Source organism: Mya arenaria, chromosome 14 (genome assembly GCF_026914265.1).
Source record: "Mya arenaria isolate MELC-2E11 chromosome 14, ASM2691426v1".
Lineage (NCBI taxonomy): Eukaryota > Metazoa > Mollusca > Bivalvia > Myida > Myidae > Mya > Mya arenaria.
The window spans coordinates 21,909,024-22,030,919 of record NC_069135.1 but is presented as its reverse complement, the minus strand read 5'-3'; the positions used below and the strand labels follow the sequence as shown (position 1 = coordinate 22,030,919).

The window sequence follows — 121,896 nt, the reverse complement described above, 5'->3', positions numbered from 1 at the left end:
CCGATTTTTCCAATATCATGGTGTTTTTATGGCGAAAACCCCTTACACTATCTCCTTTAAAGGGACTCGCTCATGTTTTGTAAAATGTACTTTTTATGACGAAATAAAGTAAAGCAAATCATTAGGATCAGAGTGTTTAAACTAGAATACCGACACCTGGAATCCTTCAACAAATGTTGATATATGCTCAAATATTGTCTTTGAAGTGAATTATTTGGAATAGAGTTAGTAACGCGATTTAACAGAAGGCTGTTGCGTGATTGGTCGATTGTCATTATCTCGCAAAATGCTACCAATGTGTTCTATTCAGGTTAAATTATGCGTTAGTTTATGCCTAAGTACTTGGGGACAAGTGGTTCAAGTACTAGTATTCTTCTTTTTTCATGACTGCACGCGTGTTGCTTCGCTCCCTACTGCCAACATGTTTTATTTTATACTTAATTGCGTGGGTTTTTTTCAATTTCGGTATCAAAGAGTAAATAATATTAGTATTTTTAGATGCCGTGAAAAAATATTGGTCCAAAACCATGAGCGAGTCACTTTAAGAAGAAAATAAAGATATTGAATTAAATTGACGTTTCAAAATTATTCACTGATCGAGTAGCAAAATTAATGACAAAAACGTTAAATTTTAATTTAAAATCGTGTAAAAAAATATGTTTAAATAATTGTAGTTAGTTGATGTCAATATTTTATAGAACATGGAACTTTAAATTATATTTATAATAAAGTAGTTGTGGTTCAATATTCTAGTAAGTCAATTGATTATATTTCTCAAAGGACTTATAAGTAGACTCCAGCTACGCCCAAACAGGTAAAGAAATCACACTTGTCATGGTTTACACAATTGACCGTAATTCTACTGTGTTCAGTCAGCCCCTGGTAAATCATGAAGTTGTACGTTTATGTAAGGTGTGCATGTATATGCTGTTGAAGCTATTGAGTGTAGAAATGGATGAAATATTTACAGGTATGTGGGCTTACGTTCATACTATTCTGTATTATTCTTGTTTTTATTTCCAGTATTGAAGGACAAGATGGCCGAAACCTTGTCGGAGTAAACATTTTTATTGAAGTTGGACTAATTTATAAGCGTTTTTTTGGCTATTCTTCAAATTCTACGTTTCATATGTGTACGTACATGTATTGCTTTTTACACGAATAGCATAAAAAAAGTTGTGTATGTATGTTTCTATGGTTTCATAATAGGGCCTTGGTTCAAAATGGACGAAACTTCTTTTATTTGATGTGGAGTTATGTCTGTTTTGCGATTAGCCTAGAATTAAGAGGAAGAAAGCGACTGTGACGCAAGAAGTATTTGTTTAACACAAGAATTGTCCGAGTTCTATTTGTTCAATAACATTGACCTATAGGGGCGGATCATTGGTAACACTATATTTATTCAGATATCTATTCCAATGAAAATATACATCTGAAGCAGTCACGAGAAATTCAAAACATTATAAGCGCTATAATATAATACCATAAGAGACGATTTGTTTATTTTATACTGCATACGCATTGAAATTTGATTTTATAACAAACTTGAGGCAAAGTTACGCCCCAACACGATGAAATAATCTGTGTATCAGCCACATGCGTTGATAATAACATTAATCAATATTAAATTTGTTAATGTATAAATTGACTGACGGCATGGCAAATCGCCCGAATAATGGCGGTTTTAGGTGGAGTTTTTTCCCTGTCATAAATGCATATGTTTAAGTGATACATATCGGAAGGCGACCGGAAGTTGGGCGGTTCCCGTTTGATATTTACAGTGTGTCTTCCGGTGTGTGTCCGGTAAAGATAAGACGATGGAACCGTCGCTTTGAGGACCCGGGAACAACCCGTAAGCATGTAAATGGGATACTATTTCATTCCTTCTTGTTATGCGATATCATAGATAGTCGACCGGGTTAACGTCTGTGTGCCGTCCTTTTCTTAAGGCAGAGGTTAAGAGACCGCCACCTCCGAAGCCCCAGGACGACCCCGTACGCAGCATATGGACCCTAATGTTAGCTCAAATGTGGCAGACAACAGAGAAATCGAGCTGCCGGCGTTGGAAAAGTAAACAAACTTTACTTAAAACAATTAGGTTAAGATGATTTTTTCTCAATCCATCTGGTGTTTCCTTTTCAACTTTCCAAAATGCAGTGTTATTTACTTATCTTATGTTTCCTAAACCTAGTTTGTTATATATATAATGCTAACTTTAGTGATTAGGAAACTTCTAAGAGGAGTTTAAATACTACAATAAGGAACGCAAACATACATTTAAGCAAAAATGTTGAATTACTTTAAAGCAGGGATTGAACCAGCGACTCTCTGATGCAGTGTCCGATATGCTTGCTACTCGACCACCGGGGCAACTGACGGTCCACGCTGACGCCATCATGAGGGTCGACGACGAGGTCGGCTGATACCGACTCAGCTATCGACGGGACACCTTCGATGTCATCGCCAGTGGCAACGTCTCATTTTACGGCCCACGTCGGGATGTCGATAAGGTCCAGTCTGTTGCGGGACCGTGAGTCTGCCTACGGGGCCGTGACAGGAAAGTCCCCTGAATGTGAAGTACAAGGTAAGAAATTAGGCATGAAATACGTTTTAAACAATGAGCTCATTCATTCGCAATGTCATCGACATTCATTTCATCAACAAGACGTTTAGCTTGTGCGAGTTTTCGAAGAAAACAAGTCGAGGCATAGTAATTTAAAATTGTTCGCATTGTCAGGAGCGTCCTCGCCTTGTCAAATCTTTAAATTTGGCCTATGTCATGAACGATATTGACATGAAACTTGGTACACATATTACCAATAAAATGGTCGAGTAATGCCCCTTTGTCCTCAGAATGTATTTTTTAACTCACACTGTTCGAATGGTTCACACATAAAGCTAAACACTAACGCAAACATGTGAACATGTGTATCAAGACCCTTAACTTTTAATTAAGACAGAATTACGTTATTTTTCTTGATCGACTAAACATGTATCATATGCGCGTTGGCCACCAATCGTGATGATTTCATCATGTGATTAAGAATTATAATTTATGTAGCTAGAATCCTACTTGTCTTTCAGTGTAAGCGAAAATGAGATAATGAAGTAAAGCATATGCATGTTTTACAGGTCTAGCGAGACGGTGTCCAGGCCGGACATCGATGCTACGAAGGAGCTACAAAACGACGGTCCCTTGTGGTGTGATAGCCTACATGACGGAGTGTCCCGAATTGCGTAGCAGGTCTTTATCCAATGGCAAGAGCGAACAGGTAACACTGGGCGACCTAAGAAGAGCCATATGAAGGAAGCTGCAAACCGCGCTATAGCACAAATGCGTCCAGAAGAGCCAAACTCCCACGACTTTGAGGAACTTTTTTAAGCGCTTTGTTTTCTTTCTTATTCGAAGAAAACATTTTATTAATGCCATAGCTCGTCGTTCTCGGCGGCTTGCCAAAAGTTTCATATTTGCCAAAACTGTTAGGGATATATCCACATGAGACTTTGTATACCATTTTTGCTACTATTTTAGATAAATGATTAATTTCATTCATAGAGTTCATACTTAGAACTGCACTTTATTATTTTCAAAACAAAACTATGTTTCATTCCATTCCAACCACAGCTAATGAGCCAACAGCGTCACTGGTCGGGCGTCAATAAGGTCCAGTCACAATCCTAACAATGTGGCCGTCTTAAGCAGTCGAGCCGAGCAGCAGCACAACGGGGCTTTGACAGGGAACTGCGCATACAGGTAAACCAAAAAAATAAGAAAGTTATAATGCCAATAAATATAAATATGTAAACACTTATTGTCATTTTCAATATTTCCATTGACATTAAATCAATTATAATGATTATTATTAGCTCGTGTCATGTGTTTATTTTCTTTGAGGTTTTGTAATTGCCTTAGCTCTCATCGTCGGCGGTGTCCTTGTCGTGCGCATTTGATAACGATGGCCATACTATCGACACCAGTTCAAAATATTCCATGACACTTAGTATACACGTTACCAGTGTCATGTTCACATTTGGAGCAAGGTTAATGACTCGGGCTTTGATATGGCGATTCATGTCCTTGATTGTTCGTAAAAAAGTCATGCTTAGTTCATATTCATAATCATCATTTGAGATATTTGCACATTAAACTTAATTCTAGTACGCATGTTACGGGTGACAATGCAAACATGGGTAGCAAGGCCCATAACTTTTGCTTAAATAAGTATTGCGTTATTCTCCTTGAATGACTGAAAATAATAACAGTTGAACGTTTGCACACAATCTTGATGATATCAACATGTGATTATGAATCATAATTTATATACATGTAGCTTGATTCATACTTATGTTAGTGTAAGCGAAATGTAATGGAGAAATATATATCCATGTTTACAGGTCTTGCGAGACAGTCTCCTGGCCGGTCATGACTACGGAGGAATGGTGTGACAACTTACTTGACGGAGTGTCCCGAATGGCGGAGGAAGACCTCATCCAAAAGCCGACATCGACGACCAGACGACATTTGGCGTCCTTAAAAGAGCTCACTGAATGTAATAGAATTTTAGCTCATAATGTTTTTTTAAAGAAGAACAAGGCCGATGTATATCATACATATACTTGACGTGGACGTCGGCAAATCTTTTACATTAATAATACCAAAACAAGCCGTTTACATGAAACTTAGAACACATGCTAATGGTAATGGGTTATCCTCTTTGATCGAATGCAGAAACCTCAATAGTATAATTTTATTTAAAATAAGTTATTTTGGCGGGAACCTACTGTATTGTGTGTAATATTAGGAGTATTATGTACATGAACTTGTTAAAACTATAGAAACCCTGTGTACATGACGGTGTGAAAATAACTCAACAATCTGGCCCCAATTTGTCGAAACCAGCGTATCCTATTTCATTTAGCCAAAATTAATTGCTTAAACTTAATTTTATTTACCAAAACATTTTTCTTTTAAAGGTTTCACGACACATTAAAGCATAACACACCTTTTACCAAAACAAAAAATATTGAGATTAGCTAAATCCTGTTTCAGGAACGTACGGGATCTCACGTGACGTTGGGGAGGGAGCACGCCATATCGACGACGTCGTTGTTGTACTCCGGCTGCGATACGTTTAATTTAAAAGTTCGTGTAAGTTGAACTGTTATTACAAGTAGTTTCATATTTTAGTTATTTTGCTATATAGTTGTATGAATTGAACTAAAGCCAGTATATTTAAGTTGAATATTCAATTTGTTGGTACATGTGATGTTTGAGTCGCCCCCTCCCCCGGGACAAAATCACCTTACCTATTTTTGAAAGGACGGACACAATTCCCCTATGATTTTAAACTATCGTTTAAGATGTTTTTCAGTAGAAATGTTGTAAATGTAGTCATTTAATACGGTGAATATGGTAATACTCTCCAGAAATGGCAAGTAAATGTGAATCTCATAAGGTGGGATTGTTTTCAACGTATGCAAACATTGGTGGTGGGATTTTATCCGAAGGTTTTTTTTTTAGTGAAAAGATTGGAAAGGTTAACCGATATATAATGATCTCCTGCCAAACTTACAGAATGTTTCCCTTGATGAATCCTTAGACGAATTTCAGACTGTGTCACATGTGATCAAAACTAAGTTCGCTGGGTTAAATCTTAGTTATTTGTCTGGAACCATATTCTCGGAACCATATGTTGTTAGGGATTGGTTGGGTGATTTTTTTAAAAGGTCAGAATACGACCCTGAATCAATCCTCAGCAACTAGTAAAATTGTGTCACATGGGGTTAAAAAAAATCATTCATATGGTCAGATCTTATAAATAAAATCGAATACACTAGAAGCAACGTATTTGATCCACTATTTATCAATCTTAAAATTTAAATTTAAACTGGGTCACATATGATAAAAAAATTGGTCACTAGGTCATATGAAACCATTGATTAAAGCTCACTGCATATTAAAAGTGGGTCACATGCGGTCAAAAACTAGGTCACTAGGTACAAAAAAATCATGTCCGGAATTAAATATTGGTATTGAAGGGCAGACTTTTTTCAAACTGTGTTCAGAATGTTCCCCTTTATGTAATAATGGGTAAAAAACTGGTCACATCGTAGAAAAACCTTGTGATCACTCTAGATATTATTTTTTTTTAAAAATTTCTGGTCCAATCTTCATGAAACTTAATTAAAATATTTGCATTTAGAAATTAATATGCTTGTTATTACCATATCTCTTTAACGAATGTTACATAGACTTGATACGCCATAAATGTTTCTTTTAACCCCAATTTCTCTCCAGGAAACAGCTTTAAAAGAAAATTAGTACTCCTGTTAATACCCAAGAGTGTAGCATTTTCCATTACTGCAATAACTGTTATAGCCCATGACAAGACTGACAATAACTAGTGTGTAGCAACACCCATAACTGGAATAACTGTTGAGTTATGGCCCTTGATAAGACTGACAGTAACTAGTGTGTAGCAACACCCATAACTGCAATAACTGTTAAGTTATGGCCCATGACAAGACTGACAATAACTAGTGTGTAGCAACACCCATAACTGGAATAACTGTTGAGTTATGGCCCTTGATAAGACTGACAGTAACTAGTGTGTAGCAACACCCATAACTGCAATAAGTGTTGAATTATGGCCCTTGACAAGACTGACAGTAACTAGTGTGTAGCAACACCCATAACTGGAATAACTGTTGAGTTATGTCCCTTGATAAGACTGACAGTAACTAGTGTGTAGCAACACCCATAACTGGAATAACTGTTGAGTTATGGCCCTTGATAAGACTGACAGTAACTAGTGTGTAGCAACACCCATAACTGCAATAAGTGTTGAATTATGGCCCTTGACAAGACTGACAATATTTAGTGTGTAGCAACAACCATAACTGGAATAACTGTTGAGTTATGGCCCTTGATAAGACTGACAGTAACTAGTGTGTAGCAACACCCATAACTGGAATAACTGTTGAGTTATGGCCCTTGACAAGACTGACAATAACTAGTGTGTAGCAACACCCATAACTGCAATAAGTGTTGAATTATGGCCCTTGACAAGACTGACAGTAACTAGTGTGTAGCATCAACCATAACTGCAGTCACTGTTGAGTTATGGCCCTTGATGAGACAGACAATAACTAGTGTGTAGCAACACCCATAACTGCAATAACTGTTGAGTTATGGCCCTTGATAAGACTGACAATAACTAGTGTGTAGCAACACCCATAACTGCAATAAGTGTTGAATTATGGCCCTTGACAAGACTGACAATAGCTAGTGTGTAGCAACACCCATAACTGCAGTCACTGTTGAGTTATGGCCCTTGATGAGACAGACAATAACTAGTGTGTAGCAACACCCATAACTGCAATAACTGTTGAGTTATGGCCCTTGATAAGACTGACAGTAACTAGTGTGTAGCAACACCCATAACTGCAATAAGTGTTGAATTATGGCCCTTGACAAGACTGACAATAACTAGTGTGTAGCAACACTCATAACTGCAATAAGTGTTGAGCTATGGCCTGATAAGACTGACAGTAACTAGTGTGTAGCAACACCCATAACTGCAATAACTGTTGAATTATGGCCCTTGATTACACTGACAATAACTAGTGTGTAGCAACACCCATAACTGCAATGACTTTTAAGTTATGGCCCTTGATTAGACTGACAATAACTAGTGTGTAGCAACACTCATAACTGCAATAAGTGTTGAGCTATGGCTCTTGATAAGACTGACAGTAACTAGTGTGTAGCAACACTCATAACTGCAATAACTGTTGAATTATGGCCCTTGACAAGACTGACAATAACTAGTGTGTAGCAACACCCATAACTGCAATAACTGTTAAGTTATGGCCCTTGATAAGACTGACAGTAACAAGTGTGTAGCAACACCCATAACTGCAATAACTGTTGAATTATGGCCCTTGATAAGACTGACAGTAACTAGTGTGTAGCAACACCCATAACTGCAATAACTGTTGAGCTATGGCCCTTGACAAGACTGACAATAACTAGTGTGTAGCAACACCCATAACTGCAATAACTGTTAAGTTATGGCCCTTGATAAGACTGACAGTAACTAGTGTGTAGCTACACCCATAACTGCAGTCACTGTTGAGTTATGGCCCTTGACAAGACTGACAATAACTAGTGTGTAGCTACACCCATAACTGCAATAACAGTTGAGTTATGGCCCTTGATTAGACTGACAATAACAAGTGTGTAGCAACACCCATAACTGCAATAACTGTTGAATTATGGCCCTTGACAAGACTGACAATAACTAGTGTGTAGCTACACCCATAACTGCAATAACAGTTGAGTTATGGCCCTTGATTAGACTGACAATAACAAGTGTGTAGCAACACCCATAACTGCAATAACTGTTGAGTTATGGCCCTTGATAAGACTGACAGTAACTAGTGTGTAGCAACACCCATAACTGCAATAACTGTTGAGCTATGGCCCTTGATAAGACTGACAGTAACTAGTGTGTAGCTACACCCATAACTGCAGTCACTGTTGAGTTATGGCCCTTGACAAGACTGACAATAACTAGTGTGTAGCTACACCCATAAATGCAATAACAGTTGAGTTATGGCCCTTGACAAGACTGACAATAACTAGTGTGTAGCAACACCCATAACTGCAATAACAGTTGAGTTATGGCCCTTGATAAGACTGACAGTAACTAGTGTGTAGCAACACCCATAACTGCAATAACTGTTGAATTATGGCCCTTGATAAGACTGACAGTAACTAGTGTGTAGCAACACCCATAACTGCAATAACTGTTGAGCTATGGCCCTTGACAAGACTGACAATAACTAGTGTGTAGCAACACCCATAACTGCAATAACTGTTAAGTTATGGCCCTTGATAAGACTGACAGTAACTAGTGTGTAGCTACACCCATAACTGCAGTCACTGTTGAGTTTTGGCCCTTGATAAGTCTGACAGTAACTAGTGTGTAGCAACACCCATAACTGCAATAACTGTTGAGTTATGGCCCTTGACAAGACTGACAATAACTAGTGTGTAGCAACACTCATAACTGCAATAAGTGTTGAGTTATGGCCCTTGATAAGACTGACAGTAACTAGTGTGTAGCAACACCCATAACTGCATTAACTGTTGAGTTTTGGCCCTTGATAAGACTGACAGTAACTAGTGTGTAGCAACACCCATAACTGCAATAACTGTTGAGTTTTGGCCCTTGACAAGACTGACAGTAACTAGTGTGTAGCAACACCCATAACTGCAGTCACTGTTGAGTTATGGCCCTTGATAAGACTGACAATAACTAGTGTGTAGCAACACCCATAACTGCAATAAGTGTTGAGCTATGGCCCTTGATAAGACTGACAGTAACTAGTGTGTAGCAACACCCATATCTGCAATGGCTGTTGACTTATGGCCCTTGATAAGACTGACAGTAACTAGTGTGTAGCAACACCCATATCTGCAATGGCTGTTGACTTATGGCCCTTGATAAGACTGACAGTAACTAGTGTGTAGCAACACCCATAACTGCAATAACTGTTGAGCTATGGCCCTTGATAAGACTGACAGTAACTAGTGTGTAGCTACACCCATAACTGCAGTCACTGTTGAGTTATGGCCCTTGATAAGACTGACAGTAACTAGTGTGTAGCAACACCCATAACTGCAATAACTGTTGAGTTATGGCCCTTGATAAGACTGACAGTAACTAGTGTGTAGCAACACCCATAACTGGAATAACTGTTGAGCTATGGCCCTTGATAAGACTGACAGTAACTAGTGTGTAGCAACACCCATAACTGCAATAACTGTTGAGCTATGGCCCTTGATAAGACGGACAGTAACTAGTGTGTAGCAACACCCATAACTGCAATAACTGTTGAGCTATGGCCCTTGATAAGACTGACAGTAACTAGTGTGTAGCAACACCCATAACTGCAATAACTGTTGAGTAATGGCCCTTGATAAGACTGACAATGACAAATGTGTAGCTATACTCATTACTGCAGTAACTGATGAGGCTTGGCCTTGATTTGGCTTTCAATAACTAGTGTGTAGCTAGGCTCATAACTGCAATAACTGTTGAGCTATGGCCCTTCATAAGACTGACAATGACTTGTGTGTAGCAACACCCATAGCTGCAGTAACTGTTGAGCTATGGCCCTTCATAAGACTGACCATGACTAGTTTGTAGCAACACCCATAATTGCAATAACTGTTGAGTAATGGCCCATGATCAGACTGACAATGACAAGTGTGTAGCTAGGCTCATAACTACAGTAACAGTTGAGCTATGGCCCTTGATAAGACGGACAGTAACTAGTGTGTAGCAACACCCATAACTGCAATAACTGTTGAGCTATGGCCCTTCATAAGACTGACAATGACTAGTGTGTAGCTACACCCATAACTGCATTAACTGTTGAGTTTTGGCCCTTGATAAGACTGACAGTAACTAGTGTGTAGCAACACCCATAACTGCAATAACTGTTGAGTTTTGGCCGTTGACAAGACTGACAGTAACTAGTGTGTAGCAACACCCATAACTGCAGTCACTGTTGAGTTATGGCCCTTGATAAGACTGACAATAACTAGTGTGTAGCAACACCCTTAACTGCAATAAGTGTTGAGCTATGGCCCTTGATAAGACTGACAGTAACTAGTGTGTAGCAACACCCATATCTGCAATGGCTGTTGACTTATGGCCCTTGATAAGACTGACAGTAACTAGTGTGTAGCAACACCCATATCTGCAATGGCTGTTGACTTATGGCCCTTGATAAGACTGACAGTAACTAGTGTGTAGCAACACCCATAACTGCAATGACTGTTGAGTTATGACCCTTGATAAGACTGACAGTAACTAGTGTGTAGCAACACCCATAACTGCAATAACTGTTGAGTTATGGCCCTTGATAAGACTGACAGTAACTAGTGTGTAGCAACACCCATAACTGCAATAACTGTTGAGTTATGGCCCTTGATAAGACTGACAGTAACTAGTGTGTAGCAACACCCATAACTGCAATAACTGTTGAGCTATGGCCCTTGATAAGACTGACAGTAACTAGTGTGTAGCTAGGCTCATAACTGCAATAACAGTTGAGCTATGGCCCTTGATAAGACTGACAGTAACTAGTGTGTAGCAACACCCATAACTGCAATAACTGTTGAGCTATGGCCCTTGATAAGACTGACAGTAACTAGTGTGTAGCAACACCCATAACTGCAATAACTGTTGAGCTATGGCCCTTGATAAGACTGACAGTAACTAGTGTGTAGCAACACCCATAACTGCAATAACTGTTGAGTAATGGCCCTTGATAAGACTGACAATGACAAATGTGTAGCTATACTCATTACTGCAGTAACTGATGAGGCTTGGCCTTGATTTGGCTTTCAATAACTAGTGTGTAGCTAGGCTCATAACTGCAATAACTGTTGAGCTATGGCCCTTCATAAGACTGACAATGACTTGTGTGTAGCAACACCCATAACTGCAGTAACTGTTGAGCTATGGCCCTTCATAAGACTGACCATGACTAGTTTGTAGCAACACCCATAATTGCAATAACTGTTGAGTAATGGCCCATGGTCAGACTGACAATGACAAGTGTGTAGCTAGGCTCATAACTACAGTAACAGTTGAGCTATGGCCCTGAATTGGCTGACAATAACAAGTGTGAAGCAACACCCATAACTGCAATAACTGTTGAGCTATGGCCCTTCATAAGACTGACAATGACTAGTGTGTAGCTACACCCATAACTGCAATAACTGTTGAGTTATGGCCCTTAATAAGCCTGACAATAAATAGTGTGTAGCAACGCTCATAACTGCAGTAACTGTTGAGGTATGGCCCTTGATAAGACAGACGATAACTAGTCTGTAGTAACACCTATAACTGCTGTCACTGTTGAGTTATGGCCCTTGATAAGACTGACAGTAACTAGTGTGTAGCAATACCCATAACTGCAATAACAGTTGAGTTATGGCCCTTGATAAGACTGACAGTAACTAGTGTGTAGCAATACCCATAACTGCAGTAACAGTTGAGGTATGGCCCTTGATAAGACAGACGATAGCTAGTGTGTAGCAACACCCATAACTGCAATAACAGTTGAGTTATGGCCCTTGGTAAGACTGACAATGACTAGTGTGTAGCAACACCCATAACTGCAATAACTGTTGAGGTATGGCCCTTGATAAGACAGACGATAACTAGTCTGTAGTAACACCTATAACTGCTGTCACTGTTGAGTTATGGCCCTTGATAATACTGACAATAACTAGTGTGTAGTAACAGCCATTACTGCAGTAACTGTTAAGTTATGGGCCTTGATTAGACTGACAATAACTAGTGTGTAGCTACACCCATAACTGCAGTAACAGTTGAGATATGGCCCTTGATAAGACTGACAATAACTAGTGTGAAGTAACACCCATAACTGCAGTAACTGTTGAGTTATTGCCCTTGATTAGACTGACAATAACAAGTGTGTAGCAACACCCATAACTGCAATAACTGTTGTTATTGTCAGTCTTATCAAGGGACATAACTCATGTGTGTAGCAACACTCATAACTGCAATAACTGTTGAGTAATATGTCCCTTGATTAGACTGACAATAACTAATGTGTAGCAACAGCCATAACTGCAATAACTGTTGAGTTATGACCCTTGATTAGACTGAAATCAACTAGTGTGTAGCAACACCGAGCTTTCTGTCGTTAAAAATAGGATAAGCATATTTTGCGACAGTTGGCACTCTTATGTTTCGTAAGATATGTTATAGAAATCACAATTTATTCATATGATATCAATAAATAAATAAATAAAACGTTGCATAAACCGCTCATATTTAATGCTGCATTGATTTATTATGGACCTTCATAGTTTTATGAGTAAATACGAGTAATTACTAAGTAAGATGATAATTTTATTTTGCAATATTTGCATGACTGATTTCCTAATTGTAAGGTGTCTACTAACTAAATAAGACATACACCATAAGCGATCAGTTAGTATTTACTGTCAGTGTTGCTATTTTTATAGTTTGTATGTCTTGTCTTTCAGTGGAATATCCGCCTGCACGCACAGAGGTCAATGGGAAGTGGACTCGAAATCGAACATCTGGTACCAAGCGACTGGTTCACATGCTTTCCCGTGAGACGGAACTCGTACAGAGATGCCGTTTGAAACCGAAATACATGGGGAAATCGGGAGACAGTGGCCCCCGGATAAAGTTTCTGATACCTATTTCACACCGTGATGAAGAATTCGTACATACATGTCGTCGGATCCCTTGCAACCCATACGGCGAAACTTTTAATTTTCGAAGGGAAAGCAGAAGAAAACGGCATGAAGTCATAACGCCTGGTGCCGAAACTGTTTTTATGTACACATTGGGAGGAGCCGTTCTTCTTGGGTTCTTCACAATCGGGCAATGACTAATCTTTGGTGTCCAGTGTGTTAACTTGGCATAATAAAATGTGAATGTAAATGAATGCTGCTTGTTTTTATGTTTTGTTGGGTAAAAATTTGGAAATAAAAGATGAAACTATTTTGTGTATAATTTAGCGCATATTTTGATGACGTAGGCATTTTTTGAGTATCAATTGATCTGAAATTGTGGTGACGTAGGCAATTTTTTTGTATATTTTAGCGCAGATTTTGATGACGTAGGCAGTTTCGTGTAGCACGTCCTCTCAAATTGTGTTGACGTAGGCAATTTTTGTGTATAATTTAGCGCATATTTTGATGACGTAGGCAGTTTTTGAGTATCACGTGTTCTTGTTACGTAGGCAAATTTTGTGTATAATTAAACGCATATTCTAATGACGTAGGCAGTTTTTGAAGTATCACGTGTTCTTGTGCTGTAGGCAAATTTTGTGTATAATTTAGCGCAGATTTTGATGACAGGCAATTTTTGTGTATCACGTGTTCTCAAATTTTGGTGACGTAGGCAATTTTTGTGTATAATTTAGCGCAGATTCTGATGACGTAGGCAGTTTTTGCATATCACGTGATCTCAAATTGTGGTGACGTAGGCACTTTTTGTGTACAATTGAGCGCATATTCTGATGACGTAGGCAGTTTTTGCGTATCACGTGATCTCGTGACGAAGGCAATTTTTGTGTACAATTGAGCGCATATTCTGATGACGTATGCAGTTTTTGCGTATCACGTGATCTCGTGACGTAGGCAATTTTTGTGTATAATTGAGCGCATATTCAGATGACGTAGGCAGTTTTTGCGTATCACGTGATCTCGTGACGTAGGCAATTTTTGTGTACAATTGAGCGCATATTCTGATGACGTAGGCAGTTTTTGCGTATCACGTGATCTCGTGACGTAGGCAATTTTTGTGTACAATTGAGCGCATATTCAGAAGTTTTTGCGTATCACGTGATCTCGTGACGTAGGCAATTTTTGTGTACAATTGAGCGCATATTCTGATGACGTAGGCAGTTTTTGCGTATCACGTGATCTCGTGACGTAGGCAAATTTTGTGTACAATTGAGCTCATATTCTGATGACGTACTCCGTATTTGTGTATCACGTGATCTCGTGACGTAGGCAATTTTTGTGTACAATTGAGCGCATATTCTGATGACGTAGACAGTTTTTGCGTATCACGTGATCTCGTGACGTAGGCAATTTTTGTGTACAATTGAGCGCATATTCTGATGACGTAGACAGTATTTGCGTATCACGTGATCTCGTGACGTAGGCAATTTTGTGTACAATTGAGCGCATATTTTGATGACGTAGGCAGTTTTTGCGTATCACGTGATCTAAAATTGTGGTGACGTAGGCACTTTGTGTATAATTGAGCGCAGATTCTGATGTAGGTAATTTTGGTGTATCACGTGATCGGAAATTGTGGTGACAGGCACTTTTTGTGAATAATTAAGCGCAAATTCGTATGACGTAGGCAGTTTTTGCATATCAAATTGTGGTGACGTAAGCAGTTTTGGTGTATCACGTGATCTCAAATTGTGGGGACAACGGCAATTTTTGTGTTTAATTAAGCGCATATTCTGATGACGTCAATTTTTGTGTTTAATTAACGGCAAATTCTGAAGACGATTACAGATGTAATGTTGAAAACATACAGATCACGTGAAAAATAAGTATTCCCTATTCAAAACAAACAAAAACAAGGATGAAGTCGTTTTATTAAGCAGCAATTTACATTCTATTCCTAAGATGGCCTTAATGTTCGTATGGTGACAAGCGATTTGTCTAGAAGAGCGCTTTTGTCAGAGGCATTGGCGACGCGATTTGTCCAGATGTACGCAGAGTGATATGATCATGATAACCAGCACTGGAACAGCCAACTGCTGGTGAAATTCTAGTGTTGTTACTCGAACCTGAAACAAATAAATTACTTTTAAATACCGATGAATAATATACATTTACTGTGTTTAGCAACAAGAAAACAACTCCACCCGGTAAATAATTGGAACATCCAAATAAAATAGTCTTCCAACTTCCAGAAAACAACAACACAGCCCAATACAACGCAAAGGAAATGCATAGTTTTATTTGTTTTATTTCTAATAAAAATAAGGACCATGAGTGTGCACAAACTGGTACCTTTGACCTTTTCTATGTTGATCTATAACCTATAGGGTCAACAATAAGGATCTGCCGGTTATGACCAACCTACCTAACGACGATACCTAAGTTATTGTTCGTCGACAAGACCAATTTTAGGTAATTTCTATACTTAAAGGGCGATTACTCTCTCTTGATTGGAGCGATATGGCTGGTCATCAAACTTAAATATGATGCCCATAAAAGTTCTGACCAAATTTGCTTAAGATTGAACAATCATTATTCAACTCTTGAACTGCCTCTGCTGAAGATACCATATGGCTCCCGCATCCAATGGCCCCACTTCTTTGCCGGCAGTCATGGACCCACCATGCTACCAAATGCTATAAACAAAGAAATAGCTAACATTATTATAGTAGACATGCTAAGAAAATAAATTTGCATTTTTTCTACTCTTCATTACACAACAAATAGGATTTAACGATATTTCACAATGCCCATAACATTCTCTTTAAATTCTGATTATATATATGTAATATTAATTAAAAAAATCATCCAGACGAATACATGTTCTTGCGGACCAAAACTCAGTGTAAAGCAAATTTTAAAACCGTAATATAAATTACGGATATATGTCAATTTTAACATTTTTCCATTTACGTTTGATTTTTATATGTTCATGTTATATGTATAAATCATATATGTAATGAATGAAATTAATTCAAAACTGGAAAGGTAATGAAAATAGTTCATATTGCCTCACATGCAGTGGCGTAGCTACATAAAGGCCTTGTAGGCCTGGGCCTACAACTTCTTTTGAAAAATGACAAAATTTAAATAACCCAAAAATGCAATAAAAACTAATAGCTACTCAAACACATTGAACTACTTGAAAGTTTGTTTTACTTCTACCAAAGTTTGGTGTTTATTTAAACTACGTAGGGTGTATTGCTTGATTTTATTTGTAATCATTGCTAATATAATTAAGTGTGTGTACTGCACATATGAAAGTCCCCAAACTGACAGAGAATCATCGGGCCTACAAGTTTTTTAGGCCTAGCTACGGCCCTGATATGTACACTCGTTTGCGTGCTTCATGCTGTTGCGCTGAATATCGCCAATGCATTAAAGGTTGTTGTTGTTGTTGTTGTTGTTGCTCCTTAAATTAGCAAATTGTAATTACAGTAAACCCTTTTAGACAAATCATACCCCCACATAAGTGTTAATTTATCAAAAGACCAAGATATTACAGACAAAAACAAAGGAGACGCCCATACACGTACATAACGCAGTAAATACATTGATGACTAGATTGTCAAAATGAATCTGCTAATAAAATATATTTTATTTATCTACTCAAACCTTTCCGATTTAAATATTTCATTATAAAATCCTGAAACTTTAAAATAAGTCCACAAACTAACATGTTTATCCCGTGAATAATACACCTCGAACGGCGCACACAAACAAGTTCACCGCTTAGATGTACTAAAAGCACGGAACACACGAGCCCTTTTCCCGCCAACTCAAATATTGTAAAGCCATACATGTAAACATACATGTAATACCGTACGGTACGAGAATAATTTTCACTAAGTGTTTGCCCTACATTGTCAGCCAATCAGAGGCGCTAGATTTTAAAAATGTTTCGTTTCTTATTTGTGAAGAATTGTTTCTTTTTTTTTAAGACCGCTGCCATAGGTTACCTATTCACGAAGAAATTACTTAATAATCTCTAACCTATACTAAGAATAGGGTTATCTTCGTCAAAACAGAATCAACTATTATACAGAGCTGACTCGCATAATTGAATCTATCTAGGGCGTGATCGCGGCCATTGGGGGTCGGGCCCCAATTTCTCGAAACATTCTGAGTTCCTTATAACAGGATTAAGCTAAGCTCAATACTTCTTGTTTTGGTATAATTCTGAATAATATTTACATTTTTAAGATTTTTTTGTGTTTACTTTTTAGAAAAATTATCGTATGATAATCGCGTTAAACTGTTTTTCGTAAATTCAAGATTAAATAAGAACCAATGAACTTTCGAGAAATTGGGGGCTGGTCCTTAGTCCGAGGCGGGGAAGGTTATACATATTTCTCAGCTAGTAATATAATTACGTTACCGTCAGTTTTTAAACATGACACATTTCAAGAACTTGACGTAGCTGTCAGAGTCGCGGACATAAGGCCTCAGATGGGAAAGTAAATATAGTAGTATTGACGTGGTTAATACTAATGAAACGTTAATTTAAACGCGTTATCCTTTAACCCTTGTCAGTGTTCGGTACAAACTTTGCCTTCTGTTAAAATGCGTTACTGTGCCCGCAGCTTATTCCACTGTTGATAATCTCGCAGTAGCTATTTGGTGCAACTAGACGTGTCGGTAGACGGTGCGCACCCCCCACCCCCTTCAAAGGTGATCAGGATCCGACAGACGTCAGCGAGTTTTTATAGCGGCCGGTGGATGAACATGCGTCGCGATATAGGGTGGTCGTAGGCCTAGTAGCGACAAAGCTCGTGTAGAAAGACAGGGCTCTTTTCGGTGCAGTTAGAACCGACAGACATCAGCGAGGTTATACAGCGGCTGGTTGTTGAACTCGCGGAGGGATGTGACTGATTGTAGACCTTGTGGGATAAAAAGACGTGTACAAAGACGGGGTTTCTCTCAAGGATGTCCAGGGACCGACAGACGTAAGTATAATGTCACGGTGTTTCAGGAGCCGGTTGATGAACTGCGATAGAGGCTGGCAACGTACCTGGTGGTGCGATAGAAAGCATAGAACGACGAACTTCCCGTTATGGGAGGCCTGGGGGCGATTGATGAACTCTTACAGAAGTAGGAGCGGCCATGGACCTCTTGACACCACAGGAAACAGAAGAAAACAGGGTCCTGCTCATTGAAGATTAGGGAGCAGGCGGCGCAGGTCAGACAAGTGGTTAAGCTAGCTGGCATGTACATTTATAAATTGAAATATATAGGAAACTATAATGGTAGCGTCTTACCTGAACAAGTTAGTAACAGTATGTGGGGAGCATGGCTCGAGGCGCCGCAGGAAGGGTAGAAAGGCGTGACCCCTCTAAATTATGACAGGAGGCGATTGATGAATTTGCACACAGATAATGGATGTTCGCAGGCCTTGTGGCGTCATTTGCCGTCATGGAAGTGGTGGCCATGGAGCGGGCAGCACTGGTCAGACCGGCGGCCTACCTGTATATAGGATCACAGATAATTAAAAAGGCTTTCCCTATAATTTCGGCAGCTTATTAAAGTTTAAGGATCTTGGTAAATAAGTGTTAAAGGTAATATAGTTTGAGCATAATATGATATGAAACAAAAATGCCGTAGTAACCTTGTTTTGCCTTACAAAAATTGATTACGCAATATTACAGTGCATTGTCTTAAATCATTTGACATAAATAACAATTTCACATTTTGCCATCCCTGTGTTTATTGCGGGCCGCTGCAGCTATATTTAATACGTGGTGAGTAAAAGGTTTATTAATGGAGACTTAAGAACTCGGTTGAAAATATGCGTCTCTTATTCCTAAAAAAATCAAGTACTTTTGAGTTGAAAATGTAGACAGTCATTTTTTTCCCTTGAATACATGAGTTGTCGTTCTTACCATAATGATTGGCACATACGGCTGACGAGTTAGCTGACGATATAGAAATAGAGTAGAGTTGCTGACCAATTGCTGACCATATAGACAAAGAAGGAAAAAAAAGTTTTGAAATTAAAGATTTTTTAAACAAAGTTGCAATATTAAAAACCAGTGACGTCAATATCTGAGTTGTGGTTCTTTTGCTTTCAATGGTTTATACAAATGAACTAGTTCATGTATATGGAAAGAAATTACTTTAAACCCATTGACAGCTGTGCTTGTGCAAGAACTATAACTTTGGTTTGCCTTATTTATGTCTTTTCCCGAGTAAGCAAGAGACATATTGATTTAGTGCTGTCTGTCTGTCACAAAACTTTGTCCCTGTAAAACTTATAGTTGTACTGAAACCTGGAAGAAGTGTTTAATATAAACTGTAGTTGTGCATGGACTAATGTTTTACCAAAATAGGTCTCTTTGAATTCCTTCCTAGCCTTGACTCGACATCAGCCATCACCAACTTCAAAATATTTACATGGTAGATCTGTTTGTGGGCCCGCTGTAATACTTTGTATCACAGTTTTTCTTGTTGATCTTTATTGCTATCCCGTGCTTTATCCGTGTACCTGCGTGCCAATCGTAACAACTCGGCCAACTCCGGCAAGATTCGAGATAGACAATTCCTGTTGGATACTGGCCGAAGTTTTCCGATTGCCTGCGTGCATGCTCCTTCACACTTCGTCTCCTGTCCTTCCGCGTTCTTATGTCTTTCCGATGGCGAGTTAATCAATTCGCATTTCTCGCCTTTCTATGTCTTCCTCATGTCTCTGTCCTTTCCCATTATTTTTATATTCCTATTTTCAGCGTCTTCCCCACGTAAATATCACTCCCCAATCTCAAGGAGTCTCTCCTGCGTTCCTATGTTTTCCCAATGTCACTGTGCTATAACTTTGGGCCGAAGTACGACACAATTCTGATGCTTAAAATATACTTGTTTTCCGAAGTGAAAACAAAAATTCCAAATTTCTGTTTTGAACTGATCTTTTTTACTTATTTTATTATCAAGAGCTTCCACAGAGACAGCGCGCTCGACTATTCCGCCGCTTTTCAGTGTCAGGATTGAACAGTTTTGGCGAAACATGCATGGATAACTGTATTAAGTCTCAATTCAATAAACCAAGTAGTCGGTGAGGTATTAACCTCTATATGTGCTTACATGCAAAACCTTGACCAGAATTTCTAAGTCGAATAATAAAGGGCCAAAATTTATATTATATGCAAGATAGAATTATCTAACTTGATTAATTAAGAAGGTTGGGTGGTTGAGTACCATTGTATAAAGTCTCAATGCAATACATCAACTAGTTGCTGAGATATTAACCTATGTGTGCTGACATGCAAAACCTTAAAGATGCGCTATTACTCCCAAATAAGATTTAACACATTTAATACAAATGTTTAAAAATACCAAAAAGGATGAACAAATGTCGAAAACAATTGTTCTTATGAAGGATGCCGAGTTAAATTTAAAAGAAATGTGCAGAAAGCACGATATTGCTACCTTATGAGACAATAGTAAATCGCAGTAAATCTTTTAGCATTCACCAATCATTTAATATTTTTGCATTTTCAGCTATTAAATACATAGTTATAATATTGTTTATAGTAACTAATATTTTCCATGAATGCATTATTTATTAAGTAGTTGAGGGTGTATCACTCAAAATTTAGGTTTGTTTTACATGTATATGTATTGATTTTGAATAAGAGTGTCACTTTAACCAGAATTTCTAAGTCGCATAATAAAGGGGCAAAAATTATATAATATGCAAGATAGAGTTATCTTACTTGGTTAATTAAGAAAGTTGAATGGTTGGGAGCCTGTGTATAAGTTTAAGTTTCAATGCAATACATAATGTATTCGCTGAGGTATTGACTTAAAAGTGGTAACATGCAAAACCTTAACCAGATTTTCTATGTCGAATAAAAAGGGCCATTATTTGAATTTGAGTTCCAATGTATAAAGTCTCAATACAATACATCAAGTAGTCCTGAGATATTAACCTATGGGTGCTTACATGCAGAGCCTTAACCAGAATTTCTAAGTCAAATAGTAAGTGAGTAGTATAGCTCTCCTTACTCTTCGAATCGTCGAGCTAAAAATTAAAACTCTATATTTTAACTTATATTTTTCTATACTCCGAAGCATTTGGTTTTTTACCATTCGTGTTCTTGGCAAAATTAAATTTCCCGATTTAAGTCAAAATGACGCATTGTCCCAATCAGAATGACCCTTGCACCATTCCCTCATGATGACAAAAACTCATGTGCCTTCCCTTACCTGCGGTAGCAGTCCTGCATCTCCGGTTCATCGTCTTCACGAACAGCTCTATCGCCTTCAGCAGCCTGTTCAGCACCGCCTGCCGCCGAGTTTCTCCACACTGTAACACAACGTCCGGTTAGATCACGTGATTATTAAAAACGCAGTGGAAACTTCGTAGAAAATGCCGCCCTTTGTTTCCGTATTTTCATTAAAAACATCTGTCAGCGGTCAATTTACATCACAATTTTAACATATAATCGATTGTGTACAACATTGTACATTGTTGTATTACAAGCAATTTTTTCAATCATTTAACTAAGTATCATCTTGCCTAAGGCCTCCCCTATGCCTTTCTGCAAACTCGTGGTTTACCTGCGTCCCTGGGCAGTACATGTGTTCTTTTTTGGGGTGTGTGTGGATTCCCTATGTGTATGTGTAAACAGTCTTACCTGCGCCCATGTGCCTTCCATATGACCACGTGCCTTCCCTGTGTCCCACAGCCTTCTGTGTGTACATGTGCCTTTCCTGTGTTGCTGTACCTTCCCTGCGCCCCACTGCCATCCCTGGAATCTCTGTGTCGCTGTGCATCCCCTGTGTTATTGTGCCTTCCCAGTTTTCATGTGTCGTCCATGTGCCCTACTGTGCATTCCCTACGTTACTGGGCCTTCTCTGTGTTTTGGTGCTTCCTAGTTTTCATGTGTTCAATGTGTTCATGTGCCTTCCTGTGCCTTCCATACCGGTGTGGATGTGCCTTCCATGTGTCTTACCTTCGTTTCTGTGCCTTCCGTCTGTGTATGTCCCTTCCTGCCATGTGTCTTACCTACGTTTCTGTGCCTTCCGTCTGTGTATGTCCCTTCCTTCTATGTGTCTTACCTTCGTTTCTGTGCCTTCCGTCTGTGCATCCCTTCCTTCCATGTGTCTTACCTACGTTTCTGATTTACTCTGGGATTGGCTGGACCGAAAGTCCCCGCTGTTCCACGGACCTAGTGACCGCAAGAAGCACAAAAAGACAACTCATATTGTTTAGACCAGAATGTATACTGGCTGTGTAAAGAAATGAATGGTCAAGAGCAAATGATAAGACCAAATCACATTAAATATTCATATTGCGATTAGCGCAATCGTGTTTTGTCGTATTGGTCGATCTAACTTTTATTTTCAAAGTCTATTTCTCATGCCACCCCGCCAGATCAGAGGGAATATGGCTAATTCAAACTCGACCTCTTTTGACATGTTGATTGTAAAAGTAACAAACACAAACAACAGGTTGGCGTGAAATTAAATAAATGCAACATTATGTACCTGCATTCGTATTCCTATGAAAGTATGTCCAACATTCACACCATAAACTGCACAGAACCAAATGTCAAATTGATAAAAAAAAAGTATCCCTAAACTCTCGTTATTGTGGCTAGTACACAGGTCTTACAGGTGTAACAATGGCTGTGCATTATACCGTATAATCACGTGTTATTAAATCGTATACCATAGCAAAATGACCTGTTTGGGTGTAGCTTATTTCTTACTTGGAAAACACGTACAGTAAGTACGAATATTGAAAACCGTATTTGTAAAGTTAATTGCTGAATGCATTGAAGACCACTGAAACAATTAAATCCAAAAAAAGGTAAGCTTAGTTTTTAAATCCCATCCCATCACAAAGTTTCCTGACCCCAAAAAAATGCTATTAAATTGTTTGCAGATATTTCGTTTGTGTACTTATGTTTCAATCTAATACGCGAATTGACTTGGTAAATATTGGATCTTGGAACTTGTATCTTTAGAAAAAAAAACAAATTTGCAAGGTTTGCAATTGAGAATAAAATATACATGTACGTACATATAATGCACCAGTCAATAGTTACCACGGCCCCTAGGTCCGGGGAATAGCGCGGACTTTGACTTTCGGTCCAGCCAACCCCGGGTAAAATCCCCGTCCTGCGGGGACGAACTGATGGTAAAATCTCCACCAAATGCCCCCGGGACCCCAGGTAAGGCCCATTCCACGCTATATTTTGCGCGAAGACAAAACCACCGCATTCACCCGGCACTGCGGGGCCACCTTAAAGGTAAAAACACCGCCCATTTCCCCGGCTATCCCCGGTATACCCCCGGACCTGGGGGAGCCGTGGTTACAATTGACTGGTGCATAAGTTGGACGATGAAAAAGCAAATGAAAAGATCGACTTTGCCGACAATGACGACGCTTGACAACGTGGTCCCATTTGCCCACAACACAAAAACCCTGGCGTGTTTTCCGTGCAGATTGATGATAAGAGAATACCAAACCAAATTTCAAACATATTATCAATTTATCATTTAATACGTGTGTGTCTACTTTCACTGTGAACACAGGTAAAAACTTAATATAGCACAGGTAAATGTGTAACTTTGGCGTCACTTAAATTGTAATACGGTGAATTCATCGGAATTCAACCAAATATGTTACGTGTATAATGAACAGATGCATAAGTATACACCCTGTAAAAGATAAGGGTTAAAATGAATAAATGAAACATCAATCACTTGCCATTTTCCAGAAATTGTATCCAAAATTTCACTTTCACGCCATACACTGTCAAATGCATTTTCTTGGTATTGATACATTTTCACAGGTTTCTATGATCGTGTGTTCACATTGTGCAGTATACCGTATAATCTCGTGTAATTTAATCAAATCTCGTTGTTGACATTTACCTGACCTGTTGGGGTGCAGCTTTATATCAGCTTGAAACCGTGTACAACGAAACAAATTATTTTTAAAGTAATAAAGTTATTTGATAAACAAAATTCAATGTAGTTTATTAAATCAATAATTTCAAGAAAAACTGTTAATAATAAAAAAATGATCAATTTAATTGTAAAATAAGAGAGTACCACAATGTAGATTTAAATAATACCATAACACTTAAAGCTACACCTGTAAAAAATACTATTGAATTGTTTGCAGATGGTTATATTTTGAAGATATTTTGGTAGTGTACTAATTAATAGAGCTAATAAGCAAATTGGCTTTAATAGCTAGTTTGGTAAATATTAGATATTAGTTGTTCATATAAGAAAATTATATCTTTCAACACTTTGTATCCAAGGTAGAAGTTGTCACTCTTGCGTGCTCATTGTCCAACTTACCTATATTATGGCTATATATATATGACAATGAGCACGTAAGAGTGCCAACTTTGTGGACAATGGACAACATATGAGACAAAAAGATTTTCAAACATTCCCAATTTAAGTATACCAAACATGTGAACCCCGGGGGATGGCCAGTAATGACCCCAGGGGCATAATCTGAACAACCATGGTAGCAGACCACTATATTATGCCTTTTTCAAAATAGCAAGTGTCTGCATAGCTGGTTCAGACAAAAAAATCAAACATTCCCAAGTATACCAAACCTGTGAACCCCATGGGATGGCCAGTATTGACCCCAGAGGCATAATTTCAACAAACATTCACAAGCAATTGTTCTTAGATGGATGCGCGAACACAAAAAGATTTTGAAACATTTCCCAATTGAAGTACATCAAACCTATGAACCCTGGGGCGTGGCCAGTCAAGACCCCGTGGGCATAGTTTGAACAAACATTCACAACCAATTATGTACAGATGAATGCGAGAACTACAGACACTTTGGCCAGTAGAGCTAAAAAAACATCTCCTTTGGCCTTTCAACAAGAACAAGGTAAAGAATTCACAAAATCAACTGCAGAACCAAAAAAACAAGTTGTCTCCCTTTCATTCTAAACTTGACTACATGTAAACTTGGCTAAAAATAGACAAATTCGGTCATACAGACTTGACTAAAAATAGGTTAGCTAAAAATAGCAAACTTTCAAGTCCCATAATCTAGGCATGCATGGGCGGATCTGGATGGTTTTCGAAAGGAACTAAGCAATGATGGATATCTAAATACTGTACAAGTTTTATCGAGATACAATCAAAACTGAAGACTGTATCGTGCACACAAGCAATTGTTTACGGACGCACATACTACGTACACATTACCATCGCATAAGCTCTTCTGGCCTTTGGCCAGTAGAGCTAAAAACACAACTTAGTTACGATATTCCAGACTGGAAAATATTCCGGTAAGCTATGATGGAGGGCAAACTGTAATTTTGGAAACCTTATGGTGGTTCTGTGGTGAGCATTTGTGACCAGCTGTATCAAAATCCTTTTTCTGTTGAGGACTTACAAGCACAGAAATTGCTATATAAAGTTAGGCCTTGAACTTGTTAGTACAAAAAAGTCTGCACTCAGTTCACTGTTAAACTTACTTCAAAATCCTTTAATCGTTAATAGAGTAAACACAAGAAATGAGATATGATATCTGACATTTAATTTAACCCATAAGTGTGGTATCAACCTTTAAGTGCATAGATGGAGAATGCATTTTGCACATCGGCTCCATGTGGTGACATTTCACAAGTTGTACAAAGTTACACCAAAATAATTTTCTATGCTGAAGACAAGGAGCAAAACATAAAATGGAAGTCATTGACAAAGGTAAAACACAGAATAATTTTTCGACTTTTATTCAGAATCAAGCATAACATATTTCAACACAAGAAACATGAACAGTGCAATGCCTGTTAAAGATATCAAGGGCGGTAACTCCCAAAAGTCTTTTCTGTACCAAGGGCAATAACTTTGAATTTCAAGAGACGTAGAAGTCACAGCATACAGAGCTAAAAATCTCAGTTCACAATTTCAAGGGCCCTAACTCTATGTACCAAGAGTTTTTCCTCTTATATATAAAATGTCAAAAGCTTTACCAGTATTTTAACATTTCAATATCAATATTCATTACAATTTACAAACCAAACACATACCGCCGAATGGTACATGATAGCCACTGCTAACATGGTGTGCCAAAACACAGGGCAAGGTTAGTTGAAAAAAACATAATCCATATAAAAACAAGCCTTCAACTACTGTTAGGACAACTCAAAAATCCTGCAAAAGAAGTCTATGCAATCAAGGAAGCTTTCTTACCCTACATGAAAGACCTATGTGCAAAACAAGGAAGCCTTCTTAATCCAAGACCTACTTTCCTTGTTGAAAACAAACTTATCATCAACCACCTTAGTTAATAATAGAATAGCTAGCTCTAAAAACATAACAAAGAAGAATATAAAATAATGCACAAACATCATATTATATATGTTCTGAGTATACAACAAGAAAATCATTATGCAAAGTACAAAAATATTTAACCCAACCCAAAGTCGTTCACCTGAGATACTTAGGACAGAAAGAAGACGGAGAAATTATACACTCAAAGATTTAAGTTTAGGGAAAGACAAAGAAAAATATACGAATTAACAATTCCTATTACGGATGCTGCAAGATAGCTATAACCAAGACATCTAAATAAGGGGTTTCATTGTTACTCATGAAAAACTACTACCTGAAACCCGTTGTCAGGGGGTCAGTTTGTTGGTTGTTTTGTTGAAATGATTTCTTTCATTTTGAATGTATTTGTTTAATATATATTTGAAACTGCTTATCAGAGCTTGATACAAAGTCAATGAAAATGGTTGTAATAACTACAATGTAAGTTACTTGGTCTCCCACATAAAAACAGCATGAATTAGCCAATTACAGTACTGCAGGTTAGTTGTCTTGGACATTTTGCACAATATACAACAGGTCAAAAATATCAGCATAAGTATCAAACCTCAGGTGAGCTGATAATAATAAAGAATGGAAAAAAAAAATCTTAGAAAACCACAGAATACTTAATAACTTGTTTTTATTTTAATATCATGAAATTTTCATATTTAATTTTCATAAATAATTTTTCAATTGTTTTAATCAACAAATGTCACGATTCTGGTTACATAACGGACCATCCACATTCCTTGTGTGAACAGAGTTTAAGTACAAAAATACTACAAAACAGCACCTAGTGAGGAAAATCCATTTAATTATTCAGCAGATCAATAAAAAATTGAATAATGGTTACATATAGAAGCTCATTTTTTATTGCATAAAGAAGTGCATAACAGTAAATAGTAAAAAGAATAATGAAAAACGATAACAAAGAAATTACACAATAAAATTTAAAGGAAAAAAGTCATTTGCAAATGCGTTTTTTCAACAAGGTTTTGAGAAACAAAAACACCTCTACATACATGTATATAATAAAAATAGAAAAAATGGGACATACCATGTTACCAGGGTTTATAATAATCTACAAAAATATATAAAATATGAGACCATTGAAGCAAATATTTACATAGCTGTTTGTTTAAAGAGTCATGTAGTTTATAATGTAACACACAACCACACAACCTGCATACAACCACCACACAACCACCACACTACATCCATACAGATACTGTACATGAGATGCCCTATAGTATCCAGCAATGATTCTGTTCTTTGAAAATATATACAAGACAAACATTTGGTTACACCAAAACGACCTAGAAATGGTAAGCTTATACATTTACATGAAAAGCATTATACACTTAAAATAAGCCACGAACCAGTTAGAAAAAAATGACCTTTTGTCAGAATTCATATCATATTTTATTAACCTATTTTTAGAAGTTGTCTCTTATTTCATTATCTAGTATCAGAAGTCAAATCAAACTTCAGAAGTCGAATCAAATTTCATTAATCTAATATCAGAAGTTGAATCAAATTTCATAACAATTTTGATTTTGTTTTTGTAAATTAGTACTGATAATTGACTTCATAATCCACTAAATTCCCATTAAAACAGTAAACCTTAGACAAAAGCCTTACACAAGTTAAGTATGGTTAAAAACCATTTGTTGCATTTAGAAAAGAAATGTTGAAAGAAAAAAATATCTGTTAAATGCATTTTGTTTTCTTCTTAAACAATGATTGGAAAGAGATGATGAAATTAATGAGCAAAATTGCGGAATGTACAAAGCTTACCACATTGAAATTGAAATCCATCAAAAAAAAAAATTAATATGGAATCAATGCATCAACATAAAGAACCTGAAATTACTATCAAGCTCAAGCAAAAATGAGTATTTACAAACATGATAATAAATTTCATCTTGAACAATCAAAACATTATCACAAAATCATTTTTTGTCACACAAGGATTATAAAACGGACAAATATTTTCAAGTAAAAACACAAATTACTAATAATCACTCTATTCATGATTTTCCTGTTAATAATGTTTTGCCATTTAAGTAGTATTATCCAGTTCGATCATTAATAGAGATCTCTGGTACTTCAACAATTCGACTAGTGGTTTAAACTGAGCAAAAATGTTTGAAGAAAAATATCAATAAATGGGGAAGGCCAAATCCAATCAATTTTTATTTTTAACAGTTTTTGCCACCCAAAAATAATATGAACTTTAACTGAACACAAAAAAGTAATGCTTTAAACAATCCATATCACAAATCATTTAAAAACCCACACGAAGATTACGGTACATAGTAATACACAATACAAAGAAATATTTACAAAAAAAACTTCAAACACAATTTAAGAAACACAATATCTGATTACCTTAAACCACTATCTATTTCGTATGAAGTAAGATAGCAATCAAAGACTACAAAACTATTTGAGTTATAAATACAACAGCAAACTACAGCATTCGTCAATTCTCTGTGGAAACAGCCAATAGCAACCATAACACTGTCTCGAAGTCAGTAAATGGTTTCACTAGTTGTCACCACAGTTGAAACGTCTTGGGTATATGATATATACAGATTTATTTCTGCGTATATAAGCTGGTAATAGCTAATAAACATTGACTGCACCTAACTGTATCTAGCACTGATCCTCTGTATGTATGATTTGCCATTCTTTCTTTTTTTAGAACGTCCAACATATAGATATACATGATTATGTTTGGTTGAAATTGGTTAAATGTTTAAACAATTGTTGTCCCACAAAAAATGGAGGTTTTGACAATCTGATCATTATATTGGTGTCATATACTCTATCTGATCGGTATCCCACAAAAAATGGGGGTTTTGACAATCTGATGATTATATTGGTGTCATATACTCTATCTGATCGGTATCCCACAAAAAATGGGGGTTTTGACAAACTGATGATTATTTTGGTGTCAAATTCTCTATAAATCTGTCATAGTCGTCAAAGAAATTCCCAAGTTGGTTGAGTCTCAAATTAATTGTGAGTCTGAAATTAATTGTGAGTCTGAAATTAATTCAAACTAAGTCTTGCCAGTTGTTGACCTAAGTTTCCGATCCGAGGAGTTTCATCAAACATTGACTAAGTCTTGAGTACACAGTTACAGGTAATGTCCAAAGAAAGACATTTTATTCTTGGCATATGTATAGTTAACTCACAGACGTTACAGTTGTCACAATCTGACCATTCGTAGATATACACAAACATGTTCAAATCATTCCACAAATGAGACATGTGACCCCTCAACCAGAATGTAATCCTTTTCAACACATACATTCATTGTCTCTACTACCACTTCTACAACTAAGTCACATGGGCTCTCTGCTACCTGACCTTACATCAACTATTGTTCCAAAGTCATGAACAGGTATGTGATTCTATCTCACAACTCTTCCTAAAGTCTTTGTTCAGAAGACAGGACAGTTGTTTTCAATGAAGACACAATGGGCACCAGTTATCTTTATGTACATGACAATAAAGTTTGTTCAGGATGTGTAATGATAAGCCTTCTCCAGATTATCGGACATATGTTGTTGACATAGGATAGGTTTTGAAAGTCGATGATCAGAATACAGGTGACAGCACCAGACCCCTTCTCGCTACTCTCCTTCAAACTACTCTTGACCTCGTTACACTTCACCTCGCTACACTTCATTTCACTACACTTCACCTCGTTACTCTTCCTCTGCCTCACACAGGGCACCTGCCTCCTCAGCGAGGGCGTAATACTTGCTGGCCAGGCGTCCTTTCATCCCTTCCATAGCTGACTCGGCTGCCTGGTTGTACATCTCCGCTGGAATTATACAACAGAAGAAATTAAGTACAACAAGAGTATTGCCAGTGGTTGTCCACGCTTGTCCACTCTTCTCAATCGGCCAAGGCATTAATCAACAATTATTTGAGCCATAGTTATGTGTAGCTCCAGAATAGGTACGCATTTACCCCAAAACAAATCTAATTGAAAACCATGAACAATCAAGGGATTTTGTGCATCAAAACCGTTTGTCAAAATGTCTAAAAAATGTAATTGATTGGTTTGTGGTTTTTTTTGTAATTGATTGGTTTGTGTTTTTTTTTTTGTAATTGATTGGTTTGTGTTTTTTTTTGTAATTGATTGGTTTGTGTTTTTTTTTGTAATTGATTGGTTTGTGTTTTTTTTTGTAATTGATTGGTTTGTGTTTTTTTTTGTAATTGATTGGTTTGTGTTTTTTTTTGTAATTGATTGGTTTGTGTTTTTTTTTGTAATTGATTGGTTTGTGTTTTTTTTTGTAATTGATTGGTTTGTGTTTTTTTTTGTAATTGATTGGTTTGTGTTTAAGTGCAAGCATGGTCAGTGAGGAATTAATTTTGAAGAGTGGGGCATAGCCAATTCAACTCCTTTTTCGGAAAAATTAACAACAAGGGAGTAAAAAATTAGAAGTTCTGGTAACAGGCCTGTACCAATACCTGTGTTTATTTCACAGTTAGAATGAAGAGGAACATTTATTCATCAAAATAGTTATACAAACGATGTGTTTGAAATAGGTCAAAATGACCCTTGATCAAACATTTCAACAAAATACAATGCAAATAATTCAACGATGAACAGACATATACATGTACATTGCGTTAACAAAATGCTTATTAGTATGTGTGCAACGTTTCATGTGAATATTTTGAAAGTTATTCATGTTGGTGCCAACTTTAAAGACTGAAGCGTATGCATGATGATAACAAAGTCTCCAAAACTGATGATAATACCAAAATACATGTAACTGTGCAATCTGTTCAGGCCTTGTAAACACATATTTCATCATTTTGGAAATTATAATGTAAACAAACAATAGTTAATTAAGTTGAGTCATGCAAGTTTATTGAATTTTTATAAACAATTTGATTTTCATAAACAACTTAATAAACCCTATAACCTTGTAAATTCATGTCTGCCATCTGGACAATTATGGCAAATTGTCTGCCATCTGGACAATTATGGCAAATTGTCTGCCTTCTAGGCAATTATGGTTAGCAGCGGATGGCGTATTGTCAAGTTATTATAAAAAATATACAAACAGAATCAATACCTGCACGTTCAGGCGATTTCTCGAGCCCATGTCCGCCTGCCAAGTACATTTCCGCCATGTTCGCCATAATTGTGAACGGAGGGTCGTACATGGTGGAATCGTACTCTCCACCCTCATCATTGTCATTCATTGAGGTCAAGGCCTCGTCATACCAGTGGATAGCATCTTCCCACGACATCTCCCTGCAATAGTTACGTAGCAATTATTTAAAGTTATTCACTGATGGTAGCAGTCAACTTTCTCTTGTTCATACAGGACCAAGCATCCTCACAACTATGGATAGCATTTTTACTTGAAATTGAATGCTGATGGTTAAAAAAAAATCTTAACTTTCTTTATCTGATCATGAAGCAGTCAACAGTTATCTGATGTTTATGATGATAAATGCTTTTTTTTCAAAGAATATCTCTCTCTGGGAGAGCAAGGCTTAGATAGTTTGAAATACATGCATCATATAACATGTGAAAACTTCATATTTACTCAAGGTTTTACTTCCCAAAAATGAATTAAAAAAAAATTATGGAACTATTTTTGTAAGAGTTTCTCTCATTTTATTGTGACCGTATGTGCAGTCTGTTACATTATGTTGAACCATTTCACTTTGAGCACAACAGATGAACTGCTTTAATAGTCATAGTTATTCAGGGCTGTAGATAAGGTGGTCCTTGACACTAATTGAGGACTCAATGCAAGACAGACTTAAATCCTTCAGTTTCTTTGTGGAGTTGAGTCTGTTTTGCCTAAAACCCTCATATATGACACTCAGATTCTTCCTTGATCATTTGCAAATAGATGTTGCTTATTAAAGTGCAGGCACATGAGTTGATAATGATTCCCAGGTTTATGAAAATTCAACCTTTTCCTCAGACAAAAAAATAAACAACTTTTAAAGCATCTCAATCTAAGAATGTCAACAAGTTCAATAATAAAGGCATAAGTACAGATTCCAACACCTGAAAATGTTAGCATTTGAAATGTTTTGAAATATTATGTCTGGATTTTTGATATACTGTCTAGTCAGCACTATTGTGCAGATTTCCACATCAACAATCTCAATAGATCATGGTTTTCAGATATCGCTGATGTGTTGATAAAATCTTGTTTACTTCAAACATCGCCTCACATATCTCATAATAAATAAACTGATAAAAATAATACTTTGATTTGTAGCCCAAATCAGCCGATATGCTGCCTTGTGTCAACATGTGATAAATGTCACCATAGCTGTCAAGTATTTACCTGTACTTATCAACATTAGATACGTCTCATGTTCCATATAGGTCAATTCACTTCCGTAAACACTGCATAAATTATAACCTTGTTATACTCATAACTATATATGCAAAGTGTACATGTATAATTTTGACAGCTTCTACATAAGCAAGTAGTTCATTATTAACTTTCCTTCATATATTTTAAATAATCCAATAAAATATAAAAGATGTCTGTTCAAAATTGGTACCAACATAGTGAAAGCCTGCATTGACACCAGGATAGCAGTTTTAACAAAGTTTTAATATCTTAACTCAATAGGCCGGCTTTTCAGAACCTTGTTAAAGTTACCAACATTGTTAACATCATTGTTGTGAACTTTCAAATCTTTACTGCTCTGTAAGTTTTATGGATACCCTTGTGATCTGCAGTGTTTTAACAAGACTTTGGTTAACAGTTTCAGCTGAACTTGTTTTACATAAATATATTTGCAAAAAATCAAATATTTCACGTTTAAAAGTTAACAAAATCATATTGTAAACTTTAGCAAAGTCCTGAACAATTGACTCAATATTTGTATTACAGGCACCCCCCCCCCCACAAAAGCACACACCCATTTACTTATAAAGGCTGAAAATATTTTGACCCCCCCCCCCCCCATTCAAATCAGACATCATCACAAAATACACACCTTCTCTTTCCAAGGTTCAGGCCAGTCGCAAACGCCTTAGCAACATAGATCATGGCTCCCCGATCTCCAGCGTCAGCTGCTTGCACCATGTAGTCAAAACCAAGCTCTACGTTGTCCTCATCTTCCTATAATTAATGTATATACATGTAGAAGGCAAATAATAGGTTGTATAATAAGCACAGTTAGCTAGATCCTCAGGGCTCGCCAAGCATTCCCGGTTAGATTCCCAGCCAGAGCTCAAGTGAGTGTGGTTTGTGGTCACCAAGTCGAACATGTGGTCTCTTCCAGGTACTCTGGGTGTAAACACATGCTCATTTCTCATAGTTAATCAAGTGCCATTAATCTGACGAGAACATTTCTTGAGTATTGCACTCCACATTTATTTTAGCTGGGGGTATGGAAATTTATACTTATATCTCAATGTCATTGGGAACATATGTACAAAGTTTCATGTTCGCAACAATAAAACCGGGGGGGGGGGGGGGGCTGTGTTAATACAACCCTTCTTTTTTCAACAAATAGACTTAAACATTATTCAATGATAATCAGATGGCGTAATAGAAATGTGAGGTTTAACCACAAAAAGTTTCCCTACCGCAACAACACAGTTTATGAGAACGTCCCTCTCCATGCCGAGGTAGAGTTTTGCCATTGTCAGGATGGCCTCTAGCTCCCCGAGCTCAGCAGCATGAATCTCGTGGAAGAGGGCTGAGTCCCAGTCAATGTCAGCATCTTTCTTGTCACAGAATCGACCGACCTCATGATACTTTGCCATCTCGTGGTGAATCTGTAAAATTGCTTGAAATTTTATCATTCATGTTGACAGGTTTATCTTCATACTGTTAAACTATTCTGTGTTTTACTTGAAAGGAACAAATATAGCATTGGTAAGATGCCACAACCAATTAAACTAATGGTAGCAATAACACAAACACTATGCCAACATCTTAATTTCGGTATTAATTTGCAGAAGCAAAGAGCTAAATATGAGGTTAGCAGCCATGGCATGGTTTCAACAAGAGATCTTATTCCTTAAACCTTGCCCTGCTTAAGAGAGGTCAAGTACGCTTGTAAATTTACAAGGTCAGATCTATCATATTCATAATACAATAAATGTCTTAATCATATTTTCATTATTAAAACGCAATTTAGGCCCAAAACAAGGTTACACCACAGCTATGATAATATATTTTCAACTTTTAAATTTAAATAAGAACAACAGACAAACTAATATTTTAACAAAAAGGTTACATCATACCTTCCCAAGTGCCGAATCATTGAATTTGCTGGTGAAGTTAGCCTTACGCAGGTCCTTCTCCAGAGCGACGCACGAGGGTCGGTGCCTCTGTTGTATCTGCAGTTGGAAGTTTCGGATGTCCTCCTCCTGTGGGGAAAAACAAGATTGTATATGTCAGAAAGATTGGAAAACAAGGTAAAGTAAAAAGTTTGATCCTTGATCTTTCAATCAATGGAATCCTGCATAGGACCAGCTCTGTTTAATTGATAGCATCTTACATCTGATTTTCAACATATTGCTAAAGCAGAAATTTGTGAAATGAAAAACACACTGAGGTGGACTGTTCCTGACAAGGGCGTGCAGTAAAAAGACTCTAAAAATAATCGTTCTCTGACTCCCTTAAGTATTTGAGAATTTCATATTTCAATGGCAAATCTGAAAGCCTCACCAATAAGTTATAAAAAGTGTAATTTTGTAAGTTTACTAGAAATGTTGGATACATGTACATTGTATCTGATAAACATTCAATTTCCGACAACTGCCATAACACAAGAGTACATCCCACACAACCTCTTCCCCCACATGTATATATTTGATAAGTTGACAGATATTAAGTGGTTATCATGGGAAACGCATCATTCAATTCCTGTTTTAATCCATAAGCATGCAGAACAAAGCTTGCGTTCATTTAGGGAAGTCAACCAGGGAGTCAAATAGGAGGGCCATACAGGGGCGAATCAAGGAATTCATATTAGAGGGGGCACACTTTAGGATTACAACTTATGGTGTAAACCCCTTTCCACAGGAGCAGGAACCCCCAAAATAACCTCTGAATATTATGAGGGGTCTTTCTGTAAGATTTTTTTGGCTGATTTAGGTGCGCTTGAATCAAATATAATTTCTTTCTTTTTTTTATTTGACCAAACTGCTTTTTACAATTGTTATCATCATAAAGGATATAATTAGAGTTATTTTGTTAAAAATCTTTTAAAATTGTGAAAGAATTATGCGTCATTTGGGCGAAAAGTGTTAGTTATGGTATTGAATATCAAAATCATTTTCTAATTCTGCAGAATTCAGTTTAATTTCCTATTAGTAACTGTTTCATGTTTGTTTGTAAAAAAAGTAAAATCAACATTCCTTGAGGTTTATTTTTTTTTAGATATACATTAACAGAAATTGTTGCCAACATGAAATCTATGAGTGAGTAATTTTTTTTCATAATCTATGTATTCTAAGCTTAGTTCTATCAACATTTCTGACAACTTCTTTCAAGACATTTCAATGTTTGACATTAACATTAATAGAATCTTTCATGCTATCAAATGATTACAAATTGCAAAATTTTATTTCAGTAAACAAGTTAAAGAAATTGAATACATATATTAACTGATATTTGAATCTCGCCAAAATTGCCAATAGACTCAATTCAATGAATATCTAGGACAGTTAAGATTTTTCTATTTACAGCCTTGAAAATACAACAACTGTTTTTGCATGTTGCGAAACCTTGTTTATATTTGATATATCATATTAAGAAATTTTATCTTGTTGATATTTAATCTTCCATATTAATATGATTTATTTTCCGTATAGATTTCTTCAAGGAAGTAGTCCGATTCATTTATATATTTGTTTTCCTCATATGATTCAAGGGTGCACCAAAACAAATAACCTTATCATACTGTGCCAAAATGACATCACATTGTTTTAGTATTTCCTTACCAACAACGGCAAGTAGGTGTTTGTTTGTTTTATTATTTTATACTGTTAATAAAAAACAAAACAAAATATGATCACCAGTTAACGGAGGTAAAAAAAACAACCTTAGGATCGCATGTAATTGTGCAAGTCGGACAGGAAGTCAAATAAGTTTAGATAATCTTTCGGTTTTGCACCAGTCAATTGTAACCACGCCCCCTCCCCCAGGTCCGGGGGCATACCGGGGATAGCGGGGGAAATGGGCTGTGTTTTTACCTTCCAGGTAGCCCCGCAGTTCGGAGTGCAAGGGCCATGGTTACAATTGACTGGAGCATTATGGACAACAAAATAACACTAGCTTAGATAGCTATTTTCCGATATTAAAAAATGTATTATGTGAACAAACTATTAATCAAATGTGACCTTCATGCATATTGTTTTTTTTGAATATTTTTCAACTGGGTGCGTTAAACTCCCAACTGTGGTTTGTGGCTTGTCTGCACCCACACAGCAACGATTTGTTATCACCAATCCTCTCAAGTTTACAAAGAACGTTTATCCGGGGATAATAATTGAAAGTAATGAATTGTATGTGCCTATCATTAAACCATGGTTCAGTGAATATTAAGCCTCAATTTGCACACACAGCCAAAATAAACCTGAGCAGCTTAGTAGTTTACAAGATATAAATAATTACACCGAAGTTAGTCCATGACATTGGACACTTACAATTACACTTAAAGTTTCCTTCCTATATTTACATAATCATCCTTTATTAACATGACTGTAAAAACATGCCATTTTATAAGTTGTATTATTATGTTATATATATGCAAAATAAATAATTAATAATAAAGTAAAAAAATATAAATAATATATTTTCATGTGACCCATTTTTTGGTTACCAAAGTTGAAAGGCGGATTAGCTCAATGTTAATCTTAGACCTTTTTATTGCAGTGGTCAGATTTAGTATAAACCACAATCATCAACTTTTAGGATTAAGGGAAATATGGGGAATTCAATAGGAATGGAAAATAAACGGGAGACCCTTACAAAAGATTACCTCAGAGAGAGGGGCCAACAAACGCCTTTTTGGGGGCTGCAATGTTTGAAATACATTAAAAATGCCTCTAAAGAATTTTCAATGATTCTTAAGAATTTTCATTATATTAAATATAAATGTATATATCTTTTACGTAAAATAAGGTGAATGTTAGTTAATATTTTTAATTAACTGTTCAGTTTATTTTTAGCATGGTGTGTGAAATCTTTCGATTCTAAATAATGGTTTTCTAAGGTTTAAAGTGGTGATATAGTCTCTAAAAATAGAATATTGCGTTACATGTGAACAATCTATGGTATATGTGACCAGTACCTTGTATGCATTGTACGTGAATGATGCAATATCGGATATTCTATCCCTTAGTTCACCTATTTATACAGTCAATAATCTAAAAATAACTCTGATATAATAGTGTACTCCAAAGTTAGAAAATCTATACACAGATGAGTCATCGTTTCTGCTTTCGATTTGATAAAACCATGTTTTAAGTATTTCTGTTCGCCCCCAAGTTAAATATCATAAAATATCATCCAGATCTGATAACATACTATTTCAAGTCTTGTAAATATTTCAAAGATATTGCCAAGATATTACAAATCTTGCCAGCTAGCTCAATCGCTCTATCGAAATCTACATCCTATTTATAAATACCAAGACAAAAAGTAAAAAGTGAAATTTCAAAAAACACATATAATGTGAACCTCTCAACATTTCCTTTCCACATTATTTCTTAATTTGAGTAAAAAGGAAAAGAAACACACAATCAAATACACTTAAAAAGTATTATCAGAATCAAAAGCAAGCCTTGGCGAAAAAGTGTTAGTTTCAAACTATCAAGCCATCAACCAGTTGTTTACTTGTAGAATTCATTTACATTTAAATCCTTAAGTTTTGACGGAAACTCACAGGACATAAAATTTAAAAATATCTGTATGAAAATTCAACTATACATTTCGCTCAAATTAATTGGATTGACAGCATTTACATAAACTGAGCTAAAACTCATCTATCTCCCTCCAACTTAACAGTGACGTGTGTAAAGCAACATTTGCCTTCGAGTAATGATCAATCTTCCTTTTTCATCTTTTTTTGTGGCTCAATTGATCTTAACAGAACCTTGCACTTAAAAAATGCACTCTAACACTGAGCTCCCTGCTTCTATATATAGATGCTCATGAACCGTGAAAAACAGACATGTATACATAAATTAAATAGGTCAAATTACATGATCATTCAAAACATGTGTTAGTAGCTTGAATGAATGCAAATAAGACCAAAAAGATTCTGCACAAGTGGTTGAGGGCTTATGTGAGGGGGTCACGCATGTTGAACATTTTTTTTTATCGTACCCTTTGATGCAGCAATGAATCTCGCCTCTCACCCTAGAATTTGTAAAAAACTAAAAGGCTTGCATTCATATTGATAAAAAGAAACTTCAAATATATACGGAAACAAAAAAAAAATGATTGTATGGCAATTTATCCTTAAATTTTCATGACCTTTTCTATGGATAAAGCAAATTTTAAAAACAATCAGCCTCAGATCCAATTAAAAAATATCAGATGAATTTGCATTTAACCACTCTCTATCCAACTTAAAACCTTAAACGTAAGAAAACTTCTCCTGCTAAATAAAGACTGACTGTCATCAATGAATAAAGCAAACTTCAAATTCTAACCTGCGTTGAAGTAATTGAGCTCTCTGACTCGCTACAGTAGCGCACTCGCATTCTCTGATAGGCTGGACTGCGGATCGGTGACCCGGTCTCCAGTGACATTGGCTCCTCATCCAAGGGAGTTAACATCCCGTCAAATCCAGAATCACTCTGTGACGTGGATCGTTGACGTTTTAACACCAAGGTGATATCGATACTTTCTCCCGGAGATGGGGTTTGACAAAGTTCTTCATTTCCCCGCGCCATTGTGCAAGCCGCTACCATGGCCTGTAATGGAAACACATCACAATATATTTCTTGTACTATTTTGTTACATTACAGCAAGCTTCTTTCCAAATTTGTTTTGGTTGTTAATTTTACAGATAAAGTTAGCATTTAATATGTTGTTGATTTAATTTCATCAAAGTAGCCACCATTTTTCTGCCCTCCCCAAAGAAATGTCAAGTAAACAAGTGTTTACTGAAATACTATTTAAACAAGACTTAGTGTCTACTGAAATACAGTTTGAACAAGACTTAGTGTCTACTGAAATACAGTTAAAACAAGAGTTAAAACAAGTATCTAATGAAATGCTGCTTTAACCTACCGCCATCTTTTCATTGTCATTCTGCATCTTTGTCTCGTTCTCGGAGATATCGAACTGTGTCAAGCCCAAGCTATGACAGATATCATTGCAAACATGACTGTAGAAGAACAACGCCATGCCTTTCGCGCCAAGATTCCCGTCACCGTAATCTTTTCCATCAATTGTGTGGAGTTGGGGGTCAGTGTAGAGATCGCCCACGCCCTGAATGTCTACCACGATCATCTGGTGGCCGGACCGCTCAAACGTGAAGTGACTAAAAGCCTGAACAAAGATTCCTTGTTTTGATAACACTTTTAAAGATGTACTCTTACTCCCAAATCAGATTTACCACAATTAATGCAATTGTTTTAATATACCAAAAAGGATGAATAAATGTCAAAAACAATGGTTCTTATGAAGGATACCAAATTTAATTTGAAAGAAAGTTGCAGAAAACATGGTATTTCTACCTTATGAGACAATAGTAGTTCACACTAAATCTTTTAGCACTCCCCAATCATTTAATAATTGTGCGTTTAAAGCTAGTAAATAGAGGGTTACAATCTTGTTATCAGTTACTAATATTTTCAATAAAGGCGTAATTTAGTAAGAATTTAAGGTTTACCACTCAAAATATATGTTTGTTATACATGTGTATGTATTGATTTTGATTATGAGTGTCACTTTAATAATGACTATGAAATACAGACCCTGATAGAAAACGAAATCTTATCAAACATCAAAACTGACTGTAATTTACAGATGTTCTTAAGAGGAAGAAAATAGAAGCATCACTAACAAGGATTCTGCATTAGCCTTAAATTTTCCAACGCCAACAACAATATTGATCAAGCAATGACAATAGCCCATTTTGGGGTAAAACAATGATATTATTTAAATTATAATGACTCAACATAGCTATGTACAGTTCTGCGATGTTTTACTGCGACTTGATTTTCAAGGCAGATTATATTGATCCAGTAATATCACATGTTCATGAGATCACACCTAACTTGGAAAACAACCTGGTGATCAGCCATCAGTGGCAGCTGTTTTAATTATGCTGCACGCTGATGACTAAATGTTTTTGTAATAAAACAGCGGTTTGCACTTTATAGCATTATTTAGAAGATAAACAAGTATGCATACTTATATAAAGTCTAATCACATGGTTAAATTTATAACAAGATTTGAGACAACTATTTTAGCTGTACTTGATTTATGGAAATTTATGAGCTCATAATCAAATATCTCACATTTAAAAGTTAACAACAATGTTGTTCATCACGTTGTTAACTTCAACAAAGTTTTGAACAATTGGCCCATAATTGGTCTTTTTTACTTCTCAAAGCCTCTGAAAACTAAAATTCAACACAGACTGCAATTATGTCTTACCTGTGGTGTATTTCTCAGCTTAGCGTCCACAAATCCTGAGTTTGAGTTATACTTGATATAGTTGCCCTCGATCAGATGCTCGCAATGGTACAGCGGTGAATCTGGTCGGTTCTTGAACTCAAGAATGTACATCTGGAATATATCCACCTGAAAAAGAATGTGTGATTTTTAAGAATGTGCAATATTTCACTTCCATTTAAGCAGACTAGATGCACTTATCATTGTTTTGACTCTCTGCAGCTACATGTAGTTATTCTGGATATATTCAATTTTGACGGACATCATGGGGGCCATTTCCATAAAGATCTTAGTTGATTTCTAATCTTAGTTGTAAATTAAAATTATCTTGGTTTCATTTTTTGCTTGTGAATTAAACTTGAGCCAACATTGAAAATAAACAAGAAGTTGAGGAAATTAAAATGAAATGATGTCTTGCCATTTGGGAAACAGTCTTAGACAGTTTCTACCAAACATTTTGTTTAATTCTTACACATGCTACCCCTGGGATTTTGACATATATTTTCTTGCATTAAAGTGGTATGTTATTTTCAGTAAATAGACAAAAGGAATGAGGCTATGCTTTACAATGTCATACTTTAGGTACAGACCAAGATGATTTTGGTTGAAGATTTCTGATACCAAATGACTTGCAAATTTAGATATGATCATTCTCATTAATGCTATAACTTCATTTATTTGGGCATCATCGGTAAAAAATTGTATTTTAAGACCAATGACTGGGTTTTTTAAATTTCATTCTATATAGTTGTCAGTCATAATACTGAAATTATTTTTTCTAAAATAGACCTTATTTACAAGTAATTCTTCCAGAAATACACTGATTTCTTCCGAAATCTTTAGATGTAATCAACAAAATACTTGCAATAGATTAACACACAAACATCTTATTACAAAATAGCAAAAAAAGGTACAAATGCCTCAGGTATTTTGCTATGTTATTGTTTATAACCATTGCAACATTACTGTCAATATGAATAATACTGGTAATAATTATAACAGACGAAGGTAATCATCATTAGTGTCGCGCTGTGTTAACCAACACAGCTCTCAACCCCCTCCCCCAACACACACACACCAAAAAATATAGTGCGAAAAAATAGGACAAGCTTGTTTACGTCGGTAACATCACATGACAAAAATAGCGAGCCATCTGAGATGTTTCCAATATCAGCAGTTGTCATTGGCAAAATCAGAAAAAAAATAAAAATGCTGCTATCAGCAATATGGGACACAATGCCTTGATCAATTGAAGGGCAGCCATTGATCTGGTGTGTCAGCTAAGTAAGCCTTTTTCTGTGTCTGAAAAAATGATCTACGCACAGCAATGGAAAAGATATATTAATAGCAAGAGGGCGCTGACCTGTAAATAACTTATCTGATAGATTTTTAATCATTGTCTTATTTATCAGGCATTGATCCTTAAATTGGGATATGATAAACATTTTCGGCAGAATTTGACAAAACAATAAATGTTTATAAAGAAAATTGACTCACTTAAATGGTGCTAATTAACGAGGCATGGCTTTAAGCAGTATTAGTTAATTTGTTTAAAACGATTGCATTAGCACACAAGTGCACATATAAATCACACTAATTGTGTTATGAATTAACAGTGGGTGTTCACAGGTTGTTGTTTTTTCAATGACAGAAACTAATTACCATTTCTAGGGCAAAATCAAATACTGCATGAGATTAAAGTGAAATTCAATGGACATGTGCTAAATGTTACAAATCCATTTCAATAAAAGACAGCAAATGAAATATGAATACAATGTGTGAATAGTTTTGCCCCTGGACTTAAAGCCAGACAAAATATCTCAGAAACAGACGGATGTTCAAACTTTTTTTATTTTATGTTTAAGCTACACAGCTATGAAGTGTTGACTGCACTCACTTCCTCCAAGGTATACTAGGGCCATTCTCTTCTGGGAACATAATTATGAGTTAAGTTTACGGCTACTTAGCTGATCAACTGGGTTCTCGTTAAGAGCTCCACTGTCCACAAAGTTACCCAAAACATTTGAGACTTCATTCTCACATAAATGCATGACCACAAGTCTATAAAGTTATGCGAAAAATATATATCTACCTTTTTGGGTGGATTGTGTCGGCTGTACTCTTCCCCCCACAGTTTGGCGTCCATTTGCAGCTTCACGTCCTGGAAATAGACGTCCCGTTCCACTGCTTCCATGTAACGTTTCGCGACAAAGTTGTGAGTGTGGTTCCAACTTTCCGCACCCACATAGCTTGACAACTTCTTACTGAAATGTACAAGCATTTTGTTTTCATTATCAGAAGATCTCTTATTTTAAGAAACTTTAGTAACGAGCCAAGTTGTGAATTTTTTTAATTTTGAGCCTTGAGTACAGGGTTTGCGACTGCAGCAAGTTGCCCAAAATTTTTCATTCATCCCATTAATGTTGCCCAATACTTCAATCTGAGAATGGGCTGAAAGTAATTTAATATTGTTATACATTACAGCTTCCCTATTTCATTTTTAACTGACATTCAGTGTTGTCCTGTTTTCTACATTTGTTATTGTTTAGCTAATGACGTTGTTGTCAGGGTTTTTTGTCTTACTTTTTTCCTGTTTTGTTAATGAACTCATTGTCAGGGTGTTTTGTCACCTTTTTTCCCCTGTTTGCTTATGAACTTGTTGTCAGAACGTTTTGTCTACTTTTTGTCCTGTTCGCTAATAAACTTGTTGTCAGGTATGTTGTCAGGGTGTTTTGCCTATTTTTTTTCCTGTCCTGCTAATGAAGTTAGTGTCCGGGTATGTTGTCAGGGTGTTTTGCCTATTTTTTTTCCTGTCCTGCTAATGAAGTTAGTGTCAGGGTATGTTGTCAGGGTGTTTTGTCTATTTTTTTTCCTGTCCTGCTAATGAAGTTAGTGTCAGGGTATGTTGTCAGGGTGTTTTGTCTATTTTTTTTCCTGTCCTGCTAATGAAGTTAGTGTCAGGGTATGTTGTCAGGGTGTTTTGTCTATTTTTTTTCCTGTCCTGCTAATGAAGTTAGTGTCAGGGTATGTTGTCAGGGTGTTTTGTCTATTTTTTTTCCTGTCCTGCTAATGAAGTTAGTGTCAGGGTATGTTGTCAGGGTGTTTTGTCTACATGTACCTTTCCCTGTTTTGCTAACAATTCTGATTGCAGCAAAGTTACATTAAAACAGATATTACACCCAACCATCGTTTTCTCTTGCGGAGTTCATTTCCTGCCAAAGAATACAGTTACCTATGGCTTCCCAAGATACTTAGGAATCTATCACTGTCAGCAATAAATATATATACTCTGTTTTTTCTCACGTTCTAATAACATAGGTACAAATAACAGTCAACAATATTGAACCTGAAGAAAATAGTGGGTTGCAGAAAAAATATCCTCAGAAAACTTTTTAACAGAAAATTCTTCTTGCCAGGAGACATATCTCTAAGGGCATAAAACAAGCATCATAATAGTTTATGTGTTGTTCTGACAATGAAATTTACCTCAACCTTCATCTACTTATGTTTTTGTGAAAGTATGCACAGCCGAACACGTCCACAATATTACAAGATGTAAACTTCAAACAGAACAATTGAAGGTGTTGTTTTTCCTTCAGTTTTATATTTCATTTTATTAATGTAAAATATGTTCAAACTGCTTTCTTCTGCAGTCGGCGTGTCTCGCCTTTCTTATGTTTAAAAACTTCACCTATTAAATAGCATTTAAAAAAACCTAATTAACTTAAACCATGAAATGCATTGCAGTTAATTTATGGAAAAACTTCCTGCATTTTAATAGTTGAAATGTGTGAATAAATGTGTCATAGGAAGTTAAACTGTAAAGACATGCTATCACTTGTGCAGTTTGCAGTAAGGTTTGAATAACAATCTATTTGTTGAAAGTCGACTTACATGTAAATGTCATTGAACTACATTGACGCAAATGCTGACTAAGTGCTCAGGTGTAAACAAGTGTGGAGGTAGATCCAGAACCCTTTGAAATTGACCCAGGTGGCTGACATTGCAGGTCATAGACGAGATAAATGAGTTCAACTTACAAACACAGTTAAAATAATTTTCTTTCAATGTTACAGCAACATTGAACTAAAATTGTCATTAGAATTTTCGTTTTTTGGATGTTGTATGAAGGTAAATAACTGGAGAGCGATTCAGGACCCTGTGACCCAGATAGGTAACTGGCTGACATTGCAAGGCAAGATAAAAGATTTCTGCAAACACAGTTAAATATGCACTCTTACTCCCAAATAAGCAGTATCACAATTTATACAAATTTACTAAAAAGGATGAATAAATATCGAAAACAATGGTTTGAAGAATAATGTGTATAATTTAAAAGATAGGTGCAGAAAAAGAATTTCTACCTTATAAGATTATCATTGATTTCCGTAAATCTTTTAGGACCCACCAGTCATTTACTATTTGTGCGTTGTCAGCTATTTAATACACTGTTACAATCCTGCTCTCATAATTTATATATTCATATTAAATGCATTATTTAAAGCACTTAAATGTTTATCACTCAAAATTTATGTTTGCTATATTGATTATAAATATGAGTATCAGGCCTAAAAAAAATACATTTGGTTCGGGTTACCCGACCCTACCTACGGAATAGGCGCCGACCCTACCGTTTTTATAGTCAGTTTGAAAAAAAATTGAAAAACTAAAAAAATAAAATAATAAATATTTTTTTTCGTTGTTTTTTTTTAATTGCTTTTCAATATGTAGTTTAAACCTTAAATGCTTATATAGAAGATAACTTTAACACCATTGTCCAATGATGAAAATGATATTCTTATATAAAGCCTAATAAAAAAAAATAATAAAAATAAATAAAAAGCCTACCTACCCTACCTATTTTTGAAAAGGATGTTACCCTAACCAAACAAATTTTTTTTTAGGCCTCACTATAAAAACAATTTTCTTTCAATTTTACAGCGGCATCAAATTAAAATTGTCATTAAAATTTTCAATGTTTTGGGGTTTTGTTTTTAAATCCTCAATTGCAAACTTCAACAAACATTTGACTTGTAATTAAAATTATCAGTTATTTTATTCTTTTGAACTGAAGGAGCTTAATTAAAGAGCAAAAATTGGACCATAAATAATCTTTTTCCACTTGAAGTAAAAACTCGGTGTTATATTGGTACATGTACCTCCAAAATAACCTCCAAAAATACCCGACTGGCAAAAACTCAGGCACAACAGCTAGCTAGTACATTGCAAAATCCCATTACTAGAAGTACACCTATACGCTTTTAATAGCTCTATTTAACATCTACTTATTCATGTTTACCTAGACACAAAATTGAGCTAATTTTAGATCTTGAGCACTCGAATGTTAGACTATGATATTGGCTGAAATGTACTAGATTCTATTTACCCAACAGACAAGGTCAAGATGTGACCCAATATTTACCCTTCATGGCGTTCAACCAGAAAATAAACAATATGTTGTTGAGAGCAAAAACCTCTGAAGCAATGAAAAATAATCATTGTTCTGAGTAATAAAACAGGGGGCAAAATCCTAATATCATAATGGTCTATTGTATTAAAGGGACTGGCTCATGTTTAATGATAATGCAACTGAAAACACGCATATTATAATTATATTAATATGATATCGAAATTGCAGATATAAAAACTATTGAAGTATTAAAAAACTGGTAATAGTGGTTAGTGAACCCAGGCCAGTATTCAAGAAAAAATAGAAAACTGAAAACTTATCCTGTGACTCGCCCATTAGGATTGATACTAGCAGAATTTAAACCTTTCTTGACATTGGTAGCATCACATGATAATATCAATCAACTAATCATGCAACAGCCTTTAGTTGAACTCCATAACTAGTGCTTTTCAAATTGATGACTTCAAAGACAATATTCTAGCATAATTATATCAACATTTGTTGAATGGTTCAAGCCGTCAGTATCTTAGTTTTAACAATCAAAATGATTTGCCACACTTTATTCGTAATAAAAAGAAATCTGTAAAAAGTGCATTTTACAAACCATGAAGTCCCTTTAACTTGGCAAGAGCATTGAATATGTCATTTGCAACGAAAATATATACTCAATTTTAAAACTGCACTGCATGAAAATTGCAAAATGAAAAGGCTTGCCTCATTGCAATTATATAGAAAGCATTGAAGCCACATTTTCCCATGTTTGTTATAAATGTGAAGTGAAATCTGACTCATAATGCTGCACACAGGGAAACTTGAACAACAGCTGTGGAACCTATCCAAAGACGAGGCATTTTCACGCTTCTATCTGCCAGGTACTTGCGTTGTGCAGAAACAGTAAAACCAGTTTATGAACTGCAAGTGGAACAGTTACATGTAAACCTTGGTGTCGCAACAAATACCAGCCCACAACTAATACATAGTTTGTTTTGTTACCTGACAGATTCACAAAAATAGCTGCCTCCAAAACAAGTTTTCCAAGCTTCTTCGATGTTTTTTTCTTTCTTCTGTTCATTATAATATTTACAGGTTAGGAAGTAAAACCGAAAGTAGAAAACAAAACTACCACCCACACCTGAAAGTATGGGTTGGGTAACATTAAACAAGCTATATTTTAATTGTGGCCTCCTTGTTATTATTATTATTGCAACTACTACAGCTACTGCAGGTTTGCATTGTTGGCCTGTGATGGCACATTGTTGTTGTTGTTGTTATTGTTTAAGATTAGCTGGAACATGCATGTATCCCATGCATCCCACAGAAGGCCTGTGATGGCACATTGTTGTTGTTGTTGTTGTTATTGTTTAAGATTTGCTGGAACATGCATGTATCCCATGCATCCCACAGAAGGCCTGTGATGGCACATTGTTGTTGTTGTTGTTGTTTAAGATTTGCTGGAACATGCATGTATCCCATGCATCCCACAGAAGGCCTGTGATGGCACATTGTTGTTGTTGTTGTTGTTTAAGATTTGCTGGAACATGCATGTATCCCATGCATCCCACAGAAGGCCTGTGATGGCACATTGTTGTTGTTGTTGTTGTTTAAGATTTGCTGGAACATGCATGTATCCCATGCATCCCACAGAAGGCCTGTGATGGCACATTGTTGTTGTTGTTGTTGTTGTTGTTTAAGATTTGCTGGAACATGCATGTATCCCACAGAAGGCCTGTGATGGCACATTGTTGTTGTTGTTGTTGTTGTTGTTTAAGATTTGCTGGAACATGCATGTACCCCATGCATCCCACAGAAGGCCTGTGATGGCACATTGTTGTTGTTGTTGTTATTGTTTAAGATTTGCTGGAACATGCATGTACCCCATGCATCCCACAGAAGGCCTGTGATGGCACATTGTTGTTGTTGTTATTGTTTAAGATTTGCTGGAACATGCATGTATCCCATGCATCCCACAGAAGGCCTGTGATGGCACATTGTTGTTGTTGTTATTGTTTAAGATTTGCTGGAACATGCATGTACCCCATGCATCCCACAGAAGGCCTGTGATGGCACATTGTTGTTGTTGTTATTGTTTAAGATTTGCTGGAACATGCATGTATGAGAAGATAATTCTTTCTCCAGCAAAACTTTAGGCTGGTGTTTACGCTCTTGCCCCTGAGAATGCCTCCTGTACATACATGTAGCTCACACCGAATGAATGATTTAGTATAGCTTAAATAAAAGTACCAGATAGTAGGTTGGTAATCATATTTTGTCTGATTTATCATTACGATGGACATCGATGTAAGTTAAGTGATGTAAGTTTTTACTAACACAATATTAACCGACAATATTGAATGTTGGCCTGAGAGAAGCTTACGAGGGTTTAAAACAACAACATGACAAGCGTCATGTCTCCAAAGCTTTGCAATATACCGGGATACCAGCAACCAGATCAGCAGTATATTGATTACCAATATCTATATGAGAAAGAGCATTGATTAATTATTGGTTCAGACTATTTTTAGAATTTGGCCAGAGCTGGCCTGGTTTCTTTAGCAGACATTAAGCATTCAATATACGTGAAAAAGTTAACATGTTTTTGTTTTTAAATTTATGCTGTCTAATACATTATGAGCTGTTTACTATCAATTTATAAAATATAGAACAGTCAAAATTAAGAAAAATCTTTTATGTGAAATTTAATTTGATTTTTGTAGAATTAAATAAATGTACTTTAAAATGCTTCAGTATCACCAAACTTTTCATGAAATATAACTGCTCACAATTTAATAACATTCGGTTATTGCACTTCAGGATAAATAAACAGTAAAACAATTGCAAAACAATAAGAATAAAATATAATGGTTCACAAAGGGCAAACTGATATAATTTTATTGATAATTCTGCAACTTAACCGCAAAACTCCATTATTAAAATCAGTTGATCTCATTTAAGCCTACTTTATTAGAATGAAGTTTAAACTTCTGAACCTTTGCAACCCTTTATGATCAATATAAAACCTGATGTGCTCGACATAAACAGCCTGTTTTTCATCTGAGCATCAGCCCTGTTTACAATGATCAGTACTACTCATGGGACGATATTCTGACCTAGCCTGACCTCAATTGTCACTATCTAGCACATTATTAACATGCTTCGGTTAACATATTGTTACTCATTTATGTTGACTTACATTAACAGAAGACATGGCTAGGTCTGGTGTTATAGTGTACTTTAATATTTTGGAGATAAAAATATTTTCAAACCAAAATAAAAGTTGCAGAATCAGTAATTTCTCTTGCCATGTCTTTTTATATTATATTTGTTAAACAAATGTTTGAATGTTTATAGAAACCTTAAGATCAATAGTTACCCTCATATGAAAACTAATCTATTTTTAGATCCTGGTAATACACTATTGTCGTTATGCTTTTGTTGTATGTATTAACACATTAAAATCTAGTATTAAACCTTAACACCCATTTAATTTAAATCAATTTTGATGGCAGCTAAAAGCTGACTGATGAATAATTCTCTTCTTTTTCCAGGGAAGATATAACCTGGTCGGTTACCGGAAATTTTCCCTTTTCCATAAATATTAATTATTCTTTTGTTAAACATTAGTAGAAAATATTCATCAGTAAAATGAAATGTAAGAATTTAAACTGAAACCCAAAATATGCAATATAAGAGAGAGAAAAATAACATTATCATAAGGTCGTTGTGCATTCGTGGATCCATGTCAACCAATGAAACATCCGTACAAGGTACCTTCTGTTTTGTGAGAGATCATTACAAAGTGTCTCTCATGAGACTCAGACCCATGACCTCTTAGGAGAGATCCTAAAACCTGTACACATGTACCACTAAATCACCTCAACCTTAGATTTGAATGCATGCAGAAAGACTTCAAGGATACTTACAGCCTGAAGCACTCTCTCATTGCACCTCTGTTGAAAGGCTGAAAAGAGAAAAGAAAACTGTTCAGACAGCGATGTCAAACATGATGATCTGTACTATATAAACAAACATGTGTTTAGTTCAAACAGTAGTAGTGTTTTGGATAAAGTTCTATGGAAATTAATAACTGACATCATACTAGCTGCTACATGTAAATTGTACCAGATCAAAAACATATTGCCAGAATTCTAATACTCAGAAAATTTAACCTAACTCAGAATTAAAATAATATACTGTTTGAGAGTTTGTAAGCATATCATACTATTATACAAACACAAAAAGGGGATTATTTCTAACCTCTCAAATTCAGGATTATTGTAGCACATGTAGTTATAATCCAAGCACAACTGCTAATGTTAAACATAATTCAATTTAACACATGAAAAGACTCAAACCTCATATATTACTATCTAAAATTAACTTGAAAGCCATTTTTAAACTAAATGTAAAGGCAAGATTCAATTTAAACACAGAACGCACCTTCTTCTCCATCTTCACTTTGACTTCATCCGTCAACCACGCTTTTCTGAGAGCATTGTAACGATGCCTGAAACAAACTTCCACTGGATATTCGTCCAAGTGAAACTTCTCCCAGGGGTCATCCATATGTCTCGCTTTCCTGATGGCATTTAACCAATTTCTTTGGGCTCTATTGATGTTGACTTTGAGATTTTCAAATGTGGCCAAAGCTCTGGACAATCTTCTCTGCCGAAGAGTAAGGAAAGCTTTAGACCTGTCATCACGACCTTTGTCTTCTTCGTCACTTTCATTTTCGTCTGAGGCGTCTCTGTTAGATTCGTTCTCACTGATACTACTATGCGTGTCTAACTCTGATTCTTCAAAGCTTCCACAGTCTGTCATAGGAAACAAAGCGATGTTCCCATCAAAGTCACAATCTTCGCTCTCTAACGATGACATCTTTGCTCGTTTGTTACTAACAACTTTTCACGCTCATCAATAATTATGATATGACAACAACTTCTCTCCAAACAATGGATAGGGAAATACTAGATGATTGCAGACTCGGACGTTACTTCCGAAATCCGACAATGATAACTCGTCAAGTTGAGGTAGGAATTTGAAACGGCCTTAAAAAAGAACCCTTGAGGAAAAGTCCCCGAAATTCGATTTCCTCTCCATTCTATAATAATCGCTAGCTTATTATTGCAGTTTCCAGATTGCGTAAATGCTTCTGTTCTGTAAAGAGAGAGCATAAAACAATAAGAACAAGAAACACACAAGGAAGTTGCAATGAATCATTTTGAATGTTCAAATAGTCTTCCTTTTCTGCAGGACATTTTGTGATGTTGACATCATTTAATTTCTTACGACGAAGACATTGTTTATTCATAAATAAAATGTGGCAGTCAATATAACAGATAATCAAAATCAATTCGATGACGTAATAATTTAAGAAAACTTTTAGAAAAGTAAAACATTCTTCAAGCATAAGGTCAAGAACAAAAATAGCCGGATTTCTGGAGTATTATCTCCAAACCAGGTCAACACAAATCGTATCAAAATGCTAAAAATAAGACTCATTTTACTGTGACAACACATATTAAGTGTCAACAATTCGACAGTATGTATTCTTACCTCATTACAAGAACAAAATTCACCAAGTCTCTGGACAAATCTTCAAATTTTCGCACACGTTTCGCTCAATGTCGCCTTGTTTACAGCTCAGTCTCTCGAATGTTTTGATTTGGTGTGTATGCCGGTGCTCAGTACGCATGCGCAACCTTCCAACAACCCGGTGTGGAAATTTTTGGCAGGGGGGACTACTCGATTATGATGTGACGATCGTCGGTCCTAGTTACCCTATAAGAATTATGCCCCTTCTAATAATATTTGACAAGTTTCCATTCTGTTTAAGAAAACCATTTTATTTTTTACATTGACCTTGACCGTAAGAGCCCAAAACGCAATCGCGTCATAAATATATTTATAAACTCTTAATATGAAGTACGGTCAAGATAATATAATAAATAATCTGATATCCTTACATATCTAAAGCCCCAATCCTTTCGACCCCCCCCCCCCCCCCGACTGTTCCAGATTCTGAGATTGTGTCCGGAACTAAAATTAGGCCCATCTGGCCTAAGATCAGTTTTGGACCTACGTCGGGTCAGGGCTTACCGGGGACAGTCTGGGACAGTCCTGCATGGTCCAGTATACCAGCATGGCAATTTTTAACTGTTTAAAATTTCTGTGGTTATCAGGGACAATCTGGTAGGATTTTTCAATCCTTGGTAATCAGGGACGGACCATGTAGCGACTGTTAGATTCTGGAAGGACCATAATTGGCACCATGTTGATTCTGGGCAATCCCGCACGTTGTGTTGGACACTGATAAACCAGGGGCAGTCTGCGTTGGGTCTGGGACAGTCTGTAGCTGGTCCGGGTGAACACCTTATTGGTGCAGTTGGTGATCCTCCTGAGGTAATTCGTATTGATATGTTGTGGTGCCTTGATGGGTCCAGGCTGGTCCAATGTTTTGCGAACTGTTAAGGAACCTTCAACACAAATTCCCTCTTGATACGGGATGTTCTGTTTAATCCGGGGGTCCATATTGGGTTCGGTTTTGGTGTGGCTGTAGCTTATGAGCTGACCCATGTTGTCTTTGCGACTTAATAAGAACACCTTAATTTGTGTTTTCTTCCCGAGAATCACATTCAGATCAACCTTTAGCTTTTTGTAAGAGTAATTTCATGATTGATGCATTTACTGTTGATATGAAGGACACATAATTATGTAGCATGCTATTTTGCATTGACTGACCCAATAGCCCAGTGGTAGGGTGTCCCCTTTGGGTGTGGAAGGTCCAAGGTTCAATGTCTGAAGATTTCATACCGAAAGAGATTAAAATTGGTAGCTCTCTTGCCTGGAAATACAGGGTAGTACTAGGAATTCGGAGGAGAAATCAGCACAGGTTCAAATCCAGTGCTATACACAGTGGCTTGATGACAAAGGCTCATTAAAGTCACAATAAATAATTTCAACTAGCCAAAATTATATTTTATACATACTTGAACATGTATATAATCAATATAATACATTGCCCTAAACATAAAATGAGATTTGACAAGTGAATTTTTTATTTTTTTTCAAATCTCATTTTATGTTTATGGCAATGTATTATATTGATAACTTTAATGAGTATTTGTCATCAAGCCACTGTGGTGCTATAGCTATGCTTCACACCCTTCATATTAAAGAAACATTGGTCTGTTCGAAAAGGGTAAAATTATTGCAGAGGAATCTCCTTGTATCTCACTCTCAGTATCTTCAACTCTGCTGAAATCTTGATGTTACGGGAAATTAGGGTCACTGTTAAAGAGACTATTTCACTATTTGTAAAATGAACTTTTTACAAACGTTTTTTTATTACGAAATAAAGTGTGGCAAATCATAAAAATTGTTTAAACAAAGACACTGACATAATTTATATATGCTCAAATATTGCTTTGAAGTCCACGATTTTGAAATGCATTAATAAAGACTGTATTATGATTTGGTTGATTGACGTTATTACATTAACCAATGTATTCAATAAATATTCAAATATCTGTGAGCTGACTATGAGTCCTTGTGAGCCATGCAGTGGATATGGTATCAGTTTTATATTTTTTTCTTGGCACTACCAGCGTGGGTTCAATTACAACTACATCCAGGTTCTTTTTTATACTTCATTTGTATTTTTGTTTCTGCAATTTTGGTATAAAACAGTATTTTCTGATGCATTAGGAATATAGCGGAAAAAATATTTTTAGGTGCCAAAACATGAGCAAGTGCCTTTAATTCATGCATACATGCCATATCCCCCGGCGGGGGGGGAAATCCCCCGGAATTTCGATCCATCCCCCGGTCTCCCGGCGGGAGGTAAAAAGCCCCTGGAATTTAATTTTTTTTTAATTTTTTTTTAGAGATTTTTCATCAGGCAATAATGACAAAGTGAAACCACAGTATGTGAGTGAAACTGAATGTAAAGAAGCAACTCCTCAAGGGTGAAATTACTGTTTAAAAAAGGTTCGATAAATGCCAAAAGGAAACCTTAACAACAAGTAATCAATTAATTTGAAGTAATGATCAAAGGCAAGAAATATTACTATTTTGGAAAAGGAAGAAATTAATAGTATTCATTCCATTCTCTTAGTGTCTGAACGTCATCATAGCTGATAGTATTAAGCAGAATTTTTAAAAAGACTTTGTAGGAATGTAAATTTAATTTACAGTTTTACAGTATGACATGAATTGTATCATAAGAATATGATGAATCATGACATAAAATAATTCTGTAAAATGAAAAAGTTAGAGGTTTTCATAGCAAAATATATGTGAATACATTTTTTCGTACTTGCGTCTAAAAATACTTTGAAATTTCCCCAACTTAAACCTGCTAAAAAATCCCCCTAAATACTCCCAAAATCCCCCTTAATTTCAGCCTTTCTGAACAAATCCCCCTGAATGGTCTCCAGAAAATATGGCGTGTATGAATTCATGTCACAAATGGCATTTAAATACTTAAACTAAAAAAATAAAATTGTAATGACCTCTACAAGTGACCTTGAACTTTAATTATAAGAAACATGTTCATCCTCCATGTGTAAATAGGAAAAAAAACATTTGAACAAGATATTTTACCATCTGTAAACAGTCTTTACACAAACTAAATGCATCAGTAAAACCAGGAATGCATGAGGTTTGATCTTGAGACACGACCTTTACCTAGGGCTCTGTGTTAAGGGACATGATATGTTTTGTAAAATTTCATGCCAAATTATTCCGAAACCCCGCACAGCTGAACAAAGATGAGCCAGAGGTACAAGATAATAACAATTACTGTAAAGAGAGATTTCAAACCAACAAGGCATTACAATTTTACAACACAGACACAAACAATTCTGCCAAGTCATCTAATAGTCATCCAAGTTCGTCTTTTTAACTTTTACTTAATACAAAGGACATGTGACAACCTAAAACTATAGATGAAGTTGTAAAGAAACATTTATAAAGTATCATTAATTATTTCTAAGGACTACTCTCAATCAATAATTCATTCTTTCATTCATCAAATAATTTTACAGATATGTATCAGGCATCATGAACCATGTACAATAATGTCTTGACCAATAAAATAATAAAATGCTACAAAGTGTCTTTAAATAACTAATTTTGACAAAATAATAATTGTAAATCTTTATAAAAAAAAGTTATTTTATACATACATGATTGTGTATGCAACAATTCTCTCCAATTAAGCCTTTCAAATAGAAATTTTCCCATGAAAATAATATTTGCAGTATTGAGACTTGGGCCTAAAAAAAAAATACATTTGGTTCGGGTTACCCGACCCTACCTACGGAATAGGCGCCGACCCTAACGTTTTTATAGTCAGTTTGAAAAAAAAATTGAAAAAATATTTTTTTTTTTTTTTTTTTTTTTTTTTGCTTTTCAATATGTAGTTTAAAACCTTAATTGCTTATATAGAAGATAACTTTAACACCATTCTCCAATGATGAAAATGACATTCTCATATAAAGCCTAATACAAAAAATATATAAAAAAGTAAAAAGCCTACCTACCCTACCTATTTTTGAAAAGGATGTAACCCTTACCAAACAATTTTTTTTTAGGCCTTGGGTCTAAAACTCGGAGTTAAGATGTTGATGCATATGGGTCCTGACGGTAAAAAAAACACATAAAAAATACTGAAAGCAATGATGTTCCACTTAATTTATTGTCATTGTAATTGTTGACTTTTCATCAATATAATACATATAATCATACTGTAATATTTTGTTTAAAACACTGTACACAAGTCAGAATTATTTTTTAATATAATTATTGTAATTGAATAATAATCCAAGTTATGCTGCATATACACTTTTTTCTTCACAAAATAATTTTTGAGGAGAGATTTTCTGTTCAAATTACACATACATGAATATGCTTTGCTTTTAATTTTTTGTAAAATTATATTATCTGACACATCATACTACAGTAGGCCTAACAATTTCATAATACATGTATACATTTTGTTAAATGTGTTCAATGTTAAATGTGTCACAGGAACATGTGTATATAGTATATATATACAATGTATACATGTTCCTGTGACAATACCACATTTACAACAATAATGTTAGGGTTATTTTTAAAAGTCACATGTAATTAAAGTAAAAAGTATTCCTAAAATACAAACATCAAACAAATTTTAACAAAACAATAAGATTTTTACATAAATTTAAAATCAGAGGTATAAATAATTATAAATACAATAAATGAAAGATAATTATGATTTCAATTAAAAAATCTTTGAAAGCAAGTATGAAATCTATACAATTCTTATATCCATTTAGTCTGGCATGTTCATATATGTTCTCAAATCTCTTTCCCAGTTCTTGTCTTTCTTTATTTTCCTTTTTCTTTCTCTTTTACTCACAGTCGCTGCAGACATTACACGTTCTTGTGGCCTTTTCAGTGACTTAACAGCACTGGCGTCATTTGGACCAAAATGCGTTACTTTCGTTTTACTTTTTTTATCATCCCCACCAAGACATTTTCGATCACGTTTCAGTGAAGTTTTTACTGGATATTTCTGGCCTTGACCTTTCGACCCCAGTCCACTTTGACCATCCCAGCCAGATTTTTCCATCAGCTGGAAGCCAATGTTGTTCTTTTGTAACATAAAATGGTCAGTTTTGGGTTTTCGACCTATATTAAACAAATGAAGTGTTGAACTGTTGTGTTCCACTGGAGTTGAATCACTAAATTCACAACCACAAATATCACAGAAAAATGATGATCTTCTTTTTTTACTTTTCTTTGGTTTTTCCCTTTCCAATTTTTCAAGTTCCCTTAATAAGTTTGGACAGAGATCATCTACTGTTTTATTCTGAGAGTTTATCACATATCTGCTTGCACCGACAGAAAGAAGAAACTGTACAGCCTTAAAATGGCCGGCCACCCCAGCACACATAACAGCAGTCCAGCCATATTGGTCTTGAAAATTAACATCCACATGACCATCTCCAAGAAGTTTTTCCAATGCAGAAATGTCACCATTCTGTGAAAGAGTGAGTAACTTGTGATGTATTTTATGCAAATCTTTACCACAGTCTTCTAAAGGCTCAGGAAACTTCTTCAGTGATTCTTTCTTTAATTTTGAAGCATGTCGTTGATGTATGCCTGATTCAACGTATTCTGCTTCTTCCTTCACAACTGTCCTTTTTTCCTGTGCTTCCCTTCTGTGTTTTTTCGTTTTGTTTTCACTCCTGTGATTTTGAGCAGTCCCATTTTGTAAAGGCCTTTCTTTTTCCTTTACTGGTTCACAATGAAAGTCAGATTTTACAACATCTTCATAGAATGCTCTGATTTCTTCCCCATCTAGTTGTTTTTCACCTTGTCCAGATGTAGAAGGCTCATGGACTGGCTCTGGTGTGGAAGCAGCAGGAATGAAGTTGATCAGATGTCTGTACTCAGCCGACATCTTTTAATCAACAATGGCTGAAAGTTAAAAAATGAAAATCATAAATCATTAAGGTTTCTTGTAATTAAGATGTTAATCTACTAATAGACATCGACTAACAGTTTCAGTTTTCAAAATTTTATTTTAAATTAATTTATTATTGTTATACTTCATTGAAAGGTCTTTCAAATCTATTATCAATGTTTTTTATTTCATTAAAATCGCTCCAGAAATAAATTTTGTATGGCACTATAATTAAATCATAATATGAGACTGTGCCAAAATTTGCTGGTTTATCAGTACTGATATGATGAAAAGATAGACAAGCAACAGTAAAATGGCAATTGTATAAGACCTCTACCAAAATTTAACTGTCTAGAATAAACCTTCATCAATACCAGTTTTGACATGTTTTGTTGGAAATTGAAGAAGAAATATAAAACTAATCAGTTACACATATATATGCAATAATAATTGCTTTTGAATGAATTTAAATAACCAAAAGTGAACTTTGGCATTGCTTAAATTATCAAAATGAAAAAAGTGTCCTTTGGAAGAGCCAAATACTACAGCTTAATCACTGTGGGGGAAGGGACACCAGATATAGCTCAAAAAGTGATAAATCGATAAGTGTTTGATTTTGACACATGGAAAGTTTTCTGTATTTTATGGTGATATATTTATAAAAATTAAAGAGTTTTGAATAACTTGATCCTGTGCAGTATATGACTTTGATGGAAATGTGTCTCCTCTTTTGTATAATAGCCCAACTCTTGTGAAATTTGCATGATCGCTCACAAATGTTCATTTATGTGGTACGATTTCAAACATAAATCAACAAATTGAAAATAAGAAAAAAAACTGAATCGAGCGATTTCATTGTAATTACATTATCTAGTAATGTGTAAGATATAAATACGATATGTTTTGTTGTTACGGAGATATTCATACCTTTTGATGCCCTGGCGGTGTACTGGGGATAGATGAAGCAAATAAATAACTGCACAGGGGGTAGCTATCAAGTGGACTTAGGATAGTAACGATGTATTTGGAATAACGATACTTTGATAATGGTTACGGCCACTTTACCTATACAGGAGCTCGAGGGAAATAGTTTGATGTTGTCCATATCGAGGGGTGAGGGCAAAAAAAATGTTGCTGTTTTTGTATCTGTATACCCTTCATACATACAGATTAGTTAACCATGATGTGTTTTTCACAAGCATCAACACTCGAGTCGCAAATATCTAAATATTTAAAATATGCCGGTAATCTGATATATTGAGGAACACAAAACATATGGCCGTAGAATTTAGGTGGTGTTTTATATTCATATATATATTAGTATTGCTTTGTAAATCAAGTAGGTACGTTTTTGCACACAGAAAGTCATCAGTAGGGAATGAGATATTGTGATCAAATTTAGAACACATGAAGCCTTTTTTCTGAGCTTGGGTCGATGTTGCTATTACTTAGAACAGATTAATGGTCTCTGCTCGTTCACTACAGTGAGAATGTGTATTGTGACCAACCCTGATATTTAAACATCTTGCATATATACGTTCATTTAGGAGAGCATGGAGCAAACTCCTTGTTAACTAAAGTTTGCTCAATAATTTCTTATCAAATGGCACTCTCACTTTTTGCAAATTATTTGACTGGACCAAAAGTCAAAGACACCGCTATTCCCCAGACCTGGGGAAGGGGGGGGGGTCATGGTTGCAATTGACTTGTGCATAAACACGATGGTGAAAGGGATGCCAATAGTCACATTTCTTAAGGAAAATCATAATTCTAAATGGTAGATCAATCTTTAATCTGCACACTCCATGTTCTAATATTAAATGTGAGTTCCATTCAATTCTAGTGCAATTAATCACTGAAAAGGCTGCTTTACCATTGCGATACATATGTGGTGCTGTTCGAAATTAAACTTTTAGCATTTTACCAGTGCAGAGCTTGTGGGCTAAGTTTGATGTAATATATATGCTGACAGTAGCAGCTAAAAAGTAATTAAAGATCACTAGTTTTCTTTGTTCTAGATATTCGTCACAAGGGGAAATGATGTTATCAGGGGCATGCATAGTCCATATAAACAGCCGCTTCAGAGTCAGACTTGTTGTTTTCCTAGCCAAGATCCCAGCGCTAAGTATATTTAGCGCAAAGATAACGCGCACCTGTTCCGGTTAAACACCACTAATAAAATGCGCATTTGAAATCAGGTAGTCATCTTCAGTTAAGGGCATCAATATTTGATAAAAATGTGAACACATATAAATAAGGTTTTTTTAAAAGCTTTAATAAAACAAATACATTTATATATAAATATACTAATCAGGAAAACAGTCGAAAAAAAATCAACCTTTAATATGAATAATGTATCAATAATATCGATGTCCCAACAGGGGAGGTCACTGCTTAGGATAAATATACTTATAGTGGCTAACCCAATATGGCAGTGAAAAGTTGACAGAAGCCGATCAGCGTTATGTTTTCTTTTAACAATTCAGTGTTGTTGTAATATAATAGTCTAATATTTTATTTTACACTGGTATAAATAAATCGACTTGTGGCGTTATAGGGAACACAATAAATATCCAAATGTTAAAAAACGTTCCCTAAACGCACATTATTGTGGCTAGGGCATGCACAAATTTGGGTGTGTGGCATTTTGTTAGAATCTTGTTGGCTTTCATAGGTTAGTTTGTATTTTATTCTTAGTTCTTTCAAACTATAAATGTTTTAAAAGCTGTTGATATTTAGGCTTAATATCTTGAAACTAGAAAGGAAAAAGCCTTGATTTACAATGTTTTTTTTATTCTGTTTATATAAATAAATTGATATCTAAATGATATTTGTTTTTATCTTGAACCAATAATTAACATCTAACTCCAGATTTGTTTAAGTGAAAAACACATGCTAAGAACCAAAGATTGTTTATGACATTTTTCATAAAATCCTTACTCAGTGTTGACAAAAAACGCAAAAACATCCATAACCAGTTGGGTTTCGGAATGAAATTAAGTACTCTATCAGAATATTTTTCTTATATTTTCATAAAATGATGTAGTATAATACAAAAACAACTCACTTTTCATTGAGAAAATTCACATAGTTTGGAAAATGAACTGGTATTGACGAGAACGTATCGAAAATGAAATATTGAGATAATGGCAAAATTTAATAAAAGGGAGGTAACTTTTAGAAATACTTTTCTATCCAAAGTAGCAGACAATAGTTTTATAATTCTCATCTTAGTTTATCATGACTGTCATATTAGGCTATTTCTCCATAAATGTCTCGGAACTTTTCAAAATAATTAAAATCATACCAAAACAAAAACATTGTTGCTTAGCTTAGACTTGTTTAGTTTTTCACATATGTACAATTGGTGTACATGCAGTAGTTATAAGGGGGTTAACCAATACGTTTTCCATTGGTATTTTTTTAAGTGTTTTTTTTCTCAAATGTATTCTAGTATGACGTTTTAATAAAACAGTAGGATGGTAGGTGGCACACAATATTCCCCAAACATTCCCAAATACCTGGTAGTAGGATTTGTTATTGGTTCCTGCCAAGACCAATTGTTGTTGTTCTTGTTGTTCAAGAAGATTGATACATTATATATGTATAAAGACTTTTTTGGCTTAATACAAGCAATAACATTTATTCAGATGTCACTGAATGTGGACAAGAGTGGCTCGACATCACTGCCCTAGACGTTCCCGTAAAACATCCCGCCATGATATAACTGTTAAAGAATTTCGATCTCAAACATTTAATCATTCTTTAACTAGTCAGAGTACGTCATGTATGTATTTTTTTGTATAAGAAAACCTAATTCAAACAGCTTACAACTGAGATCTTGTCAAATAATTATATTTGTCATAAGGACCCCATTGGAAATAAGTTAAATAACTTTAATGGGTTATCCTGTGTTATATATTTGCCACATTGAATTAAATCTTTATTAACGCATGTATGTATCCAAAGTATTCTAATGGTGTTGTGATTTAGTATAGATATCATCCCTTATACTTTGTTAATCAGTCTGTACTATATCTTTATGAGCTATTTGGTTTGTTACTATGACATCCTTCCATCCATCCATCCACCCATCATATATACTCTTTGGTCTCTGAGCCCGCTCGGCGAGGGCACCACCATGCACCAAAACTGCACCAAAGTCAACTCTGCCATCTTGTATAGAAATACTGAACAATACACTAGCATCATTAACTTTATTATTAAATTGGTTCTTACTGCAAAGCCAACAAAAAATACCTGTCCCTGTGAGAGGAATGCTAGTCTTGAACGCTAGTGTGAACTTGAATACAATACAATACAACACAATACAATACAATACAATTCGTTTATTTCGGCTTTAAACTTACAAAGTTTATAGCAGTGAAAAATAACAGATGAAAATGAAAAATAACAGATGAAAATACATCATGTATACGGTATAAACATGTATCATGAGTCATGACTATATATATATATACATGCTATTAAGTTGGATATCTAGACTCTAAGTACCACTCGTTTATCACTTTTCTTAATATTCTACAAACATGTCCCATTGTGGCTGTCACATTATATCCATGCTTTGGCCACTTTAGAACCAACCATTAAACTAGTCCTCTGTATGCAAATGTCTCATATATCGTTTATATGAACCTATTATCACACAAAACGTTTGCAAAAGGCGGCACATGTACTTAAAACTATATTTGGGTGTTACCTACGGGGACAAAATAATACTCGAGGAAAAAAGGCCCCGTGTATGGGGGGGGGGCAGGTTAACATGAAATATTTACACCTCAACGTTTATCAATCGATGAACGCAACATCTTCGGATATGTTCGGAATTTAATTCATCGCATAACAATAAACATGCAAACTATTGATCTGGTTGTTGTTTGTATAGTGTCAGCAGGTAAGGTAAACTATAAATCAACATTTTAGCAAGTGATATTATATTTTAAACGTATTGTTGCAAAAGGTGTTTCAATTTTGCGTTTAAAAGTTATTTCAAGTGGTTGATCGTTTTCCTGCGTTATTGTGACGTTATTTGAAAAAAATGTTTCCGGTTACAGTCGGGTCGTTTTCTTTACAGAATGGGTAAGAAAGGATTACTGAAAGGTTATCCTAAATGAAATTAGTTTTTTTTTTACGTTTCTTGAATGCAATAATAAACTATTGGTGTAAGTATAAGGAATGAATTGCGAGGTTGATGTCATTGTCGGGGATATGAACACAATTGGGCTGGTCAAAGAACTAAGACCAGCCCAATTGCGTTCATACCCCGATAATGACATCGACCCTGCAATTCATTTCTTAAATATTTGACAATTTTACAAAAGTATAGGAAAAAAATATTATAAATGAAACAAAAATCAAACTTAGTTGAAATTAGTCGTCAAACAGGTTCTATAAAATACTGAAATATCTAAATTATACTAGATGTATGTTGAGAACTGATAAATAAAAAGAAGTTTGACTATTTCAACATTTTTGAAATTCATGCGTTACAAAAATGCAGTGTTTTAATGTTAAAATGCTGAACTTCAGGCTATCGCACTCCTTTCAAGTGATACCTTAAATTATATTTAAACACATACTCTATTTATATTTCTCATTTTATACTTCAATTACAGTTAAAAACACACAGTCATGTATACGTGTTTTTAATTAAGGACGCACGAATTGTATATTGTTTTCTTGAAATAACTAACATAAAGCTGTACACAATCGTTTGCCATTGTATTCAAAATATGCATTTTAAAATAGCCCTAGGACAAATTGCCCATGTTGGTATATTGCCCCAGTGGTGCAAATTTATGCTGGGCATTTACAGACAGCTTTGTGTAATTGACGAATAAACGTCTTGTATCCAAACTCACACGTTAGTAATAAGTGTTTCTGAAATTAAATATTAACAATCGTGTAAACAGTCAAAGATCATACATGGAACAAGAAAATGAGAACACGTGAAACAAGATCATTGAACTTAGATTTTAACACAGTGCAATAGTTAAAGCAAGACAAGCTCCATCAGTTTAGTAAAGACTCCAATGAAGCATCACACTTCGTCTCCACTGCTCTGCAATGAATATTTTGCCAAAACAATATTGATGGGACAACACTTTTATTCTGTACACGAGTTTCGACAATTTATTACTCAACACTTATCTTAAACACCAGTATTCAGGCTATTTAATGTTAGTTACAATCCGCATTACGAGAACACGGTAAACTTGTCAACATTCTGGCGGGGTGGTCCGTCTTTAAGGTTGACCTGGAAAGTCCGTATCTCCATCGGGTTGAGAGTGATATCCAGTGATCCTTTCAGTTTCTGTCGATTTTCAACTTTGTAGACGTTATTGTCTGTAAAAAAAGTATAAATTTACTAAATCAATCATTGACACAGGATACGTTTAAAGAAGTCATGTTGGACAGAGTAAAACATTAAATACATGAACTGAACAAATGCAGAAGACAATGATATGTAAATCAGACATTTTGTTTGCATGCTATTGTTTTGGGATCAAATTGTATGGGGTATTATCTAGTTCTCTTACTATGTTGTTCAACTTATCCACGGTGCTTTAGTATAAATGTTGACAATACACGTTCAATTTTTTAAAGAAGAATTATGCAAAAAGGATAGTATTAAGAGAAATGTGTTGACATGTCTGAGATTATGCGAGCTAGTGCCAACTCATCTTACACTAACCGTTCCTTAGTGGTAGCACCAACATTTATTATTTATGCACGTGTAGTCTGTCTGTGTTGTTTGCATGTGTTATGTCCCTCATTCAGTGCCGTCTGTCTGTGTTCTGTGTACGTTTTATGTATCTCATTCAGTGTCGTCTATCTATGTTGTTTGCATGTTTTATGTATCTTATTCAGTGTCGTCTGTCTGTGTTGTTTACACGTTTTATTTCCCTCATTCAGTGTCGTCTGTCTGTGTTCTGTGCACGTTGTATGTATCTCGTTCAGTGTCGTCTGTCTGTGTTGTTTGCATGTGTTATGTTCCTCATTCAGTGTCGTCTGTCTGTGTTGTTTGCATGTGTTATGTTCCTCATTCAGTGTCGTCTGTCTGTGTTGTTTGCATGTGTTATGTTCCTCATTCAGTGTCGTCTGTCTGTGTTGTTTGCATGTTTTATGTATCTCATTCAGTGTCGTCTGCCTATGTTGTTTGCATGTTTTATGTATCTCATTCAGTGTCGTCTGCCTATGTTGTTTGCATGTGTTATGTTCCTCATTCAGTGTCGTCTGTCTGTGTTGTTTGCATGTTTTATGTATCTCATTCAGTGTCGTCTGCCTATGTTGTTTGCATGTTTTATGTATCTCATTCAGTGTCGTCTGCCTATGTTGTTTGCATGTTTTATGTATCTCGTTCAGTGTCGTCTGTCTATGTTGTTTGCATGTTTTATGTATCTCGTTCAGTGTCGTCTGTCTATGTTGTTTGCATGTTTTATGTATCTCGTTCAGTGTCGTCTGTCTGTGTTGTTTGCATGTTTTATGTATATCGTTCAGTGTCGCTTGACCTTGTGCCTCTAAAAGGGGTTTTGCGTCACTGATTTATGACTGCTCGGCTACAAACTTACTTTTATCAGTAACAAGGTCACCGTCCACGGTATTCCAGCTTAGCCTTTGGAGGTCAGCAATGGCAAGATTTGCTCCCAGGGTTAATTCCTCAATACTTGCAATGTTAAATGTTACAAAAAGGTCCTGAAAATATCAACAACCAGGATAGGTCAGGGAATTGTGTCTTGCTTTTAATGTTTAGACAAGGTAGAACAAATATAACTTTACTATAAGATTACACGAACGATGTATTATCCATCAATCATTGTATTATTACTAGAAGCTTTAACAGCCATGTTGAAATCAATGCTATGACCTTTCAAAAGTTACTATCTGCAATAAATAATTGCCATTTCCAGGCAGAATCAAATGTATGGTCCAAGAAGGATCACCATTTTGTTGCAAATCCAATATGAGTACTTTGGCAGAACAGAACTAACCTGTAGATTAACTGTAACAGGCAAGGACAACTGTGGGTCTTCTCCATTCTCGTAGAAATGTTCTAGTCTAATCAGGTAAGGCTGAGTCTGAGACGGGGTTAATGTGGGACCACCCCACTGCTCCAAGGTCAACATATGTATGTTGGCCGGAAGCTCCTGCTTCAGACCGGACCACTATCATAAAACAAGATAATATTGCATGGCTAATTTTTAAAGCTCTGCATCAAATGAAAATACAAGGAACTTCTGAAAAGTCTCCTTTGATGTTGAAGGACCACCTGCTTTAAAAGGTCACCTGCCTTATCGGGCCACTCCAAAATCACCCCATACGGTTTTAACTATATTATGTATGTATTTTGATTTGACATTCTCTGTGAAATGAGAATGACTTCATCCAGAGTGGGTCACTCTGTACATAACTGTATGAAACAACCGAAATAGTACATTCTAAAAACACATTGGAAACTGAAACTTGGCCCCGTTTTAATCTCGATTTGTCATATAGATCAATGCTTTGTTTCATCGAATATTAACTTTAACACCTGAACATAAATTGGAACTTAACTTATTAGACCTATCCTATTACATGGTTCAGAAGTCTGTTTTTTTTTAAAACGATTGCCAATTGAAAGGATACACACCCAATTCATAAAATATGTACTTTCGGTTAAAACAACAACACAAAATGACTTTGTATATGCAGAGACGGGCAGATCAGATGTACTGTCGCAATGCATTTTGATTATTATTAAATACTGGCTTAAAGTTTTAAGTATGCCGAATGATAAATATGTAAGAACGATCTATAATGTAATTATTTTTTCATAATTCCCAAATGAAACAAACTGGGCAGTATATGTTAAAACATTATTGAGTAATATGGGTTTCATCACGTCTGGAATGCTCAAGGAGTTGGTGATAATTCAAGTTTTGTGTCATTTTTTAAGCAAAGAATACGAGACGTTTATGTTCAAAACTTAAACCGCAGATTGTCAAACTCCGCAAGAGCTTGATTTTATAGAAACATTTCTAATTTTGAATTAAAACCCAATCTTAAGTGTGTTAATGTACAGACATTCAGAACTGCTTTAAGCCAGTTTAAATTATCGTCGCATCGGTTGAATATAAAAGTTGGTAAGTGTAATAACACAATTTTGGAACAAAGACTTTGCCCACATTGTAATGTCTTAGAAGACGAATTACATTTCTTGATTGAATTCAGCCTGTATACAAATATTAGATCGAAATATTTTCCAAGATATTATCGTACAGATCATACTTAATTAACAGATCATACTGATTTGTTAAAGAATCTTTCTATTTTCGTGTATAAAGCATTTGCTCAGAGAAAGAATTTCATTACTTTACATGATACATGATCATTATATATTTTAGTACCAGCCGCTAAATAGTTGTATAAGGATTTGTATGTAATAATTCTTTTGATCAACATTTGCTACTATTTGTGTTACTGTAAAATATCTCAACTAGTTAAAAACATATATATATACCGCCAATCAAGTATTAAATAATGGAATGATCATGGACTATCATAGTCTTCTTCATTGATGTATATAATAAATTTATGTGTGATATTATGTAAAAATTGAACTTGTGTTCTGTTCTGTTTTCTCTACCATGGAAGTTACTTTTATTTAACAATGTAAAACACACTTTATTCTTTTTGTTTAATTCATATACTCAACTAATATATGCGGTATGCTTTGTCACCTACCATTGTGTTGTAGAACATGGAATAATCCTGGTAGTTCATGTCGGTTTTGGTGAAAGCAGTTATGGGTGTAAGGTATGTTCTCAGACCGAATTCTCGGTGAAACTTTGCTGCATCTGATATCTGACCGAAGTGGACATACATCTTGCCTGGACGTTTTTGTATAAAGAACAATGTTTATCAACGCGTAACGTTTCTTGCAATAAGGAAATAGGTCGGATCATAATTCTTTAAATGTAAGCCTATTTTTATCATTGCCAACAATAATATTTAATTTGACATTGAAGAAATTCTTTACCTCTTATGATGAGTCCCTGTTTGTCAGAGCCCGTTTCATTCATGGGTTCCCCTACACCAAGACTGTCATCATACAGCAGTCTACGGTGAACCTGGCAATATATGTTATTTTTTGTTAGAAACAAAATCCTTTGTATTTTATGCTAAATTCTTTATAAACTTCCTTCATTAATGATGTATTAGTTCATTTTATTCAGTGACATTGCAGGAAATATTAACTAGTATAGGTTTAAATGTGTTGAAATACTTACCATGAGTTCCAGCTGTCCATCTTGTATACTAGCTCCGCCCTGTGACCTATCAGTCAAAACTGTGAACTGCATGCCACTACTCTCATCCTGATTAAAATTGTACAAGTTTTGTGGTACATGTATTTTACAAACAGGTTTTTTTGCCCTTTTGTAGGGGCCGCATTCCCAAAGCATTCTAAGTTATAGTTTTCCCAATCAACAGAAAAATTCCAATCACAAATGAATATATATTTTTTATAATCACCATCCTTAAAAGAGAGAATGTACATTGTACATGTTGACTGACTATAATTTTAACAATTGTAACGCAAACTCAGTCTTTTTTCCTGGAAGTAACAAATAAAAGCGTGACGTCGAACTTTGTCCCCATTTTGAGTAGTGTCCTTTTCCCGAAATATATGGAAAAAACTGACTTGTCTTTCATCTTAAACTATTGTATTGTCTATAGTCTTATTATGCGCAATTATATTATTTAGTAAATCGTAAAATATGTATATGTTCACCTGTTAAGCTCATATAACCTCTATAACATGTTTTAAAGTGTATATTACCCGGAGGAAGATCCTGCTATTGACAGGGTAATAGTTACCCGCCACAGACTCTGTTTGGTTAAGGTTCCATGTCTTTCGAAAGTTCCGACTAAAAATTGAAGCAAAAGAAACATTTTTTATCGCCGTGTCGAATTAAATACTTAATTAAAATTCGCAACGTTTATTTTTTAAATTATGAATATAAATTAATTTAAGTAATATAAAGTATCTCAATAAAATTTCAACTTATTTGCCAGTAAATCGTATCCATACTTACACTCGTTTGATGATATCTCTGCCATTGGCGTCTGTGTAAAACGTGGCGTCACTTTTCATTCCAGTGTTAACTCTTACAACCACTTCCTTACCCATCTTGTCCCTGAAGTTTGAAACAATATTTTGTGTGTCAACAACAATATGGTTATCCAGTCTCCTATTTTTCTAAATTTATGAGAATTTGAAGAGAGATTGCATAATTGTTTATCACAGTAGTGAGATCCTCTTTGGTTTTGTAGTCCATCCTAAACACAATACTATTTTCACCTTTTCATGTATGAGTATTAGGTAATAACTATACATTTTACTTAAAACAAATTGGTATTTATGATTATTTAACATGACAACGAACTCTTCTTTAATGTGGTTAATCATTCTAAAGACAGTATTGTATTCACCGCTTTATTTAATGATGCACTCTTACTCCCAAATAAGGTTTACCACAATTCATTATATATTTTTTATATTCCAAAAAGGATGAATAAATGTCCAAAACAATGGTTTTTATGAAACATGCCGAGTTTAATTTGAAAGAAATAAGTATAAAAACGATGTTTCTACCTTATGAGACTAAAGTAGATCACAGTAAATGTTTTAGCATTCACCAATCATTTAGTATTTTTGCGCTTTCTGCTATTAAATACACGGTTACAATCTTGTTATTCGTAAATAATATTTTCCATTTATGCATTATTTAGTAAGTAGTTAAAGGTTTATCAGTCAAAATTGATGTTTGTTACACATGTGTATGAATTGATTTTGAATAAGAGTGATACTTTAAGAGATATTTTACTAACACTATTGTTATTGGTCCAACTGTCCATTCCACCTCTAAATACGGCTCATCTTTGTACTGTCTGGTCACTTGAGTGACCCAAGGGCTGAACTCAGTGTGAACTTCATTCACTAGGGGACCCTGAGAATAAAAAAATAAGATGACAAAAACATAGAGTAATGTAGGAAATTTGTGTCCTTATGAATGAAAAAGACAATTAAATTGAGTTAAACATGTTCTTAAATAAACTATTGAGATTGAGATATCAATAAACTTTTTGAGATTTTGCACCTTCTATTAAGTAATATTAAAGAAGTGTTTCGACGCCTATTAACTTACGTCAACAGTTACAACAGTTGGAGGGTCAGTCCAGGTTTGAGGGGTGGTTCCATTAGGTCTGAAAATGTAAGCTCCTGAAGACTGAAATTTCCCTTGGCTACAGTTTCCAGCCATTCCGTGGTAGTACACAATGTCGCTTCTGGCGTCCACAGATTGTCCAGTGTGTAGATCTGTTAATTTATCCCAATTGCCGTTGCTATCAAACTTCAGAGACATGTGCTGAAAAATGCCAAACGTATGTTTAGTACACATATTGAAGAAAAAAATACGCAACAAGTAGTTCATATGTGTGACACTCTTATTCAAGGTAATAAAACAAATATTCTGAATAATCACGATATACATACCTTATTTTTAATAGCAAAAGGCTCACCACTAAACCGTCTTACGTTTGTCGTTTTTCTAAGCATATGTGTACCTTAAACAAATAACACGTTCATTCACCCATTGAAGGAAACGAACTAAGCATATTTATATACATATACACATGCATTTTTACCACTGATTTTGTAGTTGGACTGGTCCTTACTTTATGCATTGCATTATTTGCCCCTTTTTCTACTTCTAATAAGGAAATCGCCTTTCCAGTAAAATGCATATACATTGTCAAAAGAAACAGTAGAAACTTACCTTCTGACATCTTAATCATGTACGTGCTATAGCCAAGAGCTGGTATCTCAACTCGAAAAACGAGCTCATTTTTCGCCATGTACCCTTTTCTCTCCGGAATATTCTGAGTCCTTTTAAACACTGGTATCATCTGTGGTGATTATAATAATATTCATACACACGTTAAACCAGACAAACGCTCTTAAAACCATTTAACAGCAGACAGGCCGTGTGATTGTAATTGAACACATTATTTAGGAACCTTCATTCAAATCAATTTCTGGGGCCATATTATTATATTTAAGTTAGTGGGACTACATTTGATGTTTAGTTATTAGGGCCGTATTATTATATTTCAGTTATTGTGGCTATATTATAATATTTCAGTTATTGGAGCCATATTATCATATTTCAGTTATTAGGGCCGTATTATCATATTTCAGTTATTGGGGACATATTATAATATTTCATTCCCCATATTATAATATTTCAGTTATTGGAGCCATATTATAATATTTCAGTTATTGGGGACATATTATAATATTTCAGTTATTGGGGACATATTATTAATTTTTAGTTATTGGGGACATATTATAATATTTCAGTTATTGGGGACATATTATAATATTTCAGTTATTGGAGCCATATTATAATATTTCAGTTTTTGGGGCCATATTATAATATTTCAGTTATTGGGGACATATTATAATATTTCAGTTATTGGGGCCATATTATAATATTTCAGTTATTGGGGCCATATTATAATATTTCAGTTATTGGGGCCATATTATAATATTTCAGTTATTGGGGCCGTATTATAATATTTCAGTTATTGGGGCCGTATTATAATATTTCAGTTATTGGGGCCGTATTATCATATTTCAGTTATTGGGGCCATATTATAATATTTCAGTTATTGGGGCCATATTATAATATTTCAGTTATTGGGGCCGTATTATAATGTTTCAGTTATTGGAGCCATATTATAATATTTCAGTTATTGGGGCCGTATTATCATATTTCAGTTATTGGGGACATATTATGATATTTCAGTTATTGGGGCCGTATTATAATATTTCAGTTATTGGGGCCATATTATAATATTTCAGTTATTGGGGCCGTATTATCATATTTCAGTTATTGGGGACATATTATTAATTTTTAGTTATTGGGGACATATTATCACAATGCCTACGACATAAGATTATCGTTGATATTGATAAATAAGATCATGTAATTCAGTTAAATTTCGTCAGTTTAACGAAATGAACTTTTTGCATGCAAAATAAAAACAAAACTATGACCTGACAAACACAACTACTGCTTAGGAAAGAGAAATTCTTACTTCCCAGAAATATCGATTAGAAAAAGCGATCGCACGATACAAAGAAACTGACCTGTGTTTCAATGGCCTCTCCAGAAGGTCCCGATACAGAATAGGCTGAGCCAATCACTGGGAGACGAACCCAGTGATCTATCGAGTGACTCAATGGGTTGTAGACTATCATCACAAACTACATATACAACAACCTTGATTAGTCTTCAATGTAATCGATTTGATATATCAGATATAATGCTGTTTAAGCAACAGCAAAAATGGTTGAAAGCCCTATTGTACTATTACATGTAGTTTTAAATTGAATGCATATTTATCATATACGAATGCTATTTATCAGGAGATACAAAAGTGTGTGTGTTTTAATTTTAAAAATAACCTTTCGTGTTGATGTGATTTGTTTATTTTATTTATAATTTATCATACCAAGATACTCTTCAATTTGTACATACCTGTTTATTTTGTTCAGTAATACTACAAGCCGAAATGTTGAGCAAATCACAAAAGAAAACCCCCATAAATCCCTCCGAACCCTTTGGTACCAATTGACCCATTGCATCGTTCATAACTTTCTGAAAAATACAGTACATGATGTACATTATTTATATAGTACTTACTTTTTACCGTACTCGCGACAAGAATGTATTTATAAGTTTTTATAAGTTTTCAAAAAAATCAAGTATTTAATGATATTGTGGAATGTTTTATATTCTTCATAAAATACCTTACGGTAAATCTTTTATCTTATTTATTATAAATCTAATAATTTATTCTCGAAATAACATGATAATACCTGGCATTCGGATCTACCATTAGCCAGCCTCATGGCGTAGTCATAGGCAACCTGCTGTTTCTCTGTACCCCTTAAAATTAAGCAGACACACTTTCTTCATTAGAATTTGGTATTCAAACTCAGATATACAAAGTCATTACTTTAATCAAAATGTTGAGGAAATGAAGTTATACATTTTGTATAGGAAGACTTACGAGACAGCATCATGGTGCTGAGCGACGCCCATTGCTTCCCCTGAAACAGCATTTGAAATCAACAGTACAATGAAAACTACAGTGACAAGACCACATTTAGAGACAAAATGCTATGGACTTTAGAACACATAATGTAGTGTTTGTCTAATCAATTTGTATGACAGTTGTGATTAGCTTGAACTTGCTGTGCATGAAAAATGCTAAATGCAATCCATACTAAGAACTTGGATCTTTAATGAACTGTTATGGAAGTCTGGTGCCAATCTGGCCAAGGCGTCAAGTTGTCTGCAGGCCTGAATAATCAAAAGATACAACTTCAAGTTACAGTATTTAGTTATTTATCGTTAGCGGTATTATTAAACTACACGTATGCTTCATAGAAAATCTGAATAAAAAATAATTGAAGTACAATTTATTTTTATTTGCAATTAAAACTGTCTTGGCATCATTTTTATCGTTTTACATGAGATTTTTGTTACTTTTCTTATCTTTTCGTAGTTGGATTCTTTGATATTTATATTTTTAATGTGTCTTAAACAATATCTAGAGAGGCTTAAACTTAAAACACTTACCTGTAAAAACGCATTGGTTTCCCTGATATAGCCTTTAAGTGCAGCCCTACTGGTAAAATACCCTGTCATGAAGCTGTGTTCTCGGTATGCATAAGGGTAGAAATCGTCTGACTTGGTCGGCCATGTTTTGTTGGCGCGGTTTAGTTGATATGTATAACATGAGGGCGTCGAATAGAGAAGGTTTATTTTGGAGTTATCTGTTGTTTGCTGTTTATAATTCAAAACATTTTTCTTTGCTATTAATACGATTATTTTTACAACAAAAGTAGTCTTTTGAATTAAAGTAAATTATGATGATTTCCCAACTGCAATTCTACACTTAATGAGTGATATCTATTTAATTCTAAACTCCAGTATTCCAAAATGATTTTTATTCCTAACCAGTTACTTTTCACAAAAACGCTCGATCAGAAACACGTGAACTTGGATAGCTGCATACATACCCGCTTGTTGGTGTAATGGATGAGCTTGTCAAGGTTCTTGTACCAATGATGGGCATTCTGGTATTCAAAGTCAGAGCCCATCGTCATCATTATATGGTTTGTTTTGTAATATTTCGCCTGTGGAAAAGATTATCAGAAAATTGCGGTTTATTTTTGTTCATAGAATTGCATAAATATACACTTGGTTTTAATAATAAAATTAAATAATGCTTTTAAAACGTCTCATCTGTCATTTATTCGAAATGTTTGAGATTATTTATGTCAAACCTTATTACAAAAGGAATATAGCACATTACGTACTTGACAACAACTGAGGTTGGAAAAAACATTACAAGATAATTATCTTATATTTTAATTTCGAGTTTTTTATATTAATACATTATAATGGAAATAAAAAATAAGAAAACATTTGTTCTATGTATAGTTATTTGGACTATTTAATAAGGAAAAACAACTACAAGTGTTTCTTGTTCTACAGTACCTGATCCTTGGCAGCCTTGAGAAAATCATCCACCTTCTTATCAACATTGTAGTCATGGAGACGGGGGTCATCCTGGAACACACTTCATTCTTGACTCTATCATTGGTACATGACCTAACATACTGTACATGTTGTACTGTTCTTACAGAACTGTTCATGTGCATTTCTTTATAACAGTATGTTCTTCACACAATAATCTGTCTTCATATCCAGCGTGAAGCAATGCAGATAGTATTGATAATTATGATTTAAATAAGATTGGCACTTAACATATACACAATTGTTTTATTTAGCATATTAAAATAATTACTAAATGCTTTTATTTCATTCAAATTACATTACAGTATATTCATTTAACGGATTCAAAGGGCGGTTCCAGGATTTGACGTTAGACGGGGAGTTACTTAGGGGAGTAAGTTTTTGTACAATGATTACAGGATGTTTAAAAAATGGGCAAGCTGTTTCCGATATGAATAGACAGTTATTCAAAGCTTAAGATAGAGATGTTTAAAGCTTCAGTGTGAGGAAAATTGATTTATTCATCCTATCATGGATAACAAATTGGTTAAGCAATAAGATGGCTACGATCATTAAATTTCGGGTTATAGATAGATAAATTTATTCGTGCATATATATGTCATAGTAACAAACCAAATATCTCATAAAGTTATAACACAGACTGATTAACAAAGTATAAGTGATGATATCTATACTAAAGCACAACATCATTAGAATGCTTTGGATACATACGTGCGTAAATAAAGATTTAATTCAATGTGACAAATATATAACACAGGATAACCCATTAAAGTTATTCAACTTATTTCCAATGGGGTAATGGGGTTGATTTTGGTGTTACTTATAAGTGATAAACACAGGTGGAAGCACACACACAAAGCAAACGTATGGATGTTCCTGATTGTACGGAACTTGTTTGTAAAGCATGCACAACATACACACACACATGGTTCATTGGCAGCCCTCCGAGTATCTTACCATAAATGGTTCATCAGAACTATATTGATTAAAGTCAAATCCACCAGGTGGCTGGTAAAGATTATATAAAACACCAGTGAATAGATCAGACTTCTCTCCTAGAAAAGATTGCAGTTATATTTATAATATTGTACACATAAAAAATACGCCGGCAGCCACACGTACCAGCATTAATCAATTAATAGTTCAGAGAATGGTGAAATACATACACTAATTGCCAAGATTTTAATTCCATAACATAAACATTATTTACAAAAGCACGATCTTGAATCGTATACCTAAGTTATCAGGACTTCCATGCCACAGCATCTCCATTGTCGTTGTGTTTAGGCGATGATTCTTGTCTTGATAATCAAGGCGACCAAAGAACAGCCCGTCAAATCCAAACTGTAGTGAAAAAAGTTATGTTGATTAACCGTCGTAGACAGATGAAGCTCTTCTCCCTGTTGACACTAATCTTAAAATCAGGATTTTAGTGAATGGATATTTTCAAAAAGTTTTCTTTTACTTCATTACAAAGAATATTCTTGTAGGACAGCACGAATGATTATACAAATATATCCTGCTCCTTTTCACATCTACAATGATATCTTACATTTTCAAAAAAATGTTTTTCGACTAGTGTTTGCAATGCAAGCTTTCCAAAACACGACACTTATCATGTGTTGCTATCACCTGTGCGAACAGAGAAGCCTGCTCTCTCGAATGACCGAAAGGATCAACCTGCCAGCCAATACGAGGCCTCCCACATCCCCCAAAGTTTTGTCGGAGGAACTCAAAGCCCAGGGCATGCTGGTCTATAATAGCGTTATAGTGAGTGGAAGCCTCGTCATTCATGCACCAACCTCCCAGGATAAATTCGAGCTGGCCTGGTGTAAATGATTTGTTTTAATTTCAAAATAAATAACCATCAGATAAGTCTGTACATAAATAAATAGCAATTATGGTTATTTTTAGTTCAGCATATACTTAAATTGTATAAAAATACAAATATATTCTAGAGAAATGTTAATAGTTTAACACTGACAAGATATCTTAGGACGATCGAGTTTTCTGAAGCATAAACTTAACTTAGTCCAAAATAGTATATATGCAATATCGGTTTGGTCGCAATTCTTGATTCGGAACGTGAATATACTGTGGATTATATTTGATTATAAATGTACCGGAATTTACAAGCCCCTTTACGACCGTTTTCATATTGTCTTCTTGTTCCCTCCACCAGCGAGCGAAAAACGCAATCTCCACGTAGATGAAACGCTTGCTCGGGTCGTTCACAAGCTCGGGTATGACGGAGTCAAGGACGTATTGGACACCAGCATTTTGGATGTCGTTGCGCGCTTTATATGATGAAAATACCGCATTATTGAATTACATTGAGACAAGTAAACAAATGCATTAGTATGAACAATACCGGTGTATCACTGCTTGAAATTAAATACAATTTACTAGTAACATTTAAAAAATGATCGAAGTGGTATTAAAAGGCAGTGAACTCATAGCTGCAAGTAAACTTATTACTTATCAACATAGTATTCACCAAAACTGAAATTATTTACAAACATGTTAGACCATTTACGTGTGTACTGCCGTCTGATAACTGAACAAAACAAATGGTATCTTATATATATCTCAATTTATCTAATAAGAACGATTAAGATGTTCTCATTGCTAACTCAACGCATGTCAATATCACATTTCTACTGATAAAAAGGTTATCATACTTAAGCTACTGAAGTAGGGACTTCAATGATGAGTCCAGTGGCCAAAAAATAACTATGAACAAATTTTAAAACCAAAGCACACAAAGCGACTTTTTATGATTGAAACACTCCAGTCTTGCTTCAAAAATACAAAGAAACTAACGTCAAAAATTCAAATTTAAAGTCTTTAAAACATTTAACATATTTACCTCCATAGTAGTACTGATCTACAGTTTTCAGCCAACCAACATCATCATGAGTATGAGGAACTAGATGGACATTGATCATATCATCCTTTACGGCATTGCAGCTCTGAATTGTGAGTAGTTTGTATACATGCCATACATGGGCATTGCATCATACAAAGAAAACCACAGGGACGAACCCACCAAACAAGAACAGTCAAGAGTTAAGCAGTGAGCTTGTTTAAAGACATACGATCAAATGCCATTAGACAATAAACGCAACAAAACTGCAACATGACAGCAGACAAAGATTGTTTCGAAAATATTATGGACTTTTTTAAAACGTGGGATTGCAAAAGGAGCTATGACTGACAGCAAAACAATGGTTATTTTAACGTAAAGGATTAAATAGCTTGCACATATTTTGCATATACACTTAGATGTCCTCTTCAAAACAGATGCATTGAAAGAACGAATCAACTTACAACATATCCGCATTGTTTTTCTTCGGGTGTTGGAATTGCTCGACACAAACAAAGCAGAAAAGAAACCACGAATGTAGTCCGATACATTTTCGTCTACTTTACCTAAAAAAAATCACATATCACATACTGTACAAGTATGAAGATTTTAAATTAACTAGTACAAAGTTTATCAGACATGATAAACTCGCTATGAACCAGCAGTTTTAAACACGTATATTCGTATTGTCCGAGCTTTATATTATTTTCTTGTATATCATTACATACATGTATTACTGCTAATTAAAATGTTACTGCATTTATAACCCGAGTTATTGAAATTATACACGAGCGCTTCCTGCGAATGTTTAACTTCAGTTACGAGGGTAGTGGACGAAGTGAAAATTTGATATTTTCAACTTTTTCCCTTTTTTTAGCCCACGTTTACCTCAAAATCATAATAATAATAATAATAATAATAATAATAATAATAATATCTTTATTTTAAGAAGGTGACATATTAAGATCATGTACAAAACTACAGAATCTTATTTTCGATATGGCCCTCTGAAACAGAATGAAAATATGGCAAATAATCATAAGACAAACATGAAGACGATGCTAACAACGATGACGATGATGATGATGATTATAAGTATGCTGTTGATGCTGACGATAATGATGCATATGATGACATGATGATGATGTTGAATCAATATTAGACAGATACTCTCAGTTAAATATAATTATGAATAAAACATCACAATTTGTATAATCACAAGTTTCCTATGAGGTACTGTTTGACCTTTATTTTATACGTATTAAAGTTTTTTGATTCTCGTATTTCCAAAGGTATATTATTCCAAACAATTCTGCTGTAATATGTAAACGATGCTTTCATATAATTAGTACGAGGTCTAGTTTGTAAAACAATATCTTTGTGTGCCATTGATCTTAGCATATATACATTATTGTCTGAAACTGTTACTAATTCTGACATATATGATGGAGCCATGCTATTCAACGTCTTGTAAACTAATACTGCTGCGTGGTATTTACATCTATCCGAGAAGTTTAGCCATTTTAGTTCTTTAAATAGATTTGTTGATGAATCTCGTTTAGATTTACCAAGTATGATTTTTGCAATTCGTTTTTGTAAGTTATTTATTTTATTCACATATGAATTGGTTCCCTTGCCCCAGACCAAGCAGCCGTAATCAAAATTTGGCAGAATATATGCATTGTAAAACATTCGTTTTGTATCAGGTGTGAGGAAATATATTATATTTTTTAGAAGTGCAATTTTCTTATTCAGATTTTTACAAACATAATCGATTTGCACATGCCAGTTTAGTGTATTATCTATATACAACCCTAATAACTTTTGCACAACAACATTAACTATTTGAACATCATTAATACAAAGTTCAAGATTCCCAGTGTTTTTTAATTTATTTGCAGACCCTATTAACATGCATTTAGTCTTGGAAGGATGCAATGACATATTATTTAGTTGACACCACTTATTAACATAATTTAAATGATGTTGTAATTTATTTTGAATATCCGTCAACTGATATCCAGATTCATAAAGTGTTGAGTCATCTGCATATAGATCTATATTTAATGTTGGATGCATAACTGCAATATCATTTATGTATAAAATAAAAAGCAAGGGTCCCAGTATGGAACCCTGGGGTACCCCAGATGTAACAGTGAGTTTTTGCGATTTAATTTTGCCAATCTTTACAATTTGGTTTCTATTTTCAAGATATGATTTAAACAAATTCAATGCTATTTCAGAAAAATGATACAGTTTCAATTTATAAAGAAGAATTTCATGATCAACTAAATCGAAAGCTTTTCTCAAATCCAAAAATATCGCACCAACTAGTTTACCACTGTCAACATCTTTAAGCCAAGTATCTATAAGTCTTATTAGAGCAGTGTTACATGAATGGTGTTTTCTAAATCCAGATTGTGTTTTGTGTATGACATCGGTTTTCTCAAAGTACAACTGTACCTGTGTCGCTATATGCCTTTCAAAGATTGTTGATATAGTTGGGAGTATTGAAATGGGGCGGTAATTATTGGGGTCCTCTTTGTTGCCCGACTTGAAAATTGGTATTACTCGTGCTTCTTTCAGTTTATCAGGGAAAACTCCATGCGCTATACTACTGTTGATAATTGATGCTATACAAGGTGTAATAGTATCACCACATTGCTTCAAAATTTTGGGGCCTACTCCATCTATGCCTGTGGCCTTTCCAACATTTAATTTATCAATAATAGTATGGACTTCATAAGGGGTAATATGTTTAATCTCAAACCTATTTGTACCTAGTTTTGTATCTAAAATATGTTTTAAGTTTCTAAAATTTGTATTCAAAAACTTTGTTTTATTTATAATGTTTGAAATGCTTACAAAATGACTGTTTAATTCGTTTACAATATTTGACGGATCTTGAACCGGAAATTCATTAAATGTCATTTTATGAGGTAATGCTGTCACAGTTGATTGATTCAAATGTGAAATATCTTTTAGATTTTTCCATAAATATGTCGGATTTTTATTGTCTTTTATTGCATTGTTGAAAAAATTCTTTTTACTTTTCTTTATCATAGAAGTTACTTTATTTCTAAGTATTTTATACTGGTCTATGTTGCCAGTTTTTTTTTCATATGTTAGAGTGAACAGGGCTGGGAAGCAATTTCAACGAAGTCAATATGGCGCACTTGCAATTACCTGCACCTGCAATTAACTCTCATTTTATATCCTTTTGAGGCATATGATTAAATGAAAAATTGTTGGTTTCAGTGTTGGATCGCTATATAGTTCACCTCGTGAACAAAACAAGTAAATCATCACACTTGTGGCTACGCCACTCATGAAATATAGCTTTTGGTGCTCACTCGGTAACAACTCAACGATGATACAACTAGTTATAGTCAGCAATAATGATTGTCTTATCTTTTAAAATGTCTTATGCTATCTGCCATGAATCTGCAAATACCCAAAATCGTATATATATATATATATACTCAAAGGCGTCTATATTTATATGGACTACATGTACAACAAAAATGTAGATCTCCCTTAAGCATTTGACCTTGTTGATCGATATTCTTCTACAAAAATTGCGAATTTATCCCTTTTCTAATTCAAGCCTTCTGCTTAAGACTTCATATTTACTTCATCGAAGACAATGCGTACAAGTTGATGGTAAGACATTTACATTTAAAAATGATGTTCCGCAAGGATCCATTCTCGGTCCTCCTCTCTTCTGCATTTACTAGCTCTTTGCTGAAGATTCAAATTTGCATGCATCTTGATATAGTGTGGTCGAAATTCAACAATATTTGCAGAATGCTTTGGATACAGTTGCTTCTTGGTGCTCTAACAACTATATATGTGTTAATTCTTCTCGACAAGTCTAAATGCATAGTTATTTAGATTCTAGTTGTTACAAATCTAAACAAATCCCTACATTATCGTTGGTAATGAAGAATAAAACGTTTGAAAATGTCTCTAGCTATATGGTTATTATTATTATTATCATTATTATTATTATTATTATTATTATTATTATTATTATTATTATTATTATTATTAGGAAAGGACCCATGTACTGCTACTTTCGCTGTCTGCAGACGCCACCCCTCGACCATTCACTCGACCAGACATGTACAGTACAGTAGTACTACAAAAAACACTTCAACAATATATACTAGTAACAGCTGCTGCTCCACTTCTCTACATACTGCACTTCTTAGGCATGTAGTTGCAACCAAACAAGTCTGACTTTGTTAGGGGAGACCACTGCATAGAAATAAATTCTTTGGAAAACAATTGGCTGCTCCTTAGGTGTCATGTGATGTTGATCATGTGATATTGTCTGCAATAATCGGACAAGATGTCGATGTTTGCCTTTGTTACTTGCTGTTTACTTTGTTTATGTCATGCGATTCCTACATCAAAAGAGGCAAAATGTGGATATGATGTTAGTGAATATATTTGTATATTTTAGATTGTACGATCGCTTCATGATTTAATTCAATACTGCGAAGCTTATTAAATGTCATATATGTTCGCGACTCTCCGTTTCCTGGGTAATAAATACTGTACTTATATATCATCGTTTACACGACCCTCGTTTACATGCACATTACAAAGAAAATAAAAAACGTTAAGTTGAAACAAAAACTGTTTATTTTTTATTTAAATTTAAAATGTTTAATTGTCTTGGTCAACAAATTATTGATCTTGTGTTACAACTAGTTAGGCGCTTAGCCATGATAATCATGGCTCATTCGGAGCGCCGATGTATTTGGACGGTTTACATACTCAAAAAGTGGTATGTTTAAGGCCGCTGCAAGTGGATCGCGTAGTAATTTTATTCGTGTAGTAATTTTTTTTGGCAGTTAAACTTTATGACTTAACTCTTGGGAATCTTAATTATGTTTGCATTACTACACTTCACTGGCAATCGATTTTAACTTACATCAATAATTACAACTCTTAAACACTACAGTTAATTAATGATGTAATTCAAAAATTTACAAACTACTTCAACTGATGTACCGGCATACATCCAAGGTTGTTTTCAATAAAAATGGCTGAGGAGTTCCGAATGAATCATGGCTGTAATAGTTTTGAATGTACAATATGACCTGGACTGTGTTAATACTTACTGGTAAAACAGGCGCTGTTTAATGTGCATGTAATGGTGTTCATATTAATTCCATTTTAAAAAAACTTGCATTTTAGTTAGCATCTATTATTGTAGTTTTTCAGATATTAGAAAACAAGTTTGATTTTCAAAAAAATTCAGATCAGATTTGCAAACAATTTTATATCAGAAAAACTCCTTTTTTATTTCCATTTTTTTATATATATATTTTTCATCTACACTAGTTGGGTTGTCAAAAAATAAGACACTATGTTTTGACCATTTCAGAGCTGCAATCCCGTAAAGGATGATATGATCAACGTTCACTTGGTTCCTCATACACACGATGATGTTGGATGGCTGAAGACTGTCGACCAGTACTATTATGGGGGTAAGATCTAGGCATCAGGTCTTTTAGTTCTGTGACCATTATGAACTGGCTCCAATTTATAAAAATACCTTAATCATAACTGGTAAAAGTAACATTTTTCTTTGCCAAAATACTTGCCTTTGCATGATTTTATGAAATTTTATCAATGTTTATTTATGAATATAAAAATAATTTCTGTTTAAAGCTGCACTGTCACAGATTAACCATTTTGACAACTTTTTTTATTTGTTGTCTTGGAATGAGCCAATTTTTGCGTAATATCAATCAACAAGTGATATAAGACAGCTGAGAAAATATCAGACATCAGGTTTTCATATAAATGTTCAAAAATTGATGTTTTATGCCTTTTTCTTAAAGCGTTATTAACGCTTTTTGCCATAAAACATTAATTTCCAAACGGCAGTATGAAAATCTGCAATGTGATTTTTTGTCAGCAGTCTTATAGAGAGTGCAGCTTTAAAGGAGAAAAATCAATAATTTTTACCAATGTAAAATATTGAGCAGAAATAGCTTCAATGATCCTGTTATAAGTGACTGTTTAGGAAATTGGTGCTTGTTTAATTTTAATTGAAGTAAAGACTAATTCAGATGAAAGCCTGATGTAAAACTGATGTTCAGGCAAGTAAGACTGTTTCAATGTGGTGCAACTGCTCCTCAAAAGTGGCACCATCTCATTTAACCATTGCAAATTTAAAACTCAACTGTACTACCATTCTATTTGTATCTAATTATTTACTCACATTATCTTAATTTTCTTCAGTTGCATCTTTATGTTCTGTACTATGACATCTTTATCATTCATAAGCGATAAAGAAAGATAGTGGCAAACAGTTTATCAGCTTCCATAAATGCATATTGAATTGTGATATATGCAATAACCTTGGTAAACCAGGGTTGATAAAATGTTGATATTTGAAGATTGACATCTGATGTACATATTTTTGCACTGGTTTTAAATTTGACAATTGTGAATTTGTTGATTGTCTGTTTTCCATTATAAATAATGAGCTAGATTGAAGATATCATACAGCTTGTATTATTAAACAACAGATGCAATTTTGTGTAAAACATCATTTACAAATATTATGTTGAAAAATATTTTGAATTTAAATGAATTTTTCTTATGTCAGATATTTTATTTTAGAAATTCACAAAAGCTTTCGTTTTTTCTTACTTGAGGGACACAATAAACCCATGGATGGGTAGAATTTATGGACTGGTACCCATTTACCTGGTACTCAATTAACTTGGGAACTCTTTACATGAAAGTAAAGTTTCTCGCAATAGAAGTGACATAAAATAATATTTTTGATGATTTCTTTCTTTTTGAAAGCAAAGCAAAGTTAACCTTTTATCTGAAACATAGATAAGTAGAGTTTGAAAGAATGCTGTCTCTGTTCATATGAATCGAGTCACAAAGGTGTGGGAACGTCATCTAAAAGCCCATGGAGAAGAAACATTCTTTAATTCACTTAAACAAGCTTAATAAAAAATATTACTGTATTGGCTAGGTTCCAGTTTCTAGAATTGTTCCCGGGTACCTGCCAAAATGTACCGACCCAGGGTGCCCGGATACTCATCCCTGCCCTAAACATAATAATAAAAGATTTCTTCAAACATGAATACAACATTTTTCTTTTGTCCACAGCACGCAATGAAATCCAGAATGCTGGTGTCCAGTACGTTCTCGATTCTGTCATCCCAGCACTTGTCAGCGACCCAAACAAGCGCTTCATCTACGTGGAGATTGCGTTCTTTGCTCGCTGGTGGCGGGAACAGACAGACAGCATGAGACATGTAGTGAAGGGGCTTGTAAATTCAGGTACATGGAATGTTAGTTTTCAATATAAGGTTAAGGAGTACTGAATTAGTCTCATCAATATGAATTATACAACTCAACAAATCATTTTCATTGGCATATTAGTAATGGGACAAATTGTATTTTATGAGAGAAAAAAAGTCTCGGTTTTATGTGTACATCGTACAACTTTCATTGTGAAGTTGTCATCAGATTTTTGAATAATAAAACATTCATTTACATACACGAATGTATCAGAAAATGCTTCATTATGCAGAAAACAGAAATTGAAATTGAATTATTCCATGGTTTAATTTACAAAATACCTTTTCAAATGTGAGTTTGTCTTTTGCTTGTTATTCACATAGCTTAATAACTCATATCAAAATAACTCATTCCAGGTCAGTTTGAGTTCATCCTGGGAGGATGGTGCATGAATGATGAGGCTTCCACTCACTATAATGCCATGATAGACCAGCATGCCCTGGGCTTTGAGTTTCTTCGACAAAACTTTGGCGAGTGTGGACGGCCTCGTATTGGCTGGCAGATTGACCCATTCGGTCACTCAAGGGAGCAGGCTTCAATGTTTGCTCAGGTGAGGTTATATGCAATGGATGGACGGGAATAGGAATTTCTTTAATTAATGAGGCAGATATATCACTGAAATGATAAAGCACTTGTTACTTATTGCGTGATGAAACTTGTATGTAAAGTTAAACAGCGAAGATATATCATGTTTTAGCATTTATTAGACACATAAATATTGTATTTTGCATAAATTTCCTAACTTTTAAACTGTATGCAAGAAATGTAAAATATTACAAAGGTTATTACATTTTTTCCAAGCAGAAAACACCAAAAAAATCATTATTCCCATCAAAATGCTGATTTTGTTATTCAGAAGATTGAATTGCCAAAAATCATTGAGTTTGAACAACTACAAAATAGTATTTTGTACAAGTCTGTTAGAGTAAGTATTTTGTACAAGTCTGTTATAGTAATAAACAAAACAAAAAATACCGGGATAATATTATTTAACAAAACAATGAAACAGATTTTTTTAATACAATATTAGTTCTGCTGATTTAACGCTTTTAGTTAAATTAGCATGGTGTACAATTTGCACTTTGTTTTATATGTATGTACATGTATGTGGATGAGACCTAAATAAGTAAAATATATGCAATTATTTTTCCTCACAGTTTGGATTTGATGGGCTGTTCTTTGGTCGCCTTGACTACCAAGACAAGAATCATCGTCTCAACACATCAACAATGGAAATGCTGTGGCATGGGTCACCTGATAACTTAGGTAAGCTTCTCGTTGATAAAAAATAAGTACAGTATAAAGCGTGTTTTTATTTTAATTACAAATTGGGTTTTGTTAATAAATTATTTTTTGTATTACTTTTCTAATTTGTTGCCGTAATTTTGTTCTCATGTTTGAAAGTTCTCATATTTCATCTTATACAACATAACAATAAAAAGTAGGTTTTATATCATTGTTAGATTTTGCAACTGTGCAGATCTGATTAGATTGGCTATTTATAATAAAATAACTAACTTTAAATACATAAAACTTTTTTTGCCTTTGCTTTCATTCATAATAATTTATCATCCTGACCCAAATTTATATGCTATAATTTATATGAAAATAATCGCAGATCATTATACCAACTGAAACATTTCTTTGAGAGTGTAAGTGGTCTTGTGGTATAGGAGTCATGGTATAGCGAAAACTTTTTGGACAAACTGGACATGTGTCTGACGTCTTTATAGTTGACCCAGGACTATAGTAAAAACGAGTTGTCAAGAGGCTTCATATGCGATGGATATTTCAATTTTGGATATCAGTTTGGCACTAACAAAAACATTGGACAATTATGTACTTTGTGCTTTGAAGATACAGTTTAAAAATCTACAGGCAATGTCCGACTGTCCGACATGTTTTCGCGTACACTGTAACTAAAGAGGTTGTGGGTTCAAGCCCAACATTAAGCCTCTCTGACTCAAATAAGACAGTAGTACTTGGTTTCTACCCAGGGTACAAGCTTGGGCATTCTACCTAGGAGTTAGTCTTGAGCGTCATTCATATAAGTTTATAACCATCTCCTTAACCGAGCTTAAATGAATGAATTAAAAATGAACTAACCAGTTTGATTTTAGTTACAAACTTAATAATTATGTCAAGTACAATTTAGGGACCCAAGGTGACCTGTTTACTGGAGCCCTATATAATGGATATGGACCCCCGGGAGGGTTCGATTGGGATCAGTTTTCCTCGAATGATCCCATCATGGTAAATGACTCCGCCCTGCATGTGTAGCATGTGTTAATGTACTTCAACTAACATAATGCCATTTTTAAGAAATTGCTGGTTTGCACTGACCTGACCTAAACCTTTTTTGATAGGTAACAGATTTGTTGTTTTCAGTCTATGTTATGACTTAACACTAATAGAACTGCGTGATGAAAAGGATAATCATTTTGATTATTCAATGATAACAACAATTCAAGTGTATGCATTTTCGATGAATGGTCGGACCACTGTAAACAAGCAATTTCTTAAGCCTTAGTCTTGCACTTGGTTTTGAAGTCATTGTGAATGGTCCAGGATATTTATTTTCAAAAACATTTATTTTTTGTTTCGCATGTTGGGGAAAATGCTTGAAATGAAACCTAAGTTTATTTGAGAGAGTCCTAGCTTAGTTCCAACCCAAGAAGATTTCTGCATTAGTAAAGGGATTTTTTTCTTGCCTCTTCCATTGATTACCTTAAAATGATGATGTCTCATAAAAAATTTGATTCAAATGGCCGACTTTAATATTTATTAATATTATTCTGTTTATGGTGATAACTGGCTGACCAGTTCTCTAAGTAAGGTTGTTTATGTTATAAACAGAATCTTAAATGGTTATGTTCTAGGGATGAATGCTGATCTGTTTACTGGAGCATTATTCAATGGTTCTGGCCCACCGATTGGTTTTAACTTTGACCAGTTCTATAGTGATGACTCAATAATGGTAATCATCGGTTTTGGTATCAACAGGTCGTTATTTCCCAAGTATTCATTTTCCATTGCTTTCCGACGCAATAAATCCACATTCCACATTGAAGGGGTTTAGGGATAGTTACGTCTGCTTTTGTTGGTTTGAGACCATATCAAGACTTTCTCATGGCCTTTCATAATGGGTACCAGTGCTGGTTTATACCAAGAACACTGATTTGACTATGGTTTCATATGCTATCAGCTTTAGTCATAATCAAGCTAGAATAAAAGGCAATGGCTAGCTTTGTTATAAAATAGACAGATAAAATCCATACAAATTGATTACTTTGGACAATAAACCATACAAAACTGGCGTTTTCCATTCACAATGATTTTATACACCAAGTGTAACCCTCTGCTTAACACTCCTGACACCAATTTCTCGAAACTTCTAAAGCTTAACAGGCTTAAGTAGCTTATTTCAATAAGTCAAAAAACACACTGAAATTGAATTTTTATAAATGAAAAATGGTTAGTTGTGATTATCATAATCATAACTCCTATCTTAAGTATAAAAACTCTTTTAGAAGTATATTTTATGCAAATTATAGGAAAAAAAAATAATGAGCTTAGCTTAATCCTGTTATAAGGGACTTACGAAGTTTCAAGAAATTGGGGTCTGGTCATCTTGACTATTCGTATTGTCTAGCTCATGCTGTTTCCTTACTAATGATATTATGGGATCATCTTATCAATGAGTGAATGAAAAATATTGTAAGATCAAGAAATTAATTTAAAAAATGTTATGAAGTTAGGAAATAAATTATTTACAAAATTGAACGAGCTGTGTCTTATTTGACCATTCAAATAATTTCTTTGGAAAATAAATAAATATGACTATGATACAATCTTTGATATGAAGGTTCCTATGTGTTTAAACTTCAGACTTTAATCTTTAACCACTGGGTGACTGGTCGAGAAAAAGTTGCTGGCTGCTGAATATGTTGCTTCATGCTGCTGAATGTGTTGCTTCATGCTGCTGAATATGTTGCTTCATGCTGCTGAATATGTTGCTTCATGCTGCTGAATATGTTGCTTCATGCTGCTGAATATGTTGCTTCATGCTGCTGAATATGTTGCTTACATGCTGCTGAATATGTTGCTTACATGCTGCTGAATATGTTGCTTACATGCTGCTAAATTTATTGTAGGAAAGCAGTCAGATTTGTTTACAGGGGCCTTATTCAACCATTACGGTCCCCCTCGAGGCTTTAACTTTGACCAGATGAAGACCAATGCTCCCATTATGGTAGGGTCCAGTATTAATTTGAAAAATTAAGATTATCAGGCTTCCAGGATCACTCCAGTCCTATAGTTAGTACACCCTTATTCTTCCTGACTAATTGTAGGGTCAATATAAAAACTTTAAAGCTTCAACCATTTTAGGGGTCTGACTAAGGATAATTTGCTGCTTAAATTACTTATTAATTTCACTTTTTGATTGATGCTGAAAAATTGGCATTTAGATTTTAGAATGCTAAGGTTGTTTGCTGCTGAATATTTTGTGTAGCTGTTTGCTACATGTAGGTAGTTTACTCAGGCTGCTAAATCATGAAGTAACAGTTAAGAGTAGAATCCCAGCTTACAGGTATTGCTTCTTAAAGGCTTAAATATTGTTGAAATAAGTTGGCATTTTTCCCTTTATTATTGGGGGGATTTAGATTTGCAGATCGAATATAATTTGCTGCTCTATAACCAATATTTTGCTTTCATGCTGCTGACTATTGTGCTTTTATGCTGCTGAATATTTTGCTTTTAAGCTGCTGAATATTTTGCTTTCATGAAGCTGAATATTTTGCTTTCATGCTGCTGAATATTGTGCTTTCATGCTGCTGAATTTTGTGTTTTCATGCTGCTGAATATTTTGTTTCCATGCTGCTGAATATTTTGTTTTCATGCTGCTGAATATTTTGTTTTCATGCTGCTGAATATTTTGCGACCATGCTGCTGAATATTTTGCGACCATGCTGCTGAATATTTTGCGACCATGCTGCTGAATATTTTGTTTCCATGCTGCTGAATATTTTGTTTCCATGCTGCTGAATATTTTGCTTTCATGATGCTGAATATTTTGCTTTCATGCTGCTTACAATTGTGCTTACTACGCGTCTTCCGGGGAAGGAGCGTTAAATGGGGGTCTCGTGTGACAGTGATATACACTTTTAAGTGCATACTAAAGAACCAGGGTAGCTCTAACCAGGGTAACATTCTGTCTGTGCACTATGCTCCTAAGAACTAAACTGACTAACAATCTAATTGGAGCACTCGTCAATTCCGCCTTGCCCAAGTGTGAGTATAAATAAGCTTATACACCAAAAAAACCATAGACCAGTTGAAGAAAATGGTTCCATAATGGCAGATCACAGCTACAGCTAAAGAAAATGGAAAAATATATTAGAATACACACGCTTCTATTTTAGGACAACAGGGTGACTTATTTACCGGGGTATTGCCCAATCTTTACCAGCCTCCAAGTGGGTTTGACTTTAACCAGTACAGTTCAGATGATCCGTTTATGGTAAGGTGTAATGCAGCCTATGTACTGCTGAGTGCTTGTTTGTAAAAGTTCTTTTATGTGTTTTGTTTTGGGAAGAAATAAGGTTTTTCGGGTTGTGTCTAATGTAGTTAAATTTGGTGTTGCTTCGCCTTTGCTTTTTGTCTAATGCAATGTTATCAGAGTTGTCTACTTATAATACTGTAGAGCTACTTGACTACTTATCCCACATTTTAACATGACAAAAATGTCGTTTGCATCACATTCAATGTTTTCAATATGAAATGACATTTGAATATAAATTATTTGAATAGCCTTCTACTTTATTGTGTCAAAATAATACTGATGATTTTCTGAGGTAGTAGGGGCTGGAAATGTTTTGCCATTTTAGTAGTGTATGGGCTAAAATGTAAACCTTGTGGTTAAATATCTTACTCACAGTGTTGATAGATTATGTAGATTAGGAGTGATTGTTTTATTCTTCAGCAGGGTTTCTGTCACTTTGCTTCACTCGTGTTCGCTTATCTTGGTTTATACTAATTCATTTTAGGTTCTCGTTTTATCTTAGTCTTCCACTTTCCTAATCACTTTCTTAGCTCCGTTTCAATAGACGATCTTAATCATAACCTCAAAGATGTCAAATCTCCAGAATCATCACCATTGACAACAAGTCTGTTTTTACCTTCCCTCAACTGTGATTCAACTTCATTACTGTCAAAAGTTCAGTTTCTTTCAAATAAATATAAACAATTTCAAATATAATACCCGAAGACAATTTCAATTACGGCCAAATTCTTTATTGAAACCACTGGCACCGGATTTTCAAACTCATATTTGGTATTATAATTTTTAGTGAGGAATTATAAGATTTTTTTTGATTTTTTAAAAAAATGATTGAGTTTGGAAATCTGGTGCCAGTGATTGAAACAGGCCTTTTAGCTTTTTTTTCAACTTTCATATAAAGGGAGCATGCAGATCTAAGCGCTTATTTAAATTAAAGTTGCCATCACGCTATTGCTGGCCGATACACTTGCTTATTATATATAATCCTCTGTTCACTTCCAAATGCTTGTTTTAAGTTATTTAGCTGATCACTGTAATAACAATAACAGTAATTTCAATTGACTGTTGCATTACCAAGTATCAAAATTTAACATATTTGCTGATGGTTCTTTGAAATGACAAGCTTATTTCTACATCTGATTCCTTAAAGCATTTATGTATCAATGATTTTACAGTATGATGTAAAAAATAAATTTACTAGTTGTAAAAGTGCAAAATATATATTTTTATCTTTTAGGACGACCACCGTCTCCATGACTACAATGTGAATCAGAAGGTGAATGATTTTCTCGAGGCCGTACATGATCAGGTACTGTTAAAGATTATACCTGGATTAAATTCAGGCTAGAGAAATACAAATTAGATTCTCATTCTTGTCCACTCCTGTCTAAAGAACCTGCACAAATGATGTTGTTTTTCGACAAAACAAAAAATCGGTTCATGTGAGTAATGGTTGTAATATAAGAAGCAAAACTGACACTTGGTCAGAAAAAAAATGCCAAAACAAATCAACATACCATCCCAATTTTCTCAAATTCCCGTTAATTCAGCATGATGATCTAAAAATAAATAATATCTGGCCTTAAACAATATTTTGAGCTATTATTATTCGCTGTACACTATACCATTAGTTATATCAAACGACAGAATTCTTGTTCAGATAAGTTTTTCAATGAGATGTATTTAATTTATTTCAAAGGTATAAAGTTATGTATATGCAATTTATGAGAAAACAAAGTTCTTACGTTTTAAACTAGTCTTCATTATTTTCATTGGCAGGCAAAGCATTACCAGAAAAACCATATCGTCATGACAATGTGTTCTGACTTCAGTTACCAGAATGCCCATAACTGTGTTACTAATATTAATTTGTAAATAAACAAAAAAGTTGCTTTTAAAGCTGCACTCTCACAGATTGAAAGTTTTGACAACTTTTTAAATTTTGTCATGGAATGAGCCAATTTTTGCAAAAATGCAGGAAAACAGTTATATAAGACTGTTGACAAAAATATTTTTAAGTTCAAAAATTTATGTTTTATCCATTTTTCTTAAACTGTTAGTAAGGTTTTAAGCCATAAAACATTTTTGAATGGAAATATGAAATTCTACGATCTGATCTTTTGTCTGCAATATTTTATCGTTGGTTTACAGATATTTACGCCAAAATTTTCTCTTTCCAAGACAAAAACTAAAAAAGTTGTAAAAATGAAATATCTGTAAGAGTGCAGCTTTAAAACTAAATCCTTTTCATTTGCAGGGGAAGCATTACAAGACGAACCATATCGTGATGACAATGGGCGCAGACTTTAAATACCAAAATGCCCATCCCTGTGTTACTAATATTGATTTGTAAATAAACAAAAAGTTACTTTTAAAACTAAATCATTTTCATTTGCAGGGGAAGCATTACAAGACAAACCATATCGTTATGACCATGGGCGCAGACTTTAAGTACCAAAATGCCCATCCCTGTGTTACTAATATTGATTTGTAAATAAACAAAAAGTTACTTTTAAAACTAAATCCTTTTCATTTGCAGGGGAAGCATTACAAGACAAACCATATCGTTATGACCATGGGCGCAGACTTTAAATACCAAAATGCCCATCCCTGTGTTACTAATATTGATTTGTAAATAAACAAAAAGTTACTTTTAAAACTAAATCCTTTTCATTTGCAGGGGAAGCATTACAAGACGAACCATATCGTGATGACAATGGGCGCAGACTTTAAATACCAAAATGCCCATCCCTGTGTTACTAATATTGATTTGTAAATAAACAAAAAGTTACTTTTAAAACTAAATCCTTTTCATTTGCAGGGGAAGCATTACAAGACAAACCATATCGTTATGACCATGGGCGCAGACTTTAAATACCAAAATGCCCATCCCTGTGTTACTAATATTGATTTGTAAATAAACAAAAAGTTACTTTTAAAACTAAATCCTTTTCATTTGCAGGGGAAGCATTACAAGACAAACCATATCGTTATGACCATTGGCGCAGACTTTAAATACCAAAATGCCCATCCCTGTGTTACTAATATTGATTTGTAAATAAACAAAAAGTTACTTTTAAAACTAAATCATTTTCATTGGCAGGCGAAGCATTACAAGACAAACCATATCGTGATGACAATGGGCTCAGACTTCCAATACCAGAATGCCCACCACTGGTACAAGAACCTCGACAAGCTTATCAAATACACCAACATGCGGGTAGGTTCTCACTCTTGGTTATTACTAACTGATATCAGATATTGCTTGCCCAAAGTCCAGGCAAGCAACAAGTAGTAATACAATTATGCAGTGTGTAAAACAGACATTCTTTTTGGAAGTCAATATTTTCTGTTTAAATCATACAATTTTATAGACTACAATTAAACAGATACAGTGGAACCCGGTTGGCTCACACTCCCAGGGACCAGCAAAAATACCATGAGCCTCAGGAAATTTGAGCCAAGCTGAATGCATACCTTGAGTAGAGAGAAATCGGTCCTTTACATCCAGTTTGAGCCAACGAGGAAATTGACAAAGTGAGTCTGAGTCAATGGGTTGACTGTATAAAACAAAAGACAATCTCTTATGTCATCAAATCCAATAATTTTCAGCAAACAACACACAGCTCCAAAGTGAACCTTCTCTATTCAACACCCTCATGCTACACGTACCAACTGAACCGCGCCAATAAAACATGGCCGACCAAGAGCGACGATTTCTTCCCATACGCTGACCGAGAACATACATTTTGGACTGGATATTTCACCAGCAGGGCAGCACTCAAGGGTTATGTGAGGGAGACAAATGCATTTTCACAGGTAACATGGTAGTGAAAAAATGCAACTTTTGCTATGTTATTTTTTTTTTCAATTAAATTAATTTTTCATAAAATCTGGAGAACTAATACACAACATTTAACCATTCCTGTGCCCACACAGCGCCTGTGGGTACTTATCATGTCTGTGATTTAAACAAAAACATTTAGATTATTTAATGTAATGGATGATTGTCTTCTCCCAGGCCTGCAGACAGCTAGATGCCATGGCAAAGTTGACCGACTCGGATAACAGTACAATCAACATCCAGGTTCTAAGTATGTTCTTAATTGTATATTTTTTTATCAATTTTTAGTGCATGTAAATTCCACTTGAAAAATAGTCAGCTGATCTAGAATGTAGCTTAAAAATATTTAGACTCAATGGTAAGGAAAACATGTTTTTTTGATAAGTGCTGCATAAACTACAAGAGTCTGTTCCATGAATCAAACTTTTTTACCGGTATTTAAGGACTGATCTCATTTTGTTTGTGTGTTTATGCTGAATAGACTCATAAAGGCATATGGGAATTTGTAAGCATTCTGTCCTGCATCGGCATTTGCAGTTATGCCTATTGTAGACTGTCGCACATATAAGTGTTTCACATTTAAATTACAGTGCAGTCTTGCAGTTAAATTTAGCGGTTTTGTCCTATGATACTTCGACTTAAATCATTCAGTGTGCAACATGTGATATGGGCAGAGTTTCATAAAAATTTGGAAATACTCAATCACATTGCAAACAGTTGATAGTCAAATATTGAATTTGAATCATTTTGTGTTAACAGAGGAAGCAATGGGTGTGGCCCAGCATCATGATGCTGTCTCGTAAGTATAATCATTTGATGGTGTCATTTCAACAAAACTAGCGATTGTAATGTATAACTTAATAATACTGTAGGTTGTTACTGTATAAATTTTGTGATTTCTTGCTTTTGAACAAAATTTTGAAGTCAGGAATAAGGGATGCCATTTTTGAAGGAATGGAAAAATATCTGTTCATTAATATCTTATTATATGTTAAATTTTGGTCGAAATCAATCACTAAATAATGAGAATACAATACTGTCACAAATTTTAAACAAGTGGTGCCTTCTGATGTTTGTAGTTTGTCATACAATTACATGTATGTTATTCTGTGTCTGGTTTCAGGGGTACAGAGAAACAGCAGGTTGCCTATGACTATGCCTTGAGGCTGGCCAATGGCAGAAATGAATGCCAGGTATTCAGATTTTCCAAACAAAGATTAAAAAGCATTATACTGATAATATATGATAAGTTTTAAAAGTCAGTACAAAAAAATATATTAAAACAATTTTTTGCTATGTAACTCAGACGATATGATTTTTGTGTATAAAATCATTAAATGAAAGTATTAAGTTGTTTTTGAAAAATATTTAAGTTAGATAAACACTCTATTTACACAAAACTAATGCAAGAGTTTTCATTATAGTGAAATAAAGAAAATCACTAAGATTTATATTTAAATAGTTCCTTTTGTTATTACAGAAAGTGATGAATGATGCTATGAGGAAGCTGTTACCCAAAGAGAAGGAAGGGCCGGCTGCTATGGAGATGAAGTACTGTGACCTTCTCAATATTTCTGCCTGTACTCTCACAGAACAGAACAAAGAGGTAAAACCATCCTAATACAGTTGTTTGTTTGCAGTAGCCTGACCAACCTAGTATTTGATTTACTTAACCATTTAAAAAAGAGAGTTATGGTAGGCCACAACAAACTATCAATTTTTCAAGGATTTTAAAAGGGTTTGATAAAAGTCTTGGTCAAGCCGCTGGAAATTAGCAAAATTGCTCTAATTTCATATCGATGTGTGTCTATTTCTCCTGGCACAAAATGGCTCATGCTTTCTTTTAAGGTTGATATGTTTTTGAGGGGCAGAATACAAACTTGGAAAAGTTGAGTTAAAAATAAGTGCTTATAAATGTTGTTTTATATGCATGAGTTCCACAATGTTATTTTTTGTAACTCTGTGTTACAGCACTGTTGGACTATCGAGACAGTTTCAAGTTACTTTAAAGGTTTATACAAATCTCTTGTGTAAATAAAGTCTTTCTCTTTTCATTTTGTTACAGTGATACCTTATTATGCCCCCTTTTGAAAAAAGTGGGGTATATTGTTTTGCACATGTCGGTCGGTCGGTCTGTCGGTCGGTCGGTCGGAATACCAAATGGTTTCCGATCAATAACTTGAGAACGCTTTGACCGAGGGACCTCATACTTGGTATGTGTATTGGTCATCACCAGCAGATGAACCCTATTGATTTTGAGGTCAGTGGGTCAAAGGTCAAGGTCAGTGTGACCTTTACATGAAAAACGGTTTCCGATCAATAACTTGAGAACGCTTTGACCCAGGAACCTCATACTTGGTAGGTGTATTGGTCATGACCAGCAGATGAACCCTATTGATTTTGAGGTCAGTGGGTCAAAGGTCAAGGTCAGTGTGACCTTAACATGAAAAACGGTTTCCGATCAATAACTTGAGAACGCTTTGACCCAGGGACCTCATACTAGGTAGGCTTATTGGTCATGACCAGCAGATGAACCCTATTGATTTTGAGGTCAGTGGGTCAAAGGTCAAGGTCAGTGTGACTGTAAGCTGAAAAAAGGTTTTCTGATTGTCCATATTTTTTTAATGCATGCACAGATGATTGGGATTGATGTATAAATGTTTGTATAGAAATGATTTTCTTTTATGTTACTATTTTAGTTGGGCATTTATTTGCCTTCTTAAGTTATCATAAGTAAAGTGCATCTTATGCAATTTTGGAGAAAATTTGCCTCAAGCTCCTCTATCCACTAAGTGCCATGTTTGTTTCAAACTAAGATAGATGATCATCAAGGATATATTTTCTTCAGTAAAGTTTTAAAGTAAGAGTATTGTTCTGATATTTGTCTTATATAGTAGACAGTAGAAATTTATATGTCACTAAATGCATGAGTTGAAGTATCAGTTTTCAGTGAACATCTAGTTTAATTATGCCCCCCTTCGAAGCAGAGGGGTTATATAATTGCTTTGCACATGTCGGTCGGTCTGTTGGAAGACCAAAGCTTGTCCGAGTGATAACTCAACAATTCCCGGACCTATGGTCATCAAACTTGACATGAAGATTAGGTATGACCAGTAGATGACCTGCCTCATATGCATCCAATGACAAATCAGCTGTCATTTCAGTCCATGCATATTTCATTCAATTGTCCAAATATTTCTGGCAACTTGGCGCTCAGGGGGCATAATGTTTGACAAACATCTCTTGTTTATGTATTACAGTTTGTGATGATCGTATACAACCCACTGGGACGCACTGTGAAACACTGGGTCCGCCTTCCTGTGATTGGCTCCGCCTACTCGGTATTGGACCCTTCAGGAAACACAGTTGAAACACAGGTCAGTAAGTTATGATTGTTGATGATTTCATGGCGTAGACTTTTGCCTAGTTTTAATGGGCTTGACTGTAATTCCTTTAAGAGCAGGACAGGTATTCATAAAACTTTTCAGTCAATTTTTAGTTTAAGTCAATTTCTTTAAATTTTCAAAATAAAATTCTTAGCAAAATATAAGTGTAACTGTTTTTAACATAAAAGTATATATATTCAATAAAGGCAATGGCATTAGAGAAATTCAGACATTAGTAAGCCATTGTCTTATATGAATAGAGAGATACTTATCTTAAAAAAATGACTTAGTTAGTTAGGAAATGACTTAAGATGATTTATGAATATGATCCCAGTAGTTGAAATAAAGTTGAAACATAATTTCTTAAAGGGATTCATTTACGTTTAATAGGGCCAGACATTGATTTATCTTTTTGTTAAATGTGAACTAAATGCTAGTAAAACATCAATAAACAACCTCAGAAGGTCCAAAAAGATCTTGATTATCAATGATTATTGATTTGTTGAAAATGTGACAGAAAACGCTTTTGTTATTCGTCTTTACTGAATATACTGAAACTGTATTCCTTTATACTGAAAATTATTGTAATATACTGAAAAATCATTCTTAATTGTAGATGGTGCCACTAACAAAGAGAACCACAGTGATTCCAGAACGAAAAGGTCACATAGCAACCAGCGAACTGGTATTCCAAGTACAGATACCGGCTCTTGGGTTCAGCACTTATATGGTCAAGATGACACAGGGTAAGTCTCAGAGTTGTTGAAATCATGTTTTGTTGATGCTTATTAGTCTAAGTTTGATTGTTCATAAAATAAGCTGCTATGAATTATACTGTTATTCCTAGGTTTAAACATAAAAACTGGTGTTTAGAGAGGCAACAAGATTAGTGCTTCTACTTATATGTAAGAACCAGGCCCAAATTGCTCGAAACTTCTTAAGTCCCTTATAACAGGATAAAGCTAAGCTCACTATTTTTGTCTTTCAATAATTTGCGTTATATTGACTTTATGAGTTTTTATACTTTAGATGGAATTTATCATTATAATTATCATAATAAACCATTTTTCATTAATCAAATTCCAATATAAGAATGTACTTTGCCTTATTGAAATAAGCTACTTAAGCCTGTTAAGCTTAAGAAGTTTCGAGAAATTGGGGCCTGGGAAAATGTTCCATTTTTTTGGCTACCCTAATTTTATTTGTAATCAGAGAAGATTTTAAGTGTCAGAATTTATACATTAAACACTATTATTATTGCAAAAGATTACATTTTGTGGAAAACAACAACAACAAATAATGGCTTCTCTTTTCAGGTAAGAAGAAGTTGACCAAGTCATCAAACATCAGAGGCTTTGTTGGCGAACCCTTCGTGATGAAAAACAAGGTTTGCATGAAGTGAATTACTTATACCGCTCCAAAATAGAACATTTTCTTAACACATCAAACAGCAGTTATGGGGTGTGTGACATAAAACTGAGGGATATCTCTTTGAGTTTTGTATAATTGTTTTATTTTTTTTTGCTCTTTTTTTTCAAAGAAAAAAGTTGAGATACTATGAAAGCCTTGGTGTCGCCTTCTGTTAAGCGTGGCCATAACTTAAAGGGGCTGTCTCACGTATGAAAAAAAAGAAAATTGTCGAAAACTGACATAAACTTGGCATCGATGTGTACAATGCATTGAAACTTACTTACTGAAGTACCACATACTGTATATCCATATATGTGGCTGAGCTGGAAATCCTTATCTTGCCAATGGGCAAAGATAAAAATGGAAACTACTTTTTAATTGGCATCATGCAATAACCTCCCTTTTTAGAGGCCGTCGTCTTAGGCACCGTTGGAACCTTGTCTTGTGGCAATGTTAAAAAAAAAAATCGTTTCTCACTTCAAATGAAAATAGTTTTCACGCTGCATTCAAGAAATAATGCTGCTCTCTCCCCTGAACTATTTAAAAAAAACAATTTGACTGTACACATATTTTGAATCACTGTAAATCTATGACAAATACAAATGATCACATATCAATACTAGATAGGTTCATCCCAATCCCGAGCAGGGTGTTCTGTGGAAACAGACCATGCTCGGGTTGAGATGAACAATTTTACACAAGCTTCCATGGAAGATACTTATAATATTATATCCTTACTTAGTTGTAAACTAACAAATAAAGCATTACTATTTTCCTACAGCATATGTCACTTAAGTTTGATGGTAAAGGAAACTGGGAGAAACTGACTGATCTACACTCTAAGAAATCTATCAACGTCACGAACGACATAGTGTACTACAACGGGATGCCAGGAAACTGTAGCAAAGGGGAGTTTCAGCCATCAGGGGCTTACATCTTCAGGCCAAATGGTACCAGCCCTCAGAAATGGACTGGTCCATCATCGGCAATGAGTATTGTTGTAAGCAGACATTTTAACTGAATAACTTATACAGTCTAACCCCGTTGGCTCGAACTCGCTTGGCTCGAATTCCTAATTGGCTTGAACTAGATTTAAAGGGCCGATTTCTTTATACTGAAGGTAAACAATCCTGCTTGGCTCAAATTTTCCGAGGCTCGAGGTATTTTCGCAGGTCCCAGGGAGTTCGAGTCAACAGGGTTCAACTGTACTGTAAAACTGCAGTTGTTTGAACAGGTGGTTGTTAGAGAGCTGCCATTCATCGAGGTCCAGGGTTTGTTCCGACAATTATTTCTTCTACTTCATATAAATATACTGACGATGGATCAAAACCTAAATATGTAGAGGACTTGAGCAGTGCAAGTCCCAAATCTTGTGCAAAATCTTGTGATCACCTAGGGGTCATAATTTCACACGATTACCAAAAGCATGTTCCAAAATATGTATTTTCAAATCTTTACCTCTGAAAGTGTTCTAGAGAAGTTATTTAATCATGTTGTTTACTTTTGTCTTGAAAAAGTCATTATTCACTTAGGGATAAAGGACTTTGTGCGTTATGCAAAATTATGTTCAGACTTCAGTTACTAGTATATTATATGAATGTCATGTAGAAATAAAATAGGCAGGTCGTGATTTTTACAGAGTTAACCACTTAAGTTCTTAAGATAACTTTATTCTGGAAATTGTCACAAGCTCTTAGAAAGTATTGCAAAGTTATATATATTTGTCATATAACATATGAAGACATTTTATCATCATTAAACAAGTTTACATTTTCTTTGGAAGAATTTGTATAATGCACATCTCAATATTTCATTCTATCTTCAGGGTCCCCTAGTTGATGAAGTACACATGGAGTTCAGCCCCTGGGCTACCCAGGTGACCAGGCAGTACAAGGATGAACCGTATGTGGAGGTTGAGTGGACAGTTGGACCCATCCCAGTTCAGTGAGTAAAATGCTGTATATAATGTATAATTGTTATTCCCCTAATTGTCCGAAAAAAACGGCGCTGACCAACAGGGACTTATCATTAGAGGTTATAAGATAGAAAAAACTGCCATGACAATTTAATCAGACTACGATACAACCGTAATCAATAATTAAGAATCCACATGTTTTTAGCTCCACTGGCCGAAGGCCATGGAGCTTATGTCGTCACAGATTGTCCGTCGTGAGTGCGTGTGTGCGTGCGTGCGTGCGTGCGTGCGTGCGTGCGTGCGTGCGTGCGTGCGTGCGTGCGTGCGTGCGTGCGTGCGTGCGTAAACTTTTACTTTAAACGACATCTCCTCTGAAACTGATGAGCGGATTTTGACAAAACTTCACAGGAATGTTCCTTTGGTGGTCCTTTACCAAAATTGCTCAAATGGTTCCGGTCCATTGCACAATATGGCCGCCAGAGCTAAAAATAGCAAAATCTTTAAACGACATCTCCTCTGAAACGGTTCGGCAGATTTTGATGAAACTTGACAGTAATGTTCCTTGGGTGGTCCTTTATTAAAATTGCTCAAATGGTTCTGGTCCATTGCACAATATGGCCGCCACAGCTAAAAATAGCAAAATCTTTAAACGACATCTCCTCTGAAACGGATAGGCAGATTTTGATGAAACTTGACAGAATTGTTCCTTGGGTGGTCCTTAACCAAAATTGCTCAAATGGTTCCGGTCCGCTGCACAACATGGCTGCCAGGGCAAAAAAATAGAAAAACCTTTAAAGAACATCTTCTCAGAAACCGATGATCAGATTTTGATGAAACTTAACAGAAATGTTCCTTGGATGGTCCTTTATCAAATTTGCTTCAATGGTTTCGGTCCACTGCACAAGATGGCCCCCAGAGGTAAAAATAGAAAAACCTTTAAACGACTTCTCCTCAGAAACCGATGATCGTATTGCAATGAAACTTGACAGAAATGTTACTTGGGTTGTCCTTAACCAAAATAGCCCAAACAGTTCTGGTCTGCTGCACAACATGGGCACCAGAGCTAAGAATAGAAAAAAACGTTAAACTACATCTTCTCAGAAACCGATTATCAGATTTTGATGAAACTTTACATAAATGTTCATCGGGATGCCCTTTAACCAAAATTGCCCAAATGGTTCCGGTCCGCTGCACAACATGGCTGCGAGAGTTAAAAATAGAAAAACCTTTAAGGACTTCTCGTCCGCAGTCTTCACGAAAAACATTTTAACCTACTAGCCAGTTGGACTAGCATAATGGCATATTTTACTAGTCCGAATGACAATCTAGTAGTCCGACTATTTTGCCACTTTATAAAACTGTATGCTTGAGGTAAATACCTATTTCAATTGAGCAGCTTGCAGTTTGAGTAAACATTTCTTTATTATGATGCTCATGCAGTGATAGGGAGTGACATCCTTCTGTTGGGAATAGTGCTCCTTGTTTTTCAGAACCTATGGGTACTATGTAAAAACAAAAGGCATCTTGCTTGAATAGACTGTAATAATATCAACATGGTTAGAAAAGAAATGCCATGCTTTAATAGCTTTGATTACATTTTACTACTGAATTACCTCCCTTTAATAGAAAAAAAAATAATGTCTTAATTTTTCACGTATAGCATCTGTAAATAATTTTTAAACAATAATAATTTATGAGTAAACATATAAGCATAAAGTTCTCACAAAAAGATCAATTTAAAAACCTTACATTTATACATAGGAAAGTATATATAGACTGAACATTAATTTTCGTTTAAGTGACATTCTGAAAGTTTATGAAACAGCTATTTTTAGTAACTTAAATGGCCGAAAAGTGTAAGTGAAACACCAAGTCGATTCTATCTCGTCAGTTCTTGTTCAGGTTAGATATTTGCTTCATAATCTATTCAGATTAAATGTTAACCGATTATCAGATTTTGATGAAACTTTACAGAAATGTTCCTTGGGTGGTCATTAACCAAAATTTGTTAAATGGTTCCAGTCCACTGCACACCATGGCTGCCAGAGCTAAAAAATAAAAAAAACTTGATACGACTTGTCGTCGAAACCGATGACCTTTTTTCGATAAAACTTGACAGAAATGTTTGTTTGGTGCTCCTTTACTCAAATTGCCCAAATCATTTCGGTCCACTGCACAACATGGCAGCCAGAGCTATTAAAGTAAAAAATTTTTTTATATAACTTCTCCTCAAAAATTGATGATTGTATTTCTATGAAACTTGACGAAAATGTTCGTTAGGTGGTCTTTGCTTGAACCTTTTGGCCAGTGGAGCACAGGCACTGATGTGCCTCTTGTTGTTCTTTCCGGGTTATCACATGACCTGTAAATCTCTCCTTTTCAATAATTATTTCATAGTTGTAAATTTCTTGTATGAGCCATGTTTGATGGGGAAATGAACAGTAGAGAAATACATTGTTGAATTTAAAGCTTGAAGCATCAATTCATTCTACATTTTGGCAAATTATATTCACACAACAACTTTCACACACACCTACACAAATGTGGTGAACTTTGAAAATAACACTTTGGATGTGAACATGAGTTCAGGGAACAGATTGGGTAAAGAAGTAATATTCAGGTTATACGTGACATATATTTCTATACAGTTATTTATTTCATGACAGCAGGAATGCTTATGATCATGATCATAAGATTGTTATTAAGTGTTGGCATTTCACTATTTCAGAGACAAGTTGGGTAAAGAGGTGGTTGTGAGGTTTGAAACGGGACTCAACACTGACACATACTTCTATACAGATGCCAATGGCAGGGAGATTCTCAGAAGAGTGTAGGTTTACAGCTAGTCCTAAGCCCATGATAACTAACAGCCACAAGTCAGAGTCTAGATTAAGACTCAGAAAAGCAATTGTTTTAAAGAGTAATCTAGGTAAAATATATAGTGAATAGTTCATGGCATGAACTTCATGCCGTTATACATATAGCAGTTTTATCATCAATGCTAGGCTAGAAATAAAGTTGTGAAGTTGCATTTTGAATATTGAGTCTAATCTCGGACTTGTAACTGTTTGTAAACATTGGCATGGACTTGATCATTGTACGTTAAGTTTTACGTTTTAAGCCTTTACTAAGAATTATTTTCCATTCAGTTTGCTCAATTCTTGATTAATTGTTGATAAAAACATGTATTTTTGTTTGTTATTCAAGTCGTGACTACAGAGAGACCTGGGATTTGAATCAGACTGAGCCAGTGGCCGGCAACTATTACCCTGTCAACAGCCGGATTTTCCTTAGAGTAAGTAGAAATTGAACAGTGTCAGATAAAATGCAATACCATTAAAATCATATCCCTGATATTCTCCAAATGAAAATCTGAGGGCGGAGAAGGTACCCTGACGACTTTTCTGTCAGCCAGTCACATGCCTTCTTTCGCATTGTTAGAAGTGAGTTTTGATATTTATTAATTCATCCAATAATCAGCTGGGATTCCAAATCTAAGCAGCTACATTTATGCTTTCAAATGTAACAACAAAATGGCTGTGCTTATGCTCTTTCCTGTGCTTATGCTCTTTCCAAGTATAATCAAAACGACATATTAACACCAGTAAAGTAACACATAATATATGATATAAGTGCACTTGATGTAGATTTTCATTTTTCAATCTGGACACAAAATAAAGCACAGCAGAGCTTGAACATTTTATTCAGACTACGTCAGTTGTAATTAGGAAGATAGTGGACACTACGGTACTCAGAATGTATTAAAGGTAAATGAAATTGATAATTGCTTTATTGCCCTTGTGTTACTTGTTTGTCATAAGAAACAAGCTTATGTACAATGTGCTGTTGTTTTTTTACTGTGAGGCACATAAATAGTATAGATTTACATTTTGAAAGACATTTGTGTTTGTGTAAATCAAGAATGTATGACTACACATGTGTTTCTTTAGGATGAGGGCACTGGTATGCAGTTCACCGTGATGACTGACAGGTCCCAGGGTGGGGCAAGCATACACGATGGAGAGGTGGAACTCATGGTAAGTTAATATGGTGCATTTATACACATCATCTATCATAGGCAAACCAAATTAAATCATGTTTATTTGCTTTCTCAAGAATGTAATCCTTTTTGCTGAAAATTAATTATAAGCATTATTTATAATCACCAGTATGGAAATTATGGCTTCTGACTTTCATCAAATATGTACATGTATTACTCAATGAAGATATATAAAATACAAACACAAGTTTTAAATTTGTATTATGTAGGTGCACCGTCGCCTTTTGTATGATGACTGTAAGGGGGTTGGTGAACCCATGAATGAAACCGGCGCTGACCAACAGGGACTTATCATCAGAGGTAATAAGATTGTCATGTATTAGTGATTTTTTAGATAAAGAACTTATAAACGATAAGTCGGGAAATTTTCAGAAGTCATGGAACCTGTGTATGATATGCCTGTAATCATAATGTATTAATCCTTTACATTTTAATCAATAACTTATTGATGTTTTGATGTGATGAAAGTTTATATCAGCACTTTAACCAAAACAGTAACCTAAAAATTAATGATAATCGCTCACACAACTGTTTTTCTGCTATTTTTCATAAAACATTTTCCTTGTTCATATCTTTTTAAATGCATTTTTATTACAGGCAAGATGTATCTTCACCTTGGTCAGACATTGGACACAGCCAAATTTCATCGAGACTTCGGCCTGAAAAAATACATGGCACCCATTCCAGCTTTCTCCGAGACAAACATGAAATACCAGGAATACTCAGCGACATACAATACTCAGGTAGATTAGAATACCAAGAGTTTCTTAGGCATGTCATGGTCATATTTTGTGGAAAATAACCTAATATGGATTAAATAGCAATAGAATGTTTCTTATTAATGCTGCACTCTCACAGATTTACCTTTTTTTTAACTTTTTTATTTTTTGTTTTGAATTAGCTGATTTTTGCGTAAATGTCTGCAAACCAGTGATGAAAGACTGCTGACAAAAGATCAGATTGAAGATTTTCATATATCCGTTCCAAATGTTTTATGGCTTTAACCGTTACTAGTTTCTTTTACTTACGGTTTAAAAAAATGTATAAAACATCAATTTTAGAACAGAAATTCGAAATCTGCGATCTGATCTTTTGTCAGCAGTCTTTTATCCCTGGTTTGCAGATATTTACTCAATAAATTGCTCCTTCCAAGACAAAAAATAAAAAAGTGGACAAGATGTTCAATCTATGAGAATGCAGCATTAATACGTATGAGAAGAGCAATGCAAAAAACTTGACTTGATGGTACATGTATCATCGCCAATATCATTTGGAAAATAAGTTTGAAATGAAGCCACTACACAAAAGTAGTTATGTTTCATGGTATTGATTTGTTTATTTCACATGTCAAAAATGTTATATAATATTGTGGTATATGATGAAATAGTGTGTCAAAGAAATAAAAATCACTGTGTGAAGGTATGAGGTATGCTTCAGCCATATGCTTGAGCTTTGATGTTGAATCATTGTACAGGAGCATTAATCAGTACTAGTGATAGCCCATGTTGCCAGTATGTGATTACTAAATATACACAAGAAACAGTGCCGAAATTCATAAAACAGTCATTTCTTAAAAATTTCAAAATCAAACTTAAAGAAAACCATAAATGTTTTTTCAATAAAGGCAATGACAATAAAGGAATTTTGAAATTATTGAGCCATTATCTCAATTTTTTAAAGAGATACTCACCTTAAGAAAATGACTTATGGTAAGTAAGGAAATGACTAAAGGTGTTTAATGAATACAACTCTTGGACTGTGGTTTGACTTGGAAGTGTCAGCCATCTGTCATTTCCATCGAGGTTATATAGCTTGTAAATATAGTCTCTCTCACTCACAAATCTAAGAACCAATCATGTATTCTCTATGTACATATATTTCCAGTGGTCTGGCCTGAAGCGGGAGCTACCTGCCAATGTGCACCTGTTGACTCTGGAGCAGTGGGGCGGCCCCACGCTGACCCCGTCCGCTACCCAGCCCTATCTGATACGGCTCGAGCACTTCTACGAGATGGCAGAAGATGCAAAACTCTCATTACCGGTCACAGTCAGCCTACAGGTTGTTATATGCAGGGAAAATAGGATTTCTATTTACCTCAATTGTGCAATGAATGTACTGGTACATCCTTATAGGTTACAGTCAGCCTACAGGTTGTTATATGCAGGGAAAATAGGATTTCTATTTACCTCAATTGTGCAATGAATGTACTGGTACATCCTTATAGGTTACAGTCAGCCTACAGGTTGTTATATGCAGGGAAAATAGGATTTCTATTTACCTCAATTGTGCAATGAATGTACTGGTACATCTTTATAGGTTACAGTCAGCCTACAGGTTGTTATATGCAGGGAAAATAGGATTTCTATTTACCTCAATTGTTGAATGAATGTACTGGTACATCCTTATAGGTTACAGTCAGTTTACCTCAATTGTGCAATGAATGTACTGGTACATCTATGGGCCACGAGTGTGGTTGTCATCCATCATTGTTTCCCTCAAAATGAAATGTCTAAAACAACTATCACTGGGCACTTTAAAACCAAACATCTCTAGAATAATAGATGATCTTTTGCAGAATTTAACAAACCAGTCCATTAACATTGGAAATAATAAATGCATGTGAAGATGAGTGGCGTTAAATTCATATTACTTAACATCATGACGACAATAGATAACAATACACACACTGTATTGGATTTATTTATCTTCTGTGCATGCCATTAGGACAGATAATCCACTCATTACTAAAGCAAATAAAATACTTCTCTACTACAATTGCAGGACCTTTTTGCCACATTTACGATCGACAGTATTGAAGAGTTGACTCTGGGTGCCAATCTTGCCAAGGCCAGCATGCAGAGACTCAAGTGGAACACCATGGATGGTGAACTCATTACTGATAAAGGTGAGTTTAACAAGGAAGTACTTTGTATGTTAGTAAGAAAGCATTATGGTTGTGGCGCAGAACTTAATCTTTGTGGCTTTTCCAGTTTTTCAAGCAAGCATCCTGAACAAACTTACTAACACATGACTTAAAGGGAATAGATACCAGATGATACAATTGCAAGAAAAAAAGAAAATTGACAAAAAACTTTCATAAAATTTATACCATTATGTGCTATTTTTAAACAGGTAAACTCGACTGAGACAGAGACAAAATATTCTTTTAATCATGTAAAATTATGTTTTATCGGCCTCATACTAGCTTTTATTGACAATTCTAGGCATGTTTTGTGGAATAATGTATTTGCCGCCATTGGAACTATCTGGTGTCAAGCCCTTAAAAAACCAGCACAAAATATTTGAAGTGAAATCCCAATTGAAATATAAGCGCTGTCTCGAAAAAAATATTATTATCATGCAATCACATCTGTATAAGGAACATGTTTTAGCAAGTTAAAATAACAGTAAACTTTCATTTTATGTATCGCATGTCGCATTCTGAAGGGAAACAAGGAATAAACAGGATTCCTAATGAAGTATATTGTGTCTTAATTCAGTTTGTCATCATTACCCAAAGGAAAAAATGTTTTATCGAATTTTAAGGGTCCTGTGGAAAAATTATTTCTGTTTATTTTGTGATTAATTATACCGAGAGTTAATTTCTGTATTTATGTTTAGTTTTCTGACCTGCATGTTATCAAATTTTTTGTGGCGCTGATATGAAAAATGTTGGGAGTAAATCTCTCCACGAGAATGCTTGCCACAATTTCATAACATATTCCGTTTTTATTCATTTTTAGACAAGAACGTGTACAAAGTTGAAAACCGACAGAAACTTGAGGGACCACTGGATATTACTCTCAACCCGATGGAGATACGGACATTCCAGGTTAACCTTAAAGACGGACCACCCCGCCAGAAAGTTGACAGATTTACCGTGTTCTCGTAATGTGAAAATTGACTTGCCTTTCTACAATGTCATGTAAAGAAGGAATGATAAGCGTGTTGAAGTGTGATGTTTAAGGCTTATTTTCTGTCATAATGAAAATTCCACCTTGTATTAAAAACATGCTTAAAATAATTGTTGAAAAATGTGCCTTTTCCTTATGATTTATTTTTGATCAGCATGATATGCTTATGTGTTCTTGGTATTAAAATGTTTTTCCCCTATTTAAATATTATTTATATTTTTCCTTTCATATCAGTTCCTAGTTGGACTCGTGTGTACATGTATATTGTTTGCTTCTGACATAATAATCATTCCAGATATTGCAGTCTAAATGCTGCTATAAATATTAGTAAGATACTCAATTGTTATGGTTATACCAGGATTGCATCAACAGTCTATTAATTGACAATAATTTTTTTTTTGTTTCAGTGCAATAATTCAATGTTACGATTATATAAATATATAAATGTTTGTTTTTTTCATATTTGGGTAAATGATGTAAATTGCTAGAAATTTTAGAAAGTAGAAAAGGGGTATAACCATGTAATAATTAGACCCTGATTATTGATCCCAAAGCGGGTTTTAATTATCCCCATACATGTTGTGTATCGCAAGACATACATGTTTGCACATCATAATGTACTGTGATATTTATTGTGCAAGTTTTTGTAATCTTGAAGAAATATATGTCTCGCATTTAAAATAAATACCTTAAAAAATATATTCTCGTTCAAGTATTCTGCGTCTAGTATTTTGTCTTGAAGTATGTCGATTTCAACCAAAAAAATTCTAATTCAAATGTCGACCACTTTGGTTATAATGTTGACATATTCTGCCATGATTGTAAATTTTGTTTACATGTTGTATAAACTCTTGAAGAGCATCTGTCTTTTGTGACATGCCGGAAATGAATATAATGCCCAACTACAAACCTAAAAATGTGTAGCTGACACAGGTTTGATCTCTGCTGAAGACGTTTTTTTATCTATTATTTTATAGAATTAATAATTGATTAATAGCTGATTGTTCATAACTTTGTTAAAGTTAACAATATTGTTTGTGTCATCATTGTTAACTTTCAAATAGTTACCTATCTGGGCTTACTCATGGATACACTTGTGATCTGCAGTATTTAAACAAGATTTGAGACAACCGGCTCTATGCTAAACAAAATTTTCAGGAAAATTCAATATGTGATTACTTCAAAAAAGGCTGCAAATGTGCCTTTAAGTTGCTGAATTTATAATAAGGGATTGTCCAATGCTGATTCGTTGTTGTTTTTTCAGTGAAAAGGGATTAAAATTGATTCGTTAATTCTCCATAAAGGGCCTTGCCACATGTGTGTGCATTGTTACTCATACTGATACTCATTTCATATGAAATTCTTGGAATATTTTTATAAAATGTCGATAATAATCATGACGCTGATGAATTTAGCAAATTTGTTATGTGCTTTTGTTGGGGATAAAAGTCAAGATCCTTGTACCGCAGATGGACTCTGCCATATCACTTACGATAATATTCATGAGCCTCAAATATGTATATAATAAGTGTTGGGATGTCAGTCTGTCTGACTAATGGGCCTTTTTCGGGGATATTTCATTCACTGATGGTGCAATTTGACTTATATTTCAAGATCTTTTAAGGGCATAAGGTTTAAGCAAATCACACTCAAAATGCTAACAAAACACAATGAATGCAAATGAAATAAATTTAATGACCTCTTATAGTAGTTTCATTTTTATATAATTAAAATTATTCATTTATATAATATGAAAATATACATGTGAAACAAAATCAATACATCAGTAAACACATGTCATGGTAACACGGAAAGTCGCTGATGCTTGTCTAGTGCCCACTGCCTTACAGCCAAGTCATTGTCATACTTCTCCATGTGAGCACCCTCCATGAGATGACATATAGAGATTTCAGAGTGTCATTGCCTAAGCTACTTACTTGGCAGATCTTGACTCACTTCAACATTGAGAAGCCGCATTCAGTCTGTGGCCAATGCCGGGATCAGAAGGCTGACAATACGGATGATAGCAAGGTTGTTAATTCCCATATTAAATGGACCAACAACTCGTGTAAGAAAAACCTTGTGACAGTCAGCCTCCTTCAGGTCTTGCCTTGATCCATGGTGTTGTTAAGAAGCGTGTACTGGTCCCAAACTGCGTCCAGACATGTGATTGACTGTTGGTACCAGCTCACAAGGAGCGTCAGTCATTTCCATTTTAGGGCACTGACGTCTGTACACATCTTTAAGAAATGAGAATCTTAAGGACCTGAATCCAGAGCTTTTTGTTTGGCCAGTCTTTGGGAACCTAGACATTATTTGATTTGAATTAATACAATGATTTCAAAAGTATTGCTTTCCCAGTATTCCCAGATATTTCATGGTACAGTTTGCGCTAATTAATCGATGTAACAGCCCAGATGAATGGAGAACTGCTAATTTATTGGTTAACACCAAAGAATGAATGGAGCACAAACTTCGTAGATTTCATAACTTATGACACGTCCCATGCCTGGATAAGGAATGTTGAACCATTTCCGGCATGTCAGGAATCCAGTTTTGCCTGTGAAGTGGTGTCTGTACCAACACCTAATAAAGCCCAGGGGTAAAAACTGTATATAATAAAGTAAAAACACCAGTAAGTTGCATCAAATTTATTCAAAATGACCAAAATAACAAAATCTATAGTCAGAGTAAAAAAATAGAAATGCAGAGATGAGAAAATAAGAAAATAAATAAATGAAGAAAAGAAAATATATACATGGTATATATGGTCGATAAAGGAGGAAAGAAAATAGTTAAAGAATGCAATAAGGTAATCATCATTTAATAGATACAAATGATGCCTGGAAATTCAATAAAATTTGAATATTTTGTGCAAAGGCATCATTATTTAGCCTGACAAACACTACTATGGTTGTATTAAATTTTAATGTGACATTATAGGCCTTATCATACATGTGTGTATTGCCACTGATAAAATGTGTACCATGTTGGATTTGAACAAAATTTCTTAAGCGTAACTCGGTTCAGCATCTTATTTTATTTAGCAAAATTACTTACTTAAATATGATTTTATAAAACAAAAAGTAGTTTTTCTTTTTGATCTCAAATATAATTTCCTTTACAAGCCTCAAAACTCTTTAAAAAGAGAATATTACGCAATTTATACCAAAACGAAAATAGCGTGCTGAGCTTGATTTAAGATCAGAAACTAAATGTTTTGATTGGCCTGTATGTTTAGCTGACCAGCCTGACCAACAGACTGAATGGAATCACTGAAGCATGTCTAAAGATAAGGATAATATCAATATTGAATACTAGCCCAGGACTGAGTTTTATTGAGCCAATGTTGCTCTACAACAAAGAAGACAACCTCAAGGCTTTGATAATACCTAAACTCTTCTTTGAATGACTGACAATCTAAATTTCAGTATTGTTTTGCAAGCTTTGCCCATTTTGCATTGGGGGATATGAATGACCTTCATATTACACTATATTTAGCTCATCATTCTAAGATTATACTCACAGTCTTTTAGATTTGAAGAGTAAGAATGTGAAAAGTTAGAATGCCACAAAAAAAATTCATGTAATTAAGTATTATTTTATATTTCTACATGCTAAGCATTTAAAAGCAAACAATGTGACCATATCCAGTAACAAGAATGACCATGTTACAAAAACTGCATGTGAATGGCAAACAATGTGATATTGCATGAAAGTTTTGCTGCGTGTTAGATAGCACTGTGATGAACATGGTGATGTTATGTACACGTACAAAGCGTCACTTTTTCAACAACTGTCGAACTTTGTTCCATTCATCTGCGATACATGTGTTATACTCATCAGTCTGAAAATAAGAACATGACTATTCATATTTCAACAAAGTCTGATTATATTATTATTCACTTTATAAAGGAAGATTACCAGAAATGAGTATTATTGTAATTTTTTGAAACATCAGTTTTCAGCACCATATCAGATATGCAATATTGATTTAAACTATAGCAAAAATGAAATATTGATTGTCTGGTAAGTGGAGAGGTAAGCGCACTCGCTTATCACCAACGGAACTCTGGTTTGATTTTCGATTTTGGCCCATACAAGTTTGTTCAGTGGTCCCCAGGCCTGACAAGTGGTTGGTGGTCCCCAAGTTCTCTGGATATCGCAAAATAAGACAGTATTCTCATACAACACCATGTCAGTGAGAGAGAGGCCTAGCCTAAGTAGTATAACTTCTTGTGTCTAGTCCATTCAATGAATGAAAATACATGTACTATCTATTTAATTAAGCCTGTATTTTATCTGACCTTTTCCAAAAGCTGGCCATATTTGTTTTTCAATGCCTCCACTTTTTGTTCGATGTTTTTCTGGTATCTGTGCACATCTTCCTCCATGCGTTTACGGTATTGTAACAAGTGGCTTTTTTTCTCGGATTCGTTTGCAACCTTCTTTTCAAAATTCTCTTTCTCTCTGAAGAATAAATAGAATTTATGTTGGCCTCATTGTTTCCAAAATGTGTTTAAAATGTGTTATTTTATTTTCTCAATAAACAAAAAACAATGGTATGTTAGAAATATTCTCATTGGACCAATTGTTCAGAACATTTGTAAAGTTAACAACATTGTTAATGGCATCATCGTTAACTTTTAATACTGAAATATTTTAATATGTGTTGATAAAAAGTAAATAAAATAAGCTTAGCTTACATTTGTTGCATCAATATTTGAGAAAAGTAATGAAGTTAGTGAAATCCTTTAAAACTTTTTGTTACCTTGATTTACCATTAATTCAAGATGGCGCAATTATGATCTCAATACAGATTTTGGCGAGAAAAAATTTCAAAATAAGTGTCAAAATCTATGTTTTTCTTTTTTAATAACAGAACTATCCTTGTTTAAGCTACATACACTAAATACACCAAATATATATGACAACGATGACAAACAACAAGATTGACGCCAATCCATCCCTAGTCAATTGTTGAATTTTTTTCCATCAGCTAAGGCGCATAACTCGACAACTATAAAACTATTTAAGTTTCTGGCATTGAGTTATATGTGCAAGTTATCTCTGGCAATATGCGCACCAAGTTTAAAGAATATATTTTGGAATGGTTTTGGTACAAGTCTTTGCACAACCATCCAAACACCAAGGAAATGCAAATACTTGTCCCTTGCTTTTGTCAATCAAAGGGCACAACTTGACAAATATTAGAGTCATGGGCTTTCATACATATTTATATATTATTAACATGTTGCTGGTAGTCATTTAATCATTCAATTGACCAATCAAGAGATTATATTAGCCATACCTTTTTAACACTTTGACCACCTCATACAAAGTTGAAACAATCTCTGACAAATGACCAGGCAAGGCTAGACCCCCACTCGTGTCATGTTAATTATGCCTGTGTGTACGAACTTTCTTTGTACTGTTTTTGAATTTTTTATGGCTTGTGTTGAGAATTGGTTCCTGTTGACTATCGATAATTGGTTACACACAAGTAACTGATTATGGATAGTACAATCAGTTTTTGACAACACCTTAATTGTAGTTCTATTCCTGTTCAATAACTCGTAATCCTTAACAATGCTTATGTTATGCGTATGATTGAAATTATTTATTGTTGCTGTTGCTTTCGGCCAAATTGTTGACAAAACAATTGAACACATCCAAATGTATAAATGAACTCAAATGAGAAAATTTGCTGAAATTAACCAAACGCAAATAACATAAAGAAAGAAGAAAAACAACTTGATGGTTGAATCGATGACCATATACAATCAATTTTTGCCAATTTCAGGCCCAATCAATCAATTTTTGATTATAATTGATCATCAGAACATCACTTTATATAGCACTACTCTATTTCAACATTTATTTGCTACAGCAATTATGCAGACTTTTCCTTACTGTGATGCATATCAGGGAGTTTCAAAAAAAAATTAAACAATTAACAAGTAACCAAAATCCATACATACTCCGTATCAGCCATTATCTGCTGTTGCAGGATGTGGACTTTGTTCTGATGCATAATGGCCAGTTTCGAGAGTCGCTCCTGACGGCCCCGCAGTAATTCCTGGACGCGTTCCTTCTGACATTCTGTTTCATGAATCTGCTCAGTTACTTCCTGTACTTGCTCAATAAGGACGGACACATCCGCAGCTACCTCACTGTGAATGGATTTTACAAGTGTTTGCATGGATTATGCAATATTTTGTAGCATTAAATTAATTTCTAATAATTAATTGAATATACCAGAGCACCATGCTCAAATGCCAACTATTAAAGGATAAAATGATCAGATTATTTTCAAAAATTGTTTGTTTACGAAGTAAGCAGCCAATAATCAATCACAGAACCTCTGAATCAATTACGGTATCACTTTGTGGCTTAACTCTCAATAAAAAGAAAGCAGAACAACAGTATAAATCATTTTGTATTTAGGTTAAAAACTAAACCCTACAATACCAAGACATGCAATCTGAGAATCCGCCAAAAGAGCTGTCCCAAAGACAGTGCACTCAACTATCAGGCTACATTGTAATTTTAAGGATTGTAAATTTTGGTGAAACATGCATATATCACTCTAAAATTAGATTACATGCAAAATCCTTATTCAGAATTTCTAAGTAAAAATACAAAAGGGCCACAATTTGCATTATATGCAAGATAGAGTTATCACACTTGATAATACATCAAGTAGTTGCTGTGTGATTGACTTATATGTGCTTACATGCAATACCTTAACCAGAATTTCTTTGTCGAATAATAAAGGGGCAAAATTTATATTAAATACAAAATAGAGTTCTAAGATAAAAGATTTAGCTTAATTTATAAAGAAGATTGGATGGTTGAGAGGACTTGTATAAAGTTTCAATTAAATGGGCAATAATATGCATTATATGCAAGATAGAGATATCTTACTTGATTAATCAAGTATGTTTGATAGTGGGGAAATCATGTCTAAAGTTCCAATGAAAAATATGATGTATTTGCCGAGATATTGTCTTAAATCATTAAACTGTGGTTACATTCAACCAGAATTTCTGATTCGAAAAATAAAGGCCCATAATTTGCATTATATTTAAAATAGCACTACCTATCTTCACTAAATAAATAGGTTTGATATTTGGGAACACATATCTAAAGGCAATAAACAATGTTTTTGCTGAGATAATGACTTAAAAGTTTAAAGGTGCTTACATGCAAAACCGCAATTGTGACGCTGATGGTAGGGTGAGTGGTATAGCTCTCCTTATTCTTTTAATAGTCAGGCTAAAATTATATACAAATGGGATATTACAGTTTTTTTTGTCTTCCACTACACTAGCTATCCTATTGGAGAGTTTCCATACCTTTCTTTGTCAACAGACTTCTGTATGAGCTCCAGCAAGGCGAGGCCCTTCTCCAGATTACTGACCGTCTGCTTGATGTCCTTACGCTGTCTCTCTATCTCCCTACAATCACAAAACAGAAGAGATGTATATGTATACAGACTTCTGTATGAACTCCAGTAAGGCGAGGCCCTTCTCCAGGATATTGACCGTCTGCTTGATGTCCTTACGCTGTCTCTCTATCTCCCTACAATCACAAAACAGAAAAGACATACATGTATACAGACTTCTGTATGAGCTCCAGTAAGGCGAGGCCCTTCTCCAGATTACTGACCGTCTGCTTGATGTCCTTACGCTATCTCTCTATCTCCCTACAATCACAAAACAGAAGAGATGTACATGTATACAGACTTCTGTATGAGCTCCAGCAAGGCGAGGCCCTTCTCCAGATTACTGACCGTCTGCTTGATGTCCTTACGCTATCTCTCTATCTCCCTACAATCACAAAACAGAAGAGATGTACATGTATACAGACTTCTGTATGAGCTCCAGCAAGGAGAGGCCCTTCTCCAGGATATTGACCGTCTGCTTGATGTCCTTACGCTGTCTCTCTATCTCCCTACAATCATAAAACAGAAGAGATATACATGTTGACAGACTTCTGATTATGAACAGTCTCAAGTTGGAGTTCAAGTGGCAACACTGCAAATCTTTATTTCATTGTAACTTTCTTTCCAATATAGTATTGATGATGAAATGTACAAATATTTAATACTTTTTGAAATTGTACAATTATGTACATTTATCTTTGTTAAACAATTGAAATAAAGGTGTTTTTTGTAATTTAATACAAGTGCTTTCCTGGGTGGACTTGAGGCTGTTTTAAATCACGGCCCCAGATTTAAGTTCTTACAGCTTCCTTATTTCCCTTCAATCACATAGTTAATTTTAAGGTCTGAAAATCAATGAACCCTATTTTTATAAATATCTTTTCATTCAAAATATTTCTGTAAGAACATTGTCCTAGCTAATACTATCAATATAAATATTCTTGCAAAATTTTGCAAATAGCAAATGATATAAGGGGTTTGGTTTGTAATGAAATATACTTTAAACAATTCATGAGTATGGCTGGACTCTGGAGCAAATGCTTATTTCTTTCTCTGCATCTTAACTGTCAATCAAAATGCTGTCCCATAAAAATTGAACTGAAAGTATCTGGATACATTATTGGTTCTTAATTCATTGAAAAGGCCATATTAATTTTCTTTTAACCCCTAATACTAACGTGAGCCTGAGCTGTTTTCGTTGCAGGAGATCACGTGCCTCTTGCACCCGCTGTTTCAACCCTTCCTGTTCAGCCATCACCTTGGCGGGTGACTGCACGATCTTCAGCGCTAAGTGGCCCTCCTGTTCTTTTAGTTTCAGAACTCGACAATTCAACTCATCCTACAAAGAAGTAGAATGTTACTTTACATGAATGACAGATAGTGTTGTCTTTGGACAACCATCAGTGCTAGGTGACAATCCTGTCTCTAAAGCTTGTGCACATAGATTTCATAAGAGATTAATACAAATACAAGCAAGCCCGATTCGACCACAGGCTGTAAGAAAAATCTGGATTCTGTTAATTTTTATATATTTGGGCTTGCGGTTCAAATCTTTATATGAATGACAACGTCAGATGTAACATATATACCTGTCTAGCCTTGCTGTTTGTAATATTGGACTTGATGTCGTAGATGGACTTGGTCAACGTCTGTTTGTTTCTCTGTTGTTCCTGCATTGCAACTGACAACTGGTCTACATCTGCCTGGACCTGAAAACACACAAGGTTATATATAAAGTATATTAAATGTTCATGACTGACAGGGCTTTTTTAATTGACTTGTCACTGTTGCTGCTTGTTTCCTGAATGGTGGCTGACAACTGGGAGCTGTTTTATTAAGAATCTGATTTATACATTAATGATATCATGGCAACTATATTACCCGAGCCACAAGTTAGCCGTTCCTGTTTGACCTTTTTGCCATGATGTTACATACCTTATGTTTTAGCTTATTACTTCAACTAAACAAAATAACCAATCACTCAGAATGAACCCATAATAATGTTTTATAAATATGAGCTGAGTCCTCCTTTTTGAATACCGGAGCAACCAGTGGTTCCTGTTTGACCCTCTTTGCCATGATGTTGCAAACCTTATGTTTAACCTGTTATTTCAACTAATTTCTATACAAACTAACCAATCACACAGAATGCATCTATATGTTTTATAAATACAAGCCCCGCTTCCCCTTCCCCTATTTGAATACCTGAGCCACCAGTGGTTCCTGTTCGGCCCTCTCTGCCCTGATATTGTTGATCTTCTGTTTCAGCTCCTCATTTCTCCTCAATAAAGTCTCATGATGCTCTCGTTCTGACTCCTGCAAGAAAAATGCTGACAACATCTTAAACTTATCTATAATTTCTAGGTCTCAGTATTAAAGGTGCACTATTACTCCTAAATAAGATTAACCACAATTGACAAAATTGTTTAAATTTACCAAAATGGATGAATAGATGTTGAAAACAATGGTTCTTTTGAAGAAAAAAATGTGCAGAAAACACGATATTTCTACCTTATAAAACAAAAGTAGATCACAGTAAATCTTTTAGCATTCACCAATCATTTAATAATTTTGTGTTTACACCTATTTAAACACTGTTACAATATTGTAATGAATATTTTCCAAAAATGCATTATTTTGTATACAGTAGTTAAAGGTTGACCACTTAAAAATTATGTTTATTGATTTTGAATTAGAGTGTAACTTTAAGAAATACTTCTACAACCAAACTATGGCTGAAGACCCAATACACATGATGTTCAATCACAATAATTACATCTGAGATTCAGCACAGAAAGTTAAAAAAATCTAGAACCGGAGCTGATAAGCTTAAGCCAGTTTTAGCAGCTGATACCAATTAAAAAGGCCACTGATATTATTATATATTAGATTTCACGACACATCAAAGCTGCACTCTCACTGATATACCGTTTTTTTGTTTTTTGTTTTTGGTTGGGAAAGAGCAAATTTTGGCATAAATATCTGCCAACCAATGATAAAAGATTGCTGACAAAAGATCAGATCACAGATTTTTATATTTCCGTTCGAAAATTAATGTTTAATGGCTTAAACAATAATTAACGGTTTAAGAAAAATGCATAAAACATGATTTTGCAAACACAAAAATTGGCTCGTTTCAAGACAAAAGATAAAAAAGTTCAGTCTGGGAGAGTGCAGCTTTAACATGCTTATCCATTGCTATTAAGCCTGATAATAAAGCTAATCACTGAAAAGATTTTCAATCGACGGAAATTGTAATTGCCATCAACCAGTCACTACTGCATGAAATCGGTTAAACAGAATGGTTCAGCCAAATCATGTAGCAGATTGACACCCATGACTTATTGGTATGGTTCAACACTTTTCAAGAAATTAGGCCCAGGTCAATTAAGGAATCATGAGATTTTTTCAAACTTTTCTGGACCCTCATTTTATCGAACTTATCGAGCAAATACTATAAGTTGAAATTAGACTTGAAATGACCAATTATGAAATATTTCGAGGCAAAAAAAGCTTTTTTGGTATATTTTTTCGATATGATTATTATATTCTATATCTCCATGTAAAACCCTTTCAAAGGTTACCCAAAAAAGACTGTGTTATTTGACACCCTATGTCTAAGAGGCTTAGAATCTTTAGACATACATACCACATCAGCTCGCATATCCTCATACGCAATCATACGGGTAGCCTTGAAACGCAGGAAGTTGATTATGCTGCTGCATATCTTCTTCAAACGTTCACATGCTGGAATGTAAGTATGAGACATTTCCTGAAATTACCATCCCAAATACAGGGATGTGATTGACCTCAGACCTGGCAGCTGAGACAGCTGAAGGACTGGAACCATTTCAGCCATGGTTTTGGGGTTGCTTTTGGGGGTGAAAAGCACCATGTCATAGAAGCAAACTAGCTTTTTAGAAGCTCTTTTGAGGGTTCTCCTGACTTCAAATTTAAACCAAGCTGGAGTATTAATTCCAACAACCTAAAAGCATATGAGGTTTAATATATAGCCTGGCACTTTAAGACGAGAAATCTGTCTAAAATGATTTAGTGTCTGGTAAATACAGTGGCTTCCCACCTAGGCAACCGAGGTTTGATTCTCAACATTACCATTAGTTTAAACATTATTTATTTTACAACGACTGTGAAGAAAGTTATTATAACTTAAACTATGTCACTCTCATTGGCACGATGTGTGGGAGAGTTTGGTCTTGTAGTGTGGGAGAAACTGGAGTACACAGAGAAAACCCACTTGTCCAGCTTGCTGACCCAAACCAAACTCACATGTACCCTGGCCGGGATTCAAACCCGGGTCGCCTTGGTGAGAAGTGAGTGCACTAAACGGACAACATTACAATTATATTTTGAGAACTATACAGAAAGTCTATTAAATTTTCGATAGACCATTCAATACATACATGGGAAGTAGATATCTCTGGCGGAGAAATCGTTGATGTACATGGTGGGCATTATTCGACCCCTGAAACATGACAAATGTCAAGTTATAATAACTTTGGAAGTATTTGTTGCATCTTACATCAACTCAGCTATTTGATATATATATAGAATTTGTTATTTGTGGTCATATTAAATATATGCATATAATGTGATGAATTATTTTTTAGACATTTTTAGTGAACAGCACCTAACCAACCGTACATGTTTATATAATTAATATATATAACAAAGAATATAAATATGAAACAAGGTAAAGTACATGGACTCTATAATGCAGCGTAACAATTCTCTAACACTGTTTTGTATTTATCCAGCCCTAGCTGCTTTAGCCTAGTTTGTAAGGTGCATACAAATATCTGTGAGGAGCTAAGTGAAGCTGCATTACAATCTACAAGCAGTAGAAGAAATTTTACTTTTCATATTCCTGCACATTTTTGGACCTTTATCTTATATTTGTGTAACATGCAGGTTAAACTAGAGCATCACAAGAAGATGCCAAAGTTTTCTTAGGATTTTGTTTTTAGTTCAAAGGTTAAAATTTTGCTTGACTGTGAAGCTGTCGAAAGCAGTGCTTTGACACTCAAAACAGAAAAGCTTATTTTTTCCCATATGTCCTACATGATCCGTATGAGTGTCATGTTTGCCATAGCATCTGTGTAGATCTCGGGAAACTCCAGGTCTTGTGAGAGCAACAGTGGCTCCTGAAATGACAAGAACAGGCATGCGTGAACATCAATATGTTGTACTTTTAATTTATAATTATTTTATAGCACAATTTTATGGAGCTACATGTGTACATGGATGTATTTTAAAGATCATTTAATCTATAATATACACAAAGCATAAAAGAAGC

General features: G+C 34.9%; 5 protein-coding genes and 2 long non-coding RNA genes across 11 annotated transcripts in view; 3 read left to right on the top strand and 4 right to left on the bottom strand.

The window, feature by feature from the left end:
- The first annotated feature begins 1,953 nt into the window (after positions 1 to 1,953).
- LOC128216753 (uncharacterized) lies at positions 1,954 to 3,264 on the top strand. 3 transcript variants are annotated; one of them, XR_008258124.1, is made up of 3 exons: positions 1,954 to 2,070; positions 2,310 to 2,584; positions 3,133 to 3,264. It is a non-coding gene; the product is annotated as an uncharacterized LOC128216753 (long non-coding RNA). The 3 variants fall into 3 exon arrangements; XR_008258125.1 differs by having other exon boundaries at positions 1,995 to 2,070; positions 2,307 to 2,584; XR_008258126.1 differs by lacking the exon at positions 1,954 to 2,070 and adding an exon at positions 2,081 to 2,098.
- A 376-nt stretch (positions 3,265 to 3,640) lies between these two features.
- LOC128216752 (uncharacterized) lies at positions 3,641 to 13,459 on the top strand. Its single transcript, XR_008258123.1, has 4 exons — positions 3,641 to 3,754; positions 4,396 to 4,550; positions 5,051 to 5,149; positions 13,100 to 13,459. It is a non-coding gene; the product is annotated as an uncharacterized LOC128216752 (long non-coding RNA).
- A 12,577-nt stretch (positions 13,460 to 26,036) lies between these two features.
- On the bottom strand, positions 26,037 to 52,396 carry LOC128216490 (eukaryotic elongation factor 2 kinase-like). Of its 2 annotated transcripts, XM_052923067.1 has the most exons (13): positions 52,259 to 52,396; positions 51,143 to 51,859; positions 50,626 to 50,663; positions 43,388 to 43,559; positions 41,278 to 41,424; positions 39,904 to 40,164; positions 39,321 to 39,584; positions 38,992 to 39,024; positions 34,899 to 35,024; positions 34,236 to 34,427; positions 33,641 to 33,765; positions 31,738 to 31,919; positions 26,037 to 30,470 (listed from the first exon to the last, which is right to left on the bottom strand). In XM_052923067.1, the coding sequence occupies exons 2-13, from the start codon at positions 51,578 to 51,580 to the stop codon at positions 30,352 to 30,354; spliced, it is 2,097 nt and encodes a 698-aa protein (XP_052779027.1). In that variant the 5' UTR covers positions 51,581 to 51,859; positions 52,259 to 52,396; the 3' UTR covers positions 26,037 to 30,351. The 2 variants fall into 2 exon arrangements, with proteins under 2 accessions (XP_052779027.1, XP_052779030.1); XM_052923070.1 differs by lacking the exon at positions 38,992 to 39,024.
- Positions 52,397 to 56,196: 3,800 nt separating this feature from the next.
- Positions 56,197 to 61,316, bottom strand: LOC128216489 (G patch domain and ankyrin repeat-containing protein 1-like). Its single transcript, XM_052923066.1, has 2 exons — positions 61,225 to 61,316; positions 56,197 to 58,171 (listed from the first exon to the last, which is right to left on the bottom strand). The coding sequence occupies exon 2, from the start codon at positions 58,152 to 58,154 to the stop codon at positions 57,021 to 57,023; it is 1,134 nt and encodes a 377-aa protein (XP_052779026.1). The 5' UTR covers positions 58,155 to 58,171; positions 61,225 to 61,316; the 3' UTR covers positions 56,197 to 57,020.
- Positions 61,317 to 64,267: 2,951 nt separating this feature from the next.
- On the bottom strand, positions 64,268 to 78,253 carry LOC128215913 (lysosomal alpha-mannosidase-like). The gene is made up of 26 exons (XM_052922517.1): positions 78,167 to 78,253; positions 77,706 to 77,808; positions 76,960 to 77,133; positions 76,469 to 76,662; positions 76,072 to 76,180; positions 75,794 to 75,891; positions 74,798 to 74,869; positions 74,317 to 74,433; positions 73,874 to 74,080; positions 73,519 to 73,594; positions 73,302 to 73,341; positions 73,108 to 73,177; positions 72,767 to 72,886; positions 72,376 to 72,492; positions 71,000 to 71,129; positions 70,717 to 70,787; positions 70,370 to 70,588; positions 70,053 to 70,171; positions 69,257 to 69,358; positions 69,001 to 69,088; positions 68,450 to 68,536; positions 68,200 to 68,290; positions 67,905 to 68,050; positions 66,170 to 66,343; positions 65,750 to 65,873; positions 64,268 to 64,523 (listed from the first exon to the last, which is right to left on the bottom strand). The coding sequence occupies exons 1-26, from the start codon at positions 78,251 to 78,253 to the stop codon at positions 64,375 to 64,377; spliced, it is 3,084 nt and encodes a 1,027-aa protein (XP_052778477.1). The 3' UTR covers positions 64,268 to 64,374.
- A 3,768-nt stretch (positions 78,254 to 82,021) lies between these two features.
- On the top strand, positions 82,022 to 109,834 carry LOC128217967 (lysosomal alpha-mannosidase-like). 2 transcript variants are annotated; one of them, XM_052925448.1, is made up of 26 exons: positions 82,022 to 82,143; positions 83,101 to 83,203; positions 84,852 to 85,025; positions 85,403 to 85,596; positions 86,204 to 86,312; positions 90,470 to 90,567; positions 91,844 to 91,915; positions 93,710 to 93,826; positions 94,219 to 94,425; positions 94,628 to 94,700; positions 95,210 to 95,249; positions 95,574 to 95,643; positions 95,931 to 96,056; positions 97,711 to 97,827; positions 98,453 to 98,582; positions 99,153 to 99,223; positions 100,028 to 100,246; positions 101,072 to 101,190; positions 103,890 to 103,991; positions 104,369 to 104,456; positions 105,112 to 105,198; positions 105,431 to 105,521; positions 105,819 to 105,964; positions 107,106 to 107,279; positions 108,003 to 108,126; positions 108,965 to 109,834. In XM_052925448.1, exons 1-26 carry the CDS (start codon positions 82,057 to 82,059, stop codon positions 109,111 to 109,113), a joined length of 3,087 nt encoding a protein of 1,028 aa, XP_052781408.1. In that variant the 5' UTR covers positions 82,022 to 82,056; the 3' UTR covers positions 109,114 to 109,834. The 2 variants fall into 2 exon arrangements, with proteins under 2 accessions (XP_052781408.1, XP_052781407.1); XM_052925447.1 differs by lacking the exon at positions 90,470 to 90,567 and adding an exon at positions 87,202 to 87,299.
- Positions 109,835 to 111,807: 1,973 nt separating this feature from the next.
- The window catches only part of LOC128217978 (kinetochore protein Nuf2-like), a 12,409-nt gene continuing 2,320 nt past the window's right edge, over positions 111,808 to 121,896 (bottom strand). Inside the window, exons 4-13 of the mRNA XM_052925462.1 lie at positions 121,662 to 121,744; positions 121,004 to 121,065; positions 120,232 to 120,329; positions 118,788 to 118,898; positions 118,172 to 118,291; positions 117,761 to 117,921; positions 116,494 to 116,595; positions 115,117 to 115,308; positions 113,443 to 113,605; positions 111,808 to 112,982 (exon numbers count right to left, since the gene is read on the bottom strand). Coding sequence (XP_052781422.1) covers positions 112,917 to 112,982; positions 113,443 to 113,605; positions 115,117 to 115,308; positions 116,494 to 116,595; positions 117,761 to 117,921; positions 118,172 to 118,291; positions 118,788 to 118,898; positions 120,232 to 120,329; positions 121,004 to 121,065; positions 121,662 to 121,744 — 1,158 coding nt within the window. The 3' untranslated portion in view covers positions 111,808 to 112,916. The remainder of the gene's footprint in view (positions 112,983 to 113,442; positions 113,606 to 115,116; positions 115,309 to 116,493; positions 116,596 to 117,760; positions 117,922 to 118,171; positions 118,292 to 118,787; positions 118,899 to 120,231; positions 120,330 to 121,003; positions 121,066 to 121,661; positions 121,745 to 121,896) is intronic.

Excerpts from the sequence above, each read along its gene's own strand:
- LOC128216490 (XM_052923067.1), bottom strand. The coding sequence starts at position 51,580 with ATGTCATCGTTAGAGAGCGAAGATTGTGACTTTGATGGGAACATCGCT. Across the intron at positions 50,664-51,142 it reads AAGTGAAGATGGAGAAGAAG|CCTTTCAACAGAGGTGCAAT; the intron begins GTGCGTTCTGTG and ends TTCTCTTTTCAG. Across the intron at positions 43,560-50,625 it reads ATGAGAGAGTGCTTCAGGCT|TAAGAAGTTGTCAAGCTATG; the intron begins GTAAGTATCCTT and ends TGTACATTTCAG.
- LOC128216489 (XM_052923066.1), bottom strand. The coding sequence starts at position 58,154 with ATGTCGGCTGAGTACAGACATCTGATCAACTTCATTCCTGCTGCTTCC.
- LOC128215913 (XM_052922517.1), bottom strand. The coding sequence starts at position 78,253 with ATGTATCGGACTACATTCGTGGTTTCTTTTCTGCTTTGTTTGTGTCGA. Across the intron at positions 70,589-70,716 it reads CTTTTGCTATTAAAAATAAG|CACATGTCTCTGAAGTTTGA; the intron begins GTATGTATATCG and ends GGCATTTTTCAG. Across the intron at positions 66,344-67,904 it reads CCATGTTCTACAACACAATG|TGGTCCGGTCTGAAGCAGGA; the intron begins GTAGGTGACAAA and ends GTTTTATGATAG.
- LOC128217967 (XM_052925448.1), top strand. The coding sequence starts at position 82,057 with ATGTCGATGTTTGCCTTTGTTACTTGCTGTTTACTTTGTTTATGTCAT. Across the intron at positions 97,828-98,452 it reads GAAACACAGTTGAAACACAG|ATGGTGCCACTAACAAAGAG; the intron begins GTCAGTAAGTTA and ends TCTTAATTGTAG. Across the intron at positions 101,191-103,889 it reads GTTGGACCCATCCCAGTTCA|AGACAAGTTGGGTAAAGAGG; the intron begins GTGAGTAAAATG and ends TCACTATTTCAG.